Below are 142,732 nucleotides of genomic sequence, written 5' to 3'. Positions count from 1 at the left end.
GTGCGTGTCCTGACTATTGCTCTGTCCACATACTACATGGGTACCCCGACCAGGAGCTGTCTATAACCCCAAGCCACCCCCCACTCACTCACCAATCCAAGAAACACTGCAGAGACAAAGGCCAACACCTGGATCCTTTCCTTCTGCTAAAGCAACGATCTCTCCCTCCCATCTGGACAGGCAGTTGTTGGGGGTAAGACAGGACGGGGCTCATTCCTTCCATCCAAAACCCACGTGCTCCTGCTTGCCCCCAGCACCCCCGAGTCCTGCAGCGTCTCCTGCAGCCCCTGCCCACTGGTCCCCGCCTCCCCCCAGAGCCAGGTGTCCCGCCCACACCTAAGTGCCTCCCCTGAGCAGCACCCTCCAGGGACTCCTGTCTCCTCCCAATGTCCCTCGGGGCCTCCCCAGCCTGCTGGCCCTGCCCAGCCCCACCTGTGGGTCCCCTCTCCCTCCTCTCCTTTGCTGTCCCCTCGGTCACTCTGCTGCAGACACGCCAGCCTCCTCGCTGTGAATGGACCACACCAGGCACACTCCCCTCTCAGGCAACCCCAAAGGGAGACCCATTCACTACTGTCCCCACCAGAGACACTGACGCCAGAGCCCCAAGAGGTTCCTTCCATGTGCCAAGGGAAGCAGGAAGAGCCGGGCCTCCAGACCAGGGCCCCGGGTGGGGTCTTACCCCTGGCTGACCACATGGGCCACCTGCCCGTTGATGTTCAACTTCAGGCTGTCAGGGACCCCCTCAGTCTGTCCCCAAATCTCATCCACACATGTGCTCAGCCCTGTAAGGGTCCCTGGAGGCTGCCCTAGTACCACTGGACAAGGGCTGAGGACTTGTCACTCAAGCACCGAGGCCATCCGGGAGGACAGTGGGGTTTCATGGGCACCTCATGCCAGCCTTGCCCCGCTGGACACTTCACAGGCACGACCTACCTTGACAGCCCCACCAGATATGCCCCCCAGGACATCCTCCGTGGAAGCCCCGCCTTCTGGCTACAGTGAGCCCTATTCCCTGCGGTTCAGAGGCAAGGGCCAGGCCCAGGAGCCTTGAGGCTCCACAGTGTCTGACACTCTACGTGCTGAGAAAACAGGCCATTGAAGCCAACAAGATGGGGGGGCAGAGCCGGGAGAGGGGCACAAACACCAGTCCTCCCATTGAACCAAGCGCCCAGTGTGCCCTGAGGGACTCACACGCACAGCAAGGCCTGGGGTTGCCTCACCAGCAGGCCAGCAGACGCACACGTGCCTGGGGTGGGGAAATGGGCCAATTCAAAGAGAACTGCCCGACTGGCTGGTGCCTGACAGCTGCACGTGTCACCTCCTGCCCACCACCACCACCCCGCTGGCGGGGGCCACCGCCATCATTTTTGCCAAAAGGGGACTCAGGCTCCTGGTGGTAAAATAACTTCCCCAAGGTGACCACAGTGAGGGAGAGGCCAAACCCAACACACAAAGGGAAAAGCCAGGGCTGTCCCTGGGTAGGCAGTGGTGCTGGGGGCAGTTTTGGTTCCTGGAACCAAAAGCCTGGGTGAGCTGACCACGCACATCCTGAAACGGCCCCAAAGGTCTCTCCAAACACGGACATCACGCAGCGAACAGCTGTGGAGCCACAGTGCAGTAGCAAATTGCACGGGCTCTGGAAGAAGACAGACCTGGGTGCAAATCCGGCTCTGTCGCTGGGTAACCGTGGGCAACTGCTTACCCTCTCTGAGCCTCAGTGTTCACATCTGCAAAATGGGATGGCGGCAGTGCACACATGTCACAGGGTTGGGGCATCCGCAGAGATCCCAAGGAGAAGGTGGTCGGCACGCGGCACCAGGAACGGCTTGGTTATTTCCGTGGTTTAACTATAATTGAAGCGCTCTAAGTCTAGGTGCCCAGAACACAGGATTTCTGTCCTGTTCCTTTGTGAATCTTCTCTCCTCCAGGGAAAGCTAAGCATTTCACATCGAGGCTCAAACAGAGCACAGCTTGGTTTGGGGGTGAGCCAGGCTTGTTCACCACCTCACCCCCCCAACCCCACAAGGCTGAAGGCTGGGTTCTGAGCAAGCGCCCTGGGCTGTCCATGCCCGTCTGGGCCTCGTGTGGCCCACCGTCCCCGCTCCCAGGCCTGGCAAAACCACCGACAGCACCTCCCTACCTGAAACACGCCATGCGCCCCCCTCCCCGCCTTGGTGCTCCCACGTGTGCGGTTCCAGACGCCCTCCCGGATGGCCAGGCACGTAATAAACAAATGCTGCACAACCTTCACTATGGCATCTGGGGGGTGTTCTGCCTGGTACAGTTCTTTCAACTCTTCCATAGGTTTGAAAATGTTCATAAGAAAATGCTAGGGAAAAACAATCCTTAAGGGTGCTGTCAATACCCTATTCCTCCCCCGAGCCAGTGTTCACTGCGTCCTGCAGTGCCAGGCACCCCACAATCCCTCCACCTGGACCTCCTGGAACAGGGCCACCTCCCCATCTTACATGGGCACTGGCCTCTGGGCACCCGGGGCAAAGCCTGCCTTACTTGGACAGTCCTCCTGCTGGGAGGGGGCTGAGGCTGACGGGGTCCTGCAGACCCAAGCAGGACTTAGCTGCTCAGGTGTCATCACGGAGGGTCCCCACGAGGCTGGGGGAGGCATTTGAAAAACTCCAGGCTGCAGCTCCCTACTCAATAAAAGATAAGCGCTTAGCATTTGTCATAACTGGTCTGGCATCTCCCGCCAACAGGTCAGGCCCCTGGAGGGGCAGGATTCAGATGCCAAAGGCCTCGCTGTCTCGGGATTCCTAGCCAGGCCGTCACCCTGTGAAGCTTGGTTCGCAGTCGGGGCAATTTCCACTGCAGCCTGGCCTGCGTCTACACGGGGTAGGGGGTGGTAAATTGGAGGCCCCCTGAATTTCCAGGCCCCGGGCACGGCCCTGGGCTGCCTCGTGGCCTCATCTGTAGCTGCCGCTCCATTTCAGTGAGGTCCATTCATGCCCCTCCTTCCAGTTCCTGGCCAGCACCTGGCCGGTCGGCTTGTTTTTTCTGCTGCTCTGTGGCAATTACACGGATGACACCTTGACAAGCTCAGAACAGTGCCCTCCCCAAGTTGGGCAAAGCATGGCTCTTTCTTACAGAAACAGAAAGCCAAGAACAAAAAGGAGATCAGCTGTCAAAATACTGTCATCGACAGAGGAGCTGACGAACAGCCACCCAGCTGACCAAAACTGCTGATGGCCCCAAACTCCCAAAGCCGGGCCTCTTCGTCCCGGAGCCCAAACGCTCACAGGGCACAGCCCCGAGGTCTCTGCAGGCACAGAGGCCCGAACCCGGACAGCGGAGGCGAAAGCAGAGCAGGTCTCCACTTCACACACCGCGCTGCCCCATCTGTCTCAACCTGAGCTAAATAAAGATGCATCCCACGATCTAGCCTCCAGGTTGTAAAAGAATCAGCTGCCTAGGTTGTCAGATGGCTGGGAGAGAGCTTCAGGGAAGCAGCTCCTTGGCCTTCTGCGGACTCTACCATCTGCCGGAGAAAGAACGGCTTGCCCCGCTCCCTCGGACTTGAACACACTTCATCCAGCAGGGACCAGGCCCCGCCAACACGCTGCAGCCTGTTGCCCGCTGGGGGACGTCCTCCCCAGCGCTGGCCACTCAGCTCTATCTCAACTGGGAGAACAAGAGAATCACTGAACGAGAACGTGAACACGGTATCTCTCTCTGCCACTCGCAGATCACAAAAGCCCGCTCAGCCTCTCTTGGCCCCCGCTCTCTGCTCCGAGGGGAAGAGGAAATGGAACAGAAGCGGCCAGGACCTCAGACCCCGTGGCCCGGGCCTGGGGCTCCGCGGCGGTTCTGAAGGTGAACGCGCTTTCAGAGGCTCCTGGCCAGGACCCGCCCCAGGACAGCAGCTCGTGTCCCTGGTCCGGCCACACCCTCATCACTGGCCACCCTCGAGCTTCCCCCCCAGCTGATGCACCCCCGTCATGGTTAATGTCAGCACAGACCAGAGGAGCGCTTGTTTGGAAAGTCAACAGAGACTGAATGCCACTGGAAACCTCCCCCAGAGTGAGTCACCAGCTTGGAGCTTCACAAAGACGTCCTCTCCAGTGATGTGACAGCATTCAAGGGCTGGAGGGGACGAGAGCACGAGAGAGGCAGCTCCACAGGCCTCTCTAACCTCTTCCGGCCAATGTTTACTTCTGCCGGGAAACCCTGGAGGAGCAGAGGCTGGGAGGGAGCGCCTCTTTCCATCCTGGTCCCCTCCGCACAGCGACCTCAGGTGATGCCGAGGACCCGGCCTCGGTGACAAGGGCCCACGAGGCAGGACAAGGACCACACGTGCTGGGCTTCCTCCAGCACTGGAGGCTGGGAGTCCCGCAGGATCCCGGGAGGTCTGATCACTGGGCAGCACGTAGGGCAGGTGGGAGACGGGTGAGAGCAGAGGGCCTGGAACCAGACACCCGAGCCCCAGTCCCGGCTCCACCACTGGCCAGGTGAGAGGGCTGGAGCCGGTCGTAGGACCTCTCTGAGATTCAGTCTCCACATCCGTAAAATGGGAGAGGCAACCGTTCCTGCCGCGTGGGAGAGCTGGGACCATGAAATGAGCTGGTAAATGCAAAGACCTGGAGCAGTGCCGGGCACACAGGGCGCCCTCACGCATGGAGCCGGGACGCACGCACCTGCCTCCTGTGCATCCGGCTCTGGGTGCTCCCTGGTACCAGCTGTATCTGCTAAAGCCCAGGCTGCCTTTCTAATGGAAAACACAGGGGTCCTAATCAATCCCCCGTGCCTTCAGCCACTCAACAACACCTGCTGAGCACCTAGCATGTGCCCGAATCCCTAGAGGGATGGGGGGGGCAGTTCGAGAAACATCCTTAGAGCGTAGCTAACTGAACACTGGATGTGAATTCTGATGTCAGAAATGAAACAGTTCAATACCCAGTGTAACCAAAGGCATCCTATTTCTTTCCTTGTTATAACCCTGTTTTCCCCAGAGCTGAGAAACTCATGATGACATCCTTCAGCTGTGGTCAAAAGAGGACTTCCTGAGAAAGGGTTTAAAGGTCTCCAGGCTTAAGGGTTTCCCCCACGCCCAGGAACCCTCCTGAGGACTGCCTGGAGGAGGTGGTACAGAGACTGCTGCAGCCCCAATGTGAGCCTGTCCCATGGCATCTATCTGTACATCCCCCAGGAGGACACTGTGCCTGCCGGGCATGCAGGGGCACCCTGTCCAGTGGCCAGGGGGCCAGGGGCTCCTGACTCAGGCTGGAGCAGCAGGAGGCTGTTTAGGAAAGGGGAAGCCAGGCCTGGCCTAGCCTGCATGCTCGCCAGACCCTCACCCACAGGGGCCCCTGTCTGCAGGCGGGGGTGCCTGGGAGATGGTGGGCGCACCAGCACTGGGGAAAGTGGAGCGGAGCGCCCCAGCAGGAAGTAATCCCAATGGTGCCGGCTCCGGCTCGAACTGCCTGTCGCCTTGGGACGCCCACACACAGAGGTTCTAGTCTCGACTGCAGGGGGCCAACCCCTGCCCCAGCCCAGCTTCTGGGCCATCTCCTCCAGGCTGTCACGCCCCCAACTCCACATCCTCTGCGTGGACGCTGGGGCCCCCGGAGGTCTCACCCAGCTTCTCAGGAAGTGCACTCGCCTCCTACCTGTGCTCAGTTGGCCCCCGACCCCAAATGAGAACCTGCCCGACAAGGGAAGAATGTGCATTAAGCACCTACTGTGTACTGTTTCCTCCACTCCCGTTATCTTCACTTAATCCTCAGAAAGAGCATGGGAGACAGCTATGCTCATCCCCATTTCCGTGCATTAGACGCCCCGAGGCTAAGAGAGGTGACTTGTCCCACAGCCTCCGGGGCCAGCGCAGAGCCAGCCCTGGGGCCCATCCACCTGCCCACGTCCCCTTCCCCATGCGGGGCTGTGTATTCCCTGCCTGGCTTCCCCACTCTCCCTTTTGGGTCTCCAGCACATCACTAATGGTTGCACATACAGTAGGTGTTTAATAAAAGCTGGTTGCTCTCAGGGGGTTAGTTACCCCATGCTCCTTAGGCATAAATCATTTTCTCCATGGATGGGCAGGGGCCCCCCAAATCCAGCTCACTCCCCTCACACTGCAGGGGCCGGAAACCCACGGATGTGACCCACCGGCCCCATGCAGGGGCCCTGTGGAAGGCGGGTGGTTCTAGCAACCTCCCTGCCCAAAGACGGGGCAGAGACGCGGAGCAGGGCCATTGGGCCTGGAGCGCTGTCTTGAGGGGGACCCCCAGTTCTGTTCAATACACTGGAGCCTCCCAGCCCCACTCCTCACTCCTCTCGTGTGGCCCCAAAGCCGCAGCACCTCCACTTCCAGGAGCTTGTTAGAAACACAGCCCGCCCCAGACCCACTGATCAGAACCTGCGTTTCAGCACGATCCCCAGGCACCTGTGTGCACCTGCAAGTTTGAGAAGCTCCCGTCCACCTAGAACGTGGGCCAAGGCCTGTGTTGCCACCGTTTCTCTGGAAAGGGATACTATCATAGGCTCTGAAGCCAGGCTGACAGAGCTGGGGACTCAGGAAACAAGTCCTGTCTCAGCACCCCAAGCTCCCTCCAAGGCTGCCACCCAGACCAGCACTGGGGGAGTCCCCACACAGACCTCTCAGCATCTTCCCACCGATACCTGGTCACCAGAGGCGACTGTGAAGGGAAAGAAGGAATCCATCCCCAGGACGGTGCTGTGAGGCACCTGCCAACAGTGCGTGTCCCTGTCCCCTAGGAAAGCGGGGCGTGTGTCCCAGCCCTGGTGCACTGCCTCCCCGAGCGACTGACGACTTCACTGGGCCCCTGGCTCTTCCTTAAGTCCTTGCTGGGGGGTGAGGGCTCAGGCTCTGCAACTAGCACCAGATGACCGCTGAAGAGACCAAGTGACAAAGGGGTCTTGGAGACACCAGAGAGCCGGGGGCCGGGGGCAGAGCTATGGAGGCGGGGGGGGGGGCTGTTCTTTCTCTCAGTGCCGCCAGCTAGGAGCGATTCCATGCCTCCCTTCCAGCATAAACAGAGTGCTGAAGTGTGCCAATGCCCTGCCACCACGGAGCCACCAGGCTCACCCACGCCCTGACCCCACCCTACAACGCTCCTCTTCCAGGGCCCCCCAGAGCCCAGAAGCACCGCCCAGAACCATGCAACAAGCAGGGCGGTAGCCCTGCACACACAGCCTGCACAGCCCGGCCTGGGGCAGGGGGGACACGGGGTCTCCGGTGACCAGAGGGCCAGATAACCATACCTGGAGTCCTGGGAATCAGGAGCCCCTCCCCCGCAGGATTTTAGAGTCAGGGTTAACTCCTCCCCCATCACTTCTGCCCACCCCCAGCCTCCCCGGAAACGTGACCTGAAGCGGCGGACCACCACCACTCCACCCTCGCAACACACACACACACACACACACACACACACACACACACACACACAAACACACACACGGTTTCTCCTCACCACTCCACCCCCCCAACACACACACTCACACACACACACATTCTCTCTCTCTTCTGCCTCGCCGAGATGGGCGCCAGGACTTCTGCGGAGCCGGGCCGCGTACGCGACTTCGGACCCCACGGGAGGCAAACGCGCGGCCAGGACGCTCTGTCCAGCGCGGCCGGGCAGTCCCGCCCCATCCCGTCCCCTGCTTAATCCTCGCTCCGACATAACCCCGGTAATCCCGGGGCGAGGCGGGTGGGGTATTAACCCAGAGCCGCGAAGGAAGAGACCGAGGAGTCCAGAGGGAGGAGGGCTCAGCGCGTCCCGGGCTGGAGGCAGCACAGAGTCCCTTCAGGAGGGGTGCGACCCGCAAGTGACCCAGGCCCGCTCGAGGGCGGGATCTGCGCCTGACGCGGCCCCTGCACTCCGGGTCTAGAGTCTCCGAGTCAGGAGTTCTGGTCCGGCCACCCAAAGCCCCAGGGCTGCGCCGGGACGGCCCCCTGTGGCGAGGCCGACCCCACATCCAAGCTCCCGAGCTCCTGGGTCGCTGGAGCCCGAGTCCCAAGCCGGCCGGCCACGGAGAGCCGGGCGGGCGGGAGCGCCGGGCAGCGCCCCGGAGCCCCTTTCCCTGGGAGCTCGGTCCCGCCGAGCCCGAGCCCCAGGTCGGGCCGCGACCCCGCCGGGGGTACCCCGGCCCCCCCCAGTCGACACCCTCCACGCCCGGCCCCGAGGGGAGCGGGGCCCCCCAAGAAGTTCGCGCGCCCCCGACACGCTCGCCGCCCCCGATCCCCACTTACTTGTCGCGGCGGCCTCCGAGCTCCGGGATGGCGCCGAGCGGCTGCGGGCCGGGGCCGGGGTCGGGGCGGCGGGCGCACGCGGCCAGGTGCCGCCGGTGCCGCTCCAGCAGGCCGGCGTTCTCGCGGCTCAGCCGCGCCACTTGGCGCTCCAGCTCCTCGATGCGCCGCCGCCGCCGCGCCAGCAGCTCCTGCTGCGCCGCGACGATCCGGGTCAGCTCCTGCAGGTACTCGGCCGCCTGGCCGGGGGGCTCGGCGGCGCTAGCCATGGTACCCGCCTCAGGCGCGCGGGCGGCGGGGCGGCGGCGGCGCGGCCATGGCTGCGCGGCGGTGACGGCGGCTCCGCGCGGCGCGGCGCGGGGCTCGGCCCGGGGGGCGCGGCGCGCGGGGCCGACGCGGCCCCGCCTTGGCGCCCTGCTCCCGCCTCCGCCCGCGCCCGCCCCCGGCGCCTCCACGCCGCCCGCGGCCCCGCGGACGCGCCGGGCCGGACAGTGCGTGGAGCTGCGGCCGCCGCGGGCGGGCGAGGAGTTTACAAAGTGCCGGCTGCGGCGCTAGGGGAGCGGGAGCCGGAACCTGGCGGCCGGCGCGGGAAGAGCGGGCGGGAGGGGCGGGCGGCGGCGGAGGGAGGGCGCCGCCTGCCGGCCCCGCGCCCCACGCCCCGCGCCCGCTTCCGCCGCCGGGGTGCGACTCGCGCCTCTGCATAGCCGCCTGGGCCGCTCTAATGTACAAATTTCACAAAGTAGGAATTCGGCAAAACAGACCTTCCTACTACGTATTGTCAGCCGACGACTGAGCTGTGAATAGGAAAATAAGGAACTCATAAGCACTTTGACATTTTTTCTAAGTCTGATAAAACGCGCGGTTCATTTTGTTGTACAAGCAAGACAAGTTTCCTAGACTGTTCCTTTCCTAGACTGTTCTAGGCGGTTGGCGGCACTGAGGCCTCCACGATGTGGATGTGGACCAGCCACCAAGGCCCAGGCAGGCACCTTCCACTCACACCCAGGGTCTGGTGTGATGGGCCTGCAGGCCAAAGACCCACTTCAAAAATGGCACGGAGACTTTAAGCAGTTTATTTAGCCCCTGAGCCTCAGGTTCCCCAGCAATAGTATTTTCTATTTCTTGACTTTTTAAAACCTTTATCATTTTCATAGTCTAAATTTCCTTAGGGCTAAACATTATTTTTCTATCTTCTTGAAGAGTTCGGTTATTTCCATAGTTTCTTATTTTATAGCAAATGCATTTAAGGCTATAAATTTACCTCTGGGTAAAGCTTTAGCTACATCTCATAAGTTTCTAAAACTTTATAGTAATGTACATTTTGATGATACAGTGTCTCTTTGTTAAGGCTGGCATCACACTGGCTTTGATGAAACTTAGTATCCTATACCTATGTTTGTTGATACCCCTTTATCTCCAGGAGAGGATAAGCCCTGCATGGAGAGACTCTGGACCCTCCAGGGCCCTAAGGCCTCCTTGGGTGGCCCCTGGGCATGGCCTATGGAGAGGGAGAGAATGGCAGTGGGGCTATTCAGAGGTCCTCAAATTCACCAAGCACTTTCACTAGGCTACTTGTGATGTTCTAGAAATTAATATTATTTTTATAAATCCTGTTATTATTTTGTGAAGGGCACAATTATATTACATCCTGCTTGTGTGTGTCAACTGTGTTTATCATTTCAGTTTATACATTGAAAATATACCAAAATCTTTGCAATCCTGTTTTAATATTTCCTCATTTTATAAAGACAACAGGAGACTTCCCAGAAGGGATATGGCCTCGGCTTCTCTTGACTTATTTGGGAGACCTGACCCTGGGGTCACACATGGGGTCTCTGCCAGTTTGGGAATGAAGGAAATTCAGATCTAAATCCTGGGGCATGTGAGTGAAGATTGTGGGGGGAGAAGATGATTGGGGGGAGGAGTAGCTTCCCCCTCCCCCCACCCCAACCCCATTTGCCTGTCCCCCACCCTCACCCTGCAACCCGCTTCCAGCAGTTCCGGGTTGAAGCTGACCTCACATTTCCATCTCCACGCTGCCTCTCCCCCAAGCCCCCAGATGCAGTGAGCTGATTGACACCACCCCCCGAATGAAAGACTAGACTCTGGACTCTCAGCCACCCAGATGTCCCTTACAGTCTCCCCACGTAAGCCCATGACATAAGAGCATTGATGGGCAAGGTGGCAGAAGTGGACAAGGAGGGGTAATCCAGGGTGCTTTAACACACCTGCAACACGAAGCAGTGAAAACACATGCAGGCTGTCCAGTCTAGACACTGCCTCTCATCTTAATTCCCACAGGGTACAACAAAGGAGAACTGTGCAATGGACATTGTGGTGGCCAACCGGACCCCCATTTCAGGACGAGGCTCTCATCCCCCACCAGCCAGACATGTTGGCATCTAACGGCTCACAGCCACGTCCCTCTTGGGAAATTGCCCTGTGCCCATGGAATCTGCCTCACCCAAGGTTATGTCCCCACTTCCCTGAGGCCAGACAGTGACTGGTGCATGCACGGGTACAAGAGCTTGGTGCCCTGTCCAAACTTGGGCAACCATTCAGGGTCATCCCAGCTCCAGAGCCCCTGATAGGACCCTCTGAGGCCTCTGCTGGGATCAGACCCAGGCCAGCCCTCCCCCTGCCCAGCAGTGCTCCTTCACGCCCACGCTGTGCTGGTCCTGAGAGCTCCGCCAGCAAGCCTCCTGCACCGAACCTCCTTTCCCCTCCTCTCCTGACTGTGTCACCCACTACTTGGACCTTGTGATGATTTATGGGATTTCTATGCTGTCCAGCAACTCTAGTGAAAATCTCCGTGCTTTGTATGGAGAGAGATTTTAAACCTGAAAAAACAGTAATAGGCTTTTCCAGTATTATCATTACATGAATACAAGGCCAAGGAGTTTACATTGCACTGCAGGAAAAAAGATGTAACTACGTACTCTAAAGAAAATAAAGGTAACAAAAATTTGGAGGAGAGAGGGGAAGGGGAGGCATATTATGATCATCTATTAATTTTTACTATTATTATCCACATTCAGCTGCTCAGTAAGACCATCTATCTTTTTAATATCACCATTTGTTGAAGAATATTCATTTTTCTCCTTAAAAACCTTCCTCTGAGAGCTCTCTGACTCACTGTTGTAATTTGGTTTGGCGCTTCCTTGGCCTGCTATGCAGCTGTCATCGGCAATTTCCTGGCATTACTCTTCTGGAATGGGTCCATGCTCTCTTGGATCTTATGTATTCTCTTTCTTGGATTCATTTTCTATTTTGCTGTGTACACCCTCTAGCAATTCTCCCAGAGACGGCCCGGAGGAAGGTCTTTGAGTCCTTGTGTGTCTGAAATGATTTATTTTGCCCTTACACTCAACTGACAGTTTTGCTGGGTATAGAATTCCAGGTTAAAAATCAATTTCCTCAGAACCTGGAAGGGTTTGCACCATTTTCCTCTATCATCTAGTGCTGCTGATACTAATCTGATTCTCGTTCCTTTGAGGAAGAGATTCTCTTGTGTGTGAGGGGGGGTACTGCATCTAGTCAGGACTTTTGGAAATATGGTGGGGGGCATATTTGATCATCACAATGACTGGGGACAGTGTGGTATTCAATGGGCAGGGGCCTGGTATTTAATGCCGGGAAGTCCCATCTAACAAAAGCTGCCCCGCTCAAATTGCCAAAAGAAGAACAAAGTTGGAGGGCTCACACTACATGATTTCAAGACTTATTATAAAGCAGGAGTAATCAAAGCAAGTGGTCCTGGTGTAAAGCTACACAAAAAGGTCAATAGAATAGAGTGCAGAAATAGACCCACACGTACGTGGTCCATTGATTTTAACAAAGATGCCAAGGCAGCCTAATGGGGGAAAGGATAGTCTTTCAACAAATGTTGCTGGCACAATGTGAAAGAATGAAAACTCATACCTGTCGGCATGTACAAAAATTAACTTGGAATACAGTGTATACCTAAATGTGAGAGCTAAATACATAAAACTTCTAGGGAAAAAAACCACAGGAGAAAATCTTAATGGCCTTGAGTTTGGCAAAGATTTCTTAAGTATGACACCAAAAGCACGAACTCTGAAAGAAAAAAACATCAATAAACTGGACTTCATCACAACAATAAAAAAAACCTTGCTTTTCAAATGTCACTGTTAAGAAAAAGATGGGCTTCCCTGGTGGCGCAGTGGTTGAGAGTCGCCTGCCGATGCGGGGGACACAGTTTCGTGCCCCAGTCCAGGAAGATCCCACATGCCGCGGAGCGGCTGGGCCCGTGAGCCATGGCCGCTGAGCCTGCGCGTCCGGAGCCTGTGCTCTGCAACGGGAGAGGCCACAACAGTGAGAGGCCCGCGTACCGCAAAAAAAAAAAAGGAAAGAAAAAGAAAAGACAAGCCACAGTATGGGAGCAAATATTTGCAATATGTACATTCAACAAAGAACTTGTGTATAGACTATATAAAGAACTCTTATGACTTAATAATAACAAGACAAACAACCCAATTAAAAATGGGCAAAAGATTTGAACAGACATTTTACCAAAGAAGATATATAAATGGCAAATAAGCACACAAAAAGATGCTCAACATCATTAGTCATTAGGGAAATGCAAGTCAAAATCACAATGATTTACACATGAAACCAAAATCGTAAGGAACAAAAGAAAAACGAGATAAACTGGACACTGTTGAAACGAAAAATTTTTGTGCTTCAAAGGACATCAATCAAGAAACTGAAATGACAACCCTCAGAACAGGAGAAAATTTTTCTGAATCATACATTTGATGAGATCCTTGTTTCTAGAATACATAAAGAACTTTTACAACTCAATAATTAAAAATGACAACCCAATGTAAAATGGGCAAAGGATCTGTATAGACATTTCTCAAAAAAATATAATAAGTACATGAAAAGATGCTTGACACCATTAGTGATCAGGGAAATACAAATCAAAACCAAAATGAGATACCACTTTACACCCACTAGGTTAGCTAAAAATACAGAAAATAATAAGTGTTGGCAAGGATGTAGACAAATGGGACACTCATACATTGCTGGTGGGAACCTAAAGTGGTGCAGCTGCTTTGGAAAATAGTCTGGCAGTACCTCAAACATTTAAGCATTTATACCATATGACCCAGAAATTCCAGCCCTAGGTATATAGCCAAGAGAATTGAAAACATACAGCCTCACAAAAACTTGTACACAAATGTCGTAAGAGCATTATTTATAAGAGCTAACAAGAGGAAACAACCCAATGTCCATCAGTTGATCAATAGATAGATACAATGTGGTCTATGCACGCAATGAATATTCTTTGGTAATAAAAAAGAATAAAATGCTGACACCTGCCACAATATGGATGAAACTTGAAAACGTGCTAAGCGGAATAAATCAGTCACAAAAGACCACATATTGTAGGATTCCATTTACATGAAATGTACAGAATAGGCAAGTCTATAGAGACAGAAAGTAGATTGGTGGTAGCCTAGGGCCGGGGGTGGGTGAGTAGTAGGTAGGTGAAGATTTCTTTATGGGGTAATGAAAATGTTCTGAAATTGACTGTAAAACACTGTGAATGTACTGAAAATCATTGAATCGTACACTTTTAAAGGGAGAATTGGGTAGTATGTTAATTATATCTCACTGAAGCTATTCAAAGAAAGAAAATACACACACCATATCTGCTAGAATGGCTTCAGTTAAGGAGTCTGACCATTCTTCCCATGTCTCCATTGGGGCTCATCTGAAGCGGGTAGGAGGCGAGGAGCTGGGTAACCAGCTTCTTCAGGCTAAGCATGCAGCCCACCCAGGAGCTCCTGACCGGCTGGGGCCTCCACGTAACTGCCGGGGAAGCCTTGCCTGCCTCTCGCCTCAGTGCTCCTGTTAATTTCTAGCTGGAAATTGCTGTCATTTTACACTGTGAGTGTGAGGCCTGTTCTTTCTCGATTAGCAAGTGCTGGAGGGGTGTTGAAGACCCATCAGCAGGTGGCCAAGTGCTTCTCCCTCCTATAATCAGGATTGAAGGGAAATGGCCCTCTCTGCCCTGTCATCCCATGATGTTTAATGCTCTTTGGCCCACATCTCCTCAAACAGCCTTGGGGACTTTGTCTCAGGTGTACCAGGGCCCCAGATGTGTTGTCCTAACGTCCCAGCCTCTGCCTTTTCATCTGTAAAATGGGGATAAGAACATCTGCTGATGTTGGAGGCTGTGGAATTCAACGTCCCTCTGAGAGGCTGCAGTTATTATCACTCCGCGGTCTCTGTAGGAACGGGGATGGGGGGCTCTAACAGTCCTCCTCATGGGAGGAGCATGCCTAGTGGGGGTCACCTCATCCAACCTTGCCCTTTTACAGACGGGGCGCCTGCGGCCCTGAGACAAGGCCGCCCCTTTAGCCGCTGGGGCAGAGCTTCGGCAGCCAGGAGCCTGTCAGGGGCCCAGGAATATGTTTGAGATGGGGTAGAGGAGGGAGGAAAAAGACACACTGACACGTCAAAATGAATAAATGTTTAATTAAATGTCCACAGAACAGAACATCAGTCAACTAGTCAATTGCATCTTGACTCAGCGCCATATAGTTATATATAAATTCTATTTAATGAGGCATGTGGGTGCTTTTTAATCTGTCTGCCGTGACACGGTGTGGATGTGCCCACAAAGGTCCTAGCAGAAGGCTTAAAATAGCCCTGCCAGGAAAAGGAGGGGGTTGCCAAAGAGCCCTCATTCGTTCATTCATTCATTCTTTCTTTCTTTCAGCAAGCACTGAGTCTGCGGGGCCAGCAAAGGCCAAGTGAGGGGCCCTGATTCTCCCTCTGGGATCCTGTCCTGAACTTGATTCTCCATCCGTCCCCCCAGGCTCAGAGGGAGCAGGGCAGGCCTGACGTCACAATTCACCCAGTTAGCCACAGGGCAGGATAGGCACCCAGACCTCCCGCTGGGCCTCTGCGGGGAGGGGGCAGGCCCGCATCCCCCTGGACCCTCTCCCGGCTCCCCATGAATATTTACACAGCTGACCCTGGCCTCCCCCTTCCAGAAGTCTGCAAGGAAGCCCATTACAGATTCGTGGGGCACTGGCTGCATCTCTGATTAGGAGAACAGGATTGTTCTAATTTTAACATCACTCCCTACTACCTCGACCGCCTCCCCTCCCTGTCATTCCTGTGAGGGAGGTTTTCACCTCCCTGGAGCGCGATGCAGCCCCAGCGCTCTTGTCTGTTACTTGGGATGAGTCATCTTTTGGAGAATTCTCCATGACGTGGGTGGCTTGAACCACTTGTTCCGGGGTCCCTGACAGACACTTCCCCCATTAAGCTAAAACGCCGACCCATTTAGCACCTGGAGCAGGATGGAAGCTGGAGGCCACGGCCCTGTTGACCATGACCCTGAGAATGACATCCAGCCACCTCCCCAGGTCGGCCAAGCCCCGCCTGCTTGCTGACTCATCTCCCCCAACATCCCCCCTCCAGCCTAGGATTGCCAGATACAATAGAGGTTCCCAGCTAAACTGGAATTTCAGATAAACAACACATGATTTTTTTTAGTATAAGTATGTCCCATGCATCATTTGGGACATACATAAACTAAAAAATCCTCTGCTGTTTACCTGAAATTCTAATTGCAGACATTTAACTGGGTGCCCTATTATTTTTATTTGCTAAAACCTGGCCACCCTTCTCCAGCCACATTGCCCCCGTGCTGTTCCACAGTCAGACCCAAAGCACTCCCACCTCAGGGCCTTTGCATACGCTGTTCCTTTGGCCTGGCATGCTCCTCCTGCCCCATCTTTCTTGATTCCTTGGCTCTGAGATCTCAACTCAAATATCACCGCAGAAAAGTCTTCCCCGACCACCAAACTGATTCAGGGTCCCCTCCACCATGCCATCATCCTCTCTCCTACCATCTTGCTTCTCATGGCACTTAGCACTATCTCCGCAACCGGGTTATCTATTTATACTTTTTCCGTGTCCCCCACTACGGTGCCAACTCCATGAGAGAAGCCAAGCCTGCCAGGCAGAAGGCCAGGCACATGCATGTCTATTGGATGTGGCTGAATATTTACGAACGCCCCTGCAGGAGAGGTTTCACACTGCCCACAGTGCATCTGAGGAAGTTGAGGATCGGAGCAATGGACTACCCATCCTTGGTCTCTGGCTGGCCCTTTATATGCCGAGAGCTCTTCCCAGTACTTTCCATTAATTAACTCATTTAATCTCACATCAGCCCAAATGATGGAAGCACCATCATTGCCTCCATTTCCCAGGTAAGGAAACTGAGGCACAGAGAGGTTCATCAACTAACTCACTGTCACACAGCACATGAGAAGCAGAGTCAGAATTTGAACCCAGGCCTCCTGGCTCCAGAGCCTGCACATAGAAAACAGTGGCCTGGTCCAGCCCTTAACTTCACTTGCTTAAGTGTTTACAACAGGCCTGCAGAAACCCTGCCCCAGACACATAACCTCAACATTCTCCTGACCTCTGCTACACACTTCCCTGCTACTGCCACTGCCCGCCCAGCACACACACACACACACACACACACACACACACACACACCTCCTTGTCCTCTCCCTGGTCATCTTTGCAAGTGCTGTTCCCCTTTCTTGGGAACCCTTCCCTCTTTCTCTTGTCCACCAGAAAAAGCTGTTACTATTCCACCAAGGTGCCTGAGCAAGTGTCCCCTCTTCCAGGCAGCCCTCCCTGACCATCCCCTCCCCTACACTTGGCTAGGCCTCCTCCGAGCTCCCTCAGGACTGCTCCTGCTCTGGCCCTGGTCTAAGCCTGGGCTGTCTCCGCATGGGACATGAGGTCCGGGAGTGCAGGGAGGGGTCGGAAGCCTCCTGGGGCCCTGCAGCCAGTGCAGGCTGGGCTTAGAGGGTGAGTGAAGTTCACGATTGCGAGGACCATCCCTCCCATCAGCAGGGAACCTCAACTGCTTTTGTCATTTCTGTCCTCAGCAGGACTTTGGTCCCCATCCCTGGCTATGCCAGGCCGACTGGAGTGGACTCCACTGGGACAGAGATGGCCACAGTCAGGGCGGCTGGTTCAGGGAGGGGCTTCCAGAAATTAAATCCCAGTTGGGATTTTGGCTCAACAACTCTTACAACCCACCCAGAGAAAAGCACATAATGCCATGTGCAGCAACATGGGTGGATCTAGAAATCATCATACTAAGTGAAGTAAGTCAGATAGAGAAAGACAGATATCATATGATATCACTTCTGTGGAATCTAAAAAAAATGAGACAAATGAACTTACTTACAAAACAGAAAGAGACTCACAGGGTTAGAAAGCAAACTTGTGGTTACCAAAGGGGGAGTATGGGGAGGGAGGGATAAATTAGGAGGTTGGGATCAACATACACACACTACTATATATAAAATAGAATACCAACAAGGACCTGCTGTATAGCACAGGGAACTCTACTCAACATTCTGCAATAACCTATATGGGAAAAGAATCTGAAAAAGAATAGATATGTATAACTGAATCACTTTGCTGTACACCTGAAACTTATACAACATTGTAAATCAACTATATTCCAATATAAAATAAAAATTAAGAAAAAAATCTTGGGAAGAAAGAACAGCAACTTGAAAACGGAGCTGGCAATCAGCAGAGGGGCTACAGGTGATGTTTCTTTTCTTGTCTATATTTTCTACTTCAATTAACTCAGATTACTCTGTAATTAGAAAAGTGCACACAAGTCACCTGGGGGTCTTGCTGAAATGCAGGTCCTGATCCAGCAGGTCTGGGGCGGGGCCTGAGAGTCTGCATTTCTAACAGGCTCCCGGGTGGCGCCCACACTGTTGATCCGAGGAGGACCAGAGTTTGAGTAGCGTGGCTGTAGGGTGTTAGAAGAGGGAGTCGGAGGGGGAGGGGGAGAGGGGAGTGAAAGGAGGAGGGGGAGGGGAGGGGTGCAGGACGCGAAGAGGAAGAAGAGAAATTGCAGAAGAGGTGAGACTTCTGCCCTGATGGGGGAGCCAGGCAGGGGGAGAAGGGAGAAGAGACAAACAGAAGGGCAGACCGGCCCAGGGGCTGACGGGAGCATACCCAAGGCCCCAGCGGACCTGGGGTGGGAGGAGCCCATGAGGCTCAGATGTTCCGAATCAGTCAGGAAAGTGGGGCCTGAGTGTCCTGCCCTTCAGAGCCTCACAGCGGCATGCTGGTTAAATCGGGCCGCCCTGCCCCACTCAGCTGTGGCCTCTGAGGTTTAGCCTCTCTCCTGCCAAGAGCAGGGCAGCCCCCGGTGGCGGCAGCTGTGCTCCCTGAGGCTGTGGATCCAGCGGGCGGGTAGGCGGGTAGGTGGGGCCGGGTGTTGGGTCTGCTCCCTTCCTGGACCCGCAGCCTTTTGGAGCTGGGGCACCTGATCAGAACCGAGGGGAAGCTGAGACCCAGAGAGGGGAGGGGACCGGCTGGACAGTCAGGGCCGGAAGCAGAAGCCTGGGGGAGCCTGGTGAAAGGACCAAGGGGCAGAGGTGAGGTGAGTGCACGTGTTTTCCCCAAATAGAGCCCGTCAGCAGGCCTTGGATGAGCAGTCATCCCATTGGCTGCCCTGAAGGGATTCCACTCACACAGACACCTACTGCTAGAGTGACCCTCTGAGCCGGTCTCTGGCCATGGCACACTCCTGCTCTGGCACCCTCCATGGCTCCCCATTGGCTACGGGGGAAGTTTCACAGCTTTTCGTGTGCTCCCTCATAGAATTTGGGAAAAACTCTATCCCCCACCACCCTTTCTAAGTTGACACCTGTTGTATACTTTTATCAGTAGGAAGTAGAACATATGAAACAATTTACAGGATGAAATACAATGAGGATTAACCATAATCAGAATATTTTATGACAGGACTTGATAAAATAGGTTTTAATTATCAAATTAAATAACCTACTCCGAATCTGAAATTATGTGAAATTTTACTGAAAATGGGTTTTAATGTAGGTCGAAAAGTGAGAAACCTAAAAGAAAGTCCAGTTAGACTGGGAAGAATTAACTTTGCTGACGTCTCCTCTCTGGATGTCCTGAACTCAGAACATCTCAACCCAGTCACATGTGCCCCTGGGGAATGTTACAGGACCAGGGGTGGGGTGGGGGGTGGGGGTGGACAGGAAACCTGGTTTGAATATACTGACCCCAGTCACCCCAAATCAGTATTTCCCCACATCCCCTAGCTTGGGAGCCAAGAGCTTTTTATACCCAGAACAACATGCCATAACTCTATCCCAGATGGTGAGGATTGGAACCCAGGCCACTATCTGTTCCTCCCCACAGGAGACTAGAAGTGTCTGACCTTAGCCTCAAACTGGCCCCTCCGCCTAGACACCCATTGTTCCCACCCTGGTTCTGACTCACCTCCTCCCTGGAGCCTCTTCCAACCCTCCAAACCACCAAGGTCCCTTTCCCCACCTGTAGAAGGTGCTCTGAGCCTTGTCTGTCTCTCTGCCCCTCCACAGAGAAGGCCCATCTGACTCATCACTGCCTTCTGCCCTGCCAGCTCCTTGGGAAGCAGGGCGTTGATAAAGGCTGCCAACAGCCCCTGGAGGTGGTAACAGCATCTCAACCTTCCTGGCGTAGGGAACAAAATTACCGACTTGACAGCCGACACGAATCTGTCTCCAACTGGGGTGCCCAAGAAACAGCCCTTGATCATTTTCCTTTGATTTACACCATGAGCGCCCATTCCCCTCCCCACATGGATGGTGAATGTCATTTCAATGGTTCCTGAAAACTTAACAAACTGATTAGTTATACACTTAAACTTCCTACCTCTGCCCATCAATCTCCTCACCCTGGACCCCTGGACCCTGTGGGCAGTAGGGGCAGGTAGCTGGGGCTGCAACATTTGCCTACTTCTTCTGCACTTTAAGATGCTTCAGTCCCAAATCAATACTTCTGAAGGAAAAAAAAAAGATATATTCTAACATACACAGCATCTTTTAGCCACTCCCTCTGTGTCCGGTTGCCAGAGAAAAGATGATGCCTTCACATCTTTGGTTAGAGGTGAGCTAAAACTACTCCCTTCCTGCCTCTAAAATGAGGGGCTTGGAGTAGATTAAGGAGGACGATGGGACTCCTCTCCTCTGTCAACACCAGCTGACTGGCTGTGGCTGCCGGGATGCTGGATTGTAGGGAATCTGAGGCAGAGTCCTGCTTGAGCAGGAAAGAGTGCTGGGAGCGATTAGTAATGTCTGCCAGGGCCACAGGAAGGGATTGGGGAAACACACGAACCAGAATTTTACCAGTTATGAAGAAATTCAGAGATTGAAAACTGGTGGCCTGAGGGTAGGTTTCTTCGGCCCACACAAGCTTTTTTTTTTTTTAATATTTTTTAAACTTTCATTTTATTACCATTATTTATAAGGTGGAAGGTTTTACTGCCCCCCAAAGGATTTTTGGAGTCTCTAGAAAACTAGAAGAATGGGCCCCACTGGGCTTTGTCCCCACCTGGCAGCTGGAGGTCAGTGGGTGAGGCCATGCGCTCAGGTCGCCAGCGTCCACCCCCAGCCCCTTGCATTCGGGGGCCGCCTGCCTGGCCCATCATCCACGTTTGTGAGCCTGGACCTGATGGTTGATTTGCTTCAGTTGGCCGGGTGAGCAGTGACAGGGACTCCTGGGGAATGTGTCATGGCCCCCAAGAGAGTGAGGACAACTGTGCCTAATCACCAGGGAGAAGAAGGCAGAAAAGTTCCTATTGACTGAGCACCAAACGTTTGCTCACCACCATGCTGGGGGTTTCAGTACAGGAGCTCATTCAGTCCACACGGCCCACCTACGGAGGAGGTAGTGTGATAATTACCACTCTGCAGACGGGGAAACTGAGGCTCAGAGAGGTGACAGGAAGTACTCAAGGCCAAGGTCCCCCTGGCTGGTTAGTGGCACAGGCAGGAGATCTACCCGGTGCCTGGGTCTTGTCCACCAGGCTCTGGGCTGCTGCCCTTGGCCTCCTGATGTACCCCTCTGTGGAGAAGGACCCAGAGAGGGAGCCGCCACTGCCCTGGAGCCATTACACCTTGCAGCTGTGGAGCAATGGGAAAATGGGATTCCACTTTCCTGGTTCTTATAAATTGTCTTTATTTGCCGTCAGTAAATACTCCCCACGTGAAAAAGTGGTCACCTGATGAGTCTGCTAATGAAATCTTCCACGGAAGTTAATGTGCTAATTACATACAACATAAAACAAAATAATAGACAATCACCAAACGCACGGTTCCCGGCTTTGTTTTCTTCCTTTCTCTCTCTCTCTGAGATTGCTCACTTTATGTGATGTTGAAATTGTGGATCTAGACAGGATCCTTGAGAATTAATCATAGGGTGAAAGGCCCACGCCATTGACTAATGCGTCCTCATGACCTGTGTCACTGCTCTGGGGAGGCGGGGGTGGTGGTGGGGGACGACCTTGACCTTCAGGGCCGGGGCCTGATGTGCTACTCAGGGGTGGCCCCTGCTAGTTCCTTCCTGTCTCTGGGCCTCAATTTTCCCGTCTGTATGATGTATGATGAGAGAGTTGAACAATAAGAAAAAAGACAACCCATGATTGCTTTGTGTTAATGACCTTGACTCTTTTGTTAAATAAATTTATTTATTTAATGACCTTGACTCTCTTGTTAAATTTATTTATTTATTTATTTAATGACCTTGACTCTTGACCCCTCCGTTCACATCTGTGGCTTTGCAGCTCCTCCCAGCCAAGGTAGACTATTCCTGAGCCTTGATTCTAGATTCAGACTCGTGACTGGTTTTGTTCAAGGGACTGGAGAGCACAGGCTAGCAGGCCCGTCCCGGCCCAGCCCCTGGGGGGCTGTGTGTTCCCTCCTGCCCTCTTGCTCCGGGTTGTCACCATGAGCAGGACGTGTCTCACCCAGCCCACTGGGGTGACAACAGGATGAGAGCAGCAGCCCAAGGGTGAGGTTGACTGGGCCCCTCCCAAGAGGGAGGAAAACGGGGCCTCTGAGGTGCCTGCCTGAGTGCCTGGCCCAGGCTCTGAGCACCAGGTGCCCTTCCAGCCTCTGCCAGGGCCACTGGAAAGCCCTGTCCAGTGGGACAGGCCAAAGGGGCAGCCCTGGGCAGGGACCAGGAGAAAACAGACTGAAGGTAAGGGGCCACGAGGCTGCAACCATGTCAATCAGACTCTGTGACAAGTGGCAGAAACCTACCCTGAAGGGCTCAGCCAGAAGGGAATCCATGCCACGCTTTGTATCAGTCACCTACTGCTGCAACAACACTGCCTAACAAACTGTCCCCAAAGTCAGTGGTTTGTAACTCTCATCATTTACTCTCAAGGTCACGAGTCTGCAGGTCAGTTGGTCTGGGATGGGCAGATTTGTCTCGGGTCCCTCTTAGATGTCTCTCCTCCTCTGGGGCCAGCAGCTACCTGGGTTTCCTTGTTATTCTGTCGACTGCAGAAGGACAAGGAGGGTGAGCAGAAACTGGTGAGGCCTCTTTAAGCACAGGCTCTGAACTGACATGCGGTCACTTCCACCCACTTTCCATTGGCCAAAGCAAGTCACGCGACCATGGCACCCCCTCCATGGGGGGAATGCAATCAGCCTCTGGGGGAGGCACTGGGAGGCTGAGGGCTGGGATGAGCATGCAGCCCACCTACCACCTCTTCCCCCGGAGCCACTTGGGGTGGCAGGCAGGCCAGATGCAGACAGGGGAACACTGCAGCGCAGGGAGGGCACACAATTCCGCTCTAGCCCCAGACGGGGGGCCTGCACCCCTGGCCACCTCATCTCTAAACTCCACGCCTCTCCCACCCACCTGGATGCCCAGGTTCCGGGCTGCCTCATAGGTGGTATTTCAGACCTCGAGATGTAACATTTCCAGTATGCCCCCCACACCAACACACACACAGAAAAACAAGGGGAGACAGAGAGAGACACACAGAGTTATTTTCTGGCCAAACTTAGGAATTCTGGAGGAAAAAAATCTATATGCAATACTATAATTTTAGCGCTAAATGGTGCTAAAGGCATCGTTTGGCAGCCTTTGGAGAGTGAAAGTTGCTGGGTTAGTTTGGGAACAGAAAGCTGAAGCACGTCACTGGGTTTTGTGAACGCCCTCGCCTCTGGCCGGGTCTGGTTGTTTCTAGCAGCACATGCTTTAAGATGACGGTGGCGTCTGTGGAGAAGAGAGCCCAAAACTCTTGCTCGCATGCCTGGGCGGCAGGGGACGCCGTCCCGGGTTGGGGTGCAGGCTGGACACGATGACAGCCCAGCGACTCTGGTGGCCCGACCGTCCTTGCCAGGCAGAGCCCCACCGGGTCTGCTGAGCCGGCATTGATGGGACGGGAGGTGAACAGGGCACCCGTCCCTTCAGGGCACCGTTTCACCAGCTGCCTGGGACACAGCCGCTCTGTTCTGGTCCCAAACGTAGTCACATGTTGTCTTCTAGCAGCACGAGGGGCTGCGAAATGCAAATTTTGCATTGAAATTCCAGCTGCTCTTTGCCCAGCTCCGCGTCAGGGGCTCAGACTCCGAGGAGGCCGGCAAGTGATGTCCGGGACAGCTGGTCTCCACCAGCAGCACCTCTGGGTGGCCTGCGACCTTGGGTGGCTACCTGTCTCTAAGCCTCCGTTCCCACCCCTGTGACACGTGATGCCAGGCCCTGCCCCACGGGGCACTCAGGATGACCCCACACGAGTGCCCCGTGAAGGCCGCAGCCAGGGCCTGGGGCTGGGAGGGCCAACCCTGAGGGGCACAGGGTGAGGGGCCGGGGGACACAGAGGAGGGGCTGCCAGCAAGGCAGGGCCAGTTAACTAACGGGGCCGGTGTCCGGCTGTGACCAGGGGAGATGGTCTCAGGGGTGGGGTGGTGGAGCCAGAGCTGCAGAGAGAAGGGGACGGCTGGAGAGGGAGGGGAGCCGAGAGGCCGTCTAGGTGACCCCAGTGATGTGTGGGCAGGGCTGCCACGTCCTCCGACAGGGAAGGCCTGTCCGGGGGCCTTGAGCAGGCAGCTGCAGGCAGACACTACGGCACCCCGCCCTGGTGCCTGCCGGTCCCTCAGGGGTGGGAGGGAGGCTGGGCTGCCCAGCTAGAGAAGAGAGGCTGGCAGGACACAGACCTGCTCCCCAAATGCACACAACGGCAAGCAATGTCACCAGGCCTGGGTCACTTCTGGGCAGGACGCATGTGATTCCGGCAATAATCACGCTCATCTTAAGAAATTATAGAGCTTTATTAAATAAACCAAGTAGAAACGCGCCTATTTACATCCAAGTTGCCAGTTTGAGCTCAAGTAATATGCAAGGCACAATTCTTCCTGTCTCCAGCTTTAAAAAAATAAATCGCATGGCCCAGTCCCAAAGGGCTGAGGCGGATTCACGTGTGCAGCTCGGGGTCCACGCCTGCCAGGCTCCGGGCCTTCCTGGGGGCGGCACGGCACCCCGGCCTCAGGAGGGGCCGCGTCCTGGAGGTCTCAGCTGCTGTGTGGACGAGGGCTGGGAAGGAGGGCGTTTTCCGAGTCGCCCCCTCCCCGGCCCGTCCTGGGAGCTGCCCGGAGGGAGGCCGTCCCGAGGGGCGGCAGAGGCTCAGATCCGCGAGGTGCTTTGTACAGAGGGAGGGACAGAGAACATGGGTCTGTGCGTGGGTGGAACAGTGGAACACAAGGAGAGTCCCTGTCTCCAGGCCAAGGACATTTCCCAGTTCCGATTCCGAAGTCCCTGTGCTGATAGCGAAGCCAGGACAGGGAGGATGAGCCGGGCCCCCTGGGGCCGAGTCCAAGTACACCGCTCGGGAAGCAAAGCACCACAAAGGATGGCCATCCACTCATAGTGGCCCGAGGCGGGCAGGAGGCCCAGCTCCCAGCTCCCCGGAGTCTCGGGCGCCCCCGAGGCTGAGCCGGGCGCCCTGGCCCCGGTCCTGAGGCTCCTTGTGCAGGGACGGGGCGGCCCCTGTCACTCGTGTCTGTTCGCTGCAATCATTTCCCAGCAGCAGCCCGACGAGGGGAAAAGTCCAGTTTCCAGAGAGAGAAGAACCCACACAAGTAAAAAATCCAATAAAAAGTCCTTTCAGAAAAAAAAAAAAAAAAAAAAAAAAAAAAAAAGTCCTTTCCCTGAGACCACTGCTATCGCAGCATCTACAGACCCCTTCTCCACAGACTCCCACCGGCTCCAGGTCCTGAGAAGGGAGCGATTTTAGAGACCAAGAAACTAAAAGCCGAAGTGTCCGTCGTCCCGAAACCCCAGACAACCAGGCTGAGGAATGAGCCAAGGTCTTTGCCTTTGCAAGACTCTCAGTAGAACAAGACAACAACACAAAAACCCCCAGACAACAAACTTAAACTCCTACTTATAAGAACAAGCTCGTGCGCATGGCCTAAACTACAGTTACAGGAAGAGGGGCGGCGGCGGCGGCCGGGCTTGCTCCAGGCTGGACCCAGCAGGCCCGGCCCTGGGGGGGTGGAGGCACGGGGGTCCTGGCCCTCCTGACTAGTGGGAGGGGTACACCCGGCTCCACAGCCCCGAGGGAGGGCTGGCTCTGCGAGCAGGAAGCAGCGCGTTGAAAGGCGTTGGCGATGAGGCAGGAACATCTAGGGTGGGAAGAGAGCCCCGGTGAGCAAGGAGCCAAAGGGAGACCTCTACGTTCCTCACACCCCGCAGGGCCTACGCCAGACAACGGCTCCGAGGGGCTGCGGCCTAGCTACGCCCCCGGCTCCCGGGCCAGCGCACGAGGCCCACAGGGGCCTGCTGAGCTGCGCACGCAGCGGCCTGGACCGTGACCCTGACCTCCTGGCGCGCACGGCCTGCCAGGTCCCAGGATCCCACGGCCACGTCCCATCCACAGGACACACGGGGAGCGGGCCCGTCCATCTGGGCAGAGAAAGCTGCACAAACAGACTCCCACGTGTGCGAAGGGTCTGGAGTGCCCAGGAGGCAACGCGAAGCCCCCGGCGTGGCTCCAACAAACCGGGGAGGGGTGTGCTGGGGGACGCAGTTAGCAAGGCGAGCGCCCACTGCAAGCACAGCTGGAAGATGAATCGGAGTTGACGTGGGGAAGCGAGCTACTGAGCAGTCCACGGTTTTCCCTGGGGTCGCAGGCCTGAGAGAAGGCTGTGATTCTAGGGGTCCAGGATGCATGTAGGATCTTGTTACCCCAGGAACACCAACCTATATACACAGTGGTGTCCTCTTTCAAAAAACTCACGGAGCCCTTGAAGCCAGGCCATGGCCCCATAGGTCAGTAGACAGCCCCTCAAGGATTCCTTGTGGAGGGGAGAGAACCCTTGAATGGGAATCCGGAGACACAGGGATGCCACGGACAGCTGTGCAGGTGGGGTACTGCACAGCCTCAGGGGACACCACTCACAGAGAGAGGAGACCCTGGGGTTGTGCAGGGTCACCAGGGCTTCAGGACCACCAGAGGCAGGGGCACCACTAACAGGAATGAGTCCAGTGATTCTTCTCCATCCGAGAAACACTTCGTCGGGACCCTCCAGAACCCTCACCTCTGAGTCAGCCCGTCCAGCCCCAGCTGAGAGCCCTTCGCGGTAGCCCCAGCGGGTAGGACTCCGGCCCCACACGCCCACCCGCAGAGACAGGGCTCCCTGGCCCCAGCCCCTCCGGGACCCGCATCCGCCAGCTCCCGTTCCCCCACCAGCTCGCAGGCCTGCCCTCTGGGCCTCACAGCCCAGCTGCAGCTCATGCCCAGGGCCAGGCCTTCTGAGACCTGGGGATCCTCCCCCGCCGCCCGCTCCTCGAGGTGGCTACTCACAGTGCGGGCTGTGCCGAGGGCTGGCTCGCGGGGAGAGGGCCGGTGGTGTGCTGGGCTCCCGGGGTGTGCAGACCGCGTGGTAGGCTGCGAGACGCACGCGTGGTTAGAGTGGGGGTGAGGATGGGGGAGCAATCGGGGGGTGGGGACACGGCACGCCCGCCTCACCTATGATCGTGACCGCAGTCGCGGCCAGCAGGGCAAACAGCGTGAAGAACATGACCTGGTAGGAGTCTAGGATGTGCTGGAAGAGGCCGGCGCCGTCTGTGGTCCAAGGAAAGAGAGTTACCGAACCGTGTGCGGAGGCCCTCACGTCGTGTGCGTGCTCAGAGGGTGAGGGGCCCCGGGTGAGAGACATATTCTGCATTTCTGCTCCTGCAGCCTTCAGACTCCCGGTTCCACTCCCACCTGGCCCACTCTGCCCGTCCCTTCTGCCAGGTCCCTCCCAGCAGGCGTCCCGTCCCGTAACTCACGAGCACCAGGTCCCCGGCGATCCATCACGAAGGCCACGGTGACGGGGATGGTGATGGCCTGGTTAGTGGTGGGGCTGGAGAAGGTCAGGGTGGTGGACAGAGGCCCCTGGCTGCCGGCCGTGGGGTCCGAGATGCCGACTGTGTAGGTGACGAAGCTGGGCAGCCCCAGAGACTTCTCCTTCACGAAGGCCAGCACGGCCGGGGACCCTGACTTCACCTGGGAGAGACGTCAGGGCTGAGGGGCACACCCCACGTCTGCCTGACACACGTGAGCTGCCCTCCTGGGCCCCTGGGCCGATGGCGGGGACCCTACCAGTTCCCGCTTCCCAGGCAGGTGAGGAGGCCTGGGCACTTCTGACAGGCATGCAATCCGCAAACTCAGGGGAGCACGTTGTCTATGCTGGGGCATTTTTAGGGAAAGGACAAATCAATGTCATGGAATTCTAATCAAGAGCTCCTTAAAAAAAATGCTGCACTGCGTGAGCGAACACCAAACTCCAGCTTCCCAAGGGAGCAGCCAGGAGCTCTGTCCATGGCCCGTGGCCAGCAGCCCAGCCTGGGGCCCAGCAGGAGCTCCACCACCAATAGCGACTTCATGCCTGTGTCACTGTGAGGACATTCAGCTACGTTTGCCGCAGCGAGACCAGAGAAGGAGCCGGCGGAGACACCAGCGAGCCCTTCGCACATCACCCCGACCTCCTCCCGGCCTGCCGGGCCGCAGGACCGGTGTCCTGCACCGCCACTCAACGGAGGGGGAAACCCAGGCCCAGAGATGGGGACACCATCGTCCCCAGGTGTGCGGCATCAGTGGATCAGTGATAGGTCAGAGGTTAGAGCTTTTCTTCCTGCCCCTCGTCAGCGGGCCCTCCTGCCCTGAATTCATTCATGGACACGTGACACGTTCGCTGAGCAGATGCCATGTGTCAGGCGGGCCCTGCACTCAGTGCTTCCCCCCATAGGTCACTTCCAGCCGGGGAAGACCGGGGGCAATCACGTCCATTCACACGATTCTACGGGCCGACAGGCAGCAGCAGTGCTGTGGGGAAAAGGGTCAAGGGACTTAATTTTTAAAACCTTTTAGTTTTTTAATTTTGCGCCATGCAGCTTGCAGGACCTCAGTTCCCTGACCAGGGACTGAACGCGTGCCCTCAGCAGTGAAAGTGCGGAGTCCTGACCACCGGACCACCGGGGAACTCCCTTACAACTTTTAATTTTAAAGAGAGGTGGTCCAGGATTGCCACACTCCAGCTGGTCCTCCGTGCCTCTTGGTCCCTCTGAGGCCTTGGCTCCTGCCTGGTCACCACTCACCTCCAGGTTCTCCAGAACTTCCATGGCACCAAAGACCTTGACCTCGGAGCTGGTGTAGTGGTTGCTCAAAAGGATTTCAGCCTGGTCAGTGTAAAGCCCTGGGCTGAAGGGCACCTCGGCCCCGACCTGCTCTCCGGAGAAGTGGCTGCCTGGGAGAGAGGGAGTGACCAGCAGTGCTGTCCTCTTCAGGCTCAGGTGCTTCAGCTGCTTGTCCGTAAGCCTGAGCATAGTCACCGAGCAGAGGTACCGGCCTGTGGAGACGAGGGCGTTATTCCACCTCATCTCCTCTCCACCTAGGCCCTGATGCTAACCCTGCTCCCTGGAGGACTCCTACCCACCCTGCAAAGCCCGGGTGAGGCATGCCCTCCTCCAGGGGCCTCCTGGGAAGTCCCTCTTCAGTGCCCCCCTCCCTTTGGACACCCATTGTGTGACCAGCTCTCCCCCTCTGTGTCTCAGAATCCTCTGTTCATGGATCCCCCCGGGGCAGGAATGCCTGCTCCAGCTCTGCATTTCAGGGCCCAGCCAGTCTGGCTCAGAACAGGGGTGAGGGAATGGTGAACGGATACCACGACCCAACCCTGGCCGTACGTGAGTGGGGCTGAGCCCCAGTACTGCTGACGCCCCAGGTGCGGCAGGAAGTTCTGTGGAGGCCCGGTTGGGACTATTCAGGGTCCATGCCTGACCCACAGTGGGTAGAAGAGCTGAATGAACACTGTTGAGTGGTGCCTTGGAAAGCTCCAGATCCAGGAATCAGAACACCTGGGCTGGGGTCCCTCCTGTGCTCCCACCAGCCAGGCCTCTAGGTGAGTCCCTTCCATTCCTCCTCTCTCCCCACCACCAGCCAGGAGCCCCCAGGTGAGTCGCTTCCTTGCTGACTCTGTTCCCCTTGTCAAGTGGGGGTAATATCGCACCCCTTGCGGGGCTGTGCTGGTGAATCCACGGGGCCCGGGACCACCAAGTGCCTACTCTGTGCTAAGCCCCAAGCTCAGGTCTTGCACACAGTGTGCCCTCAGGATACACCGCCTGTATCCCACACGGCAGCCGGGCTGCTGAGGATGCTTTTGCGCTGCTGCCAGAGGGACAGAGACGCAGAGCGAACCAGGGAGAGGAGGGCCTCGCCTGGCCCCTGGGAGCTGCAGGCCGGTGGCAGCAGGTTCTTAGAAAGAACTCAGCAACATGTCAAATGGTCATCCCCAGCCCCTCTCACGACAACACTGACAGTCTCGTTGCACGAGCACAGGACTCAGCGTCTCGGCATGTGCACGAGCTGGGCACTGTGCACGCTCATCCCAGGGCCTGTCCTGAGCACTCACGGCATCCGGTGAGGGGTGGCCCTCCTCTTAGAGTGACCTGGTGACACTCAGATCACTCCACTCGGCCAGCACGCCGCTCCAGCCCGTGGTGCCGGCTGCCAGTTCCACGGCTCTGGTTACCAGTTCCGTGGAGCAGTTACACTCCACAGACGCCCATGCCCTCAACTACCGGTTGAATAAAGTCCCTTCCATCCCTCTCAGAGCCCCGTCATGCCAGCAGAGCGGGGCACCACCCTTCCCATTTCACGAGGGAAGCAGCCTCCTCGCCTGCAGGCTCTGAGGCAAGAAGAGCAGGAAAGGCCTGGAACCAGGTCCCCAGCTCTGAACCGAGTCCTTTCCGCCAGGTGTAGGTGGCTGCTGAGAGCAGCTGGGAATGCCAACCCCTCCCGGCGGCTGCAGGGAACCAGAGGCCGGGGTGACGGCATCAGTCCCCAGGCTGGGCTCCTGACGGATACCGCCCCCTGGACAGACGGCCATCGCGGGCCAAATGAACCACAGGCGAACCTGCCATGCAGGTCAGTGTTCACTTCCAAACCCCGCGGACTCACCCAGGGCAGCGTCAAACTCCGGTTCTACGGTGAAAACCTCACGGGCTGGGAAGTCAAAGATGTCTTGCTTGAACTGTAGCTGGCAGCCGAGGAGGGATTCTGGGTGCAGGGCTGAGATGCTTTCCACCTGGCCGGGGGAGCACTCACCTGGGGACGGGAGGGGGTGAGAAGGCCGCGCACCCAGGCCCCCGAGGCCCCCACCTGCAGAGCCCCAGCACGAGGCATGAGAGCAGGCCACGTGGAGGCTGGCCGACCCAAGAACCGGACCTGTGCCCACATTCCTCCTGAGGATGCCGCAGTTTATAAAAGCGGAGGACAAATGACTCATGATGTGGGAATGGGGGGCCTGTACCATGGGCAATTGCAGCATTTTTTCAGAGCCCACATCCAGGGGCACGGCAGCGGGTCGAGCGGCTAGTGCATGTTGTCTGCTCCTGTCAGCAGGGAAAACGGGCGATTTATCCCTGGACATCAGGAGGGCACTAGTTCCCCACTAACACCCTGAGCATCGTTTGGGCAATGGCACAGTGCTGTCCACTTGCACTGGAGCAGGGCGAGAGGTGACCACGAGGCAGCAGAGGTGCATCAGAACCACGACAGTGGTATTGAATTCTACCAGTTAAGTGGTTTTTTAAAAACAGCCTGTATTGATGCATTTATTTCCGGCAGCTGCTGTCCAGGGCTGTCACAGGCAGGGGATGAGGTCGAACGTTCTATGCATGACTTGGGAGAGGTAATTATGAAAATCAGAACCGGCGGCGAGGCCTGCTAAGCCACAGTTTCTGGGATGAATAGTGGCTTTCTCCACTTGGGTGCCCTCGGGCTGACGCTGCACCTCCAGCCCAGAAACAGGCAGTTTCGCGGCACTGGGCTTTCAGGAAGATCCCTTCACTGCTTCTGCCCATGGAGGACTCGAATTTCTAAAGAGCTGGAAGGGGTGGGCCAGCGGGGGTTAAATGCCCGCCTCGGAGTCAGCGAGTTTGAGTAGGAAAAGCAGCAAAACCCCATCAGAAGGGCCCGAGGCCCCTGGCCTGGCAGGGCCCATGCGGGACACACGACCCCTCACTCCTTACCTCTCAGGTTAGAGCTCCGGTCTCCCACGGTGACCATCACTTTGGAGGCCGCAACTTCCTGGAAGCTGGTCTGGACGGGGCGGGTGTACCGGGCCACGATCTTCTGAGGGACGCTGACCACTATCTGGGGGGGGAAGCCAAGGCAGGCCCTCGAGAGCTGACCGTGCAGGCCGAGCGCCTGGGACGCAGGTACTGCCCTTCCCGCGGTACAGGGGACAGGACTGAGGCTCCGGGGCTACGTGACCTGCTCAGACGGGGCAGAGCTGGACTAGACCCCAGGCTGGCCTGACTCTCCCTGGAGCCGGCTGCCCCAGCAGCGGGGCAGGGCGACATCAGGCCTGAATGCAAGCAGCAGTCGGGGCGGGCTGCAGACTTTGGCTCCCCTGTCAGTTATGATCGCGTCTCTGCACATCAGATGGGTTACTTAATCTTTCAGCAAAGAGAGAAGGATCCATTTTACTTCACTGCCATTTATTCAGAATAAATCAGCCTGACCAAAACGCAGACCCACACGGCCCAGTGGTGGCGGCCGAGGCTCATCTCCCCAAGTTATCTCCTGGCTCACCCCTCCCATCTAACCACTGAACACCTTACTGAGACAGGACGAGCCTCCCTAGGCCGGGTACCCCTTCCAACCTCCTGCAGGGCCAACACTCCCAGCTGTGGGCCACCGCCTCCCGGTGGAAGGCCGTCTCCGGCTCTGGGCAGGCGCCGAGCACTTCCTGCCCTCCACGGGCCTGCTTCCACCAGCACGTGAGTCCCTCGAGAGCAGGGACGGGGTCTCACTCCTCCCCAAGCTCCTGCAGACCCCGCAGTGCAGCCGTGGCCGATGCTGAGCTGGAGGGCCGGCCCCTCACCCTCCAGACTGACCGCAGTCACCTGCGCCCCTGCCTGGGTCCTTCCCGCTGCCCCCGCCTTCTCTGCTCCTGACTTCCGCTCTGCAGTCTCCTGCCCCGTCCTCCTCCACACCTGGCAGAGGGCCCCAGGCCTGGTCCCGCTCCCTCCTGCTCCGGTAGGCCCTGCGTGTTCCCGCCACCCCCAGAGCTTCAGACCCACATCTGTGCTGCAGGCACCCCACCCTCCGCTGTCTCCAGCTTTGGGCCCCGGAGCTCCAGACGCGCCAGCCCAGCTGCGTCACCACCAGCCCCACCTGGAGGAGCTACAAACACCTCAAACTCCCCATCGTCCTCCCCCAACACTGGCGCCTCCTTCTGTGTTCCCCTCTCTGCAAAGGGCCATCCTCCCCCTCGTCGCCCCAGCCAGACCTGGAGACTCATCCCCAAGGCCTCCCTCTCCCAAGCCCCGCTTCCAAACGGTCACCAAGCTCTGATGACCCTCCCTCCGGAGTCTCTCCAAACCCACCCTTAGTTTCGGCCTCCGCAGGGGTGCCAGTGAGGGCCCATCCTCTGTCTCTCAGCTGCCACCCTGCAGCTGTGCCCCCTCCCTCAGGCTCTTAGACTCAGCCAGACACCAGGCAATCTTTCCAAACATACTTCTGATCTCTATCACTCTTGCCTTTAAAAAATCTCTGATGAATCCCTACTGTGTCTGGCATCGGTTTCAACATCTTTACCCCCAACAGCAGCAGCAGCAGCTCATACCCACGGAGCACGTGCTCTGTGCTGAGTACCATTCTAAGGCCTTCGCACACATTAATGATTCATTTAATCCACACAACGTTAGCCCCATTTTACCAGTAAGAAAACTGAGGCACAGAGAGGTCAAGTAACTTACCCAAAGTCACACAGCCTCTCAGTGGTCCAGCTGGGATTTGCACCCAGGCAGCCTGGCCCCAGAGCTTAACCACTGTTGTGATCTGATCGCAAAGCTAGCCTCCGCTCCCACACACCCCGGGTTCCAGCCCCAGGGCTGGCTCTCGAACCCTGCCCACCTTTCCCGTGCGATGCCCTCCTCTGCCAGCTCCCCCAGCCCTGCCCGACCACCCTCCGGGGCTTCTTGGGGGTGGGGGGGGGACTGCTTTATTTGTCTCAAGGTGCCTCTATCTGCACTGGGCTCGCCCGCACTGCAGGGTTGCAGCACTAAACACACCCGCTATTAAGTTAAACTGCTAGATTCCACAGGGCACACGCTGCTCTAAAAATGAGACGCGTGGAACGCAGCCAGACTGCTCATCGATTCATTCTTGGCTGGAGATAAACAGAAGAGAGAGCGGTTCTGTTCACCTCCAGAAAGACTCAAAAGGTGACTTGCTGGGGGAGTTTAACTTTCCCAGTGATGCCGAATCGCTAAGCGGGACCACCTACGGCCGCGACTCCCAGGGGACGCCCACGCAGGCAATCCTGCCCCCAGGGCTCAGCCGAAGCACGTGGGCGCGGGGATCACCCCCCAGGAGGCCGCCTCCGTCCTCCCACCACTGTGCACTAGGGAGCCGGCAGCCTGGGAGGGGGAACCTGCCCCCACCAGGCTCACGAATCCCTATCCGCCTGCCTCCTGAGATGCTGGACCTTCCTTCTTCCTGAGAAACGGGAATCAGTCAGTACGGAATCTGAGAGTTCCACCCCGAAAGGCTCGGCCACATGGGCCCCAAAGCCCCACCTCCTTGTAGGTCTTCAGGTGCCCGGCGAGCTCGTAGTAAACGGTCACAGATCCCGCTTCCCGGGCCACGGCCACGCCCGTCTTGGGGTCGACGTGGAGGATGCTGCGGGCTGATGAGCTCCAGGTCCCGGGGATGCCTGGGAGGGGAAGCTGCACGTGACCCCTCTTTCCCATGACTGACACTCCAGCCACTGCGTCTCACCTGGGTCACCTGGGCAGTGTGCTCGCCGCCCCCAGCCCCACGCTCCACTGTCCCACCGCTCGGCTCCTGTCTGCGACCACAGTGCCTCCCTGCTGGGAATCTCTTGGTCATTTCCCACCCTGGGGTGACCCGGGCGCTGGCCCCCCAGGGACGGCCCACTGCATGCCTCCCCACTGCACCGCCCCTGCCCGCCCACCCTGCTCAGCAATCCCCTTTGAACAAACAAGGCGGTGGCAGACTCTGAGCTGTCACTAGACGGCGGTCCTCAGTGAAGAGCCAATCTCGTCACATGATAAACGCAATGAAAGGATTCAACAACCACATTCTATTTGTGGCAAATAATATGTGCTTTTCTTTAAAGGCAGCGTGTAACTTCCTTTTACAATGAGTTTAATTAGCTTTAAAACAAGGGAGCCGATTAGGAAAAAAATTAAGTAAATGATTGCACGTGTGGCTCGTGGATGCACGGGTGGTACGGACAGTTGCCCCGCCGCTTAGCGGCTTCCTCGGCTGAGGTTCCCTCCTAGAGGCACCTGCCCGTGCAGCAGCCCCGCCAAGAAGCTCATCAACACCGAACAGTCAGGGACTTCCCTGGTGGTCTAGCAGTTAAGACACCGCACTTCCAGTGCAGGGGGCGAGGGACCAGGGCAACGATGATCCCACGTGCTGTGCGGCGCAGCCAAAACCACAACCAAACAAAACAGCGAACAGTCAGCTCCTCAGCTGCACCAGCCACGTTTCCAGGGTCCTGTGGCTCGTGGCTATGGGGGTAGACGGTTTCCACAAGGGTGGAAAACCCCTAGAGCTGGGGGGAGGGGCAAGCTCCTCTGTAGAGGGCCAGATTGTAAGTCTTTGGGGCTGTGTGGGCCCGAGGGTCTCTGATGCCACCACTCGGCCCAGCAGATGCAGCGTGAAAACGGCCACTGATGACACGGAGATGCAGGGGTGTGGCCGAGCACCAATAACAGCCTGCTGCAGAAAGAGACGGCAGGCTGGCTCTAGCCGGCGCAGTTTTCCGACGCCCGCTCTAGACCATCACCAAGCTCCACGTGCACACCTGTCACAGCGGGCTGAGAGCCCCGTCCCACCTCCCAACCAGAGATGGTTCCCTCGGCCAGAATCTCTCGTACCTTCCAGGCTGACCAGAACCGTGGCCAGACAGAGGACGTCCCCCACCACCACTGCTCCGGACAGCTCGGGGGAGATGGCCTGCAGGACAGGCAGCGGGACGAAGTCAGAGAGGCCGCCGTGCGCCGCGTCCCACGCTCTGAGCAGTGTCAGGCCCACGCTGACCGCGCGGACCACGCAGGTGTTGTTCGTGGCGCCCTTCCCGATCTGCACAAACTCGTCCCTGGGCACAGGAGACGTGGCTCTCAGTCTCGGGAGAGGCCCCAGCTCTGAGGGAGGAGCCAGCGAAGGGCCCCCGCACCCGCCCACTGCGCCCTGATGTCACCCGGGTGAGGGACCCGCAGGCCATACCGACCTGATTCACCCACCACCCAGGTGGGGCAGGGGGACCCAAAGCCCAGACAGGATGGCCAGCGTCACCATCCCCCCAGAGGAAAGTGATGTACCCTGTGCTCCCATCCCTTCCCAGTAGGGAACCAGGACACTCGGGGAGGCACAGGCTGCCTTCTGCCGTGTTACTGGGACCAGTGGTATTGCCCCTGCCCGCTTCCTCATCTGCCAAGTGGGGCTGACAATGTACCCACATCACAGGCTTGACGTGAGCCACAGACCCGGTCAGCAGCTGGAAAGGGCTTAGGCCAGCAGCTGGCACATGGGCACACGGGGGGCACTCAGTGACGGCAGCCCCCGCGGGGCCGCAGGGACGGCTGGGCTGGGCAGGGAGAGGGCCAGGGTCTCTGCTCCGTTGCCTCCCTGCCCACACCCCCAAGCCCTGACCGCTCTCTCGGAGATGGACGCTCCCCGCCACAGAAGGCCCGTGTGACTTCTGCAGGGGAGCTGGACAGGGGGCTCCGTTCCCTCCAGGGCAGCCTTCACGCCAGACCAGCAGATGCCCTGCTCTGTGCAGAGCGCCACGGCATGCCACAGGCCCTGGCGACCACAGCCTCAGTTGGTGGCCCCGGGGACTAGGCCACGTTCTCCACGTGACAGGTGTGAACACAGCGGCCTGGAAGGGTGACCCGCCCAAACTCATGGGCCCCATAAAGGGCCGAGCCCAGCTTGAACAGGGCCCAACTCCAAACCTGCTCTCCCAGGGCCCAGCCCTGGGTGTGTTCAGCCACAGGGGACACATCTGCTCCAGGGCCCATGGGAAGCCCACGCTGCAATGGTCACCAACACCAGGACATGAGCTTCTGCGCCCAGAGAGGACTCTCTGGAGCGCTACTCCTTCCTCCTAGGTCTGGGGCTCCTCCCTCCTGCTCTTAGCTTGGTCTGCGTCCTCCAGGACAACGGTTCCTAACCTTTAGAATCACCTGAAGGCCTCGTTACAGCCCAGATTGCTGGGCCCTGAGAATGTGCATTTCTGAGTGTCCCAGGCGGTGGTAATGATGCTGGTCTGGGGACCACACTTTGAGATCCGCTGCTCCAGTAGACTCAGACATGGGGGCAGGTCTAGCCCGAGGCCACAGCTCTCTTTCCTGGAGACCACCCCCTCCCTCCTCACATTAGGCCTGAGGCTGCATTTGTATTTCAGAAGCACCAGCCAAAAAGAACTGCCCTTGGAGCCCAATGGGACCTGGTAGCCAAACCCCACTTCCTGGCTGTGTGGCCCTGGACAAGTGGCTTGACCTCTCTGGGCCTCTACAAATGGGCGACAGCGAGGAGTCGGCGAGACGGCACGCAGAAGGCCCTGAGCGTTGGAAGGTGTGTGTCTTCTCTGACCAGCTTTCGTAGCAGGTATAAGTGGCGCTCTGCATCCACTGACCACAGGGCCAGGCCAGAGACCAGGGCTGTATGCATCTCCCCTGCAGCCCAGCCTTCACGGCTGCACAAAATCTTACTACAGACCTTCCAACCACAAACCCCAGCATCTGGGTTTTGCTTCCTGCCCACTGGGGCACCTCTGCTGAATGACTGCGTGCCTTCCGGTAATACAGACTCTCGGCCACGCCTCCCCTCGCTCCTGATGCCTGGCCGAGCCCGGTGCTTCCCCCGTGGCCCCTGCGAGCAAGGCGCACCCCCTGCTCTTGGGAACCGTGAGTAACAAACTCTCCTCTCAGGGGCGCTGGCCTCTCTGCGTGGCCATCAGTCACCTGAGTGAATCAGATCTGGGTCTGATGGAGACGTGACTTCATGTGGGGAACGAGGGGGGCCCACCCCTACCTGTTAGTTGCAAAGTTGAGGACAGAGTTGTGAGCGTGGAAGATGTCTCCGGAGTTGTCGTGGAAGTGGACGGTGAAAGTCACGGTCACTCCCAGGGGCAGGGCCGCCAGAGCCTCCTTGTTCTGGGTGTGCAGGGCGGGGCTCATGGAGATCCTCAGGTAGGAAACAGGGGACACCTGGGGACAGTGAGCAAATGCAGTGACAACTGCGCCAGGAACACCTCTCTGAAGATCCCCTTCCCGAGAACGGACGCCTGCCCCTAGCCAGTCCCCATCTCAGGAGGCGTGGGGGCTGGACCGACTTGGGGTCATGGAAAGAGCGGCTCAGCCTGCGACGGTGGCCCCCTCCTTGCATGATGGCCGGCCTCGCTCTCAGGAAACCCAACCCACAAGAGTCAAAAGCCATGACTGTGACAAATTACATCATTATTCATGTTGCAAAAATATCCTCTGGGCTTTGACTGCTCAGCTTCTTTGGAGGACCTGGCTCCAGGCATTTAAACTAGAAACAATGCCCGCTGGACTGCAGGGGCAGCGTTGCCTGGGGGCCTCCATACGCTACAGAGCTGCCAGGAACAGACGCCCCAGTTAAAGGGGAGACGGGAAAAGGAGGGGATGATGGGTTTCGGGAGCCCTAGACAGCAAGCTCTTTAGAGAGCAGACTTGGTGCTCTGACTCCAGGTAAAATCCATCCTGGCCGAAAAGCCAGCCCCCAAAAAGCCCAGTTTCTTTGACGAAGATCAGTGGTGCAGTGACCGGCACACAGCTGGTGCTCAATACTATTTGTTGACACAGGATGGGGGGTCAGTCACTTTCACTTACTCGAAAACTAGGGTGGACGGTTCCCTGCTAGACACCCATCTTGAAACAAAAAGATGTTAGGAAGGAAAGAGGCCCACGACCCAAGCAAAATCTAAATATTACAGTGGTCGTGTATTTTCTCTGTCATTGAGAATCAGTTGTGCAAAGAAAACTCTGTTCAGGATAAACCCCAGGATCCGACCCAGGGACGCCCAAGGGGAAAGTCCTGTCTCTGAGGAGCACAGAATGGCAAGGGGACACGGGAGTGCCGGCTGGGACTGGAGGACGCCAACCCGGGCCAGGCCGATGTGGGCTAGAACCCAGAGCCTGACTCTCAATTACTGTGTGACGCTCTGAGTCTTGGTCTCCTTGCCTGGAAGACGGGTCACCTCATCCTACGAGGTGCCGTCTGTAATGTAATGGTTTCTGGGTCAAGAGCCAGCACACACGTTCAATGCTGACTGGTCAGGACACTGGAGTGCCAGTCCCAGAAAACCACGGACCTCTCTGGGCCTCAGTTTCCCCATCTATGAGACGAGGTCATTGCCATCAATCATCTCCAAGGATCTTCGGCTCCGACATCCAGAAGATGCTGCAGCTTCTCACCTAGGACCTTTAATAAACTCTTGCAGACAATCTCTTGGCTGGAAGGCGAGTAGATTCACTTACACACCTGCGAGGGGAAAGCAGTCCTGCTGATTTTATCACTCCAAAAAGGAGGCGGACGTGTTCCTACCTTGACAGCCACGATGATGGTCTGGTTGGCCCCAAAAGCCTCTTGGGCAGTCACTTCGACCGTGGATGTCCCGATCATGGACCCCGACACCAGGAAGCCTTTCTCATCAACGTGCACGATGGGAACCTTCTCAGGCCCGTCCAGGACATGATAGCTCAGAGAGGCGGCGCCATCCCTTCGGAAAACAAACCAGACCCGTGTTCACAGACAGCAGGAGTGTCACGGCAAGGGGCCCGGGGTTTGGGAGTCCCGCTGCTCCTGGGAGAAGAGGCCCGATCTCAGCCCCGCCGTGCACCAGGACGCTGTGCACAGCCCGCTGCAGCTCCTCAGTTGCCAACAGGACACCTAACTTGTAAAACCAAGGGTTCCAAGGAGAGCGGCACCTTCCACGAGCCGCTCAGTGGGAGGGATGGGAGGGAAGGCTGCGGGAGCTGCGGGTCCCCTCAGCAGCACAGACACTTGCTGTCAAAGACCCCTCCGCGGTAAGCTGTCTTCAGTTTGCTGAAATAAGGCAGCCTGGTGCAGCGGGAAGAGGATGGGGCTCTGAGCTGGACGGAGCCCAAAGGCAGACCCAACAGCCCGCTGACAACTGCATCTTTAGGCACATGTGTCCCCTCTCTCGGCCTCGGCTTCCTCAACTGTGAAATGGGAGTTACGGCCCTGCCCTGTCCTATTTCCAAGGGCCAGTAACTGGATAAAAACGGGCCACTTGCTAAGAATGTGGTTTGGAAAACTACTGATAATATGCACTGGGGAGAAGACAAATTATGCAGTATTTTATGCTCTTTTACATATTCATTGATGTTATAAGGAAAGGAAGGAAGGAAAAGCCTCCCAGGCCTGGCCCCGCTCACCCTCTCTCTGTGCCGCAGCCCCACAAACGCTCTGCAGATGACTTGAAGCAAATGTCATTGCTTCTGCCTCAAGTTTCTCCTCCCTCATCAACCCCAGCCTCTTAACCTCCTATGCATCCTTTAAGTCCCAGCTCCAGCATCTCCACTGGGGGTGTGCCTCCCCGGATCCTCACGTGGAAGGCCGTCCTTTGCGCTGTGGCTTCAACACTGTACCTTGTTTCATTACAGCCCTTCTCTCTCTACACTGCCCTCTTCCCCACCGGACTCCTCAAGGGCACGGCTGTCACCCACCTCTGACCTAGAGCCCTGCACGGAGCCAGGAAGGGACACTTTTGGCTGTGCGTCCCCCACGTGTGTGTGTCTCTCCAGTGGTCCTTACAATGCCCAACTTTGCACCCGCAGTTCACACACAAGGCACCACTACCCAAAGCATCGTCTTAGAATGCCGGGCAGGAGGCAGGTTTGCAGGCAGGCTTCAAAACCCCGCTCCTCTGCGTTCATGCATGTCCCCACCACCCAGCAGGGGCCGAGATCCACATTTTCACGAACCCCCAGGTGACGCCCCGGCTCCTAGATTACACGGAACAGCAACTCTTGAAGACACAGGGGCATTCGAGAAATTGAGCACCTCCAGGCTGGCACTTTTCCCCCTCTGAAGCAGTGGATGTCCGCAGAAAGCATGAGAGGTTCTGGGCCACAGGGAGAAGAGGGACCCACGGGGAGACGCCGCAGACGAGCAGGGACGTCCACAGTGACGGGAGGAGGGCAGAGGCCACACCCGCTTCCAGCGCGACGCCAGGAGGGAGGTGCAGCTCGCCCGAGGCACCCACGGCTCCTGACGACTTCGACAAATGAGCCGTCGGATGTGAGCACAGCTTCGCAACCTGGACGAAGCCGCGTCGAGTCACCTACCTGTTTGTCTGGAGCTTGACAAATGAGTTGGGCGACATTAACACGTGTTCTGCTTCTATCTCAGGGTTCAGCAGCCGCAGCTTTTCAAACACCTGGAAGAGAGGGGGAGTTTTGTTTCCTGTGATCCCTGGAACCACGTCCAGGGTCTGCTTGTCTCCCAGGGATGAGAGGGGCCGGTGCCAGCACCTGTTATGCAGCTGGTGATGTGGTGGCGAGGGCTGAGCTTTAAGAGGCCGAAGGCACGATGAGGAGGGACAGCAGGTGCGCTGGTGAAGCCCCTGGGGCTGCTTCACAGAAGCACGGGCCTCCCCTGAGCCCTCGGGACATATGTGTGTGGAAAGCGGCAGAGTGACGGGGCCCAGGGTCCTGCTCGGTGATGCTGCCAGGACGGAGCCCGGAGAAAGCTCTCAATTCGCCTCTCAGAGAGACATGCTGCTCCTTACATGCCCCTCGCAGATCCACCCCCTCAGCCCTGCCTCTCACCCTCTAGCCTGCCAGGCTCCGGCAGGATCCGCACAGAACTGGTACGGGGTGCCTGGTGACCTCAGGCCAGCAGCTGATAAACTCGATGATGTCGGATGGACTCTAATCCTGCCACGGAGGCAGCCCTCCCCTGGGGCTCCAGACCCCTCTCCGCACGCAGCCTGACGCGCCCAGCACCCTTCAGGTACCTGTCTCCAGGGACCCTCAGGGCTGCTGGCGTGCTTGGCATCCGAGTCTAGGTGCCAAGCACAGCTTTGGCTCCCCGCTGGCTTCTGCTCCGATCAGACCAGCTGGACGCTCCTAAGGGCCTGTGTCTAAAATCATCTGAGCTGATGGATGATTTCCCAAGAGGAAACTGGCCCGACTCCCCTCCCTCCGCGCACCGCCATGTTCTGACCGTACACTCAACCTCGATTTCCTCATCTGTAAAAAGGGTCTAGAAGTAATCATCCTCGCCACGCTTGTCTCACAGAGCTGGGGGATTCGTGCGACACGACGGAGTGGCAGTGCTTCCTCACAGGGCACGGAGCACGGCCTTGGGAGCCAGACCGGGCTCTGGAGTCGCGTGAGCACTTCTGCCAGGCAGGCGGCATCCAGAGTGAAGCTGCCTCACTGATTACGCATCTCGTGGGAAATACACGCACAGGCAGGTCCCCTCCCACTTTCCTTAGGCATGGACCTCTGTGGTCCCTCTTGAGATGGACATGAAGGTACAAGGGGGACCTTCCTCTCCTGTTTTGTGACCGGCAGAAAAGCACCACTGCCAGCACCATGGTGAACGGCCTCGGTGCCAGGGAGACGACGGGGGCTGGGGGGCCTGTGATACTGGGGGGCACCTCTCTATCAATGGGAGGCTGTGCCCTTATCTCTTGCTGGTTTTACCATGTGGCATCATGCCATGCATTCATACTGGGCTTTTAGACAAAATCTTCCTATTTTTAAATGTTGGCAACAAATAAAAATTGTTTCAAAGCCCTGAGTGAGCCAAATAAAACACCTCTGTGGGCTGGATCCAGCGCCTCTAAGTTTCCGATGTGCTCAAAACCCATCTGCTGTCAGCCAGGGACGCCGCGGCGCAGAGAGGTTAGACGACCTGACTGAGGTCACAGAACCTGGCAGCTGCAAAGCCCTGTCTTTAATTTCAGGATAGGTGTCAGAACTTGCTTCCTTTTGTTTTCAGCTAGGAAGAGCATGTATCTGTGTGTTTCTATGTGTGTATTTGTCTGTGTGTCTGTGTTTGTATGTGTGTGTGTGTGGTTTGTGTGTGTGTCTGTGTGCGTGTCTCTGTGTGTTTGTGTGTTTGTGTGTATGTGTGTGTGCCTGTGCAGGCAGGGGTGAGGGGGGTTGGCAGACAGGCGTTTCTCTTTGAAATCTGCTTCTTTGCCCCTAATGAGGTATGTGCCTGGTTTAGAAATGGTTTGCTCCTTCCTGAAGAGGGGGCTTGAACCCATTTCTTTTCTCATGATACTTAGGGGCTGCTATCAGTTTTTCTTTGCAATTTAGGGGAACCCAGACATTACTGAGCCCCAGATTAGCAGAATGGGGTCCCTGAAGCTAAAAATGCTCTTCGTTGTTTTTACAGAGGGGCCCAGAGGGGGCAGGGGTGGTAGAGAGAGACGTGGGTCGAGCCCTGGGCTGGACAGGGGTGGCTGGGCTCTGGTCCTGCCTGGTCCGAGTCCTGCTGGGTGCCCCCTCAAGGGGCTCTGAGCCGGCCACCTCCCGTCCTAAGGCTCGGTTTCCATCAGTGAAGGATGGGTCGCACCCTCTGTCTTCCAGGCACATCCCTCGAGGCCTTTCAGGACCCTCTGCTGCCCATTCCCCGGGACCCGCAGGGGCACTTCACCCCCAGGGCTGCGGGCTCATCTAGGGCAGCCGCACCTGCAGCTCCTGCCCCGCAGGCTTTGTGGGAGCCGGCCTGGGGAGTGGGGGAGTGTGTCTGCTTCTGCTAAGTGCGTCACACGTTTGTGAAACATACAGACAACTGAATGAATGCCCGGCTCAGACAATTTTCCAGCCTTTTCCCCCAAGAAGGCACCCCAGACTCTGAGCTCAGAATTATCTGCTATTCTGGGAGCACACTAAGCTACTTCAGACTTTCAGCCCTGTGCACATGCCAGGCCCCCCAATCCTGAAACATAACCCCTCCGTGAAGCCCTGGGTCACCCCATCTCTGGGCTCCCACAGTACCTCATACCCCCAGCCCCCTGACATGTGCCCACAAGGCCCCTGGGAGGAGCAGGGCTGAGGGCTTGGCCTTTGCTCTCCCGCTAACGGTGGCTTCTGCCCACCCGTCCTTTACCTGGATTTGGATCTCGTCAGAGAGCTCTTTGGCGAGGCCCAGCAGCTGCCCGGCTGTGGGGTCCTGGGCCTTGACCACCACCCTCAGCCCGGTGCGGCCCTTCACCCGACCGTGCACGTTCATGGCAAAGTTGTACTGCGACGGCAGCCGGAGCGATGCCTGCGACAGATGTCGAAAGTGTCCCCAAAGGGCAGAGCCGGACGGGAGCCCCAGACCCCCTGCACTGCCTGCATTCTCTCATCCTGCTGCCTTCCCGCCCCGTCAGGGCCTGCTACCTGGGGGCTGCAGCCCGTGGCCACCTCAGCACGAGCGCAGGGCGCCCCACGCTGCGATTCATGTTCACAGTAGCCTGTGAAAGAGGCTAGGCCAACCAGCGTTCTCACACAGGACTTCTCAGAGCCTCGACTGTGCGGGGGGTCAGGCGAATCACCAAGAAGATGTTAGACTTGGGGTGTTCCCCCCCAAGAGCCCCCGTCGTGGGCTATCTGTGAAAAAGTCACACGTCCAGGTACCACGGGGACAGTCTGGGGACAGGACTCTGGTCCCATAGGGTTGGGGGGAGGCTCTCGTCCTGCACTACTAGATGAGCTTCAGGAAGCCTCCAGGAGACCGCCATCTCATGCCCGCCCCCCCCGCCCATCCATGGACAGGACAAGAAGAAACCCCCAGTACCAACCCCACTCGGGTCCTGGGTGACCAAGGCCCACACAGGGTGGCAGCCTGTAGTCACCAGGGCCGGCACCCGGCCCATAGCCCACTGGCTGGGCGACCCCGGGCGCGTCCCCCCTCCTCACGCATGGGCTCCAGCTCATACAAACGGGGGCAGCACGTTCTCTCCAGCTGAGGCTTAGGGAGGGGCCGGGGACCCCCTAGGGAGGCCTAAGGGGACAGGGGTGGGGTCCTGGGATAAACCTGGAGAAAACCCCAGGGCTGCCAGGCGTCATCTCGGAAAGGGGGTCGGAAGCTACAGACTGGGGACCCCGACCAGGACCCCGAGACGTTCTGGAACTTCTGTGACGTCCCCACCAGGCTGTCGTTTTTGCTGCCTTCCGCTAGCAGGTCACTAAGCCCCTGTGCAGCGCGGCTGGTCGGCAAGAATGTGCTTGAAATGAAAAGGCTGAGGACTGTCCTGGGAACCGTGAGGGGGGAGCTGGGCGACCTGGTTCCTGGACACGAGCAAGACTGAGAGGCCGGGAGGGATACCGGGGAGGGACAGTGTGGCCGCAGCCTTGGGAGAAGGAGTCAGGGAGCCACAGGAGGGCGTGAAGCACAAGACACGTGGTGAGAACCCTCCCACCCCAACACTGTCTGGGATGGAGTCAGGGGACTCTGGGAGGGTGGGTACCTCGTGGTGCCGCCCCCGGACGTCCAAGATGTCTCGCTTGGTGACAGACCAGTGGAAGGTCAGGCCCGGCACGGCATTGCCGAAGGAGAAAGGGTTCTGGTTGTTGGTGATCCCGGTGACGTAGACAGGCATCTGCGGGGAGAAGCCAGGCCCGTGACCGCCGGGGTCCAGCGGCCAAAGCCCCACCCCCCCGGATGCTCCGGGGCACTGCCTGAGCTGCCGCCTGCTGCTGGGTGCTTCCCCGTCTCCGCGGGGCAACGGGAAGCGCACCCAATTCCTCCCTAAGCAGCGGCAGGTGCAGCATAGGTCCCAGGAGGCCTGACAAAACAGCAAAGGACCGAGCGGAACACAGCACCAGCCCCGCACCTCCCGTCCTTCTTGGGCTGCGGGCTGTCGCAGCTCGGCCGGGAGACCCCATTCCTAAACGACTGCCGCTAGCTCTGGGACACCTGCAGCGCCCCCAGCCCCCGCCACACAGCTTACCCTGCTCCCCTCTTTCTCAGTCTAGCGGGGGTCCCTGCTCACGAGGGGTGGACTCGGTCTCCGACAATCTGAACTGACCGAGCGCCGACCAGAGGGAGCACGTGGAGGTGACGCGGCGAAAGGCGGGGACGGACCTGAGCCAGGCTGTGGGTCGGCGCCCCGTCCCGCCGCTTGCCAGCTGTGCAGACGCCCTAAGCCTGCCCCGTGCGCACCTCCTCTTCTGTGACGTGGACGTGACCCCGGAGCTACCTCTCGGGGCTGTTATGTGCCCCATGTGGACTAACACACAGAAAGCACTGAGAAAGCTACACACCGTCCAAACACCGGCTCCCGAGAGGTGCCAGGTGCCAGTCTAGGTGTGGGAGGGCGACAGACTGGTGGAGACACAGGCATCACCTGCCGACGGCACCCACACGGGGCGACAGGCGTCAGCGCCGTGCGTAAGAGGGGATGGCGCCGTTGGGGAGAATGGCAGGGAGCCTTTGGGCTGCCGCAGGAAAGGCAGGGGAGTGAAGCTGGACCCCCAGGTAAACAGGGTTCAGCAGGTGAAGGGCATGGAGAACTGTCCCAGCAGAGGGCACAGCTCATTCTGAAGCAGAACTCAGGGCCTGACCCCTGCCGAGAGGCTTCTCCGAGAGCTCAGACAGGAGGGCCTGGAGAGGTTCCCGCCTCACCTGCGTCTCCGTCCTCATCCGGGTGATGGGGGCACGGATCCTCACGGCCTGGAGCAGCAACACCTCCACCTCCACGAGGTCCTAGGAAGAGGGCTTTGGGGCTCAGGCTGACTGTGGGCAGGCGCTATGTGCTAGTGACAGGAGTTTGGGGAAGGGACACCCCTCCCCCAGGAAGGAGGCTCCTGCCAAGGCCAGCTCAGAGTCACGTGGTCAGAAGGCACCCATGATGCTCCTCCTCCCTAGGAGGCCTGGCTTTGCGGGTGGCTCGCCCCACGTGGACCTGGCTGCTGCCTCTTCCCTGCCCCTGGGGGTGCCGGCCTGGTCCTCTGAGCCTACAGACCTGTCCGCTCCAGATGCTCCAGGTCAGCACTGCGGAGACTTGGGGACACTGACCAGGGACTGTTCCTCTCTAGGCCAGGCAGCCAGACCTCCCAACCCCAAATCCAGCCCGTCTGTCTCTGAGCAGAGTACCGGGACAAATGCAGGAGCCAGGTAGAGTGTGATTAGAATAGACTATATCCTCCTTCATTCTGAATTCTATACTCCTGTTAATTTGGCCAAAGACTAACTTTACTGGCTTCTTTGTAGTGCTGCTGATACATGCTGAACCCAGGCTGCTAAAACCCTTAAGCCCTTTGCACACACACTCATGTGAGCCCAGCTCCTGTGCCTTGTGATGTGGGCTAACTCCTGGCACGTAGTAGGTGCCCAGCTAGCATCCCTTCCCTTCCTTCCCTTCATCCTTCTCACTGCTGTCTTCCCTTGCTAGTCCTGGACTACTCCTCGGCTTTGGGAGCTGATTCTTAGGGTGACCCGAATCGCACAGATGGAACCGTGAGCTTCTGACCAGAGTCGCATACCCTTCTGGGACACGCGGACCTCAGGGCCTCAGGCTGAGCCCCCACCTGCCTGGGCTCAAGGAGACGCCTTTCAGATGGAGCTGGCGGTGCAGCCTTTCCATCTACCAAGGGGCACCAGGGCCTTCCCCCGGCCCCTCCCCCAGCCTGCCAGATGGGAGACGCAGAGAGGTGGCCCAGTGAGGTCAGCCTAGAGAGGAGGGTGGCCAGGAGGGACTGCATGGCCTTGTGTCCTCTAGACCAATCCCCAGCCAGTTGCTGTGTCAGCTGTGTCAGCCACACGGGCCCCCAGGAGGAGAAAACAAGCCCGTTCCTGAGGCTGCAACCCCTTCTTTAGAGGGAAACAAAGCAGGGCCTCCTTGGTCCTTAATTTTACTCTCACATGCCCAGTGGTTTCTCGTCTTCATAAAATAGATAGGTAAACTTGGAGTATCCACCCAGTGATTCAAAAGGACTTTGTGGCGTAAGCGGGATACTTGGAGAGAGAGTGGGACTGCTGGGAAAGGAGTAAATCGATGCACTCAGTGTCGGGTCAAAGTCAGCCCCACCCCCTCCAGAGGGTCCCAGCGCCCCAGAGCCGTGTGTTCAGGTGCTCGTAACTCGGCGGTGCTCCCGGAGCGCTGTCAGGAGCCCAGTTTCTGTCCACAGCCACACCACCCAGGACAAAACGCCCTCTTCGAGCTGGGATTCCACCATGGCCTGACCACCAAGCCAACGCTCCTGCAGGTCGCAGCAGGCCAAGGACACGGGGAAGAATCCAAGCACCCTGAGCTCTTCTCGAGAGGCAGACATGCTCTGCCCTGTCCTTCCCAGAGGCCCACGGAAGTGCCTGCCCCTGGGAAAGGCAGAAACGATCAGACTTAGAGACACCTGCTTTCACCTGCTTGGAGTCAGTGCCACCGATATGGGACAGGGGGACCCTCCTGGGTGAGGCTTCCCCTGAGTCGGCCTCCAGCATCTCTGCTGACCCAGGAAAATGGTCAGGAAATGTCCCCCACTCCAGCGAGGAGGCGGGGGAGATGACTTTACTTCTAGCTGAGCAAAGATACTGGCGGATGACTCAGGCTTTCTTTTTCTCCTGGAAATATAAATCCAGGTCTGAAACACTACTGGTGTCCAGTTACCCTCGTGTACAGCAGCCAAGTCAGCACATGCCTCCAAAAACATACACCATAACCCAGCAAGTGTGTCAGAGCCTAGAGCAGCCCAACTCTGCTAGGAGAACATCTCCAAGCCCAGCTGGAAAAGAAGACCCGAAGGCGGGAGGGCTCTGATGCTGGCAATACTAGGTCGGGTCCTAGAGCAGCCGTGTGGTGGCCGAGGGTCACTAGCCCGTCCCTCGGGCCCATCACCTGCACACGAGCAGAGCAGAGGGTCCGGGGACTCGGGGAGGCACGTAAAGCAGAGTCTGCTGTCCCAACGGCTACTGTCAGCCTGCACCGGAATGGTCCCGGGCGTGGGGCTTGGGGACCCTTCCCCTTAAGGAGCAGCCGGGGAGCCTCAGTCTGGAGGAGGCCAACCTCGGGGGTACGAGTGCAGGGCTGGCCCTGGTGGGGGTAGGTGACAGGCAGGGGCTTGGGCTCAGAGGGCAGAAGCAAGACCCTGGGAGAGGGCGGCCCTTGGCAAGAGCCCCCGCCCAGCAGGCAGGGCTTCCTCCCAGCCCGGGTCACCAACCCCGCCAGCTGCCTGGGGAGCGATGAGCCTCACCCACGAGGCTGCGTCCAGGGCGGATTCGGAAGGTGCCCGCTGCGGAGCAGCCCACGCCCTTACCTGTGACACGACGACGAGCCTGCCGCTCTCGGCATCCACGGCCTGCACGACCCCCGACACGGCGCCGTGGCCCACGGAGAGGCCTCGCACAAGCCCGGTGCTGCCCACCAGCGCCACGCTCTCATTGCTGATGGAGAAGAGGATGTTGGACTGAGGCTGGGGGCCGCCCTCGGAGGTGATCTGGAGGGAGAAGAGCAGCGCCCGTCAGCCCGTCCCCCGGCCGGCCCACGCCTCACCCTCGGGGGCAAGGGTGCCAACACCCCAGCACTCTGCACAGCCCGTTCTGAAGCCCCAGGCAGGGGACACGGCCGCGGGTGGGGGTGGGGCGGGGGCGTGGCCTGTGGTTCCTACCTGCATCGTGGCCCCGATAATCAGCGTCACCTTCCTGGGTATCAACCTAAACGGGGGAAAGACCTGGGTGTGGAGACACAAGGGAGAAAGGGGCCCGTTGCGTTCCAAGCTCCTGTAGCCGGACACAGTCACATTCAATTCCAGAGAAGCACGGTGCGCAGACATCACTCCTCTGAAGGGGGCGCTGCGGCCAAGCCTGGGGGAGCCCGAGCAGCCCCCACGAGACCTCATCCCACCCCTGGGCCCGAGGATCTGCGGTCCTCAGGGCCGTGTTCTGCTCCTGCGGAAGCCACCTGGGAACTGTACAAATGCCCGCTCCCCGGCCTGCCCCGGCCCCGCCAGTCGGAGGGGGGGGTCCTGCAATGTGTTTCAACAAGTCACCACGAGATCTGACACACGTCCAAGCTTCCAACCCACTGCTTTCGAGATTTCCCCAACTCCTCTTTGGAAGGGGTTGTCTCTCCACTAAATGTCTCCAGATTCCTACTGACTAATTGCCTTAGAAGAGCCCTCAAGTTCAACGGCCTCAACATTTTCCAGAGGAGGAAAGCAGGACTCGAGGGGCAGGGACGACGACGTCCCTATCTCTGCAGCAGTGCAAAGCCCCCAGTCCTCCTCCTGTACCCCTACAACCCCTGCCTTGCCGCAAGGTGTGCCAGTCGGCCCGGGGCTGCTTTGTGCGTGAGGAGTCGTCTCCGTATGGCTGCGTCATTTATAGGCAGACAGGACTTTCTTCTCAACAGCAGAAGAAAGGTGCACTGCCATCTAGAAGCACCAACCACACCCGCCAACACCAAGCCCACCGGCCCTATGTGGCCGAGATGGTGGAGGAGGGGCAGGACCAGTTTAGTGCTGCGGAAGAATAAACTTGGACACGACTTCCTGGCCCTGGCGGCTGTGGGGCTCCCGTCACAGTTGAGACGGTGTCGGGGCCCTGGAGCTCCCTCACCCAGAACGGCTGCTCCCGGAGTTCCCTCGAGGAGCGCACCGCCTCTAAGGCCCCGACTGTCAATGGGCACCACTGCACACGAGCCCAGACCGGTCCGCACTCCTCCCCAGCCACCCCCTTGCTGTGCGGCAGTAGCTCCCCTCCCCTGAGCCACGCCACACCCCCTCCGTCCCGGAGAGACTGAAGTATCCCAGGCCCCTCCCTCCTGTGGCCCCAGGTCCCCGGGACCAGTGAAGGCCCCCTTTTCATCAGAGGACACAGTAGGGCAGTTTAATATGGCCCCTCCACGTGGCTTTCTGGGCTGCCCCTAAAACGCCCAGCCTATCACAAAAAAGCCCCAACATGCAACAGGGGCTGGGCCGAGGCCATGAAGCACGAAGAGGGACAGCTTTACCTCAATCTGCTGTGGGGCCGAGTTGATTCTCTGTCCAGCCTTATCGGTCACGGTCGCGGTGAGACTGGTCTGGCCAATGGCCACGCCGCGGACGCGGAACACGGCGGTGTAGTCGTCTGGGGCCTCGTCGAGGGCCCTGGAACAGAGGGAGGGGCTGGGACTTCTTCCCCCGACAGACCTGTCGGCAATGCCCTGAGATGCCCTCCTCTGACCCCTGATCCTGCAAGGACTCACACCAACGTGACGATCTGGGAGGCTGCCCGGAGCTTCAGGTCCATGAAGGCCAAGTACTTGGCCAGGAAGGGCTTCTTGTGGAAGTCCAGCACGCGAACATATGCCTTGACCGTCTTCCCAATCTCCACCTACATCAAGGGGGACAGAGACTCAGGGGTGGCCTTCGAATGACCAATGCCACCACCTGTGGTACCCTATGGTTCTCTGCAAAAGCATCAACAACCTCAAACCCACAGACCCAAGCTGACCTTCAGACCATCAGCCCATCAACAAATGAAAATCGGTTACGTGCTTTCTGTATTCAAGAGGCCTCGGGGATACGTCGATGCATAAATGACACATCCCACTCTGAGAGAACTAACAATCTTGGGGGGGGGGATAAATTAGAAGTATGGGATTAACAGATACACATTACTATGTATAAAGTAGATAAACAACTGGATTTACTGTATGGTACAGGGGCTATATTCAATATCTTATAATAACCCATAACGGAAAAGAATCTGAAAAGGCATATATATATGTATAACTGAATCCCTTTGCTGTACACCAGAAACTAACACAACACTGTAAATCAACTACACTCCAATAAAAAGAGAGAACTAACATCTCCTTAGAGAGACAATCCATAGCTTAGAATAGCAACAGGCGTACAGTGGGGGTTAAAAAGGGCTCAGTGACCCAAGAGTTCATCCTGGCACATGATATATACAGCGAGAACTCTGGGAAACATGAGTCAGAAATGCTTAGTGAAAGAACTCAAGTCTGGAGGCAAATCACCAGAGGAAATGAGATCAGAGGAGGACTACCTGAGGCTCAGAGAATATTGACTTTTAAGGAGTCCAAGTTGCTTGAATGTCCCCCTCTAATTACCAACTATTCTCTCCCCCCAGGAAGACAGGACTCTGACAGCATCCCTCTGTAAGCCTCACTGCAGTTACTTCAGGTATTTGGAGTAATATAAAATCCCTCTTTACATTAAAGAAAAGCCCAGATCTATTATGTATTCATTTTGCAAAAGCACTCGGCGTTAGTACATCTTACTCATCTGCCACTGAAATTTCTAAGAATCCAAAATGTACATACTGGGGAGAAAATTCGCATTCAGCAACGCATGCACCGGGCTGGTTAGTAACTCGCGCCAGTCAGAGGACAGGAATTCCCACGCTGCAGCTAACGTGGGGACAACTTCCGGCGGGATTTACAGCCAGGTTTTACAGGTGTCAACTGAGATGAAGACGGATACCCTCGGAGGCTGCTCTGCACTGAGCCCAGAATGCTGGGTGAAACAGCACTGCGAGCTGCAGGTGGACACGAGGAAAACACCCCCTGAACCCCCATCGTTCTCCAGGCCTCCGCAGGGAGGGAGCCGTACCGGGAAGTTGACACTGACCTTGTCCACCACGCGGATGTACAGCTCCTGAATGTCCGAGACATAAACGTCAGCCTTTGCCGGGGCCGGGAAGGCTAAGCACAAGTCGTGGATCATGACGGTTGAGGTGCCCGGGAGCAAAGGGTGCACCTGCAAGGTCAGAGGTGGGTGCGGTTACACAGCTGCTCACGGCAGCAGCCTATCGCCCGTGGGACACTGTCTCCCAGAGACTGCAGACCAGGGCTTGGAAAACCCTCATGTGGCCCTGCCCACCCCTCATCACGAGTACCCACTGCCAGCCAGGGGAGGGGCGTGGGATGTAAAATGTTAGAGCCAGGATAGATTTCAGAGAGCATTTATTTCAACTTTGCACAATTTACAGAGAAGAAAAGGGAAGCTGCTTCAAGGTGGGGGTGGTCAGAGCCTGGCAGAGTGAGGACTCACACCCAGGGTTCCATATCTCCTGTCCAGGCCACCTGCCCCTGCAGCTCCCATAAGAGAAGAGCATCCCATGGGGTCTCCTGTGAAACTGCAAGTCAGGGGCTGGTAGAGGGTGAGACCACTGCTTTCTAAATGAAGCTCTCACTGAGAAATCCTAATCTGAACCCACAGACTCTCAGAACCTGGGAACGGGCCGAGGAGGCCACCAAGTCTTCAGTGCGAGCTCTCTGAACCTTGCCCATCCCCACATTCACCTCAACCTCTGCTGTGCTTACAGTAGAGCCCTCATAAAATGTTTGGAGTGCAGGAATTCATCTAAGCTCCTGTCTTCCACGCTTTCATGCCAAAGGCCCCCTTTAAGTCTTCTTCTCTCTCTACCTCCTTCCAGGGATCCCACCTTCAGAAAAGTCTCTCCCCAGACAAACTGCATCATCACCACTCTCTCGTGTTGGGGATGGACTCGCAGTAACTTGTCATATTGCTTAGGCGTGCATCTCAACTGAGTGGTCTTGGGGGCTGGGCAGGTGGAGGCGTGTCATGGAGCTAGTGGGTGGGCCCCGCGGCTGCCTCCCATCTCTACCTGGCCCTGGCTTTGCTGCCTGAGATTTGTGGTCTTATATTCACTGGGGGTGGGAGATGGGCGGTGGGTACTGTGAACTGCTCAGTGTTGGCAAAGCTACAATTTCAATGTCAACAGCCTGTGGGGGAAAGACGTCAGGAGACAACCAAATACTATCCTATTGCACCCAGGTTAGAAGCCTTCAAAGGCTGCCCAGAGTGAGCCCACATCCTTAACACATCCTATAAGAACCTGGCACGATCTGGCCCTTGCCCAGGACTCTGGTTTCACCGCAAAACACCCTCCCCCATGGCCATCGCACTCCAGCCATCTGGCGCCTGTCTACCCACCTCAGGGCTGCATAGTCCACCTTTGAGATCTGGGGGCTTGTCCTCCCCCTGTGCCCACCTGCTGGCTCCCACTCACCCTCAGTCCCATTCAAGTGTCCCTCCTCGGTAAAATCTCCCCTGATCTGGAAGGTCGGGACCTTCGCCCCTCTGCTCTCTTCTCCTGCTGCAGCTGTACCACTCTTCACTCCAACTCGATGTAGACCTCCCTGTGCAACCTCCCCCAGGCTGTCTTCTCCCCTAATGCAGCCTCAGGACCGAGCCTCACACCTGGCCGAGACTCGGCCCCCGCCCAGCGTGTTGAGTACACTGAGATCCAGGGTCACAGCTCCAAGCCGCTGGTTAATGTAAGGAGACCTGCACCTGCACCAGCTCAGCTTCAGCCCTGGCTTTGTCAGCACTTGGGAATTTTTGAAAAAAGGGGTCTGCAAACCCCAGGTACCGTCATCTATTTGGGAAGTGCTGATGCTGGCCCACATCCTTCAGCGAACACATGGGGAGACAGGCCCACCCAGGGTGGGAACCCAGCCTTGAAGGGGCGGCACTGGGGAGGGAACACGGTGCCCGAGCCCCCAGTTTAGGGCTTCTTCTCCCACACTCAGCCGCTTCCCAGAGCTGGATGCCACCAGCAGCCAGAAAGGAACCGTCGGGCAGGGGAGGCAGCAGGGGCTTGAGAACTCTGCCAGCAGCACTGGGCTCACAGGTACACCCACAGATGAAGGGGGCCCAGGGTATTTCACCCAAGGACTCAAGTCGCTTAATAAAGATTCCAGAGTGGAAATCACGCTGGCGCTCCGAACAACGGCTGTGTAGTCTGACCCAGGGCCACGCCAGCCTGCTATCAAATACGCCGAGGACTGGAGGCCACAGGGCTCCAGTTCTGCGGAGGACGATTCACTTGGCTTATTACGCATCCCCCAGAGAGAACCCGTTTAAAAATCACAGGGAGAAGCGAGAGCTCTAATCTGATCCTCCTGCAAAAGTCGCCGCTGTCAGGAGCGACACGTCCTTCATAACGCAGAGAAATGACGCGCTCGCTGTACCTACGGGGCCAGACCCGCGCAGGGGACGCATGGAGGCGTTCCCTCTTCTTCTTCTCTCCTTCGAAAGAGCCACTTTGCGCATTTTAAACAAAGACATAAATGGCGGTGGGGAAATCGATTCCTTTTCCGCTTGATTTCCCAGCAGCTGGACGTCCAGGCGCCTTCCGCATGATGGAGCGGGAGACGGCGTCAGGCTGCCACCCACCAAAGGGCCGCGTGGCCCGTCCGCACATCAGCTCCTGCCAGCCCACTGGACAATGAACAGTGCTTTACGGGCGTGCCCACCCATCACTCCAGAGACAAACCACTGGAGGAAACGAGGGGACGTGCCGGCCAGCAGATGGCACAGGGGTGGGGGTGGCGGGGGAGGGATCCTGTCCCCACCCCGACCGTGTATGTGTCACCACCCTCTTCTCCAGGCTCCAGACCCACCTGCTCCCTGACGGACGTGTGAGGGACGCACGTGCAGGAGGGGAGGTGGGTAAACCCACGCCCAGCATGAATTCTCGTTCCCAAGGGGTAAAGGTGCTCACTGAGAGCCCAGGAGAAGTCCTGTCATCTCTTTGGAGACGGGAACGCGTTACTGTGCATTAAGATGCCATGTGTGGAGCCAGGGGCCGCTCTGCTCGCGCCCTCCACCTGCACCCGCCAGGCCCCGAGGGGCCGCTGCGCATCACGGCCCCTCGCTTCCCAGGGCCCATCACACTTCACACTTGTTCACTACAGAGGAGCAAGGACCCTGAAGATACTTCCGAACATCGCTGGCACCATCCGCTTCCATTTCCCATGCGTGCCCGTCGATGTCTCGTGCTGGCCAGGCCGTGCCATGCGAGAGGGTGGGGATCCATGCCCCCGGCAGACATGGACGCCCTTGAGGCTGGTGGGGGATGACCAGGGTCACACTGAGATAAGAAACTTCATCCAAGGGCCCCAGCCAGCCCGGAGGCTTCCCGCAGGCGAACACACCGCAGGCGGGACACACCCGAGTTCACGCCCCACGGCTACCACTTACCACCTGCCCCAACCCAAGGAAGAACCCCCTTCTGATGCACCTCCTCAGAGGTACAACGTCACCGTGACCAGCCGCATATCCCAGGACCCAGAGAGGCCCTGTCTGCTCCCCGCTGGAGCCCTGGAGCCCGGACCAGGCCTGGCAAGTGACGGGCACCCACCTTTGCAGGGTGAATGCGTTAATGAAAGGCGTGAGGGCTCAGCACACGCTAGGTTGCTTCCCAGCTGCCGATCTTATAATCACACAGCTTCTGCGTGGAGGGCTTATTTTGAAATGTAAAGAACTGGTGAGAAGAAAGAAACCCTGAGTTTGAATCAGGTAAACGCTCCTATGTGTAAACTCGCCAAGAAGGAAAGAGAGGTGCATTGCAGAGGGTTTGGGTCTGTGTGAGCCTGCACAGCCCTGGGTGCACGGTGGGGGCATAACCACCCCACCACAGTCCCCGTGCGGTGCGTGAGCGCCAGACTCCCTTCCAGAGACGCTTGGAAGCCAACACACACCACCAGCCATTCTTGCCTCCAAATGGGTATCAATAGGAAAGAAAGAAACAATTCTCTCTGAGCTAATTGAAGAAATGTTGTGGGCTTCCTCCCCTCTGTGATTAAAGGAAATGAGAATGCTGCTAATTAGCAGATGGAAAATGCCATAGAAACGTGTAAACGTCCTTCAGAAACAGCCCTCCGAGAAGCTGCAAGGAGCTGTCATCGGCTGTCAACACTCCATGAAAAATCCCTTCCACACTTTACAGAAGAGGCAAAGGGAACCAGAACCCGATTCCACCTGGAGCCGCAGTGGTCTCTGCACAGGCCTGAGGTGGGGGGAAGCAGAGAGCCTGGCGGCCAAGGCGCCTCCAGGATACCTTCTGGGCAAACACGATCCTGGTGGATCGGGCACTGAACGTCAGGCACAGCTGGCATGTCCTGAACTCGGTGCCAGACATGTCCTGGGGTCGTGTCTGCAGTGGGGCACTTAGCCCCACTCAACAAGAGCCACGGAGGATGACACATGTGGGCGAAGGCCAGTCCTACAACCTGGAGAGGGAACTGCTATAACTCTTTGGGACCATCTGTAAACTGGGGATGTCAGGCTTGTCTTGGCCGGGAGAAGCCTAGAGTCTGTTGCTGACAGGGACTGCACATTGTAGGACATTGCTAGACTAAGCAGGGGTTCATAGGTTTTGGGAAACTTGACTCTGACGCTGGAATCCCATCTTGAGTCAGACAAGCATGCTAGCCTCTGTTTGAATGCCTCCAGAGACGGGGAGCTCACTACCTGAAGCAGCAGCCTAGTCCATCACAGACTGTCAGAACCTCTTGTTCTTGGAAGAAGGGTCTCTTTCCGGCCACAGGGCTGCCCTCAGGGCTCACTCAAAACATGTGGTGCAAGGTAAATGTGAGTAAAAGGTGCCCAAGTTTTGTTAGCACTGCACACATTTTTCTGAACTTGAAATTTCCCTCTTTTATATAACAGGGGAGTTATTTTTAATCTCCAGAGATAAAGCAAAAAAAGGCATATTTCAAGCAGTTGGAATCATTTACAATTTGAGGTTTTCCCTTTAATGTTAAGGATTTGACAGTGAACACTTACTTACGTGGAAGAGGAATGGCCAGGGAATTATTCTTTCTTTTATAGAGGGAATATAAGTGCATGGGGGAGGGCTTCCTACCATCTCAGGCATCCAGCTGCCCCCAAGCTCCCTCTAACGAGAAGCTGCAAGGAGCTGTCATCGAGAGGTGCCGAGAGATGGCTTTTTCTTGCTCTGATCTATGGTGATAAACCCAAAAGGTCCCAACATCTGTAATTCTGCCTCTGAGAAAAACAGGAATGTTATGACGTGCTTCCTCGCCCTTCACCGAGGGGCTGCCCCGTGAGAAAGCATCCTTCCAACAAGACAGCTAAAGACCAAAGTCGCCCACTGGAGGAAGGTAAGAAAATGTTAGGAAAACAAAACAACAAAAAAACTAGATCATCCTAGAAAGACACATGCTACCAAAACTGACTCAAAAAGAAACAAACAATCTGGATAGACATGTAAGAAGTGAAGAGTTTGAATTCATATCAAAAACTACCCATGAGGAAAGCCCGTGACCAGAAGGCTCCACTGGTTAACTCTACCAAACATTCAAGAGTTACTGTTACCAGTTCTACCCAGACTCTTCCAAAAATTAGAAGAGGGAACATTTCTAAGTCATTCTATGAGGGTGATATCACCCTGATACCCAAACCAGGCAAAGACATCACAAAAAAGAAAATCACAAACCAAAATCTCTCACGAATATGAACATAAACTCAACAAAATACCAGCGAACTTTAACCAGTTACACGTAAAAAGAATTATACACCATGAGCAAGTAGGGTTTATCCCAGAATGCAAGGTTGGTTTAATATCTGAAAGCCAATTAACGTAACACATGATATCAATGGAATAAAAGACAAACAAAAAAAAGATTATTTTAAGAGACACAGAAAAAGCATTTGACAAAATCCAACACCCTTTCCTATGTGTGTGTGTGTGTATAGGGAGAATAGGGAGGTGATTACTAAGGTATTTGGGGGTTTTTTGAGGCGATAAAAAACCTAAAACTAACTGTGGTGATGGTTGCCTGCATCTACGAGTACACTAAAAACCACTGAATTGTGACATTAAGTGGGTGAATTGTATGGTATGTGAAAGATACCTCAATAAAACTGATATTAAAAATAATAAAAGTTGGCGAGGGTGCGGGCCAGCTGTCCCTTAGCTACAGTCTCTGCCGTCTAGTTTACCGCAGTCCCCACCACGCCCTATTACCTCCAACGCTGAAGCTAAGCATCTGGTGACGGTTAGCCCAGCTCCTCCCAGTATGTTCCTCACACCCTGCTCATTTGCCTCACTTACTCTACACCTGTCCCACTTCAGAGACAACTCATGTTGTGGCCACTGTATCAAGACAGTCAACAGATGCAAAAAGAAAGTCAGAGAAAGGGACCAGTGGGGAGTTATGGCTGGAAACCCTGCAGAGAGTGAGGTGACATACTCCTAATTCCCGGCTAGGACACACATTTATTTACTGCACAACCATGGGCAAGGCAGCCGGGCTGTATTTCTGAAAGGAGATTGTGGGACCAGGTCTCTGTGAAGGCTAAGTCCCTGGAATGCGTGTTTTGTGCTCTCGCCAGTGGTGAGGGCTCCCCCGCAAGGACAGGCAATGCTGAAAGCAAGCGCGGGCAGCAGGATGGCAGGATGGCTTTCTCCTGGCTTCCCTGGCTGCACCACAGGAACCCGCACCATGTGTCAGGCACGGAGCGCCCCCGCCTCTCTCGAGTCCAGGACAAGTCTCGCTCGGTGCTGGGATGACTGGAAAACTCCCCCAACACCTGGCAACCAGCCTTCACCAGGGGAAAGCAGGTCTTAGGCTCTGAGCAACCCAAAGGCCGCAGCAGAGCTGCAATTTCAGGACACCGCATGGGTGTCATGGTCTCTTGGTTCTTGGCTGCCTGCAATTGCGACTCACAGCAGTGGTTTGACACACTCAGCGGTCAGTTTCCTTTTAAAGAACGTTCAGTTTTCACGACAGCATAATAACTCACTGTGCCAATATGCAGACACTTAGGACGTTGGTGTCTGTTTGCCTTTACTCTTTGTCATGATCATAGGGCGATTCTTTAAAAATAAAAAAAATTAAACCACCTAAATGCTCTACAAGGAGAGAATGGCTGAGTACACATGACTGTGAGAAAATAATCAGCCAGCCTACATAGCAACACGGAGAAAAAACCCTTAGAATAAAAGCACTGAAAAGAGCAGAATGCTCAGTTCCTCCACACCATGGGCACAGCTAGGGAGAGGGTCAGGGAAGGAACATGGGGAAACAGAGAGAGCCGGTACGTCTTTAAGGCAATTTCCTTGCGGTTCTTATACTGACACTCATGTAATAATAATTATTATACAATTATTAAGTTCAATTAATTATTAAATTTTAAATACTAATTATTATTACTAGGTAACTACAGTGCGGGTAGTTTGTGGAGATGGAATACAAACCACAAAGGTAGCTCGTGAGTTTCACAAACAGCGAATCAGGGAATCTGAAGACTGTTCAACACACCAGCCAAGACTAAGGGCCAGCTTCGGCAGCAATCTGCTCACTAGTACGAAGAGGAAGGCGGGGGCAGGGCCCCACTCACCGTGGCGATGCCCCGGGCTTCCTGATAGGCCACCCTGACCACATCCGCGCTGCTGGTGTTGAGGAAGAAGTAGCCAGAGCCTTCTCGGACGTGCAGCTCTGCCTGTTAGGAGGGGCCAGCTGGTGTCAGAGGCCTGGGGTCCCCCAGGGGTGGGGTCACACCCAGGCACTGGAGCAGGGGGGAGGCTGTACCTGCACGCCCGGGTGGTTGTAGATGGCCACCTCTTCTGGACTGACCCTCACGTCTTCCACCAGCAAGAGTTCGATGGAGGCCGACACGGGCATGAGGGGATGGTGCTGAAGGGGCAAAGCCAGCACTGTCAGATCCAGGGGGGCTGGGGGCCACCTCAGGCCAGCCCACGGCCTCCCCCAGAAGAGCAGGACGAGTGGCCCCAGGGGCTGGCGCCCCCCCCGCCCCGCGGGACCTCATTATGTCGGGGACACGAGCCCAGTAACACCCATCGTGCTTTGAGACCACAGCCCTGCGAGGCCTCCTGAAGTCCTGCCCAGGTGGGCGCCTCATCCCACCTGCCAGGCTCCCGGGATGGACGACTGACACGCACCCCAGGAAAGTGGGACGGCGTTGCAGGCAGTGGGAGCTGCGGGCTTAGGGGATGGGGCTGAACCAGCTCTGCACACTCAGCTGGGGCCGCGGCGGGGAAGAGGCTGCGGCCCAAAGGCCTGAGGGCCCCCGAGGCGTGCGCCAGAGACGGCGTGTGGCGAGGTCCCTCTGCCTTTCAGCTGTATCCCCCCGTTGCCTGCGTGCAGGGTGTGCAGCGGGGGAGACTGAGGCAGGGAGCCTGGTGAGGAGGCACCCCTGATCATGGAGCGGGGGGTGACCGGGGCGCAGCCCAGCGAGGGGCTCAGGACCCTGGGACGCCGGGCACAGCACAGGAGAAGCAGAAGCAGCAGGGCTCCCCGGCCCCCCAGGGCTCTGGTCAGTACCGGCTGCTTCACTCTGGCCATGTCCAGGTGGGACTGCTGGTAGCCAGTGGCAGTGGCAGAGATGGCCGTGGTGCCCGAGGCCTGGTGAACTGAAATGGCCTGCAAACCTGAGTGCGGGAGAGAAAGCGGCGTCGGGTTTGGGCCCCGCTGCTGTATCTGTGAGGCGGCCCCTCCTTCCCTCTGTCTAATTTGTAGCGTTAAATCTCCCATAGCCCTAAAAATAGGTGATGGGCTTCGTTTACACCGTGTGCACCCTAAGAGTTAACGGGCCCTGAGCAAGGTTCCCGGGGCAGCTTAGAGGAGCTGGAGGAGACAGCTCAGCTCCCGGCTGCCGAGGGGTCTGTGATGGCAGCGTCGCAGGGCGTCGGCGCCAGGCCGGTCTGTGTACAACCTGGGTTTGAGATTCAGCCGCCGTGTGCCCCGAGCTGTCTCCCCATCTCCCACACAGAGAGGCCATTCCTACGTCACAGACGTGGGAGGATTAAAGGAGAGTCCTGAAGCTCCCTGAGCTTTGGTCCTGGACAGAGGGGGCCCCAGCCCTCCACCCACAGCTGCCGGCCCCTCTCGGCACGCGCTCGTCTGTCTGGGGCCACCGCTCACCACCCGGCTCACCGTGCAACTTCTTTTGGCCGCTCCCATCGTCCCGGGACACCAGCTGTAAGGGCGGGTCCAGCTCGATGCTGGCCAGCGACGGCCTGGTGGACTCCCACTGGACGCTCAGCGAGCTGAAGTTGTCGAACCTGCGGCCCTGCTGGTCATAGGCGGCCAGGTCCAGCAGGGGGTTGCGATGGCTGGAGACCGGAACCTGCAAGAAGCCGAGGTTACCCGCTATGGCTGCACCCCGGACTGGGCGGGGTCGCCCCTGACCACACGGTGCAGCGGACCTGCCGGCTGCCTTGTAAGCTCGTAGGGGTCCCGGCGAGCCCGTGGGGGGCAAGTCGCGAACGGATGGTCACTACTGCCAGCCAGCAAGGTGCCCCCAGCCCTATGCAACCTGGCCTCCCGCTCCAGTCCGTGGTCCTCAACGGGGGCCTTGGCGGGGTCTGGAAGCATTTTTGGTTGTCACACTGCAGGGGGCGCAACTGGCGCCTAGTGTGTAGCGCTTGGGGTGCTGCCGAACACCCCAGGGTGCACTGGACAGCCCCCCAAGAAGGGGCGATCTGGCCCCAAATGTCAGCAGTGCCGAGGCTGGGGGGCCCTGCCCTCGGCCTCCCCACCCGAGCCAGGCTGCTCTCCTCCACTCAGCCCTCCCCTCTCCAAATCCTGCCACCTCCCCCCGCCCCATGCCCACCTCAGCCCCTCCAGGATGCCCCGCCTCGTGGTTCAACAGGAACGCCAATTACACCCCAAAGTGTCCCAGAGCCACTGGGATGGCAAAGCTCTCAGCTGGCCTTGACCACCCTGGTGATGGGGGCGAGGACGGGTCCCGGGGGAGGGAAGGGACAGAGGTCCTCGGTGGCTCAGCGGCAGGCCCCTAGGATTCCACTCCAAAAGCCCACCTCCTGCTGCGCGCACCTGAGCAGCTCTGCTCCCCAGGGCCCGCGGGGGAGCGGCCTCATTCCCCCAGACCGAGGTTCACCCCGCCCTCCCGGCCCGAATGGACGCCCAGCTCCCACAGCCCGGACTCCAACCCACCTCCGCCCAGGCAAGTCACCCACTTTCTGGAGTTTCTCCACGTGAAGTGGGAATTGCACGAGATCCTCCTTCCAGGGCTCTGTTCTAAATAAGGGTCGCGTGAGAGCATTTTAAGGGGCCCGGCTCGTGTCACTCAGGCAGGAACCTGAGCTCAGCAGTACCCACACTTCACCAGGCACGGGTCCAGGAGGAAGGACTGAGCTTCTCTGGCCCTTGCAGTCAGGAGTAAGGGCATCACTTGCTTTGGCCAGTGAAATGTGACAAGTGACTCGTGACAGTTCCGGGGGCAGAAGCTTGAATGGTTAGAACGTGATCTGCCAGCTCTGCTTCTCTGCCCACGTTCAACTTGGGGGCCGCTCCACCGCCCAAGTCTTGGAAGGAAGATAACGACGAAGTGGGGCCCCCAGCCCACTGCGATGCACACACTGCGTGAGCGAGAAGTGAGCCCTTACTGTGCAGGGGTGTCGGTACTGCCGCCGAGCCCACCTGGCCCGCCGGATGCAGTCAGCAAACTCCCACCTCCCTCGCCCCCGGAGAACTCTGGACCAAAGCAGGTCCCAAATTCTAAATGCAGGTCAGCATAATCACCTGGGGATGCAAAGGAGTTTTACAACCATTGTGGACACGAGTCGGGAGCTGTGACTGTGGGCGGGGAGAACAAAGTGCGTATTCTAGAGGCCCCACTCTGTCCCCCAGATGCGACCCAGGGTGGAAAACTAACGTGCTTCCCTTCCTCTTCCCCCCCGGGGCGGGGCAGGGGCGGGGTGGGGGGGGAATGAACAAAGCAACAATCATGCTCGCAGGTTCACTGGTCCTGCCAATGGCAAGAGCATCATCCCCAAACGGGGAGGCTGAGGCTCAGAGATGTTATGTTGCTTGCCCAAGGTCACACAGGTTTAGGGGTGGGACTCTCTGGTCTCATTTTAAAGCCCACCGGCCTCGCCAGACGCTGTGCAGCCTCTCCCCAGCACACGAGTCAGGAGGCAGCCCCATTCCAGCCCCAGCCTGTCACCTTCTGGCAGTGAGCTGCACGGCTGATGCCCAGCTCAGAGGACTGGGGTCAGGCCAGAGTGCAGTCCCACTTTGTCACTCCGACAGGTCAGCCCCGTTTTAGTGCCTGGCCTCGCCAGTGACCGACTCTGCAAACACGTCCTGGGCAGCCTCTGGCTTTGGAGACGTATAAAGTGAAACCGATTTGCACCAGGATGTGTGGCAAGGATATATCTTCCTCAGGGTCCCCTGGTGACACCACAGATCTCAGGGGCCACACCTGACTGGCCTGCGGCTCTGGAATCCCAGCACGGATGGATCACAAGGCAATTCTGTGTCTGAGCAAAGATCTACAACACACGAGAGCCAATTCAGAGCCGCACTCGCTGCCTGACCCGCATCTTCCAGCCAAGAGACAACCCTGGGCTGACCCCGAGGTCACAGCCGACAGACGGCCAGACTCGGCTCCTTCAGCGAGTAGCCAATGTTTTAAGTACAGGAAAGAGGCACTTGGATCTGTTTTTTCCTTTGAAACTGAGAAGGTTTGGCCAGCCTGGGGTTGAACAGGCTAGAGCTGAGGGGGCTTTGGAGGAGCACCCGCTGTTCAGGCCTGACCATAACCCCGGCCCTGTCCTCGGCACCAGGCATGTGAGCCTACAGAATAAGGGCAGCGGGCGGGGGGCTGGGGAGGGGTCCCTGGATCACTCATCCACCCACCATTCACTGAGCTCCCACCACGAGCTGGGCCCTGAGAGAGAGACTCACAAAGATGAAAATGAGTACAGGCACAGCTCGGAGATGTTGCGCTTCGCAGATCCCTCGTTTTTACAGCCTGAAGGTTCGTGGCAACCGTGTGTCGAGAGATTCTGTCACTGCCATTTTCCTAACAGCGTTTGTTCACTTCATGTCTCTGGGTCATGTTCTGGTAATTCTCGCAATAGTTCAGACTTTTTCGTCATTATTATATGTACTTGTTAGGGTGTCTGTGATCAGGGACCTTTGAAGTTACTGCCATGACTCACTGAAGGCTCAGAGGTCGGTTAGCATATTTTAGCTATAAAGTCCTTTTCAATTAAGGTCTGTACATTGTTTCTTTAGCCATAACACTATTGCACACTTAATAGACTATAGGATAATATAAATGTAGCTTTTATATGTCCCGGGAAACCAAAAAGTTCCTGAGACTTGTTTTATCGCGATATTCGCACTGTACTGCCGGGTCTGGAACCGAACCCACGCCGTCTCTGAGGCCTGCCTGTGCGTAAATTCTACAGCATTAGTTGATGTTAGGTGCTTGGGGGCGGGGAGGGGGAGAAGGGGACCGCGTAGGAAATGCTGAGTGGGGACCTTCAGATAAGGTCTAAGGCTGAGGAAGGCCCCCCCACACCCCGCGAAAGTAACGTGTGAATAAAGAGCTGCGGGTTCAGGAGGGAAACAACTCCAGCCAGGGGACAGCAAGCCAGAGCATGGGACTGTCCCAGCATCCGGGCACTGATCACGGGGGGAAGGTGACGGGCGGTCTCAGGGCCTGCAGGTCCCACTCTGACTCCCTATGTCCGGTCCCGCTTATCCCCCGCGGGAACTCTGGATGTCACTGTCATCACTCAAAGGAGGCAGCTGCACAGCGGGTGGGATTCAGGCCGGGCCTGAATCCGGCTCCCCGGCACACACACGGTGGACCCAGCAAGCCGGGTCTTCCAAGCATCCAGACTTATATGTTGTCTTTCTTTCCACAAGGGATAATTTGCTGAGTACATAAAAGTGATTTAAAATGTAAAACTTTCAGGACATTCATCTCAATAGCCCCCAAAGTCTTTTCCTGAACACACACAGATTTTCACCTTAGGGAAGATGGTCAGCCGCTCCATGACATGCACACCCAGGCCTGGGACGGGGAGGATGTGGCACCATGACAACGAGCCTGCGGAGGGGCCCTGGGCTCTGAGCCCGGGTCTCCTCCCGCAGCAGGATGCTCCCTGCAGGCCCGCGGGGCAGGGGAGAGGGCCCTGAGCCGCACACACAGACTCCTCACTTTAACCAGTGCCGGCGAGGCCCCAGTGCTCACGGGACCAGCGGAGGGGCTCACATGCGTCAGAGCTGAGGGGTCAGGGAAGCCCCCCACAATCGCCAGAGCAGCGGGAGAAAAAGCTGAACCAAGCTCACGAGGACAGGAGGCCCAGAGGCACCGGCCAGAGGGTGGGCTTGTTCCCAAGTCCCAGGCCCTGGAGTCTGGCGCCTCCCCTAGAGCTTCAAAGGGACGCAACTTGACCAAACAGCAGCAGGAGCCGACTCCCAATCTCGCTGCCCCAGGCAGGCAGCTGGACACGCCCCGGGGCTGACTGCAGGCTGGGGCTGGGAGAGAAGCACCTGCAGGGCTGCCAAGGAGGCACCAGACTTGGAGCTGGACAGACGTAGGTTCTGCCTGCGGGTCCAGCCCTCAGGGACGAGGAGCAAGACACACACAGCGGTTCTGATCACTGTGTGGGCAGCAGGGTTGCAGAGACCCTGGGCTGGCCCCGGGGCCTTTGCACTTGCTGTTCCACCTGCCTGGGGCACCCTGAGCTTGGCCCCTCTTGGGTGGCGCCCCGAGCACAGGCGTGAGCCTGTGTGCCCTCCTCACAGGGGCCTTTCCCTATAGTCTGAGGTCCCCTGTCTCCACAGGGCTTCGCACCCGCCCATCCACCATGTCTGCTGTGGGCCTCCTGTCGGCTCCGAGGCCTGAGCCTCGCCTGCCCTGGGTACTCTGCGTTCCAGAACCTGACGTGTGCCCAGCACAGGGGGTGAGATCCAACGAACGTACGCTGAGGGATGAGAAGAAAGAAGCCTGGTTCCCTTCCGAGATGGGCCGCCGCCGGCCAGCAGGGCGTGTGCATGCCTGACCCCGACCAGGGGGCTTCCAAATCCTCCACGTCCAGCCGTCCGGTCTCGAGGGTCTCAGGGGTGGAGGCTGGACTGCTGTCACCTCACATCCCTGCTGTCAGGGACCCCAGTGACTTTCTTCCCTCTGCTCGCAGTGACCTTGGAAACACAGCACCATCCCCCGTACCGTGGAGAAGGCTACCGCCAGCCACTCCCTCTGCAACTCCTGCCTTGAGACAAGAACCCCACCTTAACAGCCTCGAGCCACACAGGAAAGTGCGAGATCTGTACAGACCGCCAAGTGCCCACGCAGAGAGGCGGCAGAGTCCGGGCGCTGCCACCAGCAGCTGTGACGCAGGGGATGCCCCACCCCTCCAGATCCCGGGCCTCACGTGTCACACGCAGACAAGTGCCCACCGGACAAGGCGAGTGTAGGGCTGAGGGGGCAGCACCGGGTGTCGCCTGGCCTACCCACGCCGCCTCCCCAGAAGGCCACTCACCACCTGCTTGTTCTGCTGCAGCAGCGGGCAGGACAGGTCCAGCTGGGGGCTGGCGTAGACGGGCGCCAGGGTGAGCCTGGAGGGCGGCGCACACACGAACTTCACCACAGCAGGCTCCAGTGCCGGGAAGGGGTTCGTGATGCTGGGCCTGTTCCCCACCGTGAGGGCGACGACCTGGCAGAGCAGAAGCAGCCGTCACACACCCCACGCCCGAGTCCCTGCTCCGCTGGGAGCCCCCGGGACTCAGCGTGCTCTTCTGCAGAACTGGGATGGTGGTGATGCCCGCATCCCAAGCGGGTTACAGCGGTCCAGCGCCACACGCCCAGGAGAGAGCTCCCTCAACGTGCAAGAGACCTTCCGACAGGGGCCCTGGCGCCCTCTACTAACAGAACAGAACCACTGCCGGCTCCTGGGCCCGAGGAAGAGGTGGGTCGGGGGAACACCATGCAGCTTCCCGGGACCCTATGAAGACCCCATGGCTGATGAGCAAATCGACAAGCTTGTGCGTTTAGAATGAGGAATCCAGAGTGACTTGGAGACACCCATCACAACGAGGTGCAGGCGCCGCAGAGCGTGTCTGATGGACTGAGCCCCTGGGGGGGGACCAGCTGAGGGCTACGGAGGGCGGGGCCGCTGAGCAGGTGCTGGAGCCACAGCCCTGCCCTCCTTTCGCCTCTTAGACAAGCTCAGCTGGAGGCTGCAAAGACGGAAATTAAAGGTGCAAGAAAAGACACGGAGATTTATGCTTGCTTTCAGAGCTGGGACCTCAGATATCAAGCCTGGCCCCCATTTTACGAGCAACACGGCTCACGGCCGGTCCTGAGGGAGCGGCCCCCGGCCCCTCAGTGACACTCACTTTCACACGCCAGAACAGTCCGGTCCAGAAGTCCCTCAACCTTCCTGACCACGAGGCAGGACAGAGGGCAGTGTCCTGGGTGACCCCCAACACCCCAGAGCACCAGGGTAGGGGGCCCTCAGGGCGGCCCTGCTGAGGGTCCAACCCCTACCGTCCGAGGGGGACACAGATGACTGAGCCAAGCCAGGGCTAAGAAAGTTCTCTACGTTCATTTTTGACTAAGTTTATTCTTGTTGTGGTATTTATTATTTTTCTTATTCTTCAATTGATTTTGTAAAAAAAACAACGAAGCCAGTGGAAGTGGGCCTCTCACTGTGCCTCTTTTCTGCTCACACCAAGCCAGTCTCGGTGTGGCCGTCTTCATAAGGGTGCCTGGGGGCCGTGTGTGTGTGTGTGTGTGTGTGTGTGTGTGTGTGTGTGTGTGTGTGTGTGTGTGTGTGTGTGTGTGTGTGTGTGTGTGTGTGTGTTTTAACATCAACTGACATGCTCTGTACTAGTAAATAAACACAGGTGTTCTTCACTTCCCCCAAGAAAGGGGCTCTCTCCTATGTCTCTTGATTCACGCTGGCCTCCTCACCCCTTGCGTTCTGTTTCCGGGCACCCTGGGAATGGAGGGTTACACCCCTACTATAACCAGACGAGTGTGCAGCCCTGAGCCTGGGACTGCCAGGCACAGGGGAACGGAGGGGCGAGCTGCTGCTCTATCCAGCCGATGCCGGCCCTGCAGGGATCACAGGTGCACTGTGCTCCGTCCACCCAGGCTAATTTTTTTGGTTTTCAGCATTAAAAAAAAAAATCAAGACACTCCATACACCTGAAGCTAATATAATATTGTAAATCAACTATATTTCCATCTAAAAAAAAGATTCCGGAGAAAAAAATATTGGGATTCTCGGCTCATCCTGAAACACCGAAAGGATCTGCCCACCCTGGGTCTGCAGTCCCACTCATTTATAATACTGATACTTGCCTGACCCTGGAGGCCTCTGACTTTGCGAGCCCGATCTCAACCCACCCGGACTTGACAGTGGGGAGTGCTGACGCCCTGGACCAAGAGATTGCCCCGGGTGTGGAAAGAGAAGCAGGACTGGCCAGCGTGTAGCGCGGTCCCAACTGCCACACCCTGCTAGGCCCAGATGGTGCTTACTCAACCACCCTCATCCTCAGTCTGCCTGTCTGTGAAATGGGTACAACAGCCACGGCTGTCTCTCAGGGTTGCCTCGAGCAGTTAGATAAAATAATGCTGCGAGGCACAGCAGGGTGCTTGGGGGACGTGACTTTCCATCCCTCGCTCTGGGCAAGGCTGGTCTGGGGGTGGCCCCCCGCTCACCTGCTCGCCCAAGACCTGGCAGGTCACGAGGATCCAGTGTTGCTGGTGATTCCGGGCGGCAGGGGGCCCAAAGAGAGCCAGACTGACGCTGTCCATGTCCTCAGAGGTGACGTTGCGGAAGAACTTGGAAGGCTCCAGGACCCAGGGTCTGGGACCCCCCTCGAAAAGCATCTCTTTTGAGGAGCCGAGGGTCACCAAGGCGACAGAGGAGGGGTCCACAGCCTGTGGGAGAAAAGAGGGGAAGCGTCAACGTCTCCCTGGGAGAGGCGAGCCTGCCAGGGCTGGGGTGGCTCACTCTCTGGTCCTTGCTTTACTTGGTGCTGGTTGTTCTGCCAGGAAATGATCTGTTTGGGCGTCTGTCTCCCCAGCTGGCCTATAGGCTCATTAAAGGAAAGGCATGTCTGTTTCCTCTTGTATCTGCAGCGCGATCTCAACCACATGAGAAATGAAAGACCTTACAGACAAACTGAAATATTTTTAAAAGCGTAAATTACAACTACACTGTGATACTATTTCTCTGCCATCTGATTAGCAAAAATCCAAAAGTCTGAGCACACACACTGCTGGTGAGTCCGTAGGGAAACACGTACTCTTTTATAAAATTAATTAACTTGTTTTTTGAAATATAATTGACATGTAACATTATATTCATTTCATTAGTACAACATAGTGTTTTGATATTGGTATATGTTGCAAAATGGTCACCACAATAAGTCTAGTTAACATCTATCACCACACAAAGTTACAATTTTTTTTTCTTGTGATGAGAACTTTTTTTTTTTTTTTTTTTTTCTTTGCGGTACGTGGGCCTCTCACTGTTTTGGCCTCTCCCATTGCGGAGCACAGGCTCCGGACGCGCAGGCCCAGCGGCCATGGCTCATGGGCCCAGCCGCTCGGCGGCATGTGGGATCTTCCCGGACCGGGAAACGAACCCGTGTCCCCTGCATCGGCAAGCGGACTCTCAACCACTGCGCCACCAGGGAAACCCAGATGAGAACTTTTAAGATCTATTCTCTCAGGAATTTTCAAAAACAGTATTATCGAGAAACGTGTTCTGTCCCGCTGGGGAGACAGGAAAATGGCACCACCCCAACAGAGAGAAATTTGGCAATATCTACTAAAATGACAGTCACATTTATCCCTTGTCCAAGCAACATTCCTTCTAGGAATGGACTCCGAAGATACGCCTCCATGAATATATAAAACATACACACAGAGCTACGCATTACAGTATTACTTTTAAGAGTAAAAGCTTGGAAACAGCACAAACACCCACCAGCAGGGGCCTAGTTAGGTAAACTGTGGTCTATCCATACGATGGAATGTCAAACAAAGATCTTCCCGTGTGGATGTCGAGAGATTTGCAGGTTATTTTCCAAGCAAAGAAGCAAAGTGCAGAACAGGATATCTAGCATATTACCCTTGAGTAAGAGAGGAACGGGCAGGGCATAACAACATACAATCGTTCTTGCTGACTTTTGCAAAAAGAGACACTGAAACTGTAAAATGGAAACTAATCAAAATAGTTTTTGACAAGAGGCAGGGAAGGGATGGAAGTGAGGCTTCTGGGTGTACTTTGAATACGGGTTTAACTTGGGAACCACATAAACAACTTAGACAAAAAATAAGGTTAAAAAAAGCAAACCCTGGGTCTTCCCTGGTGGCGCAGTGGTTGAGAGTCCGTTGAGTGGTTGAGATCCCCCGTCCAAGGCAGGACCTCCTGTCACTTGTTACCTCCCTTCCCAGCTGGACCGCCCTTCTCACCACCTGTCATCACTTCCTGTGTGTTCTTAAGTGCATTTGCTTCTCTGTCCCCAAAGCTAGAATGAAGCTGTCACTCAGCTGTGTGACCTTAAGCAGGTTAATGTCTATAAGTCTCAGTCTCCCGTCCTATAAAATGGGTACAATGAGAACCCTGCCTCATGGGTTATCGCAGATTCAAGGGGGCATGGATGGGAGCCCTGAACACACATGTAGCATATGCTCAGTAAATGGCCCCCACTACTGTCAACTGTCACCCCCATTTTGCAGATGGAAAGAGTGAAGCCCAGCAAGCAGAAACAACTCGTCCAAGTTCACCCAGCTGGCGAGCCCGGGTCTGTTCCGACTCCAGATGCCCTGCTCTCACCCGTCTCATCACCACAACCAGAACAGCTCTGCTATGGACAAAGTAGGTCACTGTAAACCTTGCAGGAGGATTTCTTCCTGACCAGCCCAATAGAAAGACTGTGCAAAAGTACCACATGTCCTATAATTAAAGCTGGAGAATGATCAATTATCACCTTGCTGTGCAATTCTCTTCCCATCCAGGCATAAAAGCATCACCGAACCGTGTGCCAGGGAGATAGGTTAATAATCAGCATGGCTAATGAAGGACACTGATAAATCGTACTGGGGGCGTCAACACGCAGATACCAGGACAGGCCAAGCAGGAGAGGAGGGGCCCCGTATCGCAGTCGAGACCTTCTCTCTCAGGGACTCAATTTCCTGGTTTGCAAAACAGGAGGGCGTCTGGTCATCAAGAGGCCCTTAGCATCAGCACTCTGCGTTTCCAGGAGATGGACTACCCGCCTCAGTCCAGGATCCAGAGAAAAGGAGAGGGGAGGGGAGGGGAGAGGCAGTCAGAGGTGACAGTCCCCCCTCAACCGCCGCCCCGGCACCTGGCTGACCCAGAGGCTCCAGGATGCACAGCCCACGCTGATTATCACCGGGATGAAGGAGGCAGGCGGGGACCCCAGACCCTGGCACTCCAGGCCCCCAAAGGGTAACCCGCAGGTGGGGTGACAATGTACCCCAAACTGCTGCAGCCAACCAGGCTGAAGAGGAAGTAGTGTGTTGGCTGTGAAGGGAGTTAGGGAACTGGCAAGACAGCCCCTCTCTGTCTGTGGGCCAGTTAGACAGAAGAGGTTACAGGTAAGTCGGGCCGGGGGGTGGAGTGGGGGGCTGGCGAGTGGCACCTGTTAGATCTGGGGAGGGTCTTTCTTCTGCCGTGGGGGGCATCCTTACAATGTGCTTCCAAGACACGGCCACTCACCCTCCCCGCCAGCAGCAGGGGTCTCATGGGTGTGACTGTCCCTCCCTGACCTCACCTGCTGCCCACTGCTGCATGAGAACATCCAGCTCTAACCCTCGCTCGACCTGACCCAGGGAGCCTCCAGTCTCATGCCTCACCCCGAGATACACACACTCCTTCTGGTGCCCCACCAGCCGAGCTTCCTGCCTTCACACTCTCGTTCTGCTTCTGCGTTCACAGGTGACCTGTGCCCACGGGACTCTTCGTTACCTCTACTACACTTGCTGTGTCTGTCTGCACGTCTGCATTCCTCACAGATGGGCAGCCTCCCAGGGCACAGAGGGGGAGATATTTCCCTAGATCTGCCTCCCCAACCCAAGCCTCGTACTAACAAAGCACCAGGGACTGTCTGCAGCGTGAACTAGCAAGCGCAGGCTGGACAAGAACTGGTAGCTGCCCTTCCAGTTTCCACACTCCTCTCTTCCTCAGAGAAAGAACTTCCATTTTATTAGGGTGGTAAATTGCCCAGCTGAAATGACTCCCTCATCTCTTACAGCTAGCTGGGGCCAGCAGATGAAGTTCCGGCCAATGAGGTGCAGGGGGAAGCTGCTCTTTTAAACTTCTGACAAGGCTACTACAGGAAACTAACTCGGCTCAGAGATGAGCTCTTTCCCCTTCTGGCTATATGGGATGCAGATGTGATAGCTGCAGCTCCAGCAGCCACCTTAGAGCATGAGGTAACTTTGAGGATGAAATCCACATATTAGGACGATGAAGTAGAAAGACAGAAACCTGGGTCCCTGATGACTACAGAGCTGCCACACTAGACCTGTGTGAAACCTCTCATGTGAAAGAGGAATAAACTCTCTATTCACTAAGCCACTGTTATTTTGCGTTTTGTTACTTGCAAATACACCTAATCTTAACAGATATCAAGGCACAAGGAAGATGAGAGAAGAGACACATATCCTGTTCTTTTCCCTATAATTTCTCCAGTCAGGAAGCCACCTTTATTGGGGACATGTCCACCTTATCTTCATCCTTACATCCCAGCTTGGGACAGTGAGCTCAGGGGTTGGCCCCTGATGCTCCACCAAACACCCAGACAATCAGACCATGCGGTCACCTGGACAAGCACCCAGGAGGGGTCCTGAAGAACCTCCTCCCCAGGCTCCATCACACGGCTGGCTGTGGCAGGGCCTCCCCAGGATGACCGCTGCCATCTTAGGGATTTTAGTTTTCTCTCAGCCCTGCTCCCTGAGCCCTCTCACCTCCAGGGTCCTGATCAGTGAGAGGATCTTGACCTTTCAATTTTACGCTGCCATCTTTCCTTCCTCTGCCCTCCCTATCACCCTTTCAACGCTTTTACTTTTTCCATGGCATGCATATACAAAATACATTACTTACTAGTTTATTTACTGTCTGTCTCTACCTCTGTCTCTGCTACAATGTCAGCTCATGAGGAAAAGGATTTCTGTGTGGTTTTTTGCACTGTTGTACCCCTAACGTTTAGAGCAGGGACCGGCACCTATGAGTAGGTATTCATATATATTTTGGTTTGGGGGATCAGGAGACCTTGGATTCAGCCCTAGCTAGGTAACCCTGGACACATTTCCCCACTCACTCCTTCTAAATTAAACAACTCTTCTCAAAAAATTAAAAACAGAACTACCACATGACCCAGCAATTCCCATAAATACTTATGGGCATTTATCCAAAGGAAAGAAAAACACTTACTTTAAAGGAAATCTGTACCCCATGTTCATAGCAGCGTGATTTACAATAGCCAAGATATGGAAACAACTTAAATGCCCATTAATGGATGAATGAATAAAGAAGATGTGACATATATAGAGATATAGATATAGATACAGGTATATAGATACAGATATAATAGAATATTATTCACCCATAAAAAGAAGGAAATTCTGCCATTTGCAACAACATGGATGGACCTTGAGGGTATCACACCAAGTGAAATAAACCAAGACAGACAAAGACAAATACCATATGATCTCACTTATAAATGGAATCTAGAAACAAAAAAACAAAAACCACAAACTCATAGAAACAGAGAACAGACTGGTGGCTGCCAGAGGCAGGAATTGGGGGCAAAATGGGTGAAAGTGGTCAAAAAGTACAAACTTCCAAGTACAAAATAAGTGAGTCCTGGGGATGTGAGGTACAGCATGGTGACTCTAGCTAATAACACTGTGCTGCATATGTGAAAGCTGCTAAGAGGGTAGATCTTAAAAGTTCTCATCACACACACACAAAACGTGTAACAATGCGTGGTGATGGATGTTAACCAGACTTATCGTGGTGACCATTTCCCAATAGATACAAATATTGAATCACTCTGTTGTCCTAAGGAAACTAACACAAGGTTATACGTCAATTATATCTCAATAAGAAATCCACAACAACCCTTGGTTGTCGTCTGCTCTGTATCAGGCAGTGTGCCCAGGGCTAGGGGTGCAGCGATGAAGAATTCTTATGTCACTGAGCTAGCTTCTAATGGCTGAGGGGGAGAAGAAAATGCATCCCAAATCAAGGGGACCAGAGCTATCCTAGCGGCTGGGACTGGTGCCCGGGAAATGCAAGTGCTTACTGGCCCAGCCTGGGAGGCCCGCCCCACGATCCCCGGGCCTCCCGAGCGAGGCTGCCTGGCCGCACCCTGGAGGAAGGGCCAGGTCTTCCTTGTTCACACAGTAACAGCTAACCCTTACTGAGCGCTCAGTACCTCCTAGGGACGGTTCTCAGCCCACTTGGTTCGTGAGCTCAGCTCATCGTCACCACAACCCTGGGAGGCAGGTGCTGTATCAGCCCCATTTACAGGCAGGGAAACTGAGGCCCAGGGAAATTACATCAGCCAAAGTCACAGAGTTGGTGCTGGACCTGGATTGAAACTCGGGCGTTGGTGTCAAACAAAGGCAGCATGCTCTGAGTAGGAACACTCTAAATGCCTTCTGCACGAAGACGCACGGGGGACCCAGACGCTGACGGTTACCTGGCATCAGGTGAGGGGCACATCCAGACCTGACCCAGGCCCCGAGGCCCCAGAATCTGCACCACGTGCCAGGGCCATTGTCCCCACGCCAGGGTTCTGTGGAGACCCTGCAGGGTGAGTCTCTACTGGACCAGGAGCCCCTCTGTCCCGATCCGTGTGGGAATCATTTCATCCACAAGGATGTCGGCGCTCACCGTCTGCCACCAGGGAGGCCCTGCCCCTGCTCCATACTCCTAATTTCAGCTTGACAATCACCTCTGTAGCTGTCCCAAAAGCTATTCTGAACAATCAGTGTTTTAACACACATTCACCAGAGCAGATGGATAATTTGCACCAGGGAACGGGGGGAGGGCAGGGCCTGGGGCTCACCTTGAGGGGCAGGTAGGCGGCAATGGTGATGCGGGCGCTCAGGTGGATGTGGCCGTGCTTGTAGCTCACGAGGAGCGCGGTGTAGCCCTGGGCCTCTGCCCTCACCGTGACACCGCTGCAGTGGTCAGGCCCCGGCCGCAGCCTCCCTGCAAGAAGAGAACCACAAGGTCACTGAGACCTTGCCTCTGCCGGGAAAGACAGGACAGGCTGACCGCCCTCTTCCATTCTGGGCTTGAAACGAATCTTTTTAACTTACCATTTTAAAGTATAATTCCCATACCAAAGAGCACATGACACATTGTAAGCACACAGCTCACAATTTTTCCTCCACAAGCTGAACACGCTCTGTTTCCAGGACCAGGATCAAGAAGCAGTACGACCTGCACACTACCCCTGGGATCTCCTGTGGACCCTTCTGGTCAGGAGCCCCGCCCCCGAGGAAAACCACTGTTCACTGACTTCTAAGAGCACAGCTGAATTCTGCTGGCTCTGGACTCCAGACGAAGGGGACCTCCTTGGTACCTGCCCCCTTCAGCTCAACACTGGCGGTGGGATTCCACCTTACGTTTCGCACGCTGTAGATCTTCCACTCACATTTGTGCGTTCTGCTGCCGTGTGAACAGACGGCGGTTTCTCCACGCTACAGGGACCACGCGGGGCTGCGACGAGTCACGCTGCTGTGCGCGTGTGTGCGTGTTTCTTTGGGGACGTATTCACCTCTTCGGAGGGGTGCACCCCGAGGAGTTGGAGTGCAGATAGTGGGAGTGTGTGCTCAGCTTCCCTCATTATCGCCAATTACCTTTCCAAAATGGCTGATGGACTTACACTGCCTCTAGTGGCTGTGAAACATCCCTGCCAATCCTTGGTAAATATTTTCCATCTTTCATTAATTAAAAAAAATTCTGGTACAATACACATTAACATCAACTTTTACCACGGTAATAACGTTTCCAGTTCAGTGGTGTTAGGCACATTCACACTGTTGTGAACCACCACTCATCTCCAGACCACTTCTCATCTCGCAAAACTGAAACTCTGAACCCATTAAATATAACTTCCCAACTCTCACCCCCTCCAGCCCCTGGCAACCACCATTCTACTCTCTGTCTATATGAATTAATGCTGCTATAAACATGAACATACAAGTATTTCATCAAGATTCTGCTTGCAATTATTTTGGGTATACACCCAGAGATGGGATTGCTGGATCATACAGCAGTTCCATGTTTACTGTCTTTTTCTTTATTTTTTTGGCCGCATCGGTCTTAGTTTTGGCACATGGGATCTTTCATTTCGGCATGCAGGCTTCTCTCTAGTTGTGGCGTGCGGGCTTCTCTCTCTAGTTGTGGCACGTGGGTTTTCTCTCTCTAGCTGTGGCACCGGGCTCCAGGGCACATGGGCTCTGTAGTTTGTGGCATGCGGGCTCTCTCACTGAGGCCCGCGAGCTCAGTAGTCATGGCCTGCGGGCTTAGTTGCCCCAGGGCATGTGGGATCTTAGTTCCCCGACCAGGGATCGAACTCGCGTCGCCTGCGTTGGAAGGTGGATTCTTTACCACTGGACCACCAGGGAAGTCCCCCACGTTTAATTTTTTCAAGAGCCTCCATACTGTTTTCCACAGTGGCTGCACCATTTTACATTCCCACCAACAGAGCACAAGGGTTTTAATATCTACACATCCTCAGCAACACTTGTTTTTCTTCTGTCTTTTTGCTAGGAGCCATCCTAAAGGGGTTTAGGTGGTATCTCACTGTGGTCTTAATTTGAATTTATAACATGATTAGAGATGATCTTTTCATATACTGGTTGGCCATTTGTATATCATCTTTAGAGCAATGTCTATTCAAACCCTTCATCCATTTTTTTCATTAGGTTATTTATTATTGTCAACTTGTAGGAGTTCTTTATATATTCTATAAATTTATTTATTTATTTATGGCGGCATTGGGTCTTCGTTGCTGCGCACAGGCTTTCTCTAGTTGCGGCGAGTGGGGGCTATTCTTCGTTGTGCTGTGCGGGCTTCTCCTTGCAGTGGCTTCTCTTGTTGCGAAGCACCGGCTCTAGACGCCTGGGCTTCAGTAGTTGTGGCGCACGGGCTCAGTAGTTGTGGCTCGTGGGCTCTAGAGGGCAGACTCAGTAGTTGTGATGCATGGGCTTAGCTGCTCCGCGGCATGTGGGATCTTCCTGGACCAGGGATCGAACCCATGTTCCCGGCATTGGCAGGCGGATTGTTAACCACTGAGCCACCAGGGAAGTCCCATGTATTCTAGGTATGAACCCCATATCAGACATATGATTTGCAAATATTTTCTCCATTCCATAGGTTGCCTTTTAAGACTTTTTTAGAGCAGTTTTAGGTTCACAGAAAAATTAAGAGAAAGGCACAGAGATGTCCTACGTACTCCCTACCGTCATATATACACAGCCTCCCCCATTATCAACATCCTCTCCCAAAGTGGTACACTTGTTACAACTGATGCTCCTACACTGACACACCACAATCACCGGGAGTCCACAGTTCACATTAGGGCTCCCTCTTGGTGTTGTGCACACTATGGGTTTTCACAAATGTGTAACGACATGCATCCGTCATTATAGTATCACACAGAGTATTTTCTGGGCTCTCTATTCTATTCCATCGGACTGTAAGTCTGTGCAAATGCCACTCTGTTTTGATTACTGTAACTTGTAATAAGTCCTGAAAATGGGAAGAATGAGATCTCCAAGTCTGTTCTTTTCTCAGCATTGTTTTTGCTATTCCGGATCCTTTGAGATTCCACATGAATGCTATTTTTCTAAATTCATTTTACACCTAAGAGTTCTTTTGGTGAAATCTTGAGGGTTTTCACATATAAGATCATGTTATTTGCAAACAGATAAGTTTACATCTTCCTTTCCAATTTTGGGTCTTTCATTTCCTTTTCTTGCTTAATAGCTCTGGCTAGACTTCCAGTATTATATTGAAGTGGTGCTAGCAGGCAACCTTGTCTTGTTCCTGATCTTAGGGTAAATAAAAGCTTTCAGCCATCCACCATGGAGCATGATGTTAGCTGTGGGTTTTTCTTATATGGCTTTTATTATGTTCATGTAATTTCCTTCTATTCCCAGTTTGTAGGCTGATTTTACCATAAAAATGTTTTGAGACTTGTCAGCTGATTCTTCTGCATCAATTGAGATAATCATGCGGTTTTCCTCCTACATTCTGTTAACGTGATGTATCACATCAGTTTTAGACTACTGAAACAATGCATTCCAGGCATAAATCCCACCTGTTCATGGTGTTTAATCCTTTTAATATGCTGCTGAATGCAGTTTGCTAGTATTTTGTTGAGGATTTGTCCATCCACGTGCATAAGGGATACTGGTCTGTACTTCTCTTGTAGTATCTTTGTCTGGCTTTGGTATCAGGATCATGCTAGCTTCACAGAATGAGTTAGGAAGTGTTCCCTCTAATTTTTTAGAAGAAGGATAAGTGTTAGTTCTTTAATTCACCTGTGAAGCCATCAGGTCCAAGGACTTTCTTTGTCAGGAAGCTTTTGATTACTGATCCAGTCACCTTGCTAGTAATGAGTCTATCCAGATTTTCTATTTCTTTGTGACTCGGTCTAGGCAGGTTTTGTATTTCTAGGAATTTGTCGTATTATCCAGGTTATCCAATTCGTTAGGGTACAATTGTTCATAATCCCTTTTATTTCTCCACAGTCACTGATAATGTCTCCACGTTCACTTCTATTTTAATAGTTTGTCTCCTCTTTTTTTCTTAGTCAGTCTAGCTAACAGTCTGCCAACTTTGCTAATCTTTCCAAAGCACCAACTTCGGGTTTTGTTGATTTTCTCTATTGCTTTCCTATTCTCTGTTTTATCTCTGCTCTAATCTTTATTGTCAGCTTCCTTCTGCTAGCTTTGGGTTTAATTCATTCTTCTTTTTCTAGTTTTCTAAGCTGCACAAAGTGAGGTTATTGATTTGAGATCTTGTTTTGCAGTGTAAGCACTTATAGCTATAAATTACCCTCTTAGCACTGTTTTGCTGTGTCCCTAAGTTTGGTACGTCCTGTTTCGTTTTCCTTCATCTCTAAGTAATTTCTAATTCCCCTTGTGATTTCTTTGACAAAATTGTTCTTTATGAGTATGTTATGTAATTTCCACAAATTTGTGAATTTCCCACTTTTCTTCTGTTACTGATTTCTAACGTCCTCCCATTGTGGTTGGAGAAGATACCTTGTATGATATTTACCTTTTAAAATCTACTAAGACATAAGTTGTACTCTAACACGTGGTCTGTCCTGGAGAAGGCCCCACGTGCACTTGTGTGTTGTGTTGGTGGGTAGGGTCGCATGTGTCTTAGATCTGATTGCTACACTGTGTTGTTCAAGTCCTCTACTTCCTCGCTCATCTTCCGTCTGGTTGTTCTATCCAATCCTGAGAGTGGGGTATTGAAAGCTCCAACTATTATTTAGAACCGACTATTTCTCCCTCAGTTATGCCCATTTTTGCTTCATATATCTTGATGATCTGTCATTAGGGGTGAAAATGTTTACAGTTTTATTTTCCAGCTGTACTGAATATACAGTGTTTTCTTTGTCTCTTGTAACAATTTCTGATTTAAAGTCTATTTGTCTGATGTTAGTATAACCACCATGCTCTCTTATGGTTACTGTTTGCATGGCATGGACTGTCTTTTTCAATCCTTTCATGTTCAAATTTTCTGTCTTTTTTTAAATTTATTTTTTATTTTTGGCTGCATTGGGTGTTCGTTGCTGTGTGCGGGCTTTCTCTAGCTGTGGCGAGCGGGGCTACTCTTCGTTGTGGTGCATGGGCTTCTCATTGCGGTGGCTTCCCTTGTTGAGGAGCACAGGCTCTAGGCGCACAGGCTTCAGTAGTTGTGGCTCGCGAGCTGTAGAGCACAGGCTCACTAGTTGTGGCATACAGGCTTAGTTGCTCTGTGGCATATGCGATCTTCCCGGACCAGGGCTGGAACCTGTGTCCCCTGCATTAGCAGGCGGATTCTTAACCACTGCGCCACCAGGGAAGTCCCAACTTTTTTGTGTCTTTGGAACTAAAATGAGTCTCTTATAGATGGCATGGCGGGATCATACATTTTTATCCATTCTACTAATCTGCCTTTTGTTTGGAGAATTTAATCCATTTACAGTTAAAATAATTACTAAAGACATTTCTTTTACTCTGCTGTTTGTTTTCTACATGCCTTCTGGCTCTTTTGTCCCTCATTTCCTGCTTGGCCATCTTCTTTTGCTCTTAGCTGATTTTTTGTAGTGAATCATTTTACTGCCCTTCTCATTTCCTATTGTGTATATTCTATGGCTATTTTCTTTCTGGTCACTGCAGGATTACATTTAACATCCTAAAGTTATAATGGTCTAATGCCAATTTACACCAGCTTAACTTCAATAACATATAAAAACTCTGCTCCTGTACAGCTCTGACCCCACCTCCTTTCAGTTACTGATGTCACAGAATTATACCTTTATGCATCGTGTGTCCAAAAACAGACTGTGTTTTTTAAAAATACATTAGTCTCTTAAATCAAAAAACAAAAAGTGGAGCTACCAGCTGAAGTTACAATAGCACCAGCTTTTCTAATCATCTGTGTATTTACTTAATTTCTTCACAGGGCTTTGTCCTTCATTTAAACCTGAAGGATGCCCCTCGTTGCAGCCAGGTCTGGTGGTAAAGGTCGCTCAGCTTTGGTTGATCTGGGAAGGTCTAAATCTCTCCCTCAGTTTTGAAGGACAGTTTTGCCAGATATAGGATTCTTGGTTGACAGCTTTTTTCCTTCAACATTTTGAATACATCAAGCCCACGCCATCCGGCCTCCAAGGTTTCTGATGAGAAATCTCCTGATCTTACTGGAGAAAATCAGATGAAAACTAACTTTCTCGGGCTTCCCTGGTGGCACGGTGGTTGAGAGTCCGCCTGCCGATGCAGGAGACACGGTTTCGTGCCCCAGTCCGGGAAGATCCCACATGCCGCAGAGCGGCTGGGCCCGTGAGCCACGGCCGCTGAGCCTGCGCGTCCGGAGCCTGTGCTTTGCAACGGGAGAGGCCACAACAGTGAGAGGCCTGCATACCACAAAAAAACAAAACAAAACAAAAAAAAACCTAACTTCCTCTCAGCTCTACAGATGCTAACAATGTACCTTCACACCCAGGCCAGGTCTCTACTCGTCTTCCATGCAGTTTCTTCATATGCATAACTTCCTGGAGCCGACAGTTCTTAGAATTGATAGTAAATGAATTCCTTTTTTTTTTTTTTTTTTTTGTGAAGAAGCGCTCTTTAATTGCGCAGGGACGGCCCACAGGTGTAGTAGGAAGGACCACACAGAGAACACCTGGATTCCAGGTCTAGCTTTGCTCAAGCCAAGCAGTTCTTGCTGAGTTACTTGTTAAGGAATCATCGCAGAGAGCTAGGCAAACAGAAGGCATTTGTGTTTTCCTCTTTTAATCCCTAGATCAATTGTTTCCAGACTCCAGTATGTTCCAGACCAGCAAAATTGTTCACTTTGTCTTATTGGACTGCTCGGTGAGCCGCTGGAACAGATAATAATCATTTGTAATTAGAACATCAATTCTTTGTAGGTAAGTAGGTGTCTTTGGGTTGTTTTAAAAGCCCTTTAATAGTAGTTTCCTTTAACTCCCAAAGAGACTAAATATTCCTCCTGTTATTTTCTTGCCTCTATCCTTGTGCCAGTAAGGCTTTTTCAAAAAAATACAGAGCACAGAGGAAAATTTGGGGCCAATGAATTCCCATTTAAATTCTATTCTCATTGGTTCCTCTGTGTGGGTTAGTTGGATTGTGAGCTCCACAAGGGGAAGTCTGGAATCGCCCCTCAACATCCCAGGTTTTCAAATACTATGTACTCGACATAATAACAAAAATTTAATAAAGATACTTACATTACCATGTCTTATGTAACAGAATATTTTCCTGTAGTGTCGTGATGTCAGTTGAGTTGTAGTATTATTCTGAGACCAGAGTTTAAGGAAACAGAATTTAATATTTCAAGTGTCTATGTTATGAGGTCTTTAGAAGCCAAAAATTATTACAGATTTTCAAGCTACAAATGAAAAGGCCACTGGATTATCCTACAGTTTTCATTTCGAATAAAGTAAATATCAATCTTGAATAACCCACATAAACAGAAAGCTCTTTGGGTCCTTTTTTTGTTTGTTTTTGTTTTGTTTTTTTGGTTGTTTGTTTGTTTGTTAAAGAATAAAGGGGTCTTGAGACCGATTAGTGAGAAAACCACTGTGGTTTATCCCCAGCTGTGACTGGTCCGTTTCTTGCTCTGACCTCATAGGTGCCACTGTGATGTATTCACAGAAAACCTATAGAAGTCCCTGCTGGGCCCAGGTTTTGGGTCTTTATAGCCCAGGAAGCTGCCTTTGGTGACCTGATGGCATTGGACCCACAGTTGGCTTGTTTTTTGCTTTTTACCGCTTTTTTGTTTATTTGTTCTTTTTTCTCTACTCTTTTATTTTTCTTTAGTTTCTTTGTTCTTTTTCTCATTTTATCTGAATTTTTTTTTTGTATTTTTAGTACAGTTAGAATTGTTGGTATAGTTAGTGTAGGTAGTATTATTATTAGCACAGTAAGTATAGTTAGCGTTGTTAGTTAATATTGTCACTTAGTGTAGTTAGCAGGTCACCATGGTGCAGGGCCTCACTGAGGCCTCCCTGCTGACAAGGAGGCTCGTGTGGACTGTTCCAGGCTCCTCAGGACCACTGGCCGAGGTAGCTTCGCCAAGGTGACATTGGCCCAGATGGCCATCAGGGTCGTTAAGGAAACTCAGCAGAGCTCCTCCAGCCTCCAGGCACTTTTCCATGAAGTGCACAGCATGAAGGTTTGAAATCACCCAACATCATAAAGTTATCTGAGGTGACTGACCGGAGGAGACCTGTTGGACCATTTACAGGCCGCAGGACACACGGAGGCCCGGGGCACATGGGCAGCTGGTCTCTGCCCTGCAGCACGGCCACCAGGAGGGGATCGAGCCTGGGACCTGAGCCAGGATATCTCCTCTCTGAGGATGAGATGGACACGACAGCTGCAGACTTGGGCCCCAGCGTGAGTTCACGGGCAGAGGAGCCTTGCGTCCCCACGCAGCTGTACGGGGACAAAGTGGGCGGCCTGAGGAGTGCCAGGAGTCAGGGCAGAGGCTAGAGAGCCCGCCGGTCCCCCAGCCAGCCTAGAGGCGAGGACCACCACCTCCAGCCCAGCCCTGCGGCGGGGCCCGGGGCCTCCCCTCCTCTCACAGCACCAGCTGCCACACTGGAGCCTCAGAGAAAGCCGCACGCCCCCAGGGCGGGACCCTCCTGGGCACCCTGACGCTGGGACCCCCGCCTCGCCCTCTGGCAGCCAGAACCGGCAGCGGGTGGCTGGGAGATTCTCAAACTTTATCAGAAAGCATCTACGTTTCAGGCTGCCGGGCAAGAAGCGTCACAGCAACGTGAGCCCAGTGTGACCCCTTTTGGACGGTGGAGGAAGGACGGACCGCATTTAAATGCAGAGCAAGAGGACGCGGAGCCAGGAGCCTGGCGACGCTCCCGGGGCCATGTGGGGCCACGTGGGGCCATGAGGGATGCATCGTGCTGCTCTGAGCACGTGTGGTGTTTCTCTGGGGGGCGTATTTCCGCATTTCTGTCAGGTGTGTCCCAAGGAGTGCAGGATCTCACCTCCGGTCCTCAGCACCTATGTTCAGCTTTCGTCACTTCTGCCAACTATCCTTCCCCAAATGGCTGGGTCGAGTCACACTGCTACTCACAGCTGCGCTGCATCCCTGCCAATACTTGGTATTTTCTACCCGTTTAAAAAATGCCATTCTGGTGGAATTTTAGTTTTCTTTCCAAACATTTAGAAAGAAATCATGCTGTGAAGCTCCGCAGACCTGTCCCCTAGATTCTGCAGCTACCATTTGTTCGTTTCTCTGCTGCATATCTATCCACCACCTCCCCATCCATCAGTCCATTCCACTTTCTTATGCCTCGAAAAGTGAGCCGTGGGGCTTCCCTGGCAGTCCAGTGGTTGAGACTTCGCCTTCCAATTCAGGGGGTGCGGGTTCGATCCTTGGTCGGGGAGCTAAGATCCCACATGCCTCACGGGCAAAAAAACAAAACATAAAACAGAAGCAATATTGTAACAAATTGAATAAAGACTTTAAAAAATGGTCCACATCAAAAATATCTTAAAGAAAAAACAAAAAAATGAGCCGCAGGCATCAGTACACTTCATCCCAAACGCTTTCGCACACACATAATTACCTGCAGGTCAGTATTTCTTTAGGGTTCTTTTTCTCTTAAGGTCAAATTTACACAGGTGAAACGCACAGAGCTGGAGGAGAGCACGCCAGGAATTCTGACAAATGCAGAGCTGGGACCTAGGACTGTGGAACCCAAACCCTGTCCACTATCCTTTATTCCGGGGACCTCCTGGCTGCAGCCTGTGGACGCCCCTCCAGGACGCGCGTGAGGGCCGGTGCAAGCAGCAGGCTCCTCTCCTGCCATTGGTGGGCCTCTCTTTCCCACACTGATGTTTGCTTCCACCCTAAACAGTGGCCTCACTGGGGACACAGTCCATAAAGCCCAGTTTCTCCTGGACAGTCAGAGAGGATGCAGCAGCACCTCCAGGGAAGGATGTGAATGCGATGATGTCCAGGGACGTTCTGTGACGTCCAAGCAGCTTCACGCTCAAACGGCTCTGTGAGTGCCGACGACCACGGTGGCGGCGTGGAAAGCCGCTCGGTCCCACAGGCGAGCCTACAAACACCTCTGCTGTCAAGCCTCCTGAACTCTGCCAGCATCACGTGCTCACTCCTCTGCTCCAAAACCAGCGGTGGCCCCCACTTCTGGCCCCTGAGGTCCACGCCCCCCCAAGCCCCCCGTGATTCCGGATTCGACAGGTTCCGCCACGCCAGGCCACTGTGCACACACACCCCACGGGTGTGCCTGCGAACGCTGCTCCCCGCCCACTCTAACCCTGCCCAGAGCGTACTCCCCATCAGTCCTTGGTTTTCGTCATCTGCAATCGGAGGGCACTCCCTGGGTTGACTCCCCTGGGAGGCCCTGCTTCCCGGGGGACTAAGGATCCAGGGTCAGTGTCAGACACACCCAGCTCCATATCCCTTGTGGCCCGGGAACCTCACGGGACCTTGGGCAGCGCGACGCAGCCTCAGTCTCTTCGTCTGACACGTGACCCAACCACAGCCCCTCCTCCCACGGTGGCTGTGACGCCTGGTGAGGTCACGCACGCCAAGTGCACACACCACGCCCGGAAGGGTTGACACCCTATAAGACGGTGGCTGAGCATAGCTGCCACCATCACCACCGATATCACTGCCCAGCCCTGCAGGGGGTGCTTGGCTTCGATGGCCCTGGAGGGATGGACCGTGCAGTCACTAAGGTGTCATAATTCTGTAACCCGTCAGAACCACTATTGACAGTGTATCCTGAGCACCTGTCACATTCCAGGCACCGCGACGGGCATGGTGACATGCGCCTCTACTTCGGATGACACCCGTTTTAGAGATGTGGAAACTGAGGCTCAGGAAGCCGAGTGACATGCAACCACATGGCAGTAAGATCCAGACCAGACCACTGCTGATGGTGGACAAGGGGACAAATGCCATTTCTCAGGCTATGACCTTGCTGCTGGTTCAGCCCCTGAATTAGGAATCTGGGGCAGCCCACGCTGAGAACCCAGGCCGTCGGCCCCGACCCCACCGTCCGGCAGCTGCTCACAGCGCTGCTTTACCTGGGAGCGGCTGGAACACGCCCTGGTTCTCCATCTCCACCGCCAAGTCGAAGTGGGAGCAGTCGCTCAGCGTGACCACCTCGTCAGCCCCACCGGGCATGAGGCCGTGGATCCTCAGGGGCAGCTCCAGGCTCTGGCCCATGCTGGCCTCCACGGGGCACGGGGCGAACTCCATGCCGCTGGGCTCAATCACGTACACCTGGAGGACAGGGGCGTGCATGGTTGGCAGGCTCCTCGGAGGAGGAAGAGCCGCTGCTCAGCTTTCCTGAGACGCTGTGTATGAGCACTGAGGACCCATCGGTGAGAAGCCTGAGCTTGGGGAACACGATGGTGTGTACTGGGGGCAGGGAGACCTTCAGGACAGAGCCGTCAGGGAAGGCCTCCCTGGAAGGGTGCTGTAGAAGCTCAGACCTGGGAGCCATGACAAGGTCTGGGAAGACGAGACGGTCCGTGCAAAGGTCCTGAGGCACACACGGCTCAGCACATTGGATGAACATGAGGAAGGTGAGTGTGCAGGGTGAGAGGGGCATCACCAACAACAACACTAATACTTACACCACACAAACTTTTCACACGCCAGGCTCTGTTCCAAGAACAGAATGAACTCATCCCATCCTCTCAGCTTCCTTGTTAAGAAGGTTCTATTATCAACCTGTCTGCCTGATGAGGAACCTGGCCCGGGAGGTTAAGAGCCTGGCCGGCTGGAGCACGGTGGTGTCTGGACCAGGCGGCGGCCCTGGAAGCCAGGTTCTGACCACTACACATGCTCAGGAACTGTCCTCAGGCTCTGGGCTGAGCAGCCAGGTGAGAGGGGCACGTTTACTGCGATAAAGAAGCTGGGGGGCAAGGGAGGGGGCAACCTGGTCACAGATTATCCAAATACTTGACAATTGTGCTGCAGTTAAGGGGTCTCAGTTACAACCCTCCTTACACGAGTTACATGGACCTTTAGGTAGGTGCGTGTGGATCGAAATGAAAAGAGGAGAAAAACCTGTACATCAATGTCCCGAACAGTGTAGGAGAAGGTTGGGGATGATGCGCTGCACAAGGAGCTTTCATGTCAGCCCTAAATGAGGTAATAAAACAGGCTGAGATCAGGGTCAGTCGGTCAGGAAAGAGCTGGGGTCCGGAGGCCACCAGGTGGGGCTGGCAGAGGCTCGACTGCAGGTGGCCACTCCCACCTTCAGCCTTTGCTGAGTTGGTCCCACGTCACTTGGGACGAAACCAGGTGTAGGGGCCCCGTGCAGGGACTCCCGACTTGGACCTGAACAGGAGTCAGAGGAAAGGAATGGGGCCAGTCTCTTGGGGTCTGGGAGCTTTCCCTTCACTGTGAATTTACAACCCAACGCCCAGTGGCCCTTCCAACTTGGAGATTCATAGCTTCAGGTTGGGGGTATCTTCTAGAATGACTCCTTTGAATACCTCGTGTCTCTGTGTCCTCTGGTCTCCCTTCCAGAAACCCGGCTGGTTCCATCCCTGCCTGGTGTGGGATGGGACGACCATGTCCCTGAATTGGCCATGAGCTCAGGGGCAGGGCTGGACCTGACACCCGATGCCCTCACCATCACCACCAAAGCCAAGTGCAAGACCGAGGGCGAAAGGGTGTTTCTGAATTAAGCCTGAGGCTGGTTAAGACGGTGGCTGCAGACCACCACCCGAGCCTCCCCGCAGCCGACCTGGCCCAAGGTCTTACCTTCATCTCACCGAAATGTAGCGGGTTCTGCACATCATGTGCCTGGATCACACTGAGTCCAGTGTCACTGCCTGTGGTCATCACGCCCTTGACGGTGACCGTGGCAACCACAGAGCTCGAGGAAGACCAGCTGAAGTTCCCACTCCCACCGTGGGCCTGGGGAGGGAAACCATCATCAGGTCAGCCCACCTGCCCGTCCCTTGGTCCCTCTCTCTCTCACACGCAGTCGGCATCGCGCCACCACCTGGTGACATGTGGCATCAGCCAACGTCTGGCTGGCGCTGCCTCTGCCCCTCGCTCTCCCCACCCTGTCTCTTTCTGGTCCTCATATTCTGGGGACCTTGTGGCTTACACGCGCGTATGCAAATGCCCATGACGGTGGCCCCAGGACCCAGGGGCACCTCCCGAGCTCAGGCTGGAATGGGAAGACCCGCGCCCCAGAGCCGCGTGCGGGACTCGGCTTCCCAGCCCACTCCTGACATAGACCCCTGCCCGCTTCGAGTCATCTGCCATGAAGTCAAGGACAGTCCAGAGGCTTCCAGACCAGGGGCCACCATCCCAGGACCCTAGAGGGGCCAAGAAGGTGACACACCTGAGTGAAGAGGCAGTGGGTCCCAGTACCGACACAGGACACCTGTCCTCACTGCCGTGAGACAGCAAAAACTGATGGGACGGGGCAGGCCACATGGGCTCTAGCCCCGACGGGCATCGGTCCCTGCCACTAACGCCAGGTGCGCACGTGAACAACAAAGACCAAGAACACCTTAGATGTGACAGAGTTGAAGACGCTTTCCCCTCGAATTCCAAATTTTTCTCTAAAGATCTTTACACTGTTTCCAGAAAACAAAAATGTTTTACAAAAAGAAACATGTGTGGAAGTTAAATCCACGTTCAGGACGTTCTTTATCATGCTTTCTTTACTATTTTTCAAGGTTTTTTCCTAATTACCAAAATACACTGCTGTGATAGAAACCTCAGACAAAACAGAAAGCATAAAGACTCTGATTTTGAATTCTCTCCCGACCACTAGAAGGTAATTATAGTAGAAACAGAATGGACGTAAAACCCCAACCCCATGGAGACACCCAAAGGAATGCACCCAGATGGGGTCTCACGGTTACCTTTATCGTGTACTGATAGGCGCCCGTCTTTGGTTGCCAGGGAAACGTCAAGATGCTTGGATAGAGTGTGATGGGGACATGGATTTCCACCTCCTGCTGGTTCCACACAGGCACCCGCAACGTGTGGACACCTCCATCCTGCAGGGGGGGAGGGTGCCGTATGCCACCATGACAACCAGGTCAGCACTCAAGCAGGGCCCCGCCCCTCCCTGGGGACTGGTCCCCAGGTAGATTTTTCAGTTGTGGGGGAGTGGGAAGGAAGATGCCAGGTACCCTGCGGCCTTCTCCATCTCCATGGAGACGGCGTTTGGTGGCTCTCAACAGCCATTCCAATAAATGCTGCTTGACTGCATCCTCACAGCACCCCTGACGGGATGGACGTGGTTATCCCCAGTTTACGGATGGGGAAATCTAGTCATGGGGCGTGACAGCAACTCGCCCAAATCCTCCAGAACGGAAGCGGTAGGAGTCTCCCTTTGGTAGGAATCTCTGCCTGGTTCACAGGCCGTTTCTGCCGCTGCCAGGTCCGGGAGAGGTTTGTGTGGGGTAGGAAGATAAGAACACCCACGCCAAGCTTCCAATCAGTAAAATCTGCTCCCACCGAAACCGACTGGCCTTTTAAATACAGGGGGAAATTTTAAAACTTTGAAGAATCCAAGCACCCAAAACAGCCAAAGAGATGCTCGTGGGTCCTGGTCAGTGCATGGCTGGACACACGGGCCCAACACTGCTCCCGGCGAGGGATTCCACCCCCAGGCCCAGAGGTGCAGGCTCACTTTTACAGGGGCCAGCAAAGGGCAGAGGGAGAGGGGCTCTGGCCCAGCACAGGGACAGGGGACAGGCAAAGGCCAAACCCCCCACCCCCAGACACCACTGTGAGCCCAGAGCAGGAGGGACCCCCGTGGTGCCGACGACAGCAGTGCACACTTGGGGTCCCGACTCCCCCGGGCTCATGTCCAGCCTGGTTTGACATTTCCATCTGCGTAGGTCCCGGGGGGGCTGGGGGGGCCGAGGGAGGCGCCAACTTGCCTGGTCCACCACGGAGGTGAGGGCGGCCTCGATGGCCGTCTGGCCTCTCTTTGTCGCCCTGACGTGATGGTACGACCCGTTCTGGGAAGAAGCCAGAACCTCAAAGAACTCTGCAGGGAGCGTGGTTTCGATGTGGATGTTCTGGAAGGTGAGGCGGGAAGGTGAGATGAGCTTCCAAGGACAACTCAGGGACGTTGGGACGCAGGAAAGAAGCCGTGTGGCCCCAAAACAGCAGCCAGGCCCTGGATCTGAGCTCTGAGTGCTCTGGCCTCTGACCTCTGACCCCTCCCAGGCTGCCCTCCCCTCGTGGCCCGAGGACCTGGCGCTCCGAGCCCGAAGGCTACTGTTGGCTCTCAGACCCTGCGGTCCCAACAAGGAAACCACCAAATACAGAAAAGGACATCAAAAGCCCTCAGAGCTAATTTCACCCAAAATGGTGATCGACCGAGTCTTTGTCTAGTAACACAAGGAAGGCAGTGGCTTCGGCAGAGAGGCTGAAGGGGAACCTCGCCCCCTCCTCGAAACCTCAGACCCCACAAGGAAGGTCCGGAGATTCTCATGATCCTGGGAATTTCTCACAAAGGACCAAACACGGCCGAGACTGCTTTCCACCTGCCCATTTGTGATGCTCTTTCCAGAGCCAGGAAGCTACTGAGCTTGGCCTCAGTCAAGGGGCCTTCCGGACAGGTTGCGGGTATTCCTGGCCCTGAGGCTCTGCAGTGCTGTGAGGTCCCCGGGCTAATGAGGAGGGGCAGGAGGGCAGTGGGCAGACGCCACCTCCGCGGCACTGCCTTTGTGACCCTGCTGCCAGGGGCCTCCTCTCCCAGCTCCAGCCCTGTAGGAAGCGGGGCCCCTGGTGCAGACGCACAGGCTGACAGGCTCTTGAGACGCCCGAGGGGTCCCACAACACTGTCTTCCATGGACCCAGCCGCACCGCTAGGAAGCACCGCAACTCAGCCTGCCTGCTCAGGGCCCCCTGTGTTTGGGGGCTGCTCGTTGGGCAGCTGCTCCAGGAGACGCACCCCACCCCCCAACTCCATCAGGCCCGAAGGGGGACTCACATCCGACAGGTAGACCTTGTTGCCGGACTTGTCAAGCACTTCGACGGTGATTTCGTACAGGCGGCCGGTCTCGAGCACCCACCTGCCACCAGGGTGGACTGTGAACCCTACAAAACAGGCACGCACAGAGCCTCAGCGCTGAAGCCACAGGGGCCTGTGGCTGAGGGAGAGGATGGCACTAGGCCTGGTCAGCACCGAGGCCCCAAGGCCGCTCCTCTGCACTCCTCCGGGGAGGAACCAGCTGTGCGTGACGGTGAGATCTAATGCCTATATCAGGCCTGAGCCCTCAGAACCTGAGCTGACCTCAGATGCACCAGGACCAAACATTCCCCACCGGCTGCCCCAGGGCCCATTCACACTTGACCCTATCCACGGTGGCTCTGACCCACAGTGAGACTACACTCTGAATCCACAGTAGGTCTACACTCTGAGTCCACTGTGAGTCTGAGCTCTGAATCTATAGTAGATCTATGCTCTGAATCCACAGTGAGTCTGCACTCTGAACCCACAGTAGGTCTACGCTCTGAGTGCACAGTAGGTCTACACCCTGAATCCACCGTGAGTCCATACCCTGAATCCACCGTAGGTCTACACTCTGCGCGCTCTCCCTGTGAGCCGGCCCTGCCCTCCCAGGCCTCCAGCTCTGTTCCCACACACGATGCCGCCAGCTGCTGGCTGACCCCTGCAACGCCACGTGCTGCCCACCTCCACACCATCGCCTGAGCTGTGCCTCTGCCAGGATAGTGAACCCGCACAAGAGCAGCTTCTGAGAAAACGCCTGCCTCAAGCACCATCTCCCAGAAGCCCTTCCGCTGCACTCACGTTTACTAACTCTTTACCACTGTCCTGTCACCATCTGTTTGCAGTGGTCTCTCCCTGCAAAACCAAGCACAAGGCCCCCACTTCCCTCCTCCAGACTCCAGTGCCCCGCATGTGCCAGACAGACGGAAGGTACCAAGGGTTCTGAGCAGACGGCGCTCCCAAGACACACAGGGCCACCCTGCCCAAGGTCACTACGTGTCAGCGTGGGTCTCACCCAACAGCAGCCTCACTCAGCAGCCAACAAGAGGACCAGGGGGCTGCTGGGTATCAGCCAACAGCTCTCTCACCCGAACCACCAACAGGAGAGGCGGCTCAGGCCCAGGTAACACGTGTGTCCAGACATCTTTCCAGGGGTTGTCTCTACGGCAGCTCCTGGGCCCTGGCTGTGCCCGTCCAGGTCCTCCAGGGCTGTGGACTCCTCCCTTCCTGTCTCGGCCTCAAGCCTCGCCCTCTCTTCCACCAAGGCATCTTCCAAACGTCCATAGCCATGGTGAGGTCTGGGCAGAGCCCTGGTATAAAACCAGAAGACACAGCCCTCCCCCACTCTACCCTATCCTGTTTCTCTCCCTGCAGAGCTGGCCACCAGCCGACCTTGGTCTACCCTCTGCTTCTTCTGTGCACAGACAGGGGAAGGGCTGGGGGGGGGCAGCCCCAGAAAGGGCAGGGTGGCACTGATGTCCCCAGCCTCCCCGCTGGCAGAGCTGGCCAGAGTGAAGCATTTCCTGGGGGGCTGTTACTTTTATGTGACTTTTTAACTCCTGTGATCACAAACGAGCCAGGATGCCCACTCACCCAGGTACCCGGGTTCCACCACGTAGATGGTGCTATTGGGTAACCGGGAAGCGCCCTGCATGCGGATACCTGGATTCTGAATTAAGGAACAAATAAACCAGCTGGCAGGCGTCGGTTTGGCTCCCACAGCTTCGTTATCATCAACATCACGTGAGGAGAAGAGGGGATGGGAAGGTCCCGGCCTGAGGCCACACACAGCACAGGCCGTTTCCAGACTCAGTGGCCACAGGGCACTTCCTCCACTCCAAAAGGGGGACCTCTGCAAGGACCCTGGCGACCACCCGGGGCATGCAAACAAGTTGGGGACACATGACAACCCACACGGAAACAGCCTCGGCCAGGCCCCTCAGATGAGACCAGAGAAGGTTCCAGAGGCGGGGTTGGGGCTCCTCTCCGGCCACCACCCCTCACCTCAAAACCTCTAAAGCAAGTCTCCCCAGAGGTGAGCGATTCCGCTCAGCTGGGGTGAGATTTTGGTCCTTTCTGATTTTCAGACCTTGAGGGAAAACGGGGCTATTTTTAGCCTCGCCAAGCTTTCAGGGAGAAAAGTGACTTGACTTCCAAACAGCACATCTCCTGTGCAAGACACGCAGATGCGTGCGCGCTGCCCGGGAAAAGGATACTCCTGTGGCCGAGGACCAGGTTGCTCTGTCCCAGCTGCACTGCGGTGACCAACGATGTGTCCTGGGCCAAGACCGCCACGGGCCGGCCCGGGTCTCCCTCGGGGCCCCAGACGTTGTTCTGAAGCTGTAGCTCGTACTGATCGGAGGGCATTGAGAGTTCTGGTCACCCAGAAACAAAGCAGAACAGAGAGGGGAGAGAGAGCAAAAACAGGAAATGTTAAAAGTCAGTGTCGCCTCCTTCCCCCACCCCAATCCCTGGACCCTGCTGTCAGTACAGCTGCTTGATTTTTTCGCTTCATTTTTTTTCAGTGCTTTAAATTTTAATAGTATTCTCCATGGCTGTGGACAAAGCTGACACTCTCCATGAATTTTCAGAGGCAATCACTTTTTTGTGGATGCCACGAGCACCTTTCTTTTTTAAAATTAAGCACAGCCTGTGACTCAAACTGCCAGCTGCTGGCCGGATACCGACATCAGACCCTTTCCTGTTCATCACGGAAGCAAGTGAAGTCGGCTTCTGCATCGAGGGGCCCAGGGTGGGGCTCACTGGACCTAGGCGTCCTTTGGGGGTTTCCAAATAACCCACTCGCTGTGCCTGCGTATGTGGCCCCGTTCCAGCCCTCTTGCATGAGACAGGGACAGGATGCAGGACCACAGACAGCTTCCCTGCTCACCACTGGGGTGCCAGGCAGGGACTGCCATGGGAGGCGCCCAGGACAAGGATCCTGGAGGAGTTTCAGCTAGAACATCCTTCCAAACTCCCAGGAATTCTGAAAGGGGGGCAACTTGCCCACCTCTTGTCCCAGGGTATCTGTTGTGTGTTCCAATAAGTCCCCAAGAATGTGCCCTGGAACAGAGGGTTCTCAAAGTGTGTTCCCTGGGCCACCAGCATCACCTGGGAAACTGCAAATAACTGGCCCCATGCTGAACCAAACTCGGGGGATGGGGGAGGAGGGGTGTCGGGGGGGGCAGCCAGCACTCTGCATTTCCACAGGCACTTGCTGGAACTGAGAAGCCCTTCCAGTCCACACAACCCACTTCCTGGTCTCTAATGGGGAAGCCCAGCCATGCTGGGTTGAGACTTGTAGACGATGTACCCAGGGATCAAAACACAGCAGCAGTGCATCAAGGACACACGTCATAATAAAATAATAAGGTAACGGCACTGCTCAGAGAGCAGCATTACTCGGTGCTGCTTCAGGAAGCACTAGCGTCCTCCCTTGTGTAACATTCTGCAAATGAAAAAGGCCCTTTCAGGAAATAAACAGACCGACTCTGGACGCACCTTGCACCACGTGATGTAACCCTATGTACAAAGCCCGAAGGCGATAAAGAGAAGGGCCTGTCTGGCGGACCCCTTCAACACCTCTTTTTTGTTTTTTGCGGTACGCGGGCCTCTCACCATTGTGGCCTCTCCCGTTGCGGAGCACAGGCTCCAGATGCGCAGGCTCAGCGGCCATGGCTCACGGGCCCAGCCGCTCCACGGCATGTGGGATCTTCCTGGACCGGGGCACGAGCCCGTGTCCCCTGCATCGGCAGGCGGACTCTCAACCACTGCGCCACCAGGGAAGCCCTTCAACACCTCTTGTATTGCAGGACCTCACTACTTCTCAGAGGCACTGAACAAGGAAGGCTTTGTGGATGTGAAAGGTCCCCGTCTGTCCACAGGCAGAGGAAGGCTGCTCCTGGGGCCCCAATCCAGCCCTGCTATCACCCGCTGAGGGTAACGGGTCATCCTGTAGGTTGCCCTTCCATGGCCAGGAGGCCCAAGTTCTCCTAGGAGACCCGGTCTCTGACCCCTCCTGACCCTGGCTGACCCCCCAGATGTGCTTCTGATTGTCAGAACCCCCACTCCCACCCCATGCAGGGTCCAGGGAGGACCATGGAGCTCCGGGGGCGGAGGCTCCGAGCCCAGAATGACAAGGAGCCCACTGCCCTGCCTCCGAGCCCAGCCCATCAGGCAGCCCAGCATGCACTCGCCCTGGGAGGCCACGGCTCAGGGTGCGATGGGTCCTTTACCAGCTGAGGCTTGGACGCAGGAACCCCTGTCCCACACCCGTCCCTTTTCCAACCTCAGCACAATTTATCCCAGTAATTTCCAGCATTCCCGTCACCCGAGTTCTTTTCAGACATCGACTCCCTCAGCCAGCTCGTCCTCCCCACGTCTTGTTCGGTCTAATAGGCTGGTTACTGGGCCGGGCACATCTACAGCGCCAGCACCAGGCAGCGAGCAGCAAGGGCAGAAGGCTGTGCCCCCTCTGCGCTGGGAACGCTGCCCATGGCCTCACAGACACCCCTCCTCCAGGCCCCTCTCTTCCCTTGCCTGCCCCACTGGCGGGGGTGTCTGCAGGTCACCACTGGAGCTCCAGGCGGGAGGAACCCGGGCAGCCCCCTGACCACTGCAGCCCCCCAGCAGTGCCCGCAGTACAGAGTAGGGGCTCCGTAAACGGGCCCGAGAGAAAGGAAGCCCCTACTTAACAGAAGGCAGGCAGACGTCGGGAAATAAAAATATGGAAGGCAAGAAGGAACATTACATGTTTAAGGAAGAAAGACTGAAAGAAAATGTGAAGAACTAATTTGGGGTAACTGCCCTCTCACCTGTAACTCTCTGAACCTTCTGCGGGATGCCGTGCAAGACAGGGGCTTGCCAAAATTCATGTTCCCTGTAATGATGTCATGCCCTGACTTTCCTGTCTAGCAGCCAGTTAAAAATGACAGTGATGGGAACTGTATCTCAATTAAAAAACAAAACAAAACAACACAACCCATCAAAACAAATGGACAGTGAGCTTCCACCCGATGTCGTGTTCCCGGTGGACCTTTGCAGGCTCCTCCCCCATCTGCTCCCCTAGAGCATCTGTCTGGAATCCACTCCAGCCCTGTGGCACCCGTTACCATGAGTCACGTAGGTGTGTTTATTTCTGGAGGCGTTTTCCATCTCATTACCACACAGATGCAAGAGAGGCAGCTTAACTACTTCCTGTCCAGGGGTATCTTTCATGTGCCCCATTCTTTGACTTCTACCGTAGGTCAGTGAGCAAACCCCAAAGTTCTCTGGGTGTCTTGGCATGTGCTGTCCATCTGGGCCATGCACCAAAGGGTAAGCTCAGAATCCCTCTTTATTAAATCCCCTCTAACCTCCCTGGTGGGGGCACAGCTCCCCGCCCTCATCTGCCCTCACAAAGGGGCCACCGGCCCTGCCCTGGGAGAACAGAAAGCCCTTCCTGTGCTCCTCTGGGGCCCAGCACCACACGACCCTGCAGGACTGATTAAGGCCAAGGACCCGACAGCTTTGTGACTATCAGGCATTCTGTGCCTTGGTTTCTTCGTCCGTAAAACAGGGTATTAATGCAACCCACCTCACAGAGTCGCTGAGTCATAGTGTGAAAAGCACAACACCTAGGAAACTCTCATGACGGTCAGATGTTCCAGACTGTCTCCATCAGGCCACAATGTGTTCAAGACAGTGCTCTGGTGGAGATGGTATTTCTGAGAAGCCCCTGTGGGTGCCCTCTGGTCTTTCAACTTGTCTCCACTGCGTTCCCCCTGAGGATGCAGGGGCAGGGTCCTGAGAGCTCCACCGCTGAGCCATCTCCCCTTTAAGGGTCTCAGAAAGCCACACCCAGGTTCGTCCCTTTGCTTTTAGACTCTGCAGCCCTAAAGTCTCCGGTGCACGCCAGGCTCTGGCCAGGACCCCCAGCCCAGCTACGTACACAGCCCGCCTGCATGGTGACAGGGGCTAAAGAGCGGGACGCTGCACGCCCAGCACACGGAGACACTTGGAACCCTCAGTCTACTGCCCTTCAGCAGGGCACCCCGTGTGGGAGAGAACCAGGCCTCGGGGCAGGAGGGGCCTGTCCTCGGTTCTGAGGCCTCCCCAGGGCTGCAGCGCCCTGCCACACAGTAATCACTGACCAGACCCGCTGCCCTCAGACTTTCAGACCCAACTATGGAGGAAACCCAGGCTGCTCGGATGCTAAAGCATGGACACGCTTCCTAACTGATGCCCTGTAGCACAGAGCAGCCAGCAACCGGGGAAGCACCTGCCCAGACACGCGTCCAAGCGCTCGGGCCTAGAATGGGACACCCTTATACCCGAGACACTAGATGACCTGTGCTCTGACCAAGAACTGTGTGTAAACTAAACGAAAGGATGATAACGACAGTAATTCTTAGGAGGCTTGGTGCTGCGTTAAGAACGCTCACCACTGAAGATGCATCACATGTACACGGCACTTTAGAATTTCCAGAAAAAATCCACGTCCATTAATTCATTCTGCCCTCAGCACAGGCAGAAAGGCTTTGAGGGCTCCAAGAGAGAAACTGAGGCCCAAAAGGGAGGAGTGTCTTGCCAAGGCTGCCCAGCAGTCAGTGGCAGACCCACTGGCAAAACCCAGTCCAACGTGAAGCTCATGGCTTCGGACATTCTTAAAACAAAGGGATATAAACCCAAAAAGATGGAAAGCAGGGTCTCGAAGAGATATTTGTACACCTGTGTTCATAGTAGCACTATTTACAACAGCCAAGAGGCGGAAGCAAACCGAGCGTCCATCAATGGCTGAGTGTCTAAAACCTGGTCTCTACAGACAATGGGATGTTATTTGGCCATGAAAAGGAAGGAGATTCTGACACCTGCTACAACATGGAGGAACCTTGAGGACATTCAGCTCAGTGAAATAAGCCAGACACAGAAGGACAAATACTACATGATTCCACTTATACGAGGTCCCAAGAACAGTCAGATTCATAGAACAGAAAGTACAAGGGTGGTTGTCAGGGTCTGGGGAAGGGGGATGGGGAGTCAGTGTTTGATGGGCACAGGGTTTCAGTCTGGGAACATGAGAAAATTCTGGCGATGGATGGTGGTGATGGTTGCACAAAATGTGAATGTAATCAACGTCACTAAAATTAACACTTAAAAATGGTAAATTTTAGGCTAGGCCTATTTCACCGCGATAAAAAAGGGGGGGCGTCGCCATGAGTACCGAGCTGAGCTGGTGACCCACCTGTAATCTTCCCTTGCCTGATCTTCTGCACCTTGTAGCGGATGGATGTCCCCACCATGAGGTAGACGTCGTAAGCTGGGTTCAGAAGGATGTTCTCCAAAATCAGGAGCCTGACCTCCGCGGGGCGGACGTTCTTAGCACGAGGAAGAGAGGAAAGGTGAGGTGAGCCCGGAGTAGGGGTCAGTGTGAGCAAGAGAAAGCGTGTTTAGAACTTTCCAGTCTGCTCATGTGGGCACAGGGAGGGTAGGGTGAGAACACAAGGCAGCACCTCTGGACACCCCAGAAGCCCAGGGGAGCCCTGTGGTACAGCAGGCAGCCATTTAGAGGTCATTGCCAAAGTACACCAAGTCAGGAGTGATGGCTACGGATACAGAGGCCACTAGGGGCCCAGGGGCTCCACCCACAAAAGCCCCAAAGGCCCGTGCTGGGGGTCGTACTCCTGCGGCCCACAGGAGCCTGACGATTGGAGAGACTATTCTTGGCGGGACACCACCCCTAGGGCACTGCACAGATAGCAGACCGACACATGCCGGGCTTTCTGAGAAAGAGGCTTATCTGCCTGCGCAGAGGGGCCCACAGAAGGCTCTCAGGAAGCGGGGGCGGGGAGGGCACCGTCACAGCCCCTCTCCTCACTTGAGCGCGCCTGTTTCTTACAGAAGGAGTATATACCCGCCTCTGGTGCCCTGACTCTGGAAGCTGCTGCCAGAGAACGTGTCTCCATGCCCGTCTCTGGTGCCCAGCCGTGGGCTCTTGGGTCCCGCAGGACCGGAACCAACGGAGAAAGAGTTCTTAATCAGCTACCAGCCCCAGGGCACAGCAGAGAAACCCGATCTTTCTGGAAAGAGGCCCATTAGCTAATCATCACAGCTGCACCTGAGGGGCGGCTTCTAATTAAACACACATCTAAGGGCTGACAGTAAACCCTTCCTGAGGCCTTGGGGGTTGGAGGGACATACCTTCACGCCCTCCCTCTGCCCCACTCCAGAGCACCGGCATCTCTAGGAGGGGGGCTCTTATACATGTCTAGGACCCCAGCTCTTACACCTGGTGCCCTGGGTTTTGCGGCTGCCGCCCAGGGGATGCCCCTGGATCACCTGGCCCTGGGGGCCCCTGGGCCCCACAGGACCATCCATCAGAGACAGTGCTTGGGCTACGAACCCCAACACCGCACGCACAGCTGACTGACACCCCCCAGCCATTAGGTGGAAGAGGCCTACCTGCTGGAAAGAGGCGTTGGCCTGGAGGGCAGGCTTCAGGGCTGTCACGTGTAGGGTCTACAGAGGGGCTCTCGGGGAACGTAGGCTGGGGACATTATCTTTGTACCCCCATTGCCTCACTACAGCCCGTGGCATCTCCCAGACGGGAGCCTGCACCCTTGTCTGGAGCCCCGATTCTTGTGACTGCCGCCCAGGAGACACCTCCAGATCCCCTGGCTCTGGGGGCCAGGGAGGCTCTGCTCACAACCCCAGAGGACTGTACCTATGTGCGTCCTTTAAAAGCTGTTGTCTGGGGACTTCCCTGGTGGTCCAGTGGTAAAGAATCCGCCTTCCAATGCAGGGGACGCGGGTTCGATCCCTGGTCAGGGAACTAACATCCCATGTGCCGCAGGGCAACGAAGCCCGTGAGCCTCAACTAGAGAGCCTGTGTGCCCAAAGTACAGAGTCCACGTGCTCTGGAACCCACGCGCCACAACTAGAGAAGAGAAAACCCGCACGCCACAACGAGAGACAAGCCTGTGCGCTGCAACTAAGACCCGACAGCGGCCCCAAAATAGATAAATAAATAATAAGTTAAAATCTAAAAAAAATAATTAATTAGAAAAAAAAAAGCTGTTGTCTGAGGGCCTGGCTTCTAACCAGTCTGGGTCTGGATCTAGGTGCTGACTGAGATCCTCCCCTTCGGGACAGAGAAAGACAAATAACATATGGTCTCACATGTGGAATCTAAAACACAACAAAACACCCAAGCTCACAGACACAGAGAACAGAGTAGTGGTTGGCAAAAAGGGGGTGGGCAAAATGGGTGAAGAGGGTCAAAAAGTACCAACTTCCAGTTATAAAATAAATAAGCCCTGGGATGTCCTGTATAGCATGCCGACTATAATTAACAATACTGTACTGCACATCTGAAAGTTGCTCACAGCATAGATCTTAAAAGTTGCTATCACAAGAAAAATATACTCCGTAACTACATATAGTGACAAATGTTAACTAGACTTATGATCATTTTGCAGTACATACAAATATCGAATCATTATGTTGTACACCTGAAACTACTATAATGTTGTATGTCAGCTATACCTCAACAGAAAAAACCAATAAGTTAAATGATATCTGTGATACATTAAAAAGAAAAAACCACCACACAGAGCACCCACCTTGGGCCGGGCTGTGAGGTGGGTGCTTTCCACAGGCAGGACAAGGCCGCCTTTGCAGCTCAGCGGGAGCCCGGTCCCAGCCCAGCCCTGTGCCCCCATGGGCCCAGGACACAAGAAGACAAACTCCCCAAGCACTAACTGCAATCCCAGGCACGCTGCAGGACTGTGCCGAACGTGGCTGCCTCACGTTTCCAAAACCCTCCAGGATTCCCAAACTACAGCCAAACCGCTGAAGAGAGTGAATTCTCATCCGTCACTTTAGAAATTAATCAGCAGGTGTACCGCAAACTTCCTGCTTGGGCTGCAGGAACCAGGCAAACAAGAGGAAGACCCCAGGTCTGCAGCTCAAAAGGAGGCCCAGGCAGGGCAGGCCTGAGCCCACAAGAACCAGGAAGGAAGCAGGCCTTGGCTAAACCCACTTCTCGCTGTCCTTTCTGCCCCTGCCCCACCTCTACTCCCAAAATGGGGCTTTGATGGAGAAGCAGGTGCTGGTGAGGCCAGACGATGGGGGGAGGGGGGGTCCGGAGTCCGAGCCCTCCACACGTGGGACCAGGCAACCAGTGTCAGGGCTGAAGGTGGGGCACAGGGTGAAATGGCTGGGTGTTCCAAAGGCTCGGATGTGTCTCTACAGCGGGACAGGGGAGCTCACTGAAGATAAGCTAGTTGATGCCAACCCCACTGCTCCCGGACCTCCCTGGAAATTGAGGAGAGAAGATGCCTTGTGACTGCAGAGGTGGTGGCTCTGGTGCCCCGGCCACCTGTTCCTAAGCCGTGGCTCACACCAGACACCGTTCCCGGTAGGGCATCTCCTCTCTGCTACTAAATATGTGAGGGAACCAGTCGTCCAGATCCCGCCCCGGAGCGCAGGTGCCCGCCTGCGCCCACCTTGTACACGGCCTCCTGGATGCGCGCTTTCAGCTTGGAGCTCCCCGTCTTCATCCCGGACACCAGGATGGTGTCCCCCTGCTTGGCCGCCTTCTCCATCTCTGAGATGTAGGAGGGAGGGATGTACGTGGACTCCAAAAAGGTCAGGATGCTGGAAAAGGAACGTGCGGTCAGACCTGACGCCTGGAACCCAGGAACCTCACGCACTCACTGTCCAAAGCTCCTGTGCGTGGTGCCAGACCCCATGTAAGTGGTGCTGACCTAGACAGTGCTGCCTGGAAACCTGTCCCTGGAATGTCCTACCTCAGAATTGTCAGCGTCCCTGTGAAACATGCAGATTCTCGGCCCCGGCCCGGCCCTTGGTCTGCACGAAGCCTGGGGATCTGCATTTTATAAAACTCCCAATGTGATTATGATAAAAGGCAGGCACTGAAATTTGAAGACCGCCCACTTAGTCGAAATGTTTTGGTCTCACAGACGTGAAAGGTGAGGCTCACGGAAGCTGAGAACAGGCCCAGGACCACAGGTCCAGCCAGGGCCCTTCAGGGCTCCCCAGGAGTCCCAGCCCCCTTTCTTGGCCAGCTCCTGCATCTGGGAAATGGTTCAACGACCACGCCCTCCAGTGTTAGAAACAGGGAATCACATCAAATCCTACCTTCCCTGGAGTTAGGCTGTGGGGAGAAGGGAGGGAGAATTCAGGATGGGGTGGAACCCCCAGAGCACAGGCTGGTAAGCGGGGCCAGCCTGAGTCTCTCCCTGGCAGCCCGTGATTTACAGATAAGCCCTCCAGTTCCACCCGAATGAGAGCAGTCAGTCGGACACGCTTTCATTCTCCCCAAGATCTGCCGGGCGCTATACTACGCAGTGATTTATTTCCTTGCCCAGTTTTACGACGTGTCACACACTGAATTTAATGAAAATCCAGGACACTCTGGTTCCAGCACCCCTTAGCACCTTGGACTTCGGTCGGCATTCGACTTACATGCCGGGTGCTTGGAAGCTCCGGGGGCCGTCAGGGCAGGAAACAAGCTTGGTGGTGCGAGCGGGGCAGGTAACCAGCATCCCCTGAACATCTAGTACGTGCCGGGCCCAGAGAGGGGCTCTCACCCCCGTCAGCGTGCTCGCCCACCCTGCCACCCTCAGAGGTGGGCACAGTGACACCTCCATCTGCTGCAGGAGGAAGCTGGTGCTCAGGTGGTCACAGTCCTTGATGACGGCCACAGGCAGGACATCACAAGGCCGGGACCGGAATGCAGGTCTTTTGGACCTAAAGCCCACATTCCTGGCTTACTGAGACCCCAGAAATTCCAGAGCTCAACCACAGACAGAGGCTGACAGCCCAGCCCCCAAAGAGCTCTGACCCAAGAGGGCAACCTGGCTTGCACAGCGTCAGGGCATGAGGGTGCCCGTCATGGAAATGGCCGTGAGCTGAGCCTGGATGTGCCCTGGAACCCTGAGCTGGACTTTTGAAGGTGTAAACAAAAGGCCAGACTTGTAACTCCCCACAAAATACTTATCAATTGCAAGGGAGTAAGAAAGTGACTTCAGAGCAGGGCACCTGGCAGACCCCACCCTACCCAAGTGATGACAGCGAACAAAATCATTGACGGACCAACAAAATCACGATACGACGCAACGAGAATACGGAATCTCGCCTCTGTGATGTTCCTGCAAAGATGCAGAACTCTGGGTCTAATCAGGAGGAACGTCAGATAAACCCGAAATGGGGGAGGGTCTGTAAGATGACTGGACTACAGTCTTCATGACTGCAACGTCCCAAACGTCGAAGAAGGACCGAGAAACTCTTCCACGCTGATGGAGACTAGGAGAGACAGGACGACATGCGGCAGGTGACCCCGGGGGTCATGTTCTGCTACAAAGGATACAATTGGGATAAACTGGCAAACTTGAACAAGGTCTTGTGACTGCGGGCGTCAGTGTTAATTCCCTAATTGTGATGACCGTCTTCTCAACGTGCAGGAAAACGTCCTCAGAGGTAGTAAATACACATTAAAATAACTGGGGGTTACGGGCACCAGGGTGGCAGCTTGCTCTCAGATGGTTCGGGGAATCCACTTTCTGTACTACACTTGCAACTTTTCTGTAGGCTAAAAATTGCTGCAAAGTCTTTAAAAAAAATAAGTCTTCCTCCCCCAAAAGGGACTATACTCTAACATTTTTATAATACAGCACGAGGCAATGCAGCATAGCAGAGGACATTAGCCCAGACCTTGGGTCTGCACCAGCACCGGCCAGCAGAACCTTCTGGGATGGAAATGCTCCACGTCTGCCCTGTCCAGTGTGTGGTAACACCAGCCACACAGCTAACGAGCCCTTGACGTGTGGCCAGTGCAATCAAGGATCTGAATTTTCCACTGTACCTAGTTTAAATTTAAACAGCCAGGATAGGGTTCATGGCTACCACACTGCACTGTGAGAAGCTATACACGTCTGAGTTCAAATTGTAGCTCCGCCCCTTACCAACCTAAGGCACGTGGACAGTGGGACGGAAGCCACACAGCCGTTGGGGGGACTGGATGAGTCAAGATGCGTAATGAGTCTGTCGCACAAGGAGTCCGCCTGCAGGCCCACTTCCCACCCCCGTGCTGGGGAAGGCAGCCTCCTGCGCCTGGAAGAGGTCACTGCAGGAAGGTCACCCCAGCCAGAACTGTCTCCCCGTTAGCTCACCCCCAGCGGGGCCGCACCCCGCCCCTCGCCTGCACCCCGGGACAGCTCCCATTGTCTGGCACAAGCTTTCTCTTCGGCAGCTGGACAGCCCAGCCTCCTCGACGATGTCCCACAGAACACACCCCCGTGGGCTGCACAAGCAGCAAGGTTCCTGCACAACCGTGTGAGCCGAGGGGGATGATGATGATGGAAGCCCCCAGCCCACGTGGAGCCGGCGACAACCCCCTTCCCGCCTCCCTTCCAAGGCAGGCGCCTCTTACCGGAGCGCGTTGTGGGTGTCCGAGTACCCGTCGGCCTCTGTGTCCTTCACGATCATCCAGTCAAAGACCAGCCCGGCCAGGGTGCTGAACGTGTTTCCTGTAGGAGCAGAGGGGCGCACCCGAGTTACCCCCCGGGGCCAGGGGCAGGGGACATGCACCAGCCCCTGCAGAGCAGGCAGCACTGCCTGCAGCCTCCAGCCTCCATTCAGCAGGGAGGGAGGGAGGGAGGGGAAACGAGGCTGAAAGAACCAGGGTCACGTGACTGTGAGGAGTGAGCCCTGGCCTCTCGGGGGAGCCGTGTCCTTCCCGCTGTACCTCCTGCCTGTGCGCACCCATCACCCCTCACGTGGGGAAGTGCTTTACGGTTTAGACAGTGGTTCCTGAGACTGTCACTCACTCCCCCCTCACCACCTCCCTGTGCTGGGAAAGGAACCCAGGCCGTGAGCTTTCACGTGCCCATCCTTGCCCCTCGGCCGAGATGCTGAGACCCCAAGTCCCGGGTGGAGGAGGTGGACGCTCGCACAGCCGGCCTTGGCTCTGAAGCCCTGGCTGCCGTCCGCGTGCCTTGGACCAGAGGCCAGAACACGCGGAGCCCGGCACGTGACTGGGCGACCGCTGCCGGAGGAGGACTCAGGGAGGGTCTGAATCCCTCCGTAAACACCTTGTCAGGGTAACTGCAAGACCTGGTTCTACGCAGACACCCGGGAACAGGGCGGGGGATGAAAACTGGGGGCTCAAAGGCCTGATCTGCTGGGAACTATGGTTTGCTTTTTCCCCAGGCGATGTTGATTTTACATTCCTTAATTGGCTCCCATCATTTCAAATTAAGAAATGCAGTATACTGTATATCCGGCTTGCAAGTTCAAAAGTCTGAAGACCCCGCTGCCTGGGCCCTGCTCCCTCTGGTGACGAGAGGCTGGCTCAGCCTCTCCAGCTGGTCTGTCCCACTCCCCACGCCACACCCTATCGCCCACACCCACTCCACCTCCATCATCTACATTCCTGCCTGGCCAGCCCCCAAAACAGAGCATCTGGGGCCCAGGAAAGCTCTTTCTTCACTGCGAAGCGCAGAGCATTTAGAGTCAGGCCCCACCCCACCTCTGAGGTCTCAGGGCTGTTGAGATCGACAGGAGAGAGTGCCGCCAGCGAGGTGCCTGGGGGGTGCCAGCCAGCTCAGGGGCAAGTGCGGTCCAGCACGGCCTTCTGAGGACGAGAAGACCGAGGCTGGGGGAGGCCTCCTTGGGTCTCGTAACCTGGAAAATGGAGACAGGAAACCCTGTGTTCGTCCATTTCAGTGGTTACGCTTGGAGCTCGGTTTTTCAGTCAGAATCCCCGCATCTCTGTCATGTTCGGATGTGAGGGGAGGGATGAATGTGGGATCATTCCTGGAGCAGAAAGCATCCTGGGGCTTCCAGAAGTTTCACCCACATGGGCAGGGGCGCATGCAGGACCAGCTGCCTAATTTGCAGGGCTGTATGCAAATGAAAACCTGGGGCTCCTCATTCCAAAGGCAGGGAAAGCACCAGAAGGACGCAAGTCAGACTTGGGAGAGTTGGAAGGAGACAGAGAAAGCCCCAGGCATGGGGCTGGCTGAGGGGGTGCTCCCTTGGGCGGGTAGGGACACTCTAGGGTGAGTCAGACCCTTAGAGGTACCCAGAGGCCCTGCCCTGCAATTTGGGGTACACATGGATGTGTCAGTTACAGGGGTCCCCTCCTGCCAGCCACTGGACCAACACACTGTGTCCTAGCTGAGCAGGCTCTGTGGAAACTGAGTCAGGCATCTCTCCTTCCCGCTCTGCTGATCCCCACACTAACCCTCGGTAGCCTGTGTATGGATATGTTAGGAAACCAGATGAGGGTGGGTGAGAGGCTCACTCCGGCCAAAATGCAGCCTCTAGAACGGACGTGCCCCGGGACAGGGATGGCCTCTGCCACGCTCCACCCTGCATACCCTGGGGACATGCGCCTATCCCAGGCCCCCGCTGGGGATGGAAGGTGGCCGTAGTCACAGGACAAGGCTGGGGAGGGAGCGGACAGGCAGGACCCAGGACACCGGGGGACAGGGCACAGGTGGCCAGGAACCCAGCCCAGGAGGCAGGGAGGTGGCAGGGAAGCAGGATCTCAAAATCACGGAGGCTCCAAGTCCCATCAGACCCCACTCACAAAACACGAGTACAAAAATAAATCTATTAAAATTTCAAGACGGCAACGGTGGAGCATTAAACCAAGCCTGGGGACCTTTGTAGCACGAGAGCCTGTGTGAAGCTAGCCCTGACATCTGGATGACAAAATAAAACCACAGGAGATGGCACGTGACCTGACTACAACTTCCCAGAGTGGACAGTGGGCAAGGGCACCTTCCAGCAAAACAGGCTCCAAGACCCACACATTCAGCAGGAATTTGCAGGCTTGGAGGTAGGGGCGGTTCAAGAAGCTTCTGCCTAGAGTTTTGCCGTGTCTCTTTGAAAAGCAGCTATTATGTACTCCTGAAACTAACACAACATTGTTAATCAACTATACTCCAATATAAAATAATTTTTTTTAAAAAAGCAGCTATTAGACCTACTATGTGCCAAGTGCTCACATTAACAAGGAAATCCCAGGGCCCAGTCTCCGGAGGCTGCACCCCCTGTCCTGGTCCCAGGAGGGCAGCCGGAAAACACTAAGCAATTCAACTTAACAAACATTTGCTGGATGCCCGCTGGGCCCAAAGTCCAGTGTCAAACAAAGAATGAAGTGATCCCAATTCTGCCCAAGTGCGGAGCCTGACAACGAGTAAAAAGTGCCCCGTGCCCCAAGGCTGGGCTTGCGAATCACTGAGGGATTTCAAGGAGGGACAAACTCCACCTTGGGAGAGCCCTGGAGGAGAAAATGTTAGAGGGGATGCCCAGAGGGCCTGGGCTTCAGAAAGCAGAGATCCGGAAGTGGGAGTGGACGGTGCTCTGAGTGGGAGGTGAGGCGTGGCATTTGGGGGACCGGAGCCCCCAGCACTGCCCGGGCACCAGGTACATGCGGGCTGGGAGAGAACTCTGAAAACATTAACTCGAGGCAGGAACCCTGCAGATGGCCTCAGGCCAATAAAGCAGACCCCAGTCCCTGGTGCAGACCACGGTGCCCAGGAAAAATGCAGCAGTTGGAGACAGGCAGTGTGGCCTAGTGGACAAGAGTTCCAGCCCCTGCTCTGCCGCCCACGAGCTGCATGACCCTGGGTGAGTCACTGAAGCTCTCTAGGCCTCAGCTTCCTTGTCTGTACAATGGGCTAATGTATAATTACCATCCACCCTTGTGGGGTAAAAGACGACACTTAGGGCTGGGCACCTAACAATGTTTGCTGAGCCACAAGCAGGTTAAAAACCAAACAGGCACCAACCTAGACAAGGTACATCCCTTCTGAGACTGGGGGGCCCTCCAAGGTTATGAAGGTCAAGTTTGTCTTTACAAAGGAGACTGACCAGTAGGGAGGATACAGGCTCAGGACAAAGGAAGAGGGGATTTCTAAGGAACTAGTCCAAGCGCTTCTGGGTGGGGACACCCTCACAGTGAACAGGGAGGCAGGGAGTGAACCACCTGGTGCCACAAAGGTGGGCCTTGACCTGGGCTCTTCCTGAAAGGCCAGTGTATGCAGGCCTGGGTGAGCCAGGGTTCCCCCCGGAACTGGCCACATGCACCACCAAAACCTTAGGAGTGGGAGGACTGTGAAACGTGATCCCCTAGGGCCACGGGGCACCTGTCCCACACAGGAAGGCCAGGCAGCCACCTTCCATTCCTGATACATCCACCAGCTGCCCAAGGGGAAAAACCAAAGTGACTTAAAAATGAATAAACTATTAAAAAAAAAAAAAAAAAGATGGAGAATAACAAGTGATGGTGAGGATTTGGAGAAACCGGAACACTCATGCATCACTGGTGGGGATGTGAAACAGCACAGCCACGGTGGAAACACTCTCCGGCTGTTCCTCAGAAAGGTACATATAGAGTTGCCCTTTGACTCAGCAATTCCACTCCTGGGTGTAGACCCAGGGGAAATGAAGGCCTATGTCCACACAAAGACTCGAATCCATGTTCACAGCAGCACTACTCACAACAGCCCAAAGGGGGCAGCAACCCAACTGTCCACCAACTGACGGAGGGATAAACAAATGTGGTCCATCCATACAATGGAACATCGCTCAGCCATGAAAAGGAACAAAGCACCGCCACAGGACACAACGTGGGTGAACCTTGACAACAGGCTCAGTGAAAGATGGCAGACACCAAAGACCACACACTGTATGATTCATTCATATGAAAGCTCCAGAAGAGGCAAATCTATACACACAGACAGTAGATGAGTGGCTGCCAGGGGCCGGAAAGAGAAAAGCACAAGAACCGACTGCTAATGGGTGTGGGGTTGCAGTTTGCAGTGATGAAAAGGTTCTAAAATTAGACAGTGGTGACGGCTGTACAACTTTGTGAATATACTTTTAAAATAAACCACTGAACTGTACACTTTAGATGGGTAAATTTCATGGTATATAAATCTCGATAAAAATAAACAAAACTCGGGTCGTGGGGAGGGATAGATTGGGAGTTTGGGAATGACATGTACACACTACTATACATAAAATAGATAATCAACAAGGACCTACTGTAGAGCACAGGGAATTCTGCTCAATACTCTCTAATAACCCATATGGGGCAAGAATTTGAGAAAGAATAGATACATGTATAACTGAACCACTTTGCTGTACACCTGAAACTAACACAGCATTGTAAGTCAACTATACTCCAATACAAAATAAAAAAATTTTAAATAAACGAAACTTTATTTTTTAAGTGACAAGACAGGAAATAGACCAGAGAGGTTAAGAGCAGGGGTTGGCACTCCACAGCCCTTGGGCCAGATCCAGCGCCCACCAGTTCTTGTGAATAAAGTTTTATTAGAACAGCTGCGCCCCTTCATTCCACACTGTCTGTGAGTGTTTTAGAGCCACGCTGACACAACTGAGCGGTTGCTGCAGAGACGATCGGGCCGGCAAAGCCTAAAACAATTCCTACCCAGCCCATCACGGAAACCACGTGCTGACTCCTGGCTGAGAGTGAACCCAGGACCCAACCAGGCCGGAGCTCAGATTCTGGCTCTGCTGCGAATGAAGGACTAGGATGTGTGTGTGCCTGGTCTGTGTGTGTCTGTGTGTGCACTGTGTGTTCTCTCTCAGTCTCCACTCCTGGAAGTGAAACGAGTCAGGACAGGTGAGGCGCCCAGAGACGCCTGGCTCCAGTGAGCGGCATATGACCCCCGCCACCGCGTCGGGCAGGTGAGCTCGCATCAGCTCGCTGCACAAACTCCTCCTCGGCGCCCTCTGCCTCAAGACGAGGCGCAAATCCCACACCTGACACAAGGCCCCTTTATATCCTGTGTCCCTTGGCCTCTCCAATTTCAGTCTCAAGGATGAAACGGGGTCCCCGCCTGGCAGACCCCACATCCCTCGAGGCTCAGTCAAACATCCTGCCTTCTAAGAAATTGTTCTGACCCCTGACCTCCACGCCCCGCCTCCAAGCCCCCTGGAGTTGCTCTCCCACCCAGTGGTCCCTTCACACTTTGCACCCAACGTGATTACAAACCGCACCTGCCGGGATGCATGTGGGGCCTGATCTACCCGCGGACCCCCTGGCCTGAGACGCTAGGGGCAGAGGCCCAGTGCGCCCGCCCCACCACAGCAGTACCCCAGGACCTGGCAGACCCAGAAGGCAGAACACACTCCATGGCCACCCAGCGCACTGAGCACCCACCACACACCAGGCGGGGCTGACCCTTCACACTCACTCACCAGGTCCTCGTGACCAGGTAAGCATCATTATGTCAGCTTCACAGATCAGAGGGGAGTTCAGAGAAGCTGGGCAGCTTATCCGATGAATGAATACAGAGCGGAAGGAAGGCTCGGACAGATGCTTCGAAACACTGATTCTGCCCCCAAGGGACATTTGGCGATGGCTGGAGAGATTTCTGGTTGTCACAACTCAGTGGGAGCTACTGGCATCCAGTGCACAGAGGCCAGGGATGCTGCCAAACACCCTAAAATGGACTGGGTAGTCCCCACCACAAAGAATTATCTACCCCAAGTGCCAATCCTGCCTAGACTGAGAAACCGTGATCTATAACAATGTTTTGAAAAAGCCGGGGCAGCGGGGGCTAGAGTGGTCAGGGGAGATTTCAAAGACAAGGTGAGTCCTGGCTTGGATGTGAAGTTTTAGAAGATCCTTCATCTGGAAGATGCCTTTTGCCTGACCTACTTTCTTCAACAAGAACCTTAACCTACAAATTTTCCCTTTGCTCCTTGACCAAGAGGTCAGGTTACAGCCAAGACAGTCTGCCAACCAGCAGAACAGACCTTCCACAAAGAATCCCAGCCCAGAACAAGCCAATGTTCTGCTATGAAGTGAAGGATGGTACGTGGGGCCGGCAGCATAGACGTGCTCTCTTACACACACACATACACACACGTGCGCGCGCATGCGTAGGCTGCAATCTGGATCAGGAAGCCAGCCCCAGACCCCAGAGCCTCTGTTGTTCACAGCAGTGACCCCGTGAGCCCCTCCCAGCTGTGCACAGGCACAGAGCTGGCCTCCAGGCCCTGTGGAGAAGTGGCCGTGGCCTCGCTGCCACCACGGGCCTGGCGTCCACTTAGAGGTGGTCCTGACCTCTTCCACGTTGCCCCCCTGGCCAGAGCAGCCCGCCTTGGGGGAGAGCAGGCCGCACACGAGGAGAGGAAGAAACAGAGCCCGCCGGGCCAGTGGCCTCACCTTCGGAGTCCAGGGCCTGGATCTTAAGCTCCAGCGGGGAGTCCTCCAGGTAGAGCTCGCGGGTGGTGGAGACGATCTGAATGCCGTGGATGAGGTCCACGATGGCGTCGCAGCGCAGGACCTGGCCGGTGGCTGCAGGGGAGGGAACACAGGGTCAGCCGGAGGGCGGCCACCCCACCTCCAGCGCCTCATAGGTTGGGTGGTCTTATTCTTTGGCAAAGACAAGGGAAACCAACAATCCCCCCCAAGAAACAGGGCTGGAAGAACCGAGTCGACCCTCAGGACCTCCACGAGGCCCGAGAGTCAGCAAGGACGTCCAGGAAGTAACGGCCTTCCAGACACTTTCACTGCCCATCTTGTACTTTTCCACCGCGAGCGCCAGCGTTTAAAGCTGTGTGCAAAACACTCTTCCTAGACTTCCGAGTTTTGTTCAGAGTGTAACCACTGAGCTAAACGACAAGGGTTCTGGTATGGTAAGTTAGCCTCCAAAAGGACGATGCTGTTCTGAACGCCTGTCCCTACCCTGAGATTAGCAATTACACCCGGAATTTGTGCATTTGTGTGTGTCTGTGTTTACACTGCAGTTTTTGCATAAGACTATCAACTACACTATAGTATAAAAAAAGAGTGTGCACGTCTACACGGATTTCTTACTTGCTCCATCAATAAGACACATAAATGGCATTACCTGGAGAATTCTCTAATGTAGAAAGTAACAGCTTGTGACACGAAATCATTCCGACCATTCTCCAGGCACCATATAACTACTTGTACACCCTTAACTTTGTGAGAAAGCCATTCAGCCCCATTTATCAAAAAACCTTAAAAATATTCATAGGCTGTGACCCAGTAAAGCTGCGAATCTATCCTTGGCAGGAAATAACCTGAAGGAACCCAAAACTGTTCCCCGAATGAAACTATTTATTTTCCTATATGACACTGAAACAAACATCTGAAAACGATCTGAATGCCTCATACACGGGAATGCTTACAGCACAACCTCTGGTTAAGAATATTCTTCGGCCATTAAAAATACAGAGTGAAGTAAGTCAGAAAGAGAAAGACAAATACCGTATGCTAACACATATATATGGAATTTAAGGGAAAAAAATGTCATGAAGAACCTAGGGGTAAGACAGGAATAAAGACACAGACCTACTAGAGAACGGACTTGAGGATATGGGGAGGGGGAAGGGTAAGCTGTGACAAAGCGAGAGAGTGGCATGGACATATATACACTACCAAATGGAAAATAGATAGCTAGTGGGAAGCAGCCGCATAGCACAGGGAGATCAGCTCGGTGCTTTGCGACCACCTAGAGGGGTGGGAGGGAGGGAGACGCAAGAGATATGGGAACATATGTATATGTATAACTGATTCACTTTGTTATAAAGCAGAAACTAACACACCATTGTAAAGCAATTATACTCCAATAAAGATGTAAAAAAAAAAATTCTATAATAAAATGGGAAACTTTTCATACCATGTTAGGTGGGGGAAAAGCATGACAGAAAATTCATTGTTTTCTAAGCATCTTACGACCATAATATGGCAAATTAAATATGGGGAAGTGAAACATTGCACAACTTTCTTCATTTTGAATCAACGCCCATTAAGAGTTATTTTGGTAACAACTAATAACTTAGAAATGAAAGCCAGCCTCCACGGGAGGGCAAGCAGGACAAGGTTGTGGCAGGAGGGACCAGAGTTCATGTTGCCTGCTCAGTGTCGCCCCAGCTCCATTGGCGTCCTCAGACCCAACAAGAGAAGGGAAAGCATGGCCATGGGCTCTTCCGTCCCTGTGGCCCGAGGCCTCAGCGGGGTGTTTCCAGCCCCTCAGCCCCCATCCCCACCAGGGGCCACGCGGCGCACTGGGAGGCCTTACTGATGTCCTCCGCGAAGATGATGCTTGTGAGGCGGGCGGGCTGGGACAGGCGGGCCTGCACCACTGCCTTCCGGGAGCACTGCTGCTCGTCCAGGCCCAGCGGCTCGATGCTGGCCACCTCCGGCCGGGTCGATGACCTGCGGCGAGAAGAAGAGAAGTCACCCTCTGGAGCCACTGGAGAGGCAGGGCTGGGACCGGAAGCCAGAGCCGCAGCACCCCGCATCTGTCCCAGACTCGCAGGACAGAGAGGCCAGGCTCCACCAGCTTCAAACCCAGAGGAGACAGGCAGCCGAGGCCCCTCTAGTAGGAGCAGGACATCCCGAGGGCGAGGACCTCCCCTCCCACCTCACCCCCACCCCAGCCCTGAACATATCACACAGGCAGAGTCACTGCTCGGGACACTGGAAAACACCTCCATGTTCAACAGTCACCTGACAGGACTATTCCAAGGAACTGGAAATAACTATTGGTGGGAAAAGCGCCTACGGTCCCTGGGGAGGAGGAGAGGCCAGGTACCTGCTGACCTCTAGGCAGGACCTGGCACACGGCAGCCTCGCAGACGGTAACCTCCATCCCCAACAGGCCCTACAAACCCAGAGCTCACCGACGGGAACCTTGGCAACAGGCACAAGGCCCAGCGCACGGGGCCGAGGTTACAGGGAAGGTGGGCGGAAGGGCAGGTAAACACCTTCGCCACAGAGGGAGGATGGGTCATTCTTCACAGAAGCGATGGTTAATCACCCTGCACCCCGAGGCAGGCAGAGAGCGCCGGACATGAGAGGGGATGACAGGCAGAAGCAGGTCCCGTCTGGCAAACGCAGAGACACCCAGAGACTGTTATTAAAATACAGAAGTGTGCTGGGGGAGTGTGGTGGTTAATTTTACGTGTCAACCTGGCCAGGCCATGAGGTGCCCAGCTACTTGGTCAGACATTATTCTGGGTGTGTCTGAGGGTGTTTCGGGATGAGGTTAACATTTAAACCAGCAGACTGGGTAAAGGAGATTGCCTTCCCCGGTGTCGGTGGGCCTCACCCAATCAGTTGAGGCCTGAATAGAACAAAAAGGCTGACTCATCTGCAAATGAGAGGGAGTTCCTCCTGCCTGAAAGCCTTCAGAGGCGTGTATACACACACACACACACACACACACACACACACACACACACACACACACACATATATTGTTTCTCTGGAGAACCCTGACCAATACAGAGAGAGCAAATAAGATAATGAAAGAAACTATCTACCATGTGTTAAGCCCAGAGCCAAATACTTCTGTCCATCAGATTGCTTAACCCTCCAGGAGGCCTATATGGGAAAACCAAACCGAGGCTCAGAGAGGTTTAGTAATTCCGCAAAGCCACACAGCTGTACGTGGCGGGGCCAGTGATCAGAGGCAGGTCTGTGTGACTCCAGATCAGACAATCCTCCCACCACACGAGTGCTTCCCCCAGGGTACGGAGCACACAACACCAGAGGGCAGTGAGGCATCGATGAACTGTCTTTAAATTGACTCTTTATGTCATTTAATTACTACACATTCAGTGTTAATTGTTTCAGGAAAAACAGATGTATCAAACTTATGAGCTCCTACATGTTAATACTGAAGAGGATGTCTGATGTTCAAAAAAGCAGTCATTTTGAAGCAAACAGTAAGTTTTCGTATACGTGGTACACGAAAAAGGCAGCACTCTGACAGTGGCGTTCCCAGGACAGCTGTGAGGGGCGGGGCTGCCCATCAGCCGCCATTTTCCAGTGTTTCTATAAAACAAGGACAGAGCGGCCTCTCACACTGATAGCTGGAGCTCTCAGAACCAGTCTGTCCCCACACTGGTTGGGGAGGACCCACATGAGGCACGGAGGGAAGGGGGGAGAAGGCACGTGGGCCGCGCCAGCTCCCTCAGCCTAACCCTCGCGGGCTCTGGGCTCATGGCCCAGGCGGCAGGACGGGTCCAGCGAGCAGGGCTCAGAGAAGGCGGGGTCTGCACAGAGCTGACAGCTGAGAGGCCCACCCAGAAACCAGCTCCGAAGGCCAGGTCACTTGGACACAGCATCACGTTCTGCCAAGGAAGCAGGTCCGGGCTCAATGGCTTTTCTGCCGGAAGAGCCTTCCTCTGTCTCCAGTTTAAACGAACGGCCGCTGCTCAAAACGGATGAGAGCTGCTCCAGCTTGCCCACCTGGTCGTTCTGTGCACCTCAGCTGGTGGTCAGCACGCCTGCCCACCCTCCCCACTCATGGACTCGCCTTAAGGCCCACGGGAGGAGCTTCAGGGGCCTCCCGGCCCCTGGCGCACGCAGTGATGGTGACATGGCCTCACTCTGTTGAGAAGGTGAACGCCTAGGGCAGCAGGGTGCTGCCACTCGCCAGCTGTGTGACATTGAGCAAACAATTCCACCTCAATTCTCTGTGCCTGTTTCCTCAGCTGTACAATGGCAATAAAAGTGGTACCTGCTGCAAAGGGTTGGGGCGGATTAGATAGGATGACAGATGTAAAGCTCTTACTGCAGGGCGTCGCACATAGTAAGCTCTCCAACTCAGGCACCAGCAGGAGGTGCCTAAATGAAGGGCTTCGGGCCCTGAGGTGTTTGGCGAGATTCTGACCACAGACCTTTGCTTTTTAAAGAAAGTAAGAAAACATGGGCCCTTCTAGATTGTGATCGTTCATGTGTGACCTGGTGGGGCCCTACCCCCAACCGCAGACATCCTCAGAGCCACAGGCAAAGATTCAGGCCCGAAGTAGGGTTCACCACTGGCAAGAGCCTGAAGCTTCTGACTTCAAGTCTAACCTCTGCTCTGAAGTTCTCCCTCCCCCAGCTTCCCCCCCATCCCTCCACTGATGCTGACCCCTCCACTTCTCGCGTCCCTCCCACCAGCTCTTGTGCGGCCCGGCCTTGAGGGCTCATGGGAAATGGTAACTCTTCCACGGACCCATCCCTGACCCTCCTCAACCTCCACTCAGCTCTCACAGCTGGTCCTTCTTGGGGTCCCTAATGCACCCATTCGTTCATTCATTCACTGAATCCATATTCATTGGGTGATGTGCAGGATTCCAGGTACCGTTCTAGGTGCCGGGGACACAACGAGGTACAAAATACACATTAATCCCCACCTTCACGGAGTTTACGTTTTAGTGGGAGGAGAACAAGGATAGACAAAATAACTGAGTGGAGGTGGGATCTCAGACAACAGTGCTTTGGACAAATAGAAGGCAGGGGAGGGAAAGGCTGTAGTTTCCAACCGGATGGTGAAGGGAGCCTCCCTCAGAGGCGACATGTGAGGAGGTGGGGCAGACACAGGATCCCTGGATATCTGGGAGAAGGGCGTTCGGGCAAAAGCATGGGCGAGGGCAAAGGCCCCGAGACCATGGCTGGTGTGATCCTTCTCCTTGTCTGACCCCCTCGGAGACTGAGCCTGAGGACAGCGCCCGTGCGTGCTCATTTCTTGCCCTCACTGCACCCAGCATAAGACTCTGGTGCAAGTTTGTTTGTTTGTTTGTTTTTTGCGGTACGCGGACCTCTCACTGTTGTGGCCTCTCCCGTTGCGGAGCACAGGCTCCGGACGCGCAAGCTCAGCGGCCATGGCTCACGGGCCCAGCTGCTCCATGGCACGTGGGATCCTCCCAGGCCGGGGCACGAACCCGCGTCCCCTGCATCGGCAGGCGGACTCTCAACCACTGCGCCACCAGGGAAGCCCCGGTGCAAGTTTTTGTAGATGCCCCTTATCAGGTTATGGATTCTCTTCTAATCCGAACTTGCTGCAAATTTCTATCATGAATGACTGTTGAATGTTCTGCACCTATTGAGACCATTATATGGCTTTTCTTCTTCATTTTGTTGATACAAGACTTGTTTATTGTTGCTCAAGCAATTACATTGATTGGTTTGTGTTAAACCAACCCTGCATTCCTGAGATCCACTCCAGTTGGTCATAACACAACACCCTTTTTATGTTTCTGAATTTGATGTGCTGCTATGTTGTTAAGGAATTTTGTACTCTGCGTCTGTGAATTTCTTTTGCTTATAATGTTTGAGGCTGGTTTGCAATCAGTGTAATGTTGGCCTCATAAAAAGGAGCTAGGAAATGATTGTTCTTCCTGCCTTTCCTGAAAGAGTTTATGAAGGATTTGTACTATTTCCTCCTTAAACGTTTCATAGAAATGACAAGTGAGGCCACCTGGGCTTGGAGTTTTCTTTTTTTTTTTTTTGCGGTACGCGGGCCTCTCAGTGTTGTGGCCTCTCCCGTCGCGGAGCACAGGCTCTGGACGCACAGGCTCAGCGGCCATGGCTCACGGGCCCAGCCGCTCCGTGGCATGTGGGATCCTCCCGGACTGGGGCACGAACCCGTGTCCCCTGCATCGGCAGGCGGACTCTCAACCACTGCGCCACCAGGGAAGCCCTGGAGTTTTCTTTATGAGAAGGTCTGTAATTATAAACTTAATTTTACCAAATGTCCTAAGTGGACCGAGAGGCACCAAGGGCTCTCTATGCCTGAGAACCCTTCCCCAAGTCCTGCACAGGAGGTGGGGAGCCTGCGGTTCGGTTCTGGTGGGCATGTTGCTTCCTCTCCTCTCGAATTGCTCACCCACATCCCAGCGAGACCCCCTCCCAGATCACAGCAGCTCCCGACAAGGGCCCCAGGTGAGCAAACCCAGGGTATATATACTGCCCCGCCCCCCCCCCCACAGACACACACACACACACACACACACACACACACACACACACACACGCTGGGCAAACAGGAAGCAAGGCAAACGTGCACACATGAGTGTCATTCCTGCAGGGGACCCGTGTTGGGTTTTGGCTGCCCAGACTCCATTCCCTCTCCTCAGTAACAGCACCCAGCTTTTCTGGGGGTGCTGCTCCCCTCCACCCTCAGACCATGAGGCTCCAGGGCACCCATGCTCCTTGGACCCTGGGAGGCAGGTGGCTGGGGCCTGGCCGATCGGCTGTGCATCCCCCTGGATGGAGGTGTTCAGACCCGGCGTGAAAGGCTTGACAAGGGCTGCAGGGCTGGACCCGTCCTCTTGCTACCCCAGGGGGCACCCGGCTGAGGCCCGAGACCAGGTCCTGCTGACATCACTGAGCCCTGTGTGCGGCCTGAAACAAAATCTGCCAAAACAACATCCCTGCTTTATTTAAACTATTTTGGTTTGAGCTTCCTGTCACATGCAGGAAAGTCAGGAGAGTTGAGACAAATGAAATCCCCTGACTGAATTCTTCAAGACTTGTGGCCTTATTTCATTCAAACTACTGGTACTATATTTTTTTAAAAAGAAAAAAAAATTGTCATTTATTATGTGCTTACTATGTGTCAGGCTCGAAATAAAACATATCACAAGTGTTTTATTTGCCTCCCAACAGCCCTATTGAAACCCCCCATTTGATACACAAGGAAACCCCTGCACGGACGTGAAGTAACCTGCCCAGGGTTACATTCCTGGAAAACACCTCAGCCGGGCCTGGCTCTAGACTCCTGGTCCAGACACCACCTCCCGCCTTGTGGTGAATGCACCCAGATTGTTCAAAACAGAGCTAATGGCCTCCACCTACCTGGGGCTGCCCATGCGAGGGCCCAGGCTGCCAGACCTCAGTGAAAAATGGCTCCATCTCCTCAATCACCCCCTACCCCACATGCAGCCTTAATACTGCTTCTTAATGTGTCATCAACTTCCCTTAAATGCTACTGAACCTGGGTAAAACCGCCATTGATGAGAAGGTCTGGCACACTTCCCGTGCATCCCAGGACTGAGCTGAGGCTGTGACCTGGTTTTGAATGTGGTTCTGCCAGGTGAGTGGGGAATAACATGCAAAGTATGCAAAGGAATTAGCGGAAAAACTGGTTCTGCTATTTGGTTCCCTCTGCCATCCCCACCTGCAACATTCAAAGTCCCTGCCTCTGGACTTGGGTCTCTGGCCACCCACCGGGGCAGCTGCCTGGACACCTGCACCTTCCGCCCTTCCCGGCCCCCCATCCGGTTACATCCAAGTAACCTTCGTATCTTTTTCTTACTTTTTTCTTTTATTTGTTTTTTTAAGACTTTTTTTATGTGGACCTTTTTAAAGTCTTTACTGAATTTGTTACCATACTGCTGTTTTCTGTTTTCCGTTTGGGTTTTTTGGCTGCGAGGCATGTGGGATCCCAGCTCCCTGACCAGGGATCAAACCCGCACCCCCTGCATTGGAAGGTGAAGCCTTAACCACTGGACCACCAGGGAAGTCCCTTACATTTTTCTTTTAAATTGATTCTTCCTTAATGAAAACGTACTTTATTTATTTATTGGCCGTGCCCCATGGCATGTGGCATCTTGGTTCCCCGGGATTGAACCTGCGCTCCGTGCAGTGGAAGTGCCCCGCCTTAACCACTGACCGGCCAGGGAAGTCCTGAAACAATACTTTAAAAGGAAACTTTATATCACTAGTGTAAACAGAAAGCCTATACCATTTGCCATCCGAGGTAACGATAAAAACAAACAAGAATCGAAACAATGTTACTGCATTTGGCGGGGGGGGGGGGGGGGGGGGGGGGGGGGGACACGACACTGTCACCCCCAAAAAAGAAACAGGCAGATATTACAGGGTATTAGGAAAAGCAGAAGGTGGTTGTAGGGGCCGGGGGCCGGGGAGGGGTTAGCATTTAATGGGGACAGAGTTTCAGTTTGGGAAGCTGAAAAAGTTCTGGAGATGATGGGTAATGGTTATATAACAGTGTGAATGTCTTGATGCCACTGAACTGGACACTTAAAAATGGTTAATTTTATGATATGTATATTTTACCAAATTTTTTTTAAAAAGAAAAAATGGAAACAACATGTTGGCACCAGAAATGAATTTTTTATCTTGAGGGTGTCTAATGGGACAGGGGAACCCGGGGACAGGGAAGGTCAGGTCAGAAAGCTACAGTGGAAAAAGGAGAAGTGACGGTTGTACAAAGAAGCAGTGAGTGGGGCCAGAGGAAGACACAGCCCTCCCTCCACCCACCTGCAGGTCCACCCTTCCCTGCCCCCCATGACAGAGGCAGGGCCTGCAGGGCGGAAGCCACGTCAAGGGGCAGAGCAGGCTTGGGCTGGGGGGGGACCCACAAGGGAAACAGGAAGAAAACCACCCACGGAAGCAGGATGGAACATCTACCCAGCAGCATGGTGCCCAGGCACTGAAAACTTAAGATCGTGAAGCAACACAGAAAAACAGCTGGGCTTTAACACTTGCTGGTGGTTGGTAGAGAAGGAAGTTCCCAAGCGACCTGAATACCAGGTTTGAGCTTCGTGGTGGTGGGGGGGTGGAATAAGTGATCAAAAGGAAAACAAAATGGTGACTGACTGTGTTACAGTCAAAGGATTATGGGAGACTTCCGTGGTGGTCCAGTGGTCAAGATTCTGCGCTTCCAATGCAGGGGGCGTGGGTGTGATCCCTGGTCGGGAACTAAGATCCCACATGCCACTCGGCCAAAAAAAAAAAAAAAAAAAGATTATGGGATACTTCTCTTTTTCTCCCTTTTCCCAACTTTCTCTCTCGTGTCATTTATATAAAGGATGCCTTAAAAAGAAGCTAATGAAAGATGCTTTGGAGCCCTTTCAATAACATGAAATATCAAAAAAGAATCAGGAGTTTGCCACATAACCAGCAATCCCTCGTTGTGACTGGAGGGGTTCAGTCAGGTCTGGCCAATTCGCCAGAGGCTGCAAACCCCTGAAAGAGGTGGTACGGGGGCACGGTCCCAAACTCAAGACCGTCACTACTTATACGCGTCCCCCAGAGCACTGCCCTCTCTGAGGTTCCAACTGAAACGTGAACAGTTTTAACCTGATGCTCTCTACAGTTCCCCTGACCTTAAAATTGCCTGATGATTTGATGCTATAAAATCAAGAAACAGGAAAAGCAGACTTAAAGCCCCTGGGGCTCAGGCACGCAGTGATTCCAGTAAAGTGGGAGCTTGGCCGAAAAGTCCAGGGATGAGCAAAAATTCCTCCAAGGTCCAGGAAGGTTTTCATTTTCTCTGTTCTTCACCTCACAGACTTCACAATGAACTCCTTAGGTGGAGAGGCTATTTTCCTCCCAGGTATAGATGAATGCAGATAGAAAGCTTGCCTTTAGGCCCACTCTTAAAACTCCAGAGGGGACTCTTCAAACCCTAAAGCAATACCTGACTGAACTAGGAAGCACACACTAAAAATAAGGGAAACATTTCTAACGCTTGACTGACAGAAGCTTTTCCTGTGAAGTTAAGGGGAAAATCACAACCACCAAACAGCTCCAAGACACTTAAGGTAAGTAGTTACACATTTGCAATAAAAGCTATGGGTCAGATTCAAAACAAGTTATAAGATACTTAGCAACCCTCTGATGCATCAGTGATTAGGAATGTTTTTTCCCTTCCTCCTCAGAAACTATACAAGTAAATTAAAATCCACCAGCTCTTCTCAGAAAAGAAAATGCAGTCAAAAAAAAAAAAAAAAAGGTTGTTACTTCAGAAACGAAAAACACAGCTCTAGAATCTCAGAGGAAGCAGCATACAAATACACCGAAACGGATTCATTTTAAGCCAGCTGCTTTTAATAGCCAGCTTCCTCTTTCTTGCCCCCCATATCAAGAGAACAACTTCAACCAGAGAATGAGCACGGTCACCTGCAAAGTGTGGACTAACAGGTGACCTCCCCACACCACACAGGGCCCTGGACAGGGATGAAGAAAAGTTAAAGAGAAGATGTGATATCAAGCCAGAAATACGACCCTCCAGAGGAGGCGGGCTCTAAACCCAAAATGCATTTGTCTGATGTGGCGTGTCCTTATTTCAGGAGGTGACCTTCAGAACACAAATAGGTACTAGTAATGCACATAAGCTAGAAGGTAGTCTGAGCTCCAGCACCAGGCTCGCGGATGTGCACGGATGACTATCCCAACAGACTTAACACGTGTTGGACTCTCTGTACTGTGATCACACCCTGTTACACTGTCTAGCCTTGAAACAGGGAACCAAAGGGAGGAGCAAGGGCGTAGCGCGTGGGGATCACCCCCTCCTTTTCATCTCCAGCAAGGTGGCGGGGAGGTGTGGTAGGGCCTTGGTCACACCCAGCACCGCCTGCACCCTGCTAGGAATGAACCTGCTCTGAGTGGAACCCAGAGGCCGCTTCAGGCTGCTGCTCCTCCATCTGAAGGATGGAAGGGCTGGACCACATCACCCAGCTACCGTGAGGTGCGGCGGACCTCCAGTTTCATTAGTTCCTGGGGTTCCCAGATCACATCCCCCACAAAAGGTGCAGAACTCCTGCGTCCCCCCAGGAAGCTAGGGATCAAGGCAACCCTGCTCTGTGGGCAACCTGGGGTGAACCACCAACCATGCCCTTGCATCTCTCATCTGTAAAACAGGTGCATCATCTGTTAAACACCTAGGGTTTCCTCCGAAAGACCTTTCATCAAAGGTTTCCGTTCCTCCCAAAGACGCTGAACGACTGATTCGACTCCCACACACACCTTCCCCACTTCTCCACAAGCCCAATTCCCACACCAGTCCGGCGCCAGGGATGAGTCCCGGTCACCAAACTCCCGAAAGCGGCGTCCCCAGCCTAGGTCTCTCTGCAGGGCCCTGACCACCTCTCCCGGAGCCTGGACGAGAAAGGCGTGCGACCACGTGGACGCGCATCCCGGGACCAGCTGCGCCAGTGCGACCCTCTCCCTCCGGCAGGAGGTCCCTCCGGAAGCCCCGGGGCGGGCAGGGCTTCGCTGGCCCTTCGCCGCGCCCGTCGCACGCCCTCCGCGAGTCCCGCCGACAGCAAGGCTCCCGCCCGCACCACCTCCCGGGCGGGCCCCCTCCCGCCAGAGAGCGCAGAGGCCTCGGCGCCGCCATGCGCAGTAGGGGCGACCCACGCGCACGCCGCCGGATCACGCGCGACCAGCCGCCAGGCCAGTGGCCGCCCGGCCACCAAGCCGGCGCCCGGGAGCGCGCGCCGGCGCACCTGCTGCGCGGGCCTGCTGGGGGCGCGCGGCTCCCGGCTTCCTGGCGCCGGCCGGGCCCGAAGGCCGCGCGCCGCAGGCCCCGTCAGACCCGCCCGAGGCCGCGGCCTCCTCCCCGCGCCCGCGCACCTGCAGCGCGCCCGCCCGGCCGCCCGCGCCCGAGGTCTGCCTCCCGAGCCGGCCCCACGCCTGACCGCGCCTCACCAGCGGTAGCAGCCCTCCGAGGCCTCCAGCGTGAAGTTCACGCGCGTGGCCCGTGTGAAGGGCAGCAGCACCTTGGGGATGTTGAGCTTGGCCGCCGGCGCGCTGGGGCCCAGCGCCAGCAGCCCCGAGAGCGCGAGCAGAAGCGGCCACAGCCGCCGGCCCCGCGTCACCATCCTCGCCGCTCTTCACCTCCCGGGACCCAGAGCCCGGTCGCGCGCGCACGCGCGCGCGCTCCCCTCGTGCCCTCCGTCCCCGGCCGCGCGCGCCCGGCCAGCAGGTGATAAGCGCGGGAGGGAGGAGGGAGGGGGCGGGGCGAGGGCCGAGGCCTCGGGCCCCTTCCTGGGCCCCGGCGGGCCCTGAGCGCTGGAACTGAGGGGCCCGGGCTCCCACCCCCGGCCCCCGGCCCTACGGGGCGGAGGGAGGGGCTGGGAAGCGCACCCGAGGCCACGCGGGCCTGGGTGAGTGGGATGGGGCGCGCGCCCGAGTCACCGTGGGCGGGGGAGAAGGGATGAGGCGCCCTGCGGCGGTGGCGCCCCTCGACCACGCGGGAAGCACTGCACGGTTTTCTGGCCTCCACACTCGTATCCCTGGTTTCAAACTCTTGGTTTCAAACTCTCGGGCGACACTGCACGCGGATGTGGAGCCTCTGAGCCGTCCCGCAGCCATTCATTCGGCCCAGTTCAGCGCCTCTGGCCAATGACCCTGGCCAGGGCCCAACAAACAAGTCCGCCAGGCCCCTGAGACCTTGAGCTCAGACTATCAACACACAAAGGCCCCCAGAAAATCTGGAATGCGGAGCGCATCCTGGCCCAGGCATCCAGTAGAGGGGCCCAGTTCCGCAACGGCAAACGAACTGCTGAAGCCCTGGGGGCCCTGTGGGTGCTCCTTCCCCCTTCAACCTCCTCCAGGCCTTGCCAGGGAGGCATCATGATCCCCAGTTCTCCAGGAGGAAACAGGGTGAGTTGGCCTGAAGACCACGCAGCTACGAAGGGCAACACTGAGGCTCTCAGATCCCAAAGCCCTTCTTTGCGCTGCACCCACTGTCTTCCGGAAGCCGTGAGGAGGTTACCCAAAAGGCAGATTTAAGGCGCCAACGCTGCCAGAGCATATCCTACCCCTCCCCCGCACGCACCATAGAGAGAGAGAGAGAGAGAGAGAGAAAGAGAGAACGTTCAGCATCACTGAATTGTGCGTGCAGAAACCCTAAATCTTAAATTCACTTTACAGGTTGTGCCCTAGGTTTGTAGTTGTCTTTGTCACGAATTACAGGAGGGGGTGAGCTCTGCAGGTACCCTGTGCACCAGTGCCTTTAAGATGTTAATCTGCTGCGGGGAGGGCCCAGCCTAGCGGGAGGTCAGGAAGAGGCGGGGTAAGTGCACTGGGGCCCAGCCTGTGTGAAGGGTCCAGGAAGTGTGCCCTGGCTTGTAACCGGATACGCACGTGGATGCCCCTGCCTGATGAGGGAGGGAGAAGCTGAATTTCAATCAGGCTGGGAAAGGCTTCTTGGAGGAGGTGGCCCCTGGGCTGGGCATAGACACCTCACTAGCCTTCAGAGAGGCCCAGATGGTCTGAGCGTGCCCCTCAGGGGTCATCCAGATTTTGGATGGTGAGGAGGGCTGTTTGGGGATCACCCTCAAAGCCTAAAGGCCCCAGACCAGAGATCTCTTGGAGCTGGGCTCTTCCCTGGGTGGGGAAATTCCAATGGGTTCTCTTGTCTAAAGAAACAAGAGTTGTATGGACAAAGCAGCCTCAGAGCAGGTATCTGTGAGGAATTTTTAGTGTTCTTGTTTGCATGTTTTATTGATTCATTTTTTAGTAAATAACAGATGAGTTTAAGCTAAAAAGGACTCAAAAGGGCTCATAGGAAAAGTGACTCCCCCTTACTACCCCTCACCCAGTACCCCTCCCAGAGGCAACCAGTATTTTCTGCTTGTGTATACTTCCAGACAGATTTTATGCATATACAAGCAAATACTTGTGTGTATACAGTTAAAATTCATGATATATAAAAAAAAAAAATTCATGATATAACTTATCATGTTCCAATTATGCCCACTTAAATTGGCAAACCAAGAGCCTTGCCCAGCAGGTAAATAAATACAAAGGACTAGGCGGAGTATCAGGGATCTTAAGCCCATCTGGCCTGTTAGGATCATGAGTCCCTATGGCCCCATCTTTCCAGATCTTCTGATTATTGAGAAGAAATCAGTAATGTGGATTTGTAGATGAAACAGCTCAACTGTAAATGAATGCAATTGATTTATTAAAAACAAACATGCACACTCTTGGCCATTTATCCCAGGAAAATGAAAACGTATGTTTACACAAAAGCCCATACATAAAATGTTCAAAGCAGCTTTATTCATAATAGCCCAAAACTGGGGCTTCCCTGGTGGCGCAGGGGTTGGGAGTCCGCCTGCCGATGCAGGGGACACGGGTTCGTGCCCTGGTCCGGGAAGATCCCACATGCCGCGGAGCGGCTGGGCCCGTGGGCCATGGCCACTGAGCCTGCGCGTCCGGAGCCAGTGCTCCGCGACGGGAGAGGCCGCAGCGGTGAGAGGCCCGCGTACCGCAAAACAAACAAACAAACTTAATAACCCAAAACTGAAAACAGCATAGAGGTCCTTCCACAGGTGGTGGTTAAACAGACTGGGTGCATCCACACCATGGAATGCTTCTCGGCAATAAAGGAACAAACTGTTGACACACTGGACAACTCAAATCTGCAGGAAATTATGCTGAGTGGAAAAAAAGCCAATCGCAAAAGGTTACATACGGCATAATTCCATTCATATAACGTTCTTGAAAAGCAACGTTATAGAACTGGAGAACAGGTGAGTGACTGACAGTGGGTGAGGGCCAGACGGGATAGCGGTGGGGGGTGATGTGGCCATAAAAGGACAACATGTGGAATCTTTGTGCGGCTGGCAATGTTCTGTCTTGACTGTGTCTATGGTAAATCCTGGTTGCAATGTCCTATGGGTTTTTATTGTTGTTTAACTGAAGTATAGTTGATTTACAATGTTGTGTTCATTTCAGGTGTACGGCAAAGTGGTTCATTTATATATATTTTTTTCAGGTTCTATTCCATTGTAGGTTATTACAAGATATTGAATATAGTTCCCTGTGTGTCCTATAGTTTTGCAAGCAGTCACCATTGGGGGAAACTGGGAAAAGGGTGCATGAGTCTCTCTGTACGTCTTAAATATGTCTCTCTCTATGTCTTTTTTTTTTTAAAGAATCAATTTTATTTATTTATTTGTATTTGGCTGCGTCGGGTCTTCGTTGCAGTGCACTGGCTTTCTCTAGTTGCGGAGAGCAGGGTCTACTCTTCGTTGCGGTGCGCGGGCTTCTCAGGCTCAGTAGTTGTGGTGCACGGGCTTAGTTGCGTGGGGTCTTCCCGGACCAGGGCTCGAACCCATGTCCCCTGCATTGGCAGGCGATTCTTAACCACCAGGGAAGCCCTCTCTCTATGTCTTAAAACTGCATGTGAATCTACAGTTATCTAAAACGAAAAAAGTTTACTTACACAAACAAAAAAGCAAACATACAAACAGGCCTAACAAAATAATCTGGGTGGACACGGCTTGCTGGCCACCTGTATGCTTTAATTTAAGGCGGTCAGGAAATTTCCCCAGCAAAACACTACGAATGGGAAGCAACAAAATGATGGATAGAACATTTTCCCATTTGAGATGTTTCCCTTTCTTTATATTGTCCTTAACTCTGTCCCCCCCCCCCATTTTCACTTGCCAGTGAGCCTGGTAAGGGACCATGTCGGGGCCCCGGGGTCCATGCAGCACCCTCCTTCTCTGCCTTTGGGCGCCTTCTCTGGGTATCAAGTGCTATATCTGAGAGTCCGGGAGACAGTGGGCATGGCCTGAGCAGGCCACGCTGCCCCAGGCACAGAGACCCTCAGGGATGAAGAGACCCCAGATTTGTCTACCTGATAAATAAAATGAGATAGGAAAATGACTTGTATCGGTGACTTCCACGCTTGGAGAAACCTTACAGTATCTGAGTACCATCTGTGCTGTTATTTCCTATTTGTCTTTAAATCAAAGTGTTTACATATATTTAAAAAGGAAACTTTGTCACTCCAGTAAGTAGAAAAACAGTATCTGTTGCCAAAATAGAAGTAGCCACAAAATAAATACAACGAAACAAAGGGATGCCGTTAAGTTACACGAGACACTGTTTCCTGTCAAAGGCTCAGAGCCCCAGGCCTGTTCTCACCATTCAGAGGGAGAGGACCAAGCACTGGACGATAGGGGCCTTTCTTCTTGAGCGAATAAGGGTTGAGAAGGAATTTCAAAGGCAAGGAACTACTCCTAGTGGTATGTTGTCATATTAGAACCTATCTACCATCTTTTTTTTTTTTTTTTTTTTTTTTGCAGTACGCGGGCCTCTCACTGCTGCGGCCTCTCCCGTTGCGGAGCACAGGCTCCGGACGCGCGGGCCCAGCAGCCATGGCTCACGGGCCCAGCCGCTCCGCGGCACGTGGGATCCTCCCGGACCGGGGCACAAACCCGCGTCCCCTGCATCGGCAGGCGGACTCTCAACCACTGCGCCACCAGGGAAGCCCTACCATCTTTTTGCAACAAATAGATTTTTTAAATTGTGCAGTGGAGAAGCTCAAGCATTCACAAGAGTTGAGAGAATAGTATACTGAAGCCCCAGGCATGACCGTCCAGTCCCGTGACCATGCGCCTGCAGCCAACCCCAGCCCTCACCCGTATCATTTTGCAACAAATCTGAGGCATCCTACCTCTAAAAGATAAGGACCGTTTTAGAGGTACACTCTAACCACAATACTATTATCACATCTAAAATATGAACAATAATTCCTCAGTCATAAAATATGCAGAGTTCAAACTTCCAAGTGTCTCATAAACATCGTAGCTTTTTTTTCACAGTTTGTATTTTCAGAATCAGGATCCACGTAAGGTTCACACGGCAATGGCTTGAAATGAGCTTTTAATGTCCAGGTTCCCCCTTCAGCACTCTTTCCCTCCCGGCATTGTCTGTGTTGCCCCTTTCTGCTGGAGTAAGAGTTTTTCTTTAGAGCACCCTCACTCACACCCAGCACACCCCATATGCAGGACCCAGCCCAGCAGCAGTGGTTTCCCTGCCGCACAAGGCCGCAGCTACCTTCTGGTCACGGTCCCTGGGGACTGAGGAAAGGGGGGTCCCACTGTAGGCCTTTAGCACTGTCTCTGGGCTGGAAACCTCAACGTTTGGGGAAATAAAAAATAAGAAAACGTCTGGGAGCACGGGAACAGTTTCAGCCTTGGCAGAATGCTTTCCCGAACTTCATCCTGTGTAAGATAATGGCGCCATTTAATTACAGAAATCGCTGCTTTTCTTCAATGCGCAGACATGCTGCCTGCTCACAGGATCCAGTTTCTATCTGTGCTTCTACTCTCACTCAGGACGGCTTTCTTCCACCTGCCACATCCATTCTCTGCCGGAGTCGGGGACTGCTTCGGCCAGTTAGCTGCCCCCGGACCACTGAACACCTCATCCTCGCCCACCGACTCCCTTCGTCCCCAAAGGCATCGCTATGGGACAGTGGCTGCAGGATAAGCTGATTGCAGCTTCATACCGTCAGGCCCCCTTAGAAGTTCTGGCACGGGTGTTATCCCAGCCGGCTAAGTCTGACACCAGCAGCCCTGGAGGGACACACAGGAGTCCTTAGACATCACTAGGCCACCAGAACTGGAGGAGGGTACGTCCTACCCCTGGCTCCCCAAATGGCTATTTCATACCTCCAGTGTCGCACCTAGCTCATCAAACCTCTTAGGAAGGAAGATTTCTTTTAATACTCCTTTATAAGAAAAAATTCTTTTCTGTAATAAACATTAAATGAGGGAGTTCCCTGGCGGTCCAGTGGTCAGGACTGGGGTGCTTTCACTGCCATGGGCCTGGGTTCAATGTTCAATCCCTGGTGGGGGAACTAAGATCCCACAAGCCATGTGGTGTGGCAAAACAAAAGCAAAAACAAAAAAACATTAAATGCAACATAATAATGGCTGGGAAAAAATAACTTTTTAAAACTTGTTTGACTGAGCTTTGTATATACAAGCAAGCCAGCAAAAGCAAGTTTTTAATTAAAAAAATAAAATAAATATTACTTAATAGCCAAAAAGGGAAAGGTAATAGATTAATAATTTTTAATGACATTAATGCATTTTTTAAAAACGTATACTGACATATTGGCCTGTTGCAATAATAAATAATACCAGAGTGTACTGGTCCATTTAATAAATGAGAATAGCAACAAAGAAGAAATCTTTATTCTTAATCTAATATGAAAATTCAGTAAAATAGTTCAAGTAGAAGGTAAGATTTGCACTTAAGCAACAAAAATATTACCCCTTACAGTTTGCACTCTGTTTCACTGTCTTAAAATTTAAACCAGGTAAGAATCATAAGTGGGCTCATAGGATGGCTGAATAACAATAACACGAGTTGTTTTCTCTGTCTTGACAATCACGGTGCCATCATGGATCATTTCGGATCTACTGTTTAGGCACAGAAATGTGTACCGTGGTGGGGGCTGGAGACAAGAACTGTGTCTGAGGCAAATTCACAGGATTCCAAAAGTTACTCTGGAAACAAACACAAATCCATATGTATGGGGCCTACTGTGTAACTAAGAGTTTTCAGAATTAACATCCATGTACAGTACATTGTGTGTAAAGCATACATTTTTAAAGTGTGTAATTTTAATGTTTATATGTTATTAAAATTCAACAGTGCTCAGGCAACCAAAGTAAAAAGAGATAAATAGTACCACATCAAACTTCAAAACTTCTGTGCATCAAAAGATGCAATAAATAGAGTTAGAAGGCCACCTGCAGAACGGGAGAAAACATTTGCAAGTCACATATCTGATAAGGGGCTAATATCCAAATATAGAAAGAACTCCTACAACTCCACGACACCAATATAAATAACCCGATTAAAAAAAAAATGGGCAAAGGACTTGAATAGATTTCTCTGAAGAAGATATACAAATGGCCAATAGGTACATGAAAAGATGCTCAACATCATAGTCATTAGGGAAATGCAAATGACTTTTGCATGAGATCTCATCTCACACCCATCATGATGGCTACTATTTTTTTTAAAAAAAGGCAAAACCAGAAAACATGTTGATGAAGATGTGGAGAAATAGAGATCCCTTGTGCACTGTTGGTGGGGATGCAAAATGGTGCAGCCACTATGGAAAACAGCATGGAGGTTCCTCAAAAAGATATATAATTACCATATGATCCAGTAATTCCACTTCTGGAACCCAAACAATTGAAAGCAGGGTCTCAAAGAGATATGTTCATAGCAGCACTGTTCACAACAGCCAAAAGATAGCAGCAACCCAAGCATCCGTCAACAGATGAATGGATAAACGAAATGTGAGGCATACACACAATGGAATATTATTCAGCCTTGAAGAAGGGAGTACTGACACATGATACGATATGGATGAAACTTGAGGATATTATGCTCAGTGAAATAAGCCAGTCACAAAAAGAAAAATAAAAAAAAATTCCACTTATATGAGGTCCCTAGAGCAGTCAGATTCATAGAGACAGTCGGACGGTAGCTGGGAAGGGGAGCAGAATATGCCACCCCAAAACGTGCCACTCTCACATGTGGATCATTCTGAACTGAAGACAGTCGTGGCCCAAAAGACTCAGGAAGAGCTGTGTACCTCCCTTAACTGCCTAAAAGAATTAGAAGGCATGGTCAGGGAACGGAGCTGCCACCAGAGATAACCACAGAGTGTGGGCTGGCGTGATGAGCTGGGCGTTTGGCAGGGCCTGACAAACGTGTGTTCACCGAGCACTTGCTCTTCCCAGCTTCCTGTGACTTGTCTTCCTCCCCCTGGAGCCCCAGAGCCCTAGCCCTTCACCTTAGTTCAGCTGGCACACAAGCCTCCGTTGCCTGTCTTGGAACCTCTCATGTCTATGTGAGGCTCCCATAAGTATGACAAGAAATTTGTTTTTCTCCTGTTAACCTGTCATATGTCAATTTAATGAACAGACCAGCCAAAAGAACCTAGAAGGATAGAGGAAAAATATTCCTCCCCTACAGTTGCCAAGGGCTAGGGGAGGGGGAATGAGAAGTGGTATTTAATGGGTATGGGGTTTCTGTTTTGCAAGATGAAATGCCTGGAGATTGATTGCAAAATAATGTTAATATGTGTAACGCTAATGACAGGGAAGTCTACTCAATGCTCTGTGGTGACCTAAATGGGAAGGAAATCCAAGAAAGAGGGGATATATGTATGTGTGTGGCTGATTCACTTTGCTGTACAGCAGAAACTAACACAACATTGTAAAGCAGCTATACTCCAATTTAAATATATATATATATATACACACACACACACACACACATACTTAATGCTAATGAACTGCACACTTAAAAATGATTAAGATGGGGCTTCCCTGGTGGCACAGTGGTTGAGAGTCCGCCTGCCGATGCAGGGGATGCGGGTTCGTGCCCCGGTCCGGGAGGATCCCACGTGCCGCGGAGCGGCTGGGCCCGTGAGCCATGGCCGCTGAGCCTGCGCGTCCGGAGCCTGTGCTGCGCAGCGGGAGAGGCCACAACAGTGGGGGGCCTGCGTACCGCAAAAAAAAATGATTAAGATGGTAAACTTTATGTTATGTGAATTTTACCACAGTTAAAAAAAAAAAATTTTTTTTTAAACCCCTTAACAGTAGCCACAGCAACTCTTTAGAACTTAAACCTACAGAAGTTTGCGGGGATTTGTGTATTTTATCCCTGTGTGCTGAATAATAAATACACAGTGTGTATTTTATCACTGACATTATTTAATATTGCCTGTGCGTGATGGTCATAAAAACCAGACAAGCTTCAGGCCATCTTGTTACTGTTTTCAAAATCTCTGTGGACAATGCACCCTCACGTTGCAGGCGGCCCTCCTGCCCACCTTGGGCACAGCTGGCTTTGAGGCCTTTGCAAATGCTGGTCAGATGCTGGCTCTGCTCCCTACTGGCTGCGTGGCCCTGAGAAGTTAGTTAGTTACACCTTCATTGATAACATGTAGCTCCTCGTGGTATCTAAGGCACAAAGATTCCATTAATAACACATGTAGCATTAGGACAGTGCTTAGCACGGTAAGTGGTCAAGTATTCACTCCACAAGGAGGCCCTATTAACCGTCAGACAAAAAACACTACCCAGATTTCTTTAATTTGAATTGTTTCCCAATATTTAAAAATCAGGCTATTTTATATAAAATCTAGATTTATAATTTCTTTCAAAGCATCAGAAGTGCTGGCAACACTGGGCTTATATTTCCACACAGCAATGACATGCTGGAGATGAGTGGCAGCCACTTATAAAAGAAGGATTTGTGACCTCCCCAGTTTGCCACAGTTCCCACCACTCCCTTTTGGCCACAGTCCCCACCACTCCCTTTTGTACACGCCAGCCAGCTTTACATTATACATAAAAAAAAATTCACACCCAAGAAACCAATACACGGTAGGAAATTCATTTCACGTACAGCTTCGCCAACACAGTGATCAAGAGGAATTTTGTTTTTCCCCTAACTTCCCATATGTTCACTGAAGGGGGAGCCACAGTTATTCTGTCAACCTTGCAGCAGCCCTCAGATTGTCTGCCCTCCACCTGAGACACCTATCAGAGGGAGGGCAACTTTCTGTGTGATGCTCCAGTCTCCCTGCCCAAGGAGCAGGCTTACTTAATCATTCAACAGATCAGCCAGGTAAGTTTAGCTAAACTGTTGACAATATCACAACATTTACATTACAAAGGTACACGTTAGACTGGGACGAACTATAATGTCCTTAAGTCATAACCTGACTTGACTGGATAATTTAGGTTTTGTGGTTTTGCACCCATAAGAAACTTAAATGAGCTCAAGGTTTAATTAACTGGGGGGAAGGTGTCTTTCCTGCCATTTTTACCACGTGGGCCCTGAATGCTTCTTGTATGATTGAGAAAGGCAGTGTCCGGAGGGAAACTAATAATAAAATTGACACAAGACACATGAACAGGAGAAAAAGAAGTAAATTTTAATTTGTGCTCATAGAGGTTTCATAGAAATGGGACCTAAGAAGTGGCCAAAGCAAGCAGCTTTTATATTTTTTAGACAAAGAAACAAATTTGAGAGGAATTGACAGGAAAAAGAAACTTAGGCTTTGGGTACTTAGTTAGGGAAGACTAAACAGGGTTTGGGTTTGGAGTGGTAAATTAAAGAAGTAACGGGTTGTTTGTATAGACTCGCGGCCCTGAGTTCCCTATTTCTGGCAATAAGGGTGTCCTTCTACCTCCAAGTGCAGAGCGTGGACCTTTCACATGAGAAATTTATTTCCTGCTTTCAGGAAGACAGAGAGGAGCGTCACAGTGCCCCTCTCGTATCGGCTATGTCTTAAGGAACTTTAATTCAAGATAGTTACTATGCCATTAAGGCATATTTGGGGGTGGCCTGCCCTGGGTCCCAACAGCAGAAGTCATCTTTATTTGAGATTTCTTACTTTCTCTCCTACCATTATTATCTCATGGAAAAAAGATAAGTTTGTGAGACTAAATCCAACTTCTCTTCACTTCATGAGAACAAAAGACTCTCCTAGGGCTTCCCCGGTGGCGCAGTGGTTGAGAGTCCGCCTGCCGATGCAGAGGACACTCGTTCGTGCCCCGGTCCGGGAAGATCCCACATGCCGCGGAGCGGCTGGGCCCGTGAGCCATGACCGCTGAGCCTGCGCATCCGGAGCCTGTGCTCCGTAACGGGAGAGGCCACAGCAGTGAGAGGCCCGCGTACCGCCAGAAAAAAAAAAAAGACCCTCCTACCAGCCAGGGAATCCCAAGGGATTTAAGAGCTCTGTGTAAGGATCCAGGGTTAAGGACCAAATATCAGAACAAATGATGCTCCTAGAAATTAGAAGGGCTTTAGGAGCTCTGTGCCACGAACTGGGGGCGGAGACCAATTACACATTTCCTATTATTTCATAGTAGGCAAGCAAAACCAACCCCATTTCACAGATCTGGAAACTGAGCGAGGCCAGTGGCTTCTAAAAGGTCACATGATCACTTGGTTGGTAGAATAGCACTTAAAACCCAGTTCTCCTGACATCCAGGCCAGTGCTAAGGATATTTCCAATGACATGTGGGGGTTTTTTGTTGTTTTTTGAAAAATATTTATTTATTTTGGCTGCACTGGGTCTTAGTTGTGGCATGCGCGATATTCATTGAGGCATGCGGGATCTTTAGCTGTGGCATGTGGGATCTTTTTTTTTTTTTTAGTTGCAGCATGTGGGCTCTTAGTTGTGGTGTGTGGGATCTAGTTGCCTGACCAGGGATCGAACCCAGGCCCTCTGCATTGGGAGCACGGAGTCTTAACCACTGGACCACCAGGAAAGTCCCGACATGTTTTTTTAAAAATGAGAATTCTTTTCCTGTTCCGTTCTTACTTTGAGTGTGAGGTGTCCATGAGAACAGGAACTGGGCCCATGTGTGTCATCTCTTCCACACTAATTAGTCTGTTTGATTTTGCTCAGGTCAGTTCAGGCACACACCAAAGTGAGGATATTAGTCATTAAAAGAGATTTAAAAGGAGCTGCTGTGAAGAGCTCTGTTGTTTTCCAATGCCAGTTTTCATCCCTGAGGTGGGATGAGACGTTTGCCTGTCACAGAACTCTGTGTGTCTTTCAGCAAAAATGGGCTGCATTTGGATGCTAAAGAGTTGACGTCCTGAGAAACGTGGGCTTCAAATATCATGTTCTTTTCCTCCTGGGCAGAAGAAAATGACACCCTGCCTGCACCTCAGCTGTTAACTTTCCAGATGCCATTGTCAACTGTGATCTTTCCATCCTCACTAAATATCAAAGCACAAGACACAGGAATTGGGAAAGTGTTTTCAAGAGACCCAGCAAATGCACGCTTTTATGCCCACTGTCATCTTACAGGCGAGGACACTGAGACCCAGAGATGTGGAGTGAGGTGCCCATGACACCACTGTGTCTGACTGAGACCTTGGCCCCAGGGCATGTTCCTGTATTTGGGGGCTGCGATCGAGGTGAGGTTAGAACACTCCACACACCCCAGGACAAGAGCATTTTGTTAGTTGGTTTAATTATTTCTCTTTTAAAAAAATCTGATCTTGTTTATTCATGTATTTATATTTTTTATTGAAGTATAGTTGATTTACAGTGTTTCAGGTGTATAGCAAAGTGGCTCAGCTAGATACATATATATCTATCTTCAGATTCTTTTCCATTATAGATTTTGTAAGATATTGAATATAGTTCCCTGTGCTATACAGTAGGACCTTGTTGGTTATCTATTTTATACATAGTAATTATTTCTTTTCAGTCAGGGAAATGGACCATGTTCCTGCTTAAAATAGCTTCATGGTCTTTAGACCAATGACTGGAAAACTGTGAATAATAACTTTTTAAAGAAACATGATAGATTAGGCAGAACATGCTAGCTTCTCGAAGAGTGTCCATGGAATCCTTGTTCGAACATGAATGATAGGCTGTGACTGTGAGCACAGACAAGCTATAGCACCACCAGGGAAGGAGGATTCATCACCACCTAAGCCGGCTGCTGGCTCTTCTGCCCCAGTCAATCCAGGATCTGCCTTCCCACAGCTTCCCTCCATCCGTCGGCCTAAACTCTCCCCTCGGGAGCACCGCTGAGGATGAGCCTGACACGGCCCTCGCCCCACTGCTTGTCCTCTACACTCCTGACACAGGCCTGCGGGAGAAGGGGACTCCGAGACACAGCTCAGCTTGAGGGTGAGGCCCCGACGCCACTCCGAGCCTGGAGGTCTGCACCCCAGTCCTGGATCCTCCACTACTGATGGCGGGACCTTGGCCAGGTCACCTCGACTTCCTTTCTGTCCTGAGAGAGCTGATTGCGCACCTTTATTCTTTCGTGAAACAACTGCTTAGAGTTGTATTAATCAGGATTCTCCAGAGAACCGGAATAGGACGTTCATGCGTGTGTACGTTTCAAGACATTTATTTATTTACTTACGTATTTATTTATTTATTTTTAAAGATTTTTTTGATGTGGACCTTTTTTTTTTTTTAAGTCTTTATTGAATTTGTTACAATATTGCTTCTGTCTTATGTTTTGGTTTTCTGGCCGCGAGGCATATGGGATCAGGGATCGAACCCGCACCCCCTGCATTGGAAGGCAAAGTCTTAACCACTGGACCGCCCAGGAAGTCCCTCAAGAGATTTATTATAAGGAATGATTCACATGGTTAATGAGGCTTACAGATCCCAACATCTGTGGTCTGCAAGCCGGAGACCCGGGAGGGCCCATGCTGTGGTTCAGCCCAAGTCCGAAGGTCTGAGAACCGGCAGAACCAATGGGGTAAGTTCCAGCCCAGGGGCAGGAGAGGACCCGAGTCTCAGCTCAGCACTCAGGCCGAGGAAATTCCCTCTTACTCAGCCTTTTTGTTCTGTTTGGGTCTTCAGCTGACTGGACCGCATTAGGGAGGGCAATTCACCTTACTCAGTCTAGCGATTCAGGCGTTAATCTCATCCACAAACACCCTCACGCAGAGACCCAGGATGTTGTTTGACCAAATGTCTCAGCGCCCCCGGGACCTAACCAACATAAGAGCTACTAATTTTCCAGAAGCACTGGTTTCTGGGCTTCCCACAAATTATGAACTGCTGTGTTTTCACTCTCATCCAGTTAAAAATAGTTTGAAACTTCCCTTGTTACTTTGTTTTTTATTCATTGCTTATTTAAAAGTAGGTGGTTTGATCTTCAAATATTTTTGAGATTTTCTGGATAGCTTTTTAATTTCCTTTTTCATCGTAGTAAATACACGTAACAGATATTATCTTCTTAACCATCTTGAAGTGTACAGTTCAGTGGCATAAGTACGTTCACGTTGTTGGGCAACGATCACCCCCATCCGCCTCCAGAACTCTTTTCATCTTGCAAAACTGAAACTCTGTCCCCAATAAACACTGACTCCCCATTCCTCTCTCCCTGAGCACCTGGCAACCACCCTTCTACTTTCTGTCTCTGTGAATTTGACTGCTCTAGGGACCACATATAGGTGGAATTATACAGTATTTGTCTTTTTGTGACTGGCTATCTCACTGAGCGTAACGTCCTCGACGTTCATCCATGTTGTCGCATGCATCAGAATTTCCTTCCTTTTTCAGGCCGAACAATACTCCGTTGTCTGCAGAGACCACATTTTGCTCGTCTATCATCTGTTGCTGGACACCTGGGTTACTTCTACCTTTTAGCTATTGCAAATAGTACTGCTGGCACACAGGTGTAAAAATGTCTCTTGAAACCCTGCTTTCAATTGTTTTGGACGTATACCCAGAAGTGGAATTGCTGGATACAGTAATTCTACGTTAAATTTGTTGAGGAACTGTCATACTGTTTTCCCCAGAGCTGCATCATTTAACATTCCCACCAGCGATATGTGAGGGTCCCCTTTCTCTACATCCTTGCCAACACTTGTTATTTTCTGGGGTTTTAAAAATAGTATCCACCCTAATGGGTGTGAAAAATAGCTTATCTTTATTAATACCTAATTTAACATGATTTTTGAGAGTTATTTTATGGTCCAGCATGTGGACTATATGCAATGTATATTTCATGACTACTTGAATAGAATGTGTATTCTGCAAGCGTTCAGTCTATAAATATCAACTAGGACAGTTTGTTGACAGTGTTGCTTAAATATTCTGTATCCTTACTCACGTTTCATGTACTTTTTTGTCTACTGAAAGGAGGTGTTAAAATATTCAATATTATATGCTAATAAGTTTGACAACCTAGATGAAAGTAACAAATTCCTTGAAAATCACAACTCAGTGAAATGGATACAAAAAGAAATAAAAAATCTGAATGATCCCTTAACTGTCAAAAAAAATTAAATTGTAATAAAGAACTTTCCCACAAAGAAAAATCCAGGTCAAATGGCTTCTCTAGGGACAGCAGATCAAACATTTGTAGAAGAAATAATTCTAATTTACACCATCTCTTCCAGAACATAGAGGAGGCGAAGATGTTCCCTACTCCTTTTAGTGGGCCAACATAACCCTCATACCAAACTCTGACAAAGATATTACAAGCAGAGAAAAGTACACATCAATACCCCTTTTAAACACAAAAATTATTAACAAAATATTGGATGATAGTTATAAAGCAGAAACCAACATACCATTGTAAAGCAATTATACTCCAATAAAGATGTTTAAAAAATATATTGGAATATAGAATCCAGAAATATATAAAAAGATAACACATCATGACCAAGAAGTACTTATCCCAGGAATGTGAGTTTGGTTTAGCATTCAAAACGCAATCAGGGGGCTTCCCTGGTGGCGCAGTGGTTGAGAGTCTGCCTGCCGATGCAGGAGACACGGGTTCGTGCCCCGGTCCGGGAAGATCCCACATGCCGCAGAGCGGCTGGGCCCGTGAGCCACGGCCGCTGAGCCTGCACGTCCGGAGCCTGTGCTCCGCAGTGGGAGAGGCCACAACAGTAAAACTCAATCAGTATATATCATCACATTAAGGAATTAAAATGGAAAAATCATATGACCAACTCATTAAGGCAGAAAAAGCATTTGAGAACATTCAACACCCACTCATGCTAACAGCTTTCAATGAAGTAGGAAGAAAACTAATAAAATGCATCTATGAAATACACATAGTTACCAACCTGCTTAATAGTGAAACGTGGAAAGCTTTCCTTCACATCAGCAACCAGGCAAGGATGTCTAATCTCACCACGTCGATTCAACACTGTATTGGAAGTTCTAGCCAGTGCAGCAAAGTAAGGGGGAAAAAAAGAACATACTGGGGACTTCCCTGGTGGTGCAGTGGATAAGACTCTACGCTCCCAACACAGGGGGCCCGGGTTCAATCCCTGGTCAGGGAAGTAGATCCCACATGCATGCCACAACTACGATCCAGTAAAACCAAATAAGTAAAATCAGTAAATAATTTTTTTAAAAAGAAAAAAAAATATTGGAGGAAGAAATACAGCTGTTTCTATTTGCAGGCAACATGATCCTGTATACAGAAAACCCAAAGAATCATAAAAACAAAACCAAAAAACTACAAAAACTAGTAAGTGAATTTAACAATGTGGCAGGTGATACGGAGGAGGAATTTTTCCTCTGCCCTTCTAGGTTCTTCTGGCTGGTCTAAGAATTAAATTGACATGAGACAGATGAACAGGAGAAAATCAAACAAAATTTAATAACGTGTATATATGGGAGAGACCAAGGAAAATGCAGGAATTTAATAAAGTGGCTGAATCCATCACCTTAAATACCATCTTCAGCTAAAGACAAAGAGGATGCTGGGGGAAGTAGTTTGTGACTTCAAAGGGGAGGAAGGCAATTCACACAGAGATGGAAAAGCACATGTTTGGTAAACAAGCTGTTGCTGGGCCAGGCAGAGACAATGGGACACAGAGAGGAACTTTAACCAACAGACTTTGCTGGGTTCCTCCTTGTGTACACACCTAGTTCACGTTATCTATAGTAATCTGTGGAGATAGCTCCCTTCCTGGAACAGGTCCTCTATCTACATTCTTTTTAGGCAGTTAGGGGGATGTCAAAGATTCTTCCAGAATCTTTTGGGCCTTGATTATTTTCAACTTGACATAATCCCATGCCCAAGAGATACATATGGCATGGCAAATTTTGCTCCTCCCCACAGGATACAAGATCAACATACAAAATTTGAGTTTACATACAGTAGCAGCAAGAAATTGGGAACAAAAATGTAAAAAGACATCATTTGTAATACCATAAAAATATCACACATTTAGAAATTAATTTGATAAAATAAATGCATGATTTCTACATTGAAAACTATGAAACAACGCTGAGAGGGTGGATACACCATGTTCATAGATTAGAGGATTAAAAATTCGTAAGCTGTCCATCATCCCCAAATTCACCTACAATTTAACACAAATCCAAGAAAAAACTCAGTAGGCTGCTTAGTAGGAACTGACAAGCTGATCCTAAAATTTACATGAAAATGAAAATGATCTAGAAGAGCCAAAATGATTCTGGAAAAGAACAAATTTGGAGGACTTCTACTTTTTTATCTCAACACTCACTGTAAAGTAATCAAGCTTTTATGGTATTGACATAAGAATAGACAGATATATTTGTGGAACAAAATGGAGTCAGAAATAGACCCTCACATACATAGGCAACTGAATACTCACAAAGCTCCTAAAGAATTTCAGCTGGGAAATGCAAGCTTTTCGGAAGAGTGCACAAAAACATAAAAAAATAATCTGAGATATAGGCAGAACCATAAATCTTCTAGAAGAAAACATGGAAAAATACGTTTGTGACCTAGGGGCAGACAGAGATTTCTAAGTAACAAAACCATACAAGAAAAAAAGTGGTAAAATGGATTTCATCAAAATCTTAAATTTCTCCTCTTTGAAGACACCAATAAGAGAATGAAAAGACAGCCACAGACTTGGAGAAAATATTTGCAAATCATGTATCTGATAAAGGAATTGTACTCAGAACAAGAACGCTCAAAACTAAATAAGAAGACAAAAAATCCAATAAAAAAATATACACAACAGATTAGAGCAAACACTCCACCAAAGACATATGGGTGGCAAATAAGTAAAGGAAGATATACACAACATCCTTACTCATAAAAGAAATGCAAATTAAAAGCACAGTGAGATACACTTACATAGCTATTAAAATGGCTAGAATGAAAAAGATGTACCAAACCAAATGCTGATGAGATTGTGTTGGAATTGGAATCCTTATGGAAAGCTAGTGGGAATGTGAAATTCTACAGACACTTTGGAAATCAGCTTGGAAGCTTTTAATAAGTTAAACATATACATACTATATGACACAGGAATCTCACTCCTAGGTATTTACCCAATGAAATGACAGCATATGTCTCAAAAAGATTTGAATACAGATATACATATAGGCTTCAGTTGCTTTAGCCAAAAACTGAAAACTCCCAAATTACCATCAGCCGAGGGGGGAAAAAAAACCCTGTGGTTTCTCATAGAATGGAATACGTCACAATAATAATAGAACAAGGTATTAATACTTATAGAAACATGGATGAATTTAAAAATAACTATGCTGAGTGAGGAGGGTGGCAGGGAGGGTGTGAAGGAACTCCAAGTGAGGGAGCCTGAGAAGGAGGCTGAGTAAGGAAGGTAAAAGGGAGGGCGAGTGAGGGAGGGAGAGAGGGAGGGAGCCTGAGTGAGGGAGGGTGAGAGGGAGCCTGAGTGAGGGAGGGACAGAGGGAGCCTGCCTGAGGGAGGGTGAGAGGGAGCCTGAGTGAGGGAGGGAGAGAGGGAGGCTGCATGAGGGAGGGACAGAGGGAGGCTTCCTGAGAGAGGGACAGAGGGAGCGTGCGTGAGGGAGCGACAGAAGGAGACTGCGTGAGGGAGGGAGAGAGGGAGCCTCCGTGAGAGAGGGAGCCTGCGTGACGGAGGGAGAGAAGGAGCCTGCGTGAGGGATGGAGAGAGGGAACCTGAGTGAGGGAGGGAGGCTGCGTGAGGGAGGATGAGAGGGAGCCTCCGTGAGGGAGGGAGAGAGGGAGCCTCCGTGAGGGAGGCACAGAGGGAGCCTGCGTGAGGGAGGCACAGAGGGAGCCTGCGTGAGGGAGGCACAGAGGGAGCCTGCGTGAGGGAGGGACAGAGGGAGCCTGCGTGAGGGAGGCACAGAGGGAGCCTGCGTGAGGGTGGGACAGAGGGAGGCTGCGTGAGGGAGGGAGAGAGGGAGCCTGCGTGAGGGAGGTGAGAGGGAGCCTGCGTGAGGGAGGGACACAGGGAGCCTGCGTGAGGGAGGGACACAGGGAGCCTGCGTGAGGGAGGGAGAGAGGGAGCCTGCGTGAGGGAGGTGAGAGGGAGCCTGAGTGAGGGAGGGACAGAGGGAGCCTGCGTGAGGGAGGATGAGAGGGAGCCTGCGTGAGGGAGGGACACAGGGAGCCTGCGTGAGGGAGGGACACAGGGAGCCTGCGTGAGGGAGGGACAGAGGGAGGCTTCCTGAGGGAGGGACAGAGGGAGCGTCTGTGAGGGAGGGACAGAGGGAGCCTGAGGGAGGGAGGGACACAGGGAGCCTGCGTGAGGGAGGGACACAGGGAGCCTGCGTGAGGGAGGGACACAGGGAGCCTGCGTGAGGGAGGGACAGAGGGAGCGTCCGTGAGGGAGCGACAGAGGGAGACTGCGTGAGGGAGGGAGAGAAGGAGGCTGCGTGAGGGAGGGAGAGAGGGAGCCTGAGTGAGGGAGGGAGAGAGGGAGCCTGAGTGAGGGATTGAGAGAGGGAGCCTGAGTGAGGGAGGGAGAGAGGGAGCCTGAGTGAGGGAGGGACAGAGGGAGCGTCCGTGAGGGAGCGACAGAGGGAGACTGCGTGAGGGAGGGAGAGAAGGAGGCTGCGTGAGGGAGGGAGAGAGGGAGCCTGAGTGAGGGAGGGAGAGAGGGAGCCTGCGTGAGGGAGGGAGAGAGGGAGCCTGCGTG

General features: G+C 54.1%; 1 protein-coding gene across 1 annotated transcript; it reads right to left on the bottom strand.

The window, feature by feature from the left end:
* Positions 1-24,389: 24,389 nt before the first annotated feature.
* Positions 24,390-123,407, bottom strand: NUP210 (nucleoporin 210). The gene is made up of 40 exons (XM_060023129.1): positions 123,215-123,407; positions 113,061-113,197; positions 111,176-111,307; positions 104,393-104,489; positions 101,445-101,595; positions 98,183-98,315; positions 93,177-93,335; positions 92,554-92,622; positions 90,940-91,046; positions 89,879-90,019; positions 88,850-88,987; positions 87,729-87,884; positions 86,036-86,234; positions 75,271-75,416; positions 68,879-69,100; positions 66,693-66,866; positions 61,321-61,513; positions 60,709-60,815; positions 59,956-60,060; positions 59,765-59,866; positions 52,217-52,345; positions 50,824-50,951; positions 50,590-50,725; positions 49,247-49,309; positions 48,896-49,075; positions 46,269-46,349; positions 45,112-45,243; positions 43,767-43,925; positions 40,985-41,076; positions 39,219-39,393; positions 37,683-37,858; positions 35,522-35,742; positions 34,190-34,326; positions 31,634-31,757; positions 30,561-30,707; positions 28,700-28,950; positions 27,392-27,608; positions 27,087-27,182; positions 26,922-27,005; positions 24,390-25,740 (listed from the first exon to the last, which is right to left on the bottom strand). Exons 1-40 carry the CDS (start codon positions 123,385-123,387, stop codon positions 25,640-25,642), a joined length of 5,670 nt encoding a protein of 1,889 aa, XP_059879112.1. The 5' UTR covers positions 123,388-123,407; the 3' UTR covers positions 24,390-25,639.
* Positions 123,408-142,732: the final 19,325 nt, after the last annotated feature.

The sequence above is a fragment of the Delphinus delphis genome, chromosome 10 (assembly GCF_949987515.2).
Source record: "Delphinus delphis chromosome 10, mDelDel1.2, whole genome shotgun sequence".
In the NCBI taxonomy this organism is placed as follows: domain Eukaryota; kingdom Metazoa; phylum Chordata; class Mammalia; order Artiodactyla; family Delphinidae; genus Delphinus; species Delphinus delphis.
This window is presented reverse-complemented; position numbering and strand designations above follow the sequence as displayed.

Coding starts and splice junctions, on each gene's coding strand:
- NUP210 (XM_060023129.1), bottom strand. CDS start 123,387: ATGGTGACGCGGGGCCGGCGGCTGTGGCCGCTTCTGCTCGCGCTCTCG. Junction 45,244..46,268: donor GGATGAGGACGGAGACGCAG/GTGAGGCGGGAA, acceptor TTCTCCCCGCAG/ATGCCTGTCTACGTCACCGG. Junction 27,183..27,391: donor TCGCCGGGGACCTGGTGCTC/GTGAGTTACGGG, acceptor CTTGGACCACAG/ACGGCGCCGGCCTCTTCCAG.